Source organism: Lepidochelys olivacea, assembly GCF_965140295.1.
Source record: "Lepidochelys olivacea isolate rLepOli2 genome assembly, chromosome: 1".
Classification (NCBI taxonomy): Eukaryota; Metazoa; Chordata; order Testudines; family Cheloniidae; genus Lepidochelys; species Lepidochelys olivacea.
The window spans coordinates 4,212,586-4,336,306 of record NC_140411.1 but is presented as its reverse complement, the minus strand read 5'-3'; the positions used below and the strand labels follow the sequence as shown (position 1 = coordinate 4,336,306).

General features: G+C 45.2%; 3 protein-coding genes across 3 annotated transcripts; 2 read left to right on the top strand and 1 right to left on the bottom strand.

Annotated features, from left to right (window-relative positions):
* Positions 1 to 23,894: 23,894 nt before the first annotated feature.
* On the bottom strand, positions 23,895 to 85,245 carry LOC311514480 (olfactory receptor 52P1-like; the record flags this gene model as incomplete). Its single annotated transcript, XM_084617046.1, has 3 exons — positions 23,895 to 24,679; positions 32,332 to 32,335; positions 85,096 to 85,245. The coding sequence occupies 3 exons, from the start codon at positions 85,243 to 85,245 to the stop codon at positions 23,895 to 23,897; spliced, it is 939 nt and encodes a 312-aa protein (XP_084473172.1).
* LOC311513173 (olfactory receptor 52P1-like) lies at positions 43,165 to 69,662 on the top strand (the record flags this gene model as incomplete). The annotated part of the gene is made up of 4 exons (XM_084614829.1): positions 43,165 to 43,177; positions 43,625 to 43,681; positions 44,619 to 44,886; positions 68,912 to 69,662. The coding sequence occupies 4 exons, from the start codon at positions 43,165 to 43,167 to the stop codon at positions 69,660 to 69,662; spliced, it is 1,089 nt and encodes a 362-aa protein (XP_084470955.1).
* Positions 85,246 to 103,203: 17,958 nt separating the features above from the next.
* LOC311514479 (olfactory receptor 52P1-like) lies at positions 103,204 to 104,175 on the top strand (the record flags this gene model as incomplete). The annotated part of the gene is made up of 1 exon (XM_084617045.1): positions 103,204 to 104,175. One exon carries the CDS (start codon positions 103,204 to 103,206, stop codon positions 104,173 to 104,175), a length of 972 nt encoding a protein of 323 aa, XP_084473171.1.
* Between the last annotated feature and the right edge of the window lie 19,546 nt (positions 104,176 to 123,721).

Sequence of the window (123,721 nt, the reverse complement as noted above, 5' to 3'; positions counted from 1 at the left end):
TCTAAAATGCATGAACCAGCAACTTCAGCACCATTTGTATCAGGGAGGACGCGGGGTTCAGCTGCCCTTTCTGTGGCACTCAAACCCCCCTCCCCTCCTGCTGAGGTCAAGCTGAGTTTGCTACATGGCCATTTTACGGCCTGCTTACTTGGATGCTTTTAGCAATAAGCCATAGTGATTTCAGGCACTTTAATGGTTTGCTGACATCTCCCCCTATAGTTCTCCTCCTTAAAGGTCACCTTTTACACAAGGGGGCCTTTACATGATCGCTGTCACACCTTTTCTGGATGCACCTGAGTTGAGATCCAATGAAAGCTCAAGGCTCTCAGCTGAGACCGAGCAAATGATCTTCTTCTTGGTATCCCATACTTAGCACACCAGCAGAGCAACTAACAAACGGTCATTTTAGCCTACTCTCTCATTTGAGGGAGGGGAGACAAGTTCAATATGTTTCCTTCCCAGGGGTACAATTGCCGGTGGCAGTAACCACTGACTCATCTGTTGGGGGACTTGAAATCGCCAGATTGTGTGCCAGGTCCAGCATGTCATTAGGCTGGTAACAAAACCCACTACTATTTGGTACCCCAAGATTACTATGATGGGGTGTAGAGCCAAATTCAGGATGCCTGTGCCAGTGGGGGACCATCCCAATAAGACTTCCCACCAGTGGTGTGACCGGTCCTGACCAATTCTTGCAAATACCCATTTAATTTCATTGGCATTATGATGAAGGGTAACCATGAGTCTGTGCCCTTCTTGTTCTGCAGTATATGGCTGGTTCTGTAAATCAGGGAGTACAAGCAATGTTTGTAAAGCAGTTAAATCCATTCCAAGGGGCACAGGTATTACACGAGAACACAAAGTATAAGACATTTTTAACTGACTATATTTAAATTCAGGTACATGAAATTCCAAATCACATCCCCTGATTGCTATAATATGACAGAAACATTTATAACATAACTTCATTTGTTTGCCAGTACCTCTATGTTAGTAGCATCCAGCAGTCACACTTCTAATCCAATTCCACCCAAAGCAGTTCAATACGTTTATTGGGAGCCTTTTCTTTAGGCTACCCACCCCTCCCGGCTGCTCGGCAACTCCAATAACCTTCAGTCGTTCACATTGAGACAGTATTAGGGAAGGTGTTGCAATGGCTCTTCTTTCCTTACATCCAATGTAACACAACACCCAGGTGCATTCAGCTGGGCTTGCACGCTGGAAGTTGACTAAGAAGTACTAATTGGCAAGTCTTACTCTTTTAGTAACCAGTGTATTTACATTCCCTTTTTTTCCCTTGGTAATTTCACTTTGTGCTTTAAAAACTTTGTATGTCCATTCTTTTATTTCCACAAACAGATAAGCCTTGTGTCTCATGCATATTTTGCTTTTAAATGTGCCTTTACCACCTAAGGATGTTTTCCTGTTAACAGACTGGCATTTCTGTAAATACAGTTAAAATGCTTGTTAATCCTTTTCTTCCTGATGCAGTATTTCCTTTTTTTGTAACACAATACACAACAATGCTAGCAACAAGACAACCACCACAAAACAAAAGAAAACAGAAAATCTAATCTTCATCATGACAGTAGATCCATGGTATTCTGGGTTGCTCTTCAGCTGGTACCAGCTTTTCCTGATTTTCCGAAAGACAAAAAGAACATGTTTCTACCCCTTTTGGGATGGCAGGTTATTGCTTAAAATATCCCTTCCATTTACAAATATCCTTGCTGAGTGCAGGCAAATCAGAGGAATTACCTCCATGCTTTCCTTTGTTTTTCTCCTATAGGCAGGCCAGGTTTCAATGGCTCTTACCTTTTAAGGGTTTAGGGGAAATTATCCCACTGTTCAGTTATTAAATTCATGAGGTCATGTACCTCAGTTTTCCTTCTTATACAACAGACCAGGTTTGTAATGTTTTTCTGCTGTGCTAAGCTTTAAGTGTATTCACAGGTAATAGCTGAAAAGCATTGTTACCATATGACCTTAAAGGTTTTTCCAAAAATCAGACTCACTATACATTGTTATAGGGGTACTTATTGATATTACATTTATCCCAGTGTTTAATATTAACATCAAATCTGTCAAAACTTCAGATTTTAGCACTGCATACACACACACAATATTTTTTTCCTACGTAGGGTTAACCTTTCCCTCTCTTATTTTTAGGTTTGACTTCGTTTTCCACCTTCCTCTACAGGGTCATAATTTGAGCCTTTTGGTTTCAGGTAGTTTGCATTAACACAGATGCTGTCTGGCTTGCTTTTGGATCCAAAGCCATCAGCAGCTCAGAGACCCTCTCTTAAAAGGGACACAATCAACTTCCACCCGAGTTTTGATTTCTTTTCACTTCCTGCTTCCAAAACACACAGCGATCTGAAAAAGAAAACACAACCTACTGTTTCAGAGTAGCAGCCGTGTTAGTCTGTATTCGCAAAAAGAAAAGGAGGACTTGTGGCACCTTAGAGACTAACAAATTTATTTGAGCATAAGCACAACCTACTGTGGCTCCCTTTAGAGCCTGAATAGGATTTTAGTGAAGTAGTATGCTTTGTTTGCATTTCTTTTGCCCCTTCTCCAATATACACTGCACGTGTCCTGGGAAACATGCACCTTCCTTTCATAGTTTAACTTCTATAGCATTAGACTAGTCACGTCAATTTTTACATAAGGTGTAATTGTTTCTTTTGTGCTCACAGAATTTTCATGTACCTTTATCAAAGTGACAGTCTGATTACTCAGAGCCACCTTAAGGCTCAGTGTTTCTAATGTTGCTTCTCTTTTTTGTGCACCTCACCCCTGCTGTCTCTCCAAAGAGGCATGTCTTTTTTTAATGTATTATTCTTTTACTACAGCTCTTATCTGCTCTTTTGTTACCAGAAATAAAGGATCCTGAATTTCTCCCCATTCTCCTGGGTTTGACTGCCCTGCTGCAGCCATGACTTTGGTCTTTATGAAGCTATCAAACTTTATAAAGCATTGGGGTAGATTAAAGGCTAAATACCGCATCCAAACAACACTAGTTACATGTGCCTGGCAAAAAGTGTCTGTCAGTTTTGCAACTTTGAATGAAAGATTAATTTGCATTCTTCATGGTATTATTTAAAAAACAAACCAAAAAACAATTTATCTTAAACCTACAAATCAGAGTTTTACAAGCCAGGAGCACCGGCCTAGGTCCCAAAAACTCCACAGACTTACCCAATATATTGATATACACACACAGAGAGATACATACATACTCTTTTGCTTAACATCCCTTACATATATTACATTGGTATACATTTGGGGTCAGTTAAGTTCCAATAGAAACCCTGTATGTTCTTTTAGCGAATTTGAATAAATTGTTCAGTCAAATGATTCAAAGCAGACTGTCTTTTCCCCTGGCTTATTTACAAACATTCCTTCGGAAAAGGGCCCATTTCCCCTTCAGAACAGCTGCAAGAAACCAAGAATTATTTTTCTATAACACTGTCTCTGTCAGCATTTGTACAAGGTTCAACTGCTTAATTCCCTCCAGCCTCTGCAGAGTTAACTTCTCACTCTCTTTCCTTAAATCACTTGCTTATCTCCCCAAATGACACCTTCATCAAATCAGATGTTACCATTCCAAGTATTGTCCCAGGGATCTGAATTCCCCATGCCTGTACTTACTCCTTTCCTTACCCCTGCCAGTATGCCCCTCAGGGCTCCATACCTGTTTTTCAATCTCTTTATCCATTGCCTGCTAGCTTGTCTGGGTCTGATCCTGCTTTCCTCACTGAACCACCCCTTCCCATGGGCATAGGCTTTGTTCCACTAACCATTTAGCAAGGCGGGTGAGCTCCTCAACTAGCCCCCACCCCTCCTGGTCCCTTTTCTTTGTTCCCTTTCTCTCTTGTTGCTCTGTGGTGGTCATTCTGCCAGATAGGTAGCGACCCTTTCTGACAGAAGGCACAGGTACTTCACTGCTGTTTACTGTCTTAGACTCTGTCAGTTCAGTCCAAAAGCCCTTAGGCTGCCTGCATTCTCTCCACCAAATTTGTTACCCGCACAAAATTCTCTGTTACTCACACATTCAAGGGCACCCACCTTTTCCCAGTTCCTAGGGCACCAGGCAAAAAGCACCTAACTTTACCCCTCTGTGGGCTCCAGGCTCCATGGCCTCCAGGCCAATACCTATTCCCTGTGGACTCAGAGCAAAATCCCTTTCCCTGTGGACTCAGGGCTTTGTCCTTTGTGGGGTTATGGGGTCTTTTACCAGTGATAGAACCCTACTAGTAATATCCTACCTAACCTCTACTTCTTAAGAATCACCAAAAAGAGATGGCACACGCTACACGTGCAGTGCTCATCACTCCCAGTAAGACAGATGGACTTTTCCTGATGGCCAGTCAGAATCAGGTCCATCTAGGGGACTCCAGTTTCCGCACGGTGTCATTGGCAGAGTGTTAAGGTCTGGCAGCTCTGATCTTTGGGGCTGTATCCTGGAGTTGGTTCCCTGTCTCTGAATATAATTTCTCCACTCAAGCAGGCAATGAGCCTGAGTTCTGAGTCCCAGTAACGGAATTTATCTGTAAAATAACTTGCAAACTGCGACTCGGGAACTTGTAGGGAGCGACCCCACCCTGCCATTTTTTACCTCCGATTGCAATGGACAAACTACAAACTGTTTGTACCATCCGTCTCCTTCCTCTATACCAATCCTTGCTGGGGCTTCCAAATTCTGTTACCCGGGGTTCTTTCAACCGAAGCTCTTAGTAACTTTTACTCTGTGCGAGGTGGTGTCAGGAAATAAATCAGGGGAGACACGGCCGTCTGACCGATCAACGGCTGGCACAAACAGGACGACACAAGAGTGCTTTCACTTAAAGCTAAACTTGACTTAGTCTCAAGCACTTACACATGTTGGCAACAGGTTAGTAAAACACCCCCAACCCTTGATAATTACCAAAGCTGAGTGTGGCTCTCGAGTGAAACAGCGGCAGGCTTCTGGTGGCCAAATCTTCCATCTGCTGGTGGGGACTGCAAGATATATCCAGGGGGAGAGTCCAAAAAGAGTCCCCCACTACCTCAAACTTTCCTCCCTTCTTCATACATTAGTAATAGAATGACATGTCCCTTAAGGAAGACTTGTTAAGTAAGCAGTTTCAATGGTAAAGCAAGATGTTCCTTCTGATTATTGATTAACCAGGTGTGGGTTTTTCCAGATTTTACAGCCCTGAAGACCCAATAGATATTCCTGGGGCACATCCTGCTCTTCTAAAATGCATGTATCAGCAACTTCAACACCATTCGTATCAGGAAGGGTTTGGGGTCAAGCTGCCCTTTCCGTGGCACTCAAAACCCCCTCCCCTCCTGCCTTGGTCAGCTGAGTTTGCTACATGGCCACTTTAGGGCCTGCGGACTTGGCTGCTTTTAGCTATAAGCCATAGTGGTTTCAGGCACTTTATCGATTTCCTGACATCTCCCCGTAAAAAAATGGTAACTATAAATCGGGCGAATAAATTCCCTGATATTACTGATCCTAAAGTGTGACTGATGCTAAGTATGGCACCAGTTATTCCTATCAATCTTGTTCAGTGTCTGGCTACCAATATTAAATCCTGACACAGCAAAGCTACTGGTGTATCACAGAGCAATAAAACCAATGGATCAGAGAAGCCGTTCCTGTTTCCTGCCCAGTGAAATTTACCAAAGGTGACAACCAGCAAAATGGATGAATGACATGAATGAACAGTACTGTGCAGTAACTCATTACGTTTACAGATAAAGACATTTATATATACAGGCCACGTATGTAATGGCATTACTCCAAATTTCTGTTTTACTTCTCACACACATAGCACTGTGGAACACACTGTAATAATGCCAATCCCAGTATTTCAGAACACTCAATTTACTGCCAATAGTAACACAGTGGTAACCGTAATTGCCCTAATAGGAATTTGCCACAAGGGCCAAACCTCACCACCCAGACTGGAAAAGGATTGTTGTTTAGATATAAATTGCTCTCATATATACACATACTTTCTATGCACACATACCCATAGGTATCATACAAATATAAACACCATATCTATATTTCTCAGTGCCAGTTGTGTGTGCAGAGCTGGAACAGCACACAGCCAAACATCTAACCACAGTGACCAGGGTGAGGGTGCTCTTGGAATCAGGCCAGCCTGGGATGGGGAAGGAGGGAACAGACAGTGGGTCAGAATATGATGGGAGGTTGAACCAGCTGGGGAGCAAAGATCAGTGATTCTTTCTACTGGTGAAATGCCTGAAGTTACGTAAATAACATTCAATAAAAACAATTGGAAACCAAACTGAGTAAAGTTTGTGAAACCCAGGCTGCAGTTCTGTGGCTTGCAGGTGCAAAGAGGTCCTGAGGCGCACCCACAGGTACTCGGGGCCATGAAAGATCCCAGCGTTGCACTTGAATCAACAATCAAAATGAAAATAGTAATTTCAGCAGTGGTGCACACCTGTCTATGAACAACCTCTGCCTGCCCCACAACCCCCAGTACTCCCCACCTCTCCGTCTACATACCCCTGCCCCCTCACATACTCCAGCACTTGCCTGATTGTCCGTGCACCCTCTGCTTCCCCAACAACACCCAGCACTGCCTGACTGTCCATATACACCCCATGCCTAACTTTGCAAGGTCCAGAACTGCCCACCTGTCCTTGTAGATCCCCTGCCTTTCCCCACACCCCCCAGCACTGCCTATCTGTCTGTGTATACCCCCTGATTGCTCCACAACTCCCAGAGCTGCTGCTTCTCTGTGTTGACTATGCTATTTGCCCCCACAACCAACAACGCTGCCCGCCTGTCCATGCACCCCCTGCCTCCCCACAAGCCCCAGCACTGCCCGCTTTTCCATGTACCACCTGCATGCCCCAACAACCAACGGTGCCGCCCGCTTGTCTGTGCACCTTCCCCCTGCCTCCCCGCACAGCCCCGAGCATTGCTTGCCTCTCCATGTGGGGCCTCCACACTCACGACTTCCAGTCCTCCCACACAGTGACACCCCTCACCCAGGACCAAAACCAGGTGCCAGACCCGATAGCGACAGCTCACAGAAATATCTTCTCAGACAAGGTTAAACTCAGTGTCTGCCTGCACCAGTGAAACAGGGGTGATCAGAATGAACAGCCTCTCTGGGGGCGAAGGGAACCCCAGCAGCTGCTCAGCCTATGCAGGGTGTTGAGAGTAGAAATTGAGAGAGTGGGAAGGATTGACTCTGGAGGCAGGATCATTCACTCTGTTATCACTGCTTATTGCATCAGAGTTGCTATGGATAGTGCACTCCCCCTCCCGCCCACACACACACACTGTGCATTCCTGGACCTCCTCTGCTGAGATTTCCTCTACAGAACCAGAGATGCAGAGGCACAGAGAAAGCAGAGCCCTCTTGCTCCATGAAAAATTTACTATCCTCGTTGTTCTTAACCTTTAAACTTGTGAGTTTGAAATTTCAGCAATTTTCCCCTCAGTTTTCTCTAGGACAAACAAACTCACCCATTCTTAGAGGCCCTGGGAGAACTCCAGTTGAAGTCACTGGAGGCTCATGGCCGGTGTAAATCAGGGCATTTATTTAAGTCCCTACATGTGAATTTAGAGTGAATTCCTGCCCCTGTTGGGAGTTTTGCCATTGAAATCAGTGGAACCAGATTCACCTTTACTTTTGAATTTTCAGCTCTGAGATGTGAAAATCATGGCTTCAGGTCCTGCTCCAGAGACTGCTATTCTGTTAGGGTTAGGGACACATAAACTGGGGATTTCCTTCAAATATGTGGGCCCTGATTTTGCTCTTAGGGAGACCAGTGTCAAATGGGAGTGACCGACTGAAGGCAGAATGTGAGAGCAGAATCTGTCCAGTGTGTGACCCATTCTTGTTGTGAACCCTCTGGTAACACAGATACCCACTGCAGAGGCTTTGGCTGCACTTCCCAACAGGGCAGTGGAGTCGCTGAACTGGAAAACTTGAGCAAACCAGAGGAAAAAACAGACAGCCTCCCCAAAAGGCAGCTAATGAGAAAGAATGAAGGACACAGGAAGGTTTCCAAGGTTCAAGTCCAAGAATCATCTAGGCAGAAATTCACTAGCATGGCAACTTGAACTGTTTAGTATTGTCAGAAAGACCAAGGTATTTACCTGGTAAATTGTAACTACAAATGGACTAGAAATCATCTAGACAAATTCTTGTTTTCAAGATCAGTTCCTTGTCTCTGACTGAAGCCTGAGCACTAACTTTAATGCAGAAACACGCAACTCACCAAAATCCTGGTCAGCAGAGAGAGGAAATCTTCTTACAGTGACAGGAAGGCAGAGCCCTGAGAATCGGTGTAGGAATTTCACATCTCCCACTCAGCATGCTGGACAGCATCATTTATGATTCTCCTGTATGGTCCCTGTGGACTCTCTGGTTGGCCAGGACTCCTGGAGAATTCCCTGAGCTCTCTGAAGAGCGGAAAATAGACCCTGGAAAGATTCATCCTGAAAGCCTCCCCAGGGAGTGAAGAAATGATTTGCAGATACCAGGAGCTCAGATTATCAGAGCAAACTGAATCTTGCAGACCGTTCAGCCTAGCAATTGAAGATGGCTTTCTTTTCTGTGTGTAGCCTCTGAAATGGGGCTTCTCCACTCACTCTGTGATTCCTTAACCACTCGGAAGTCCAGAATCACCTGGAATTTATTGAGATTCCCAAATCAGTTGCCCAGGAGACATTTTTATTTTATTATTTTGTTTTACGTAGGCGTGCCCTGCTGGGGTGAGAACACTGTGATAAAGGAACCAAACAACTACTATGTCTGGATCTTTTCTTCTGGTTGCAGTCCCTCCCCTGTGCTTGCATCACAGAAGCCTGGGGGCCTAATTTGCACTCCAGAGGGTCTGAGTGTTATGGGATGCCAGCTATGGAGAGCCATCTGGGAGCCGTGCAAACTGCTGTGCCCTTCAAATCACCCAACTGGGCTGGCCCTTGTTCACACTGCTTTGCTGGTGATACAGCCTCACCAGGCCCTGTTATTACCCATCATGACAGCAGAGGGACCACACACCCAAACAGAACTTCCTGAGGGTTTACCCAAGCCACCCAAAGCAAACAGAAGACATCAGCTAATTTCCCAACTCTTGAGGCTCACAACCCCCACGGGAGTATAAACCCACATTTATATTGCCTTGTACTGCACAGGGATCTGTACAATGTGAGCTCATTAGCAGAGTTTGCCCTCCCCTTGGTGTGGGAATAATATGCAACAAGTCTGTGTTAATCAAGCTGAGATTTTCTCCAGTCACTCAAAGGCACACTGATTTAGATAAACGAAAAAATAAGTGTAACTACAAAAATATGGATTTTAAGAGATTAAAAGTGGTTGTAAAGAGGTCAAAACAGATTACCTAGCACATAAAAAAAACAGCAAACTCAGCCTAAAATACTTGATAGATTGGAGATGAGTTAGCACTTTTTCATCCACACAACAAAAACACTAACCCAGGAACCTATCCTTGCAACAAAGCCCATTGCCAACTGTGTCCACATATCTATTGAGGGGACACCATCACAGGGCCTAATCACATCAGCCACACTATCAGAGGCTCATTCACCTGCACATCTACCAATGTGATATATGCCATCATGTGCCAGCAATGCCCCTCTGCCATGTCCATTGGTCAAACTGGACAGTCTCTATGTAAAAGAATAAATGGACACAAATCAGATGTCAAGAATTATAACATTCAAAAACCAGTCGGAGAACACTTCAATCTCTCTGGTCACTCGATTACAGACCTAAAAGTGGCAATTCTTCAACAAAAATCTTCAAAAACAGACTCCAATGAGAGAATGCTGAATTGGAATTAATTTGCAAACTGGGTACAATTATCTTAGGCTTGAATAGAGACTGGGAGTGGATGTGTCATTACAAAAAGTAAAACTATTTCCGCTTGTTTATTCCCCCTCCTACTGTTCTTGTAAAGTGCTGGAAATGGCCCACCTTGATTATCACTACAAAAGTCTCTCTCCTCCCCCACTCTCCTGCTGTTAATAACTCACTTTTCTTGATCACTCTTGTTATTTTCTGTATGGTAACACCCACTGTTTCATGTTCTCTGTGTATATAAAATCTCCCCACTGTATTTTCCACTTTATGCATCCAATGAAGTGAGCTGTAGCTCACGAAAGCTTATGCTCTAATAAATTTGTTAGTCTCTAAGGTGCCACAAGTACTCCTTTTCTTTTCATCCTGGCGGGTGATACAATCAGTCCATTGGGTTTCTATATACAGGCTAGAAATGCTTTCAGCCTGGGACCAGCACTTTTCTCACTTCAGTCTTTTTTTCTCGGTAACAAGTATCAGAGGGGTAGCCATGTTGGTCTGTATCCATAAAAAGAATGAGGAATCTGGTGGCACCTTAATGACTAACAGATTTATTTTGGGCATAAGCTTTCAGGGGTAAAAAATCCACTTTTTCAGATGCAACTTGCCACAAAAGCTTATGGCCAAGCACATCTATAAGTCTTTAATAAGGTGCCACTGGACTCCTTGTTGTCTTTTGTGGGTGTTTCCAGGAGTTCTCTTCTGTGAGGAGTGACACCACTAGATGATCATAGAATATCAGGATTGGAAGGGACCTCAGGAGGTCATCTAGTCCAACCCCTGCTCAAAGCAGGACCAATCCCCATTTTTTGCCCCAGAACCCTAAATGCCCCCCTAATGGATTGAACTCACAACCCTGGGTTTAGCAGGCCAATGCTCAAACCACAGAGCTATCCCTCCCCCGAATGTCACACCCAACCTTATATAGCTTTAACATATGGGGGAAATTCTTTATTCCCACCCCAAAAATTCCACGTCTGGTTTGTGGAAAAATAGAGCAACCCATAATGGAGTTTCATGCCATGTGCTCTGGTCACATTACCTTGGATGTCCTGCTGAGTTAAAGCAGCCATTATCCAAAGGCTATCTGAAGCAACAATCAGAGGAGAAGCAAACACAAGGAATTTGCCTGGGGGGAGTTACCACAGAGTTTTTTGCCTTTCAGATTTCTGTGAGCAGTAAATACAACATATGAAGAGGCTTTTAGAAGGAAAACAATATGGATAGTGAGCGATCAGCTGTTTTGACCTGCACAGGATGTGCCATGTTTTTCTTTCTCCCAGAGGACAGGAGTGACTTTGTCTGTATGAAGCGCAAGCTGGTTAAAGGACTAGAGACCCAAGTATCAACCCTGCATTGCATTAGAGAAAATGAAGAGTTTCTCCATTTGGTTCTGCAGGCACAGCATGCTGAAGAATCAGAGAGGGCAGCGTAGAAGTGGAAAGAAAATTGGCAGCATGTGACCTCCAGTAGAAGAAAGAGGAGAACCCATGTACCCCCAATGCCCATAGAGGTCAGAAACCGTTTTCATGCTCTCTGCACAAGTACTATGGCAGAGAATGGTTCATATAGTAGAAAGAGAGTCTGAAACAAGACCTTGCACTAGAGGCCCAGAACTAGGCCTTCAACATGAGCAAGAGTTGTGGCTAGAAGCAAGCACTGCTCACAGGTGCAGCATAGCGCAGCCAGCCTCTCAGTCAGACTCTGTGTGTGGAAAAGTGCAGCCAGTGGCAGGAAAAGAGCTGAGGTTGCAAAATAAACACATCAAGGATAGAATCATAGACTCCTGTGCCTAGCATTAGGAGCCCTTGGGACATGAAGCACTGAGATATCCTGACACCAGAGAGATGGATAGGCTTAGGTGACATCACAGAGGGTGAGGAGCACAAGCATCAGGGGGGTAGTACAAGCCCTACTCCCACTATGGTGTAAATAACAGTGTACAATAAAACAACTTGGAGTGCCCCAAGGGTCGGTCCTTGGGCCAATTTTGTTCAATATCTTCATAAATGATCTGGAGGATGGTGTGGATTGCACCCTCAGCAAGTTTGCAGATGACACTAAACTGGGAGGAGTGGTAGATACGTTGGAGGGTAGGGATAGGATACAGAGGGACCTAGACAAATTAGAGGATTGGGCCAAAAGAAATCTGATGAGGTTCAACAAGGACAAGTGCAGAGTCCTGCACTTAGGATGGAAGAATCCCATGCACCGCTACAGACTAGGGACCAAATGGCTAGGCAGCAGTTCTGCAGAAAAGGACCTAGGGGTGACAGTGGACGAGAAGCTGGATATGAGTCAACAGTGTGCCCTTGTTGACAAGAAGACCAATGGCATTGTGGGCTGTATAAGTAGGGGCATTACCAGCAGATCGAGGGACGTGATCATTCTCCTCTATTCAAAATTGGTGAGGCCTCATCTGGAGTACTGTGTCCAGTTTTGGCCCCACACTAGAAGAACAATGTGGAAAAATTGGAAAAACTCCAGCGAAGGGCAACAAAAATGTTTAGGGGTCTGGAACACATGACTTATGAGGAGAGGCTGAGGGAACTGGGATTGTTTAGTCTACGGAAGAGAAGAATGGGGGGGGGGGATTTGATAGCTGCTTTCAACTACCCGAAAGGTGGATCCAAACAGGATGGATCTAGACTGTTCTCAGTGGTAGCAGATGACAGAACAAGGAGTAATGGTCTCAAGTTGCAGTGGGGGAAGTGTAGGTTGGATATTAGGAAAAACTTTTTCACTAGGAGGGTGGTGATACACTGGAATGTGTTACCTAGGGAGGTGGTGGAATCCCCTTCCTTAGAAGTTTTTAAGGTCAGGCTTGACAAAGCCCTGGCTGGGATGATTTAGTTGGCTATTGATCCTGCTTTGAGCAGGGGGTTGGACTAGATGACCTCCTGAGGTCCCTTCCAAACCTGATATTCTATGATTCTATGATTCTAACTTGTTCGGCCCAGGGGATGCTGGCAGGTCTACCCAGTGTTCCCGCCATTCCACTGTATTGGAGTGCTCATATTTGAAGGGTCCTCTAAGATATAGGATGATTCTCATTGTGCTTCACTACAATGAACTGGGACTCGGGAGAAACTGAGACATCACACACACAAGGGTATGCACATAGCCAAACAACATTGGTCAGTGCTATCAAAGAACAATGATGACAGTTTGGAGGAGCCATCTGTGGGAAGGGATCAGAAGGAGACCCCATCGACTGGAAGGCATGGGATGCATTGTTCCAGGGATGCGGGTTCCACGACCATCACTCCCAAGAAGAGTCGACACTTGGTGGTCATGGACCCAAAACTGGACACAATACTCTGGATGTGGCCTCACCAGTGCTGAATAGAGGGGAATAATCACTTCCCTCGATCTGCTGGCAATTCTCATTCTAATGCAGCCCAATATGCCATTAGCCTTCTTGACAACAAGGGCACACCGCACTGAGGACGGAAAAATCCCAGGCACTGCTACAGGCTGGGGACTGACTGTGTAAGCAGAAGTTCTGAAGAAAAGGACCTGGGGATTACTTTGGACAAGAAGCTGGATATAAGTCAGCAGTGTGCAACTCACCCCTGGGCTCAGAGTGTCAGCCGGCTGTTGTTACGTGCTGAAGGCTGGAATGTCGTTGCCTCGGTAACACGGTTCAGGCTTCTCAGTGCTTCTGGCCTTGGAGCTCCAGTGTTATCAGTATTCACAGGTAAGGCAACCTGCTAATTCAGCAGACCTCAATGTTATTCATAAAAAAACAACAACACCAGAACATTTCCATGACAAAGGCACCCAACCAGCTTTATTACTCTTTAAGCATAGTCCTGGCACCCTCGCTGTGAGCCAAATGCGGAAATGAGCTTATGAAATTCCTTTTTCCGGGTGGTAATTGTGGGGGGCTGATGTTACAGTTTACCAGACAGGTCTCATGTCTGACAAAGTGCAAACACAGGGTATGGGGGCCTATCTCTGTCTGGTGAGCTGCTGGCAGATGGTGCATGACAGGAAACCTCAAAGCAGAGAGCTTGCAGGTGTTCCACTTACAGAATATAACCAAGTGCTCATAAACAACCCCCCTAAGGAAGCAAAAGTTCATGGCAGAGGTAAACATAAACGGGGTGGAGAATTTAAGGTAATAGAGGATAATTATTGGGCCTGGACCAAGAGAAGAACTGCTCACCTGGGTAGGGGGAGGGCTAATGCTTACAATAAAGGGGAAATGCAAACAAACCTCAGGGTTCATTTCCAGGGATGTGTGCCGGGGGGTGAATGAGTGGTACAGCTATGCTTCTGCAGGATGTACTTGAGCTCCTGTTACAATAAACCAAGCCATAACTGAAGGCTCCAATCTCCTCATCTTCCTGTGTGGCCATTGGTCGTGTCTGAGGACAAGGGATGCCCCACAATTTGGCATCACAAACAGGATTCAGAGACAGAGAAGAGGCTGATCACTGCTGTTCACCATGGACCATTGTAAGTTCAATGAACCATTTAGATGTAGTCAGGAGCTGGTGGTGGGGATTTTGGAATCCCTGGGGTAAGTGTTCTTTTGGATAAAAGGACATGGGAGAATCAGGGCCCATTCCAGGTATGAGGGTCCACCCCAATGAGATTTTAGGGGACCCAAAGGGATGGGGGATGGCTGAGTGGCCTACCCTCTTTGGTAAATGGTTAGCAGAACGCGGTCCATGTCCATGGGGACAGGACACCTTCAAAAAGTCAACAGACATGAGAAAAGCCTTGGGACTGGCCTGTGGTTTGGCGCTGGGTGGATACGGTCCTGAGATCAAACACACCCTCCGTTAAAAAAGAAGGGGGTGGAAGTTCAGGCATTGGTTAAGAAAATAAAGGTCCTCTGGGAGGTGGCCCGAGAGGCAGTCGTGTGGATGAAAGATTCTCTTCTTCTCCTCCTTCTTCTCAGTCCACTGTTTTCTACCGTCCCCCCTTCACTCTTGTTTTCTGACATTTAATGAAGGGTGCTTTGGATACTTCTGTAAAATATTTTTGGACAAAGCAAGATAAATATCTGCTGGATTCCACTGACATTTTTTGGAGTAAAAGATCCATGGGTCACCATGGAGACAAATGTTTTACTGCCTTTTAAGCAATCCCAAGGTAAAACCTGCACAGGGGTAAGGCAGCTATTGCAAACCAGGTTTGTTGTACAAAAGGGGAAACTGCGGTGCACAACCCCATAAATTAACAAACAAAAAATGGTAAAGGCAATTCTTTTATTTCTTTTCCTGTGATCAGCAAGGAAATTTGTAAAATGAAGTATATCTTTAAGCAATAATTGATCCCCATCCGGGGGTGGCAGGCAGGGAAATGTTTCTTTATTTTTAGACACTCTACAGGCAAGCTTGTGCCAGCATAAAAGCAGCTCAGAACACCATGGATCTATTGTCACAACAAAAATTGTGTTCTTTGTTTTGTGTTGTTTGTCCTGTTATCACTGTTATTTTGGTGAGTATTGTAAATTGGGAGATTTGCCATTGTCATTGTAGAATGGCAATTTGACATTTATCATTGTGGAATGTTTTCTTGTTCACCTTTATGTCTCTAGCTAGTTTGATCTTGTTTTGTGCCTTGGCTTTTCTAATTTTGACCCTAGATATGTGTGTTCTTTATATTTATCCTTTGTAATATGACCTAGTTTCTACTTTTTGTAGGACTCTTTTGGATTTTTAGAAAATTAAAGATCTCCTGGTTAAATCAGAGTGGTGTCTTACCCTACTTCCTTTCCTTCTTCTGCAGTGAGATCGTTTCTTCTTGTGCCCTTAATAATGTCTCTTCGAGAAGCAGCCAACTGTGTTCAATTGTTTTTCCCCTTAAACTTGCTTCCTATGACAGGTTTCAGAGTAACAGCCGTGTTAGTCTGTATTCGCAAAAAGAAAAGGAGTACTTGTGGCACCTTAGAGACTAACCAATTTATTTGAGCATGAGCTTTCGTGAGCTACAGCTCACTTCATCGGATGCATCCGATGAAGTGACCTGTAGCTCACGAAAGCTCATGCTCAAATAAATTGGTTAGTCTCTAAGGTGCCACAAGTACTCCTTTTCTTTTTGCTTCCTATGGAATCTTACCAACCAGCTCCCTGAGTTTCCTAAAGTCTGCCTTCTTGAAATCCATTATCTTTATTTTGCTGTTTTCCATCCTACCATTTCTTTGAATCATGAACTCTGCCATTTCATAATCACTTTCACCCAAGCTGCATTCCACTTTTAAATTCTCAAACAGGTTTTCCCTATTTGTCAAGATCAAATCTAGATCAAAATCTTTGTTTTAAACCTGCTGCCTTAATAAGCATCAGGGGTAAAACAAACAAAAGGAACTGTTTCTTCACACAACACACAGTCAAACTCTGGAACTCCTTGCCAGAGGATGTTGTGAAGGCCAAGACTTTAACAAGGTTAAAAAAAGAACTAGATAATTTTTTCTTGGAGGATAGCTATTAGCCAGGATGGGCAGGGATGGTGTCCCTAGCTTCTGTTTGCCAGAAGCTGGGAATGAGTGACAGGGGATGGATCACTTGATGATTAACTGCTTTGTTCATTTCCTCTGGGACACTGGCCACTGTCAGAAGTGGGCGAGATGGACCTTTGGTGTGACTTAGTATGGCAATTCTTACGTTCTTATGTAGAACAGTCTCTCCCTAGTAGTTTTGTCCACCTTCTGAAATATAAAAATGTCTCCAACACATTCCAAAAACTTGTTGGATGATCTGGGCCCTGCTGTGTTATTTTCCCAACAGATGTCGCAGTAGATGAAGTTCCCCATAACTATGCAGTCCTGTGCTTTGAATGATTTTGTTAGTTGTTTAAAAAAATCTTCATCCACCTCTTCTTCCTGGTTAGGTGGTCTGCAGTAGACCTCTACCATGACATCAACCTTGATTTTACACCTTTTATCTTACCCAGAGAATTTCAGTAAGTCTGCCTCCTATCTCCATCTCAACCTCAGTCCAAGTGTGTACATTTTTTTACTATATAAGGCAACACCTCCTCTCTATTTTTACTCCCTGTCCTTCCAGAGCAAGCTGTACCCTGCAATACCAATATTCCAGTTATGCGTGTTACCCCACCAAGTCTCTCTGATGCCAACTGTCTCAGTGGTTCTCAAACTTTTGCACTGGTGTCCCATTTCACATGGCAAGCATCTAGGCAACCCCCACTTCTAAATTAGCACACTTTTTAATATATTTAACACCATTAAAATGCTGGAGGTGAAGCAGGATTTGTGGTGGAGGCTGACAGCTAACAGCGGGATTTCGGGTGGAGGCTGACCCCCATGTAAGAACCTCATGACCCTGTGAGGGGAGCCGACTCCCATTTTGAGAACCCCTGAACTATGTAATAGTTGTTTTTTATTTATTAGCATTTCAAGTTCTTCCTGCTTATTTCCCATACTTCTCGCATTAGTATACAAACATGTATACTACTGATTTAATTATCCTCCTAATTCTGTCATCTCTCCCTTTTCCCTGTTATAACAGCCCATGTCCCCTCAGATTCTGACGCTTCTGCCAGTTCTCTATTTTTTTGACTTACCATGTATCACCTCTCTGCTGGGGAGGGATGGGAGCAGGCTGCAGCTCCCTTGGTTAGTATGGTGCTGTCAAGGCTGATTCCCCACTCTGGCACTTCAAGTGCAGAAGGTGGGGGCCCGCAAGGACTCTAAAAATTAATACTTGCCACTCCAGGCTTGAATTACACTGTCAAAGTTACAGCTTTTCTCAGACCTTGGATTGGTAGCTGCTGCCACCACCCAAGTGCAGAGCCCCTTTTGAGAGCCCAGGAAGGGGCACTTGGGAATTCCTTCCTGTGGGGTAACCTCAAGCCCTTTCATAACCCCTCCAGGGAAGAGCTGAGAAAGGAAAAGAAAAAAGAAATCAGCTGTTAACACCAGCTAACTAACAAGCATGTGCCCAACTCTCTTAAGACACAGAAATCCAATCATGTTCTTAAAAAACATAAATTTTATTTAAAAAAGAAGAAAGAAAATACATCTGGAAACTCAGGTTGTTGCTAGATTTTAAAAGAGTAACTGCAGGAATTAAGCACCAAGAATAGCTTTCTCGTGGCCCAGCTTAAAGATTACTAAGCAAAACAAAAACTCCTGGATTTAGCACAGAGGAATCCACAAGCCATAAAGAAATAAAAAGAGATAAACATAACTGTGTCTTCGTAGACATTTCCTTATCTACTGACATAGCTGGGGTTTTAAATGAGTATTTTCTAGGTATGATACTGATAATTTTTCACACCTGGCCTCAAGCTTCTTACAGTATAGCTGCTGCCTGAAAATCAAATTAACATTAAAAACCCTAATAGTGGTACTTGCCTCCCGATTGAGGGTTGGCAGATGTTTGAAACCAAAAACGGTGAATGACAGTGTTAAAAATAACCCAGATGTAGCTCAAAACGTATGTAGTGCAAAAACAACAATAACAGTACTAGATTATTTATTTCTAATGCATTGAATCATGGTAGCCAATGTCCATATTTTGAGTTGAATTAGTTTGTTTCTGTTAGCCTCTAAAAAGGTAACATTTCATCTCTGCTGTCTTCGTCAGAAGTAGGCTATTTCTCCTGCTGGTTATACATCAGTAGTGACACGTGCAATGATTTATTTTATTGATGTAAACTCTTCACAACAGATTTTGTTTCATTGCATCTACGTCCTGACATGAAGAATGCTTTTTAAAGTTCCTCTTGCATCTTGTTGTGAACTTTTGTTTTTTTTCCAGTTCATCTGAGAAAACAATCTTTCTGCTTCCCCACTGCCAAAAGGTCGTGACAGCAAAGAAAGAGAAAACAAGCCAAGTTCACTAAAGTCTTTCTCCTCAGTGGCATCCGTGTATTCGAGATCTTCAACTCAGAGCTGCATAACTCGCTTATCCTGTTCCACAAACTCCATCATGAAATCTCAACACCTATTTTTGGTTTCTTTGACCACAGAAATGGCCAGTGTGTATTGTAAAAATTCCATCTGAAAAGCAACTCCAAAATCATCTGTGCAAGGTGGTGCGTTTTGATTTAGTTGGGTAAGATTTGGGAATGGTTTAGTTGGGGTTGGTCTTGCTTTCAGCAGAGGGTTGCAGTAGATGGCCTTCTGAGGTCTCTTCCAACCCTCAACTTCTATGATTCTATGCTTCTAAGTTATTTGACTCAAAGGCGATATTGTTGTTTAACACAGCAGTCCCGTTCTCAAAAACAATTTCAAAACTCTCAACAACAAACTCCAGTAGAATGTTCTCAATTCGTGCAGCAGATTCTTGTATTAGCACTTCCAAAATTAAACATTTGGTTTATCATCCAGGCTTCCTGAAGGATTGGATATAGGGAAATTAGGTACATTTTGTGCACGTATGATAAAGAAGTTCAGCCTTGTAGTTTCTTTCTTTGACTTTGTCTATCTGAAACCATAGCTTCTGTTTGTTCAAACTGATCCAGAGCCCTGTTCACATAGGGACTAATGCAAAGCCACATTGTGTCAGAAAGTTTCAGTATCTTTTATTGATCTGGAAGTCACAGAAAGGCTGCTTTGTAACCAGGCACTGCTAACAGGGAGTTTCAAGAGGGAGTTCTCCAGGTGAAGAAGGAGCAAATACGGACCCTTGGGGTAATTTCTTGATACTTTGTGTGTTTGTGTTTGGGGGTTACTTGCTTTGTGCTGAGCTTCTGTTTGTTTGTTTGTTTGTTTGTTTGTTTGTTTGTTTGTTTGTTTGTTTGTTTGTTTGTTTGTTTGTTTGTTTGTTTGTTTGAAGGACCATGTGCTCTGGGCGGCAGTTGGAAGATGTGAGCTTCTAAAAGAGGTCTGAGATCTAGAAGACTCTTTTCATTGGCTGTGCCTTAGTCAGGGGGGCAGGACTATCTAGAAGGCCAGGGTTTTATAAAGCAGTGAGCAAGCGACCAGCAACCTTTGCAACCAGGGACTGCTAATAGGGAGTTCCGAGAGGGAGTTTGGAAGGGGAGTGGAAAGGGGGTGAGGTACACTTGCCATTCTTTAAATCCTTTAAACTAAACTATAATAAAAACTTCTTGATTTAAACAAAAACCCTATCATTAACCTAGGTAGCTGTAGGAGAAAATGCAGGCAGAACACAGCAGCAGAGTGGGGGCTATCCTGTTTATTGCACTCAGTGTAGCATGTAGGATTACCTGCTCTGTGGGTGGGTGGCGTATGTGTGCATTCGGTGCAAGGAGCTCCTGGCTCTCAGAGACCATGTACGGGCTTTTGAGGCCAGGGTCGTGGAACTGGAGGAACTAAGGGAGGCAGAGAGGTATGTTGATGAGGCTTTCCGGGACACTGTAGATTTGTCCCACCTCCGGTCAGACAGCCCCTGAGCTGTTAAGAAGGATGAAAGGCCCAGAGAAGGAGAGCAGCCAACAGGAAGAGAGGGAAACCTTCCCATAGTTGGTATCCTCCTTCCAGATGATGTTGGGGTATAGTACTTGGGAGGAGCCGGTGGTCATGGTATATGTAGGTACCAATGATGTAGGAGAGACATCCTAGAGGCCAAATTTAGTCTGCTAGGAAAGAGACTGAAATCCAGGACCTCTACGTTTGCATTCTCAGAAATACTACCACTTCCACGCACAGGGACAGGCAGGCAGGCAGAGCTTCAGAGTCTCAATGCATTGATGAGACGATGGTGTAGAGAGGAGGGGTTTAGATTTATTAGGAACCGGGGGAACTTTTGGCATAGGGGAGCCTATACAGGAAGGATGGGCTCCACCTAAACAGAAGCGGAGCCAGACTGCTGGCACTTCACATTAAAACGGTTGCAGAGCAGTTTTAAACTAAGAGAGGGGGGTGGGGGAAAGCCGATTGCTGCAGAGGCGCATGTGGATTAGACAGAGACTTCTCTTAGAGGAGAGTCTATTGATAGAGATTCTCTAGCTTTTAGTCAGGAGGAGAAAATGGAAGAGGATAAAGTATGGGCCAGAACAGACAAGAAACATTCACATAACAAATCTGACACATCAGAAAAGGGCAGACAAATAAGCAGTGACAAGTTTTAAAGTGCTTGTACACAAATGCTAGAAGTCTAAATAATAAGATGGGTGAACAAAGTGCCTCGTGTTAAAGGAGGATATTGATATAATAGGCATCACAGAAACGTGATGGAGTGAGGACAATCAATGGGACACAATCATTCCGGGGTATGAAATATATTGGAAAGACAGAACAGGTCGTGAGGGGTTGGGGGGAGGGGGGAGAGTGGCACTATATGTGAAAGAAAATGTAGAATCAAACAAAGTAAAAATCTTCAATGAATCTACATATTCCAAAGAATCTCTCTGGATAGTAATTCCAGGCTCTATTAAGAATATAACAGTAGGGATCTATTATTGACCACCTGACCAGGACAGTGATAGTGATGATGAAATGCGAAGGGAGATTAGAGAGGCTATCAAAATAAAAAACTCAATAATGGGGGGGATTTCAATTATCCCCATATTGACTGGGTACATGTCACTGGGACCAGATGGCATCACCCAAGAGTTCTGAAAGAACTCAAATGTGAAATTGTGAACTATTAACTATGGTTTGTAACCTGTCCTTTAAATCAGCTACTGTACCCAATGACTGGAAGATAGCTAATGTAATGCCAATATTTAAGAAGGGCTCTGGAGGTGATCCTGGCAATTACAGACCGGTAAGTCTAATGTCAGCACCAGGCAAATTAGCTGAAACAAAAGTAAAGAATAAAATTGTCAGATACATACAAGAACATAAATTGTTGCACGAAAGTCAAGATGGTTTCTGTAAACGGAGATCATGTCTTACTAATCTATTAGAGTTATTTGAGGGAGTCAACAAACATGTGGACAAGGGGGATCCAGTGGACATAATGTAGTTAGATTTCCAGAAAGCCTTTGACAAGGTCCCTCAACAAAGGCTCTTACGTAAATTAAGTTGTCATGGGATAAGAGGGAAGATTGTTTCATGGATTGAGAACTGGTTAAAAGACAGGGAACAAAGGGTAGGAATAAATGGTCATTTTTCAGAATGGAGAGGGGTAACTAGTGGTGTTCCCAAGGGGGTCAGTCCTAGGACCAATCCTATTCAACTTATTCATAAATGATCTGGAGACATGGGTAAACAGTGAGGTGGGAAAGTTTGCATACGATACTGTCAAGGTTCCTTCCCCACTCTGAACTCTAGGGTACAGATGTGGGGACCTGCATGAAAACCTCCTAAGCTTACTTTTACCAGATTAGGTTAAAACTTCCCCAAGGTACAAACTATTTTACCCTTTGCCCTTGGATTTCCACTGCCACCACCAAACTTTATCTGGGTTCCTAAAAAAAAGGAGTTTGGAAACGTCTTTCCCCCCAAAATCCTCCCAACCCTTGCACCCCATTTCCTGGGGAAGGTTTGGTAAAAATCCTCACCAGTTTGCTTAGGTGACCACAGACCCAAACCCTTGTATCTGAGAACAATGAAAAAGCATTCAGTTTCTGAAAAGAAGGATTTTAATAGAAGAAGAAGTAAAAAAAAGAATCACCTATGTAAAATCAGGATGGTAAATACCTTACAGGGTAATTAGATTTGAAACATAGAGACTCCCTCTAGGCAAAACCTTAAGTTACAAAAAGACACACAGAGAGGAATATCCATTCTATTCAGCACAACTTAATCTCTCAGCCATTTAAAGAAATCATAATCTAATGCATATCTAGCTAGATTACTTAGTAAGTTCTAAGACTCCATTCCTGTTCCATCCTGGCAAAAGCATCCCACAGACAGACCCAGACCCTTTGTTTTTCTCCTCCTCCCAGGTTTTGAAAGTATCTTGTCTCTTCATTGGTCATTTTGGTCAGGTGCCAGCGAGGTTACCTTTAGCTTCTTAACCCTTTACAGGTGAGAGGATTTTTTCCTCTGGCCAGGAGGGATTTTAAAGGGGTTTACCCTTCCCTTTATATTTATGACAGACACTAAACTGCTCAAGATAGTTAAGACCAAAGCAGCTTGCGAAGAACTTCAAAAAGATCCCACAAAACTAACTGATTTGGCAACAACATGGCAAATGAAATTTAATGTGGATAAATGTAAAGTAATGCACATGGGGAAAAATAACCCCAACTATACATACAATATGATGGGGGCTAATTTCACTAAAACTATTCAGGACAAAGATTTTGGAGTCATTGTGGATAGTTCTCTGAAGATGTCCGTGCAGTGTGCAGTGGCAGTTAAAAAAGCAAATGGGATGTTAGGAATCATTAAAAAAGGAAAAGAGAAGAAGATAGATGCCCTTACATAAATTCATGGTATGCCCACATCTTGAATACTGCATACAGATGTGGTCCCTTTATCTCAAAAAAGATATACTGGCATTAGAAAAGGTTCAGTAAAGGGCAACTAAAATGATTAGGGGTTTGGAATGGGTCCCCTCTGAGGAGAGATTAAAGAGGCTAGGACTTTTCTGCTTGGAAAAGAGGAGACTAAGGGGGGATATGATAATATAAGAATCAGTGGCCACCAAATGAAATTAATGGGCAGCAGATTTAAAACAAATAAAAGGAAGTTCTTCTTCACTCAGTGCACAATCAACCTGTGGAACTCCTTGCCTGTGGAGGTTGTGAAGGCGAGTTAATGGCTATTATCCAGGATAGGTAAGGAATGGTGTCCCTAGCCTCTGTCAGAGGCTGGAGAAGGATGACAGGAGAGAGATCACTAGATAATTACCTGTTACCTCTGGGGCACCTGGCATTGGCCACTGACGGTAAACAGGATACTGGGCTGGATGGACCTTTGGTCAGACCTAAGAGTAGCAGGGTGTGTGGGGTGGGGGCTTATGGGTGATGCTGAAAGAAATCAGATAATGGTCAGAGAGAGGGAACTCAGAAATGGACAAAACAGTGCTTGGTCATGGATTTGTAAGATCTTAGGTATGAGGAAGTTCTCAGACTGTGAACTCCCACAATGTTGAGCTCAGCCAACGTGGAATCAAATTATCCTTGACTGATGAGGAGATATCCTTCCTCCTCTTGTCATGCAGGTTTAAAGTCAGTGGTACCCAGTGATCACTTTCTGCAGGTGTATTTGCCCACTTTGTCACGAAGCTCCTTGCTTTTGACCCCGTAAATGATAGGGTTGAGCATGGGGGGGGCGATGAAATATAGGTTAGCCAGGATAATGTGAACGTTGGGAGCAATGCCCTGACCAAACTGCTGTGTCAGAATGGAGAAGAGGGAGGGAGTATAAGATGTCAGCATCACACAAATGTGGGCTGTGCAGGTGTTGAGGGCTTTCAGGTGGGCTTTCTTGGAGGAGATTCTGAGGATGGTCCTGATGATCAGACCATAGGATAAGGCAATGAGTGTCAGGTCTAACCCAATGACTACAAATGCTGTCACTGAGCTGTACATCCTGTTGACTGTGATGTCCCCACACAACATTTTTGCCACAGTCATGTGCGTGCAGTACGTGTGGGGGACAATGTGGTTGGCACAGAATGGCAGCCTCCTCAAGAACAGGGGCTCAGGCAGAACGAAGAGAACAGCTCTTGTCAAACCCACAAGCCCTAGCTTAGCTATTCGTGCATTGGTGAGGATGGTGGTGTATCTCAGAGGATCACATATGGCAACGTAGCGATCAAAGGCCATTGTCACAAGAATGGCTGAGTGCATAACAGCAATCGCGTGAAGAAAGAACATCTGGGTGAGACAGCCATCCATAGTAATTACTTTCAAATTGAACCAAAATATAAGCAGTGCTTTAGGCACTACAGAGGTAGACATGCCAATGTCTGTGAGCGCCAGCATGCAGATCAGCAGGTACATCGGCTTGTGCAGGGTCTGCTCTTTGCCTACAACAAACAGAACCATGAAATTTCCCAACAGGGTGATAATGTAGAAGGTAAAGAAAGGGATGGACATCCAGGCGTTAGCAGCTTCCAGTCCAGGGATGCCTGCGAGAATGAATATTGAAGAGTCAGAAGGGGTGAGGTTGAAAGCTGCCATGAGGTGGCTGATACATTGATTGAGGTCATAAAAGGTTAAGATGCCTGTGAAGGGAGAAAAGCAGAATAAGGGGGGTTACATGCTTTATAACAAATACTACAGTAAATATTTTATAGTTATTAACAATCTAAACAGGGTGTGAGCATTGCGTTGCCAACGTTTACAGATGGCACCAGAATATTCAGATAATAGTTAAGTCCAGACTAGGTGTTAGATGGCGCTAACCAAGCCAGGTGAACGGGTTATATGATGGCAGATGAACTTCAATGTCAATAACTGCGATATGTATTCCCATTGGAGGGAAAAGCTTGAATGCCTCAATTTCCTAACAACTTTCTAATTTAACTGCATGTGCTCAGGACAGAGAACTGGGGGTCATGGTGTACAGCTCTTTGAAATCCTACTTACACTGAAAACCCAGACAGAAACCGAGAAATACATTCAGATCCATGAACAGTGGGATGGGGAATCCTGCAGAAAATACAATGCCGTCAGATCAGTCAATGAATGTTTCACCCTCCTCTGTACTCCTCTGTGTAGTACTGGGCATCCTTCTCGCATGGGATATTGCAGAACCAGTGGGGATTTAGGGAATGTCAAAGAGAATGATCAAGGACTTTGGTAAACTGTCACATGGATCAAGGAGAGAGGTTGAAAAGACTGGGTCTTACAAAGGAGATAAATAAGAGGGGACATGAGAAAAGTTTATAAATTACTGATAGTAAAGAGTGCATAACACAATATCAGAGGACATTCAATTAAACTGAAATGGAGCAAATTCAAAACATCTAAAAAGTAGAATTAGCCTGAGAAACTCATTTCCACACAAGGTTGCATTTTTGAGGAGACTATCCAGTTACAGTCATTTCAGATACATAAATATTTTGTAAAGCCTATATGGTCACGTGTTTCAGTGCACAAGCCAATCTCTAGCTGTTAGGAATTAGGTGACCCCCATCAGGATGGTCAGGTCATCCATGCATCCACCTGCTGCTGGGTTTCCTCACCTTCTTCTGCAGCATCTAGGGCTGTCGCTGTCAGAGGGTGGACACTGGATTAGACGGACCATAAGTCTGATCTACAATGCAATTCCTATGTTGGAAGAGCCAACTTTTCTCCGTGAAAACAGACATTATGCTGCTGAGCTTTGACTTTGTTCTCAACAGAATGGCATGACAGCCACAAGGGTCTTGGTAGTTAAGGCTACAGGCCTCAGGGTCATCCCGTCCACAGGATAGGTTGGGGCAGTCACCCCGGGCCCCACACTTTGGGTGGCCCTGCTCCTCCACCCTGCCCCCACTGGCCAGCAGTGCTACCAGCCTGGTCTGGCCAATGCCGACTTGTCTGCCCCACCCCCATTTTAAGGGATGGGTAGGGGCCAGGGCAGTGCAGGGCCAGGGTATGGCAGAAGCTCTACTGGCCTGCCCCTCCTCTGGCTGATCGGCTCCTGGCATCGCTTGGGGAGTAGAGGGGGTGGGGGCTTAGGGGCAGGGGTGGAAAGGGGGTGGAGCAAGGACTGGAAGAGGCAGGGGTTTCGAGAAGGGGTGGAGTTGGGTCGGGGCCTGGGGTGTTGTGGAGTGTGTGGGGGGGGTGTCCCTGGCAGATCATGTGAGATATGAGGGGAAAGGCTCTGATCTGCTGAAAGTCTTTGTTCTAGCTAAATATGGATATCATTAGTACAACTGAAGTTAGGAGATTAGGTTGTATGATTGTCACTAAAACATGCTGTAAGTTGGGAATCAGTAGCCCCAGAGACAACAGCAAGGAAACGTTTCCAAAGCCTGGGCAGATGTAGAACAACCATCAACAGCCATTGTCCTGCAAGGGAGTTACACTGCGATGACTCACCTGAATAAGGCCACACCAGGAGAATTTCTCAACCTTGGCTTACGCAATGCCCACCAGATATGCTGGACCTGTGTTCTCCAAGCACATGAACTAAGGGTATCAAAAAGAACACAGGGGCCCCATGCTTGGCCTTTTCTCTTCTCCCCCATCACTTAAAATCTATCTTTTATAGTGAATAAACTTGTTTTATTGTTTATATTTACCAGTGAGTTTTCCTGAAGTGTTTGGTAAATCTGTTCAAGTTTCTAAAGGCTGGTGTATATCCACTTTGCATTGATGATGTGGTGAACCCAGGGCCGGCCCACAACATTTTGGCACCTGAGGCAGGGAGCTCAAATTACGCCCCATGCCTCCTCATTTGGGCCAAAATGTTGAAACTCTGAGTCCTACTGGCACCTCCCCACATTCTGGCACCTGAGGCAGCCACCTCTGTTCGACTCAGTTTAAGGACAGCCCTGCATGAACAAATCAATAAACTTGCACTGCTCATCTTGAGTAGAGCAAGATGGTATATTCCTGAGGTACTGTGCTGGGGGAATTTGGCTGGTGCCGTTCCCTGTGTAATTTGTAAGTGGCTCTGGAAGCATTCATGCAATCCAGCAAGGTGTGGAGCTCCACATTTGGTTGTGCTGTGTGATAACAGCTCCTGGAGGGGTTTCCTGCTCTTCACTCGCAAGGCATTTTGAGATACGGCCCAGGCTGGAGACTTAAGGGGGCACAGCCATCCCACAGTCTCAGACTGCACCCCGGGGATCCCACCACAATAAGTTGTTAACTGAGAAGTGTAAGCAGTGACATGTGTCAGCAACACAGCTGCTTACCCTTCTCATGCCTGAATATTGGTAAAACTTGCAGATGACTGAAAAATTGGGTGATCGTAAATAATGAAGAGGACAGGTCACTGATTGGTTGGTCACTCTGGGCTGGTTGGTAACCTGTGTCAAAGCAAACAATATGTGTTAAGCATTGCCAGCTTTCACACTGTATATAAGCACCCCAACTTTCACAATAAGCCAAAAATCAAGCTAATCTCATTTCAAAACAAGTCCAGAAGAAGCCAATCCCTAAAAGAACGACAACACTCTGTGACTAAATCCCTGGCATGCAGTGTGGGACTGTTGTTGGCCACTGTGCACCTCTGAACCCTCTCCCCTCCTTGCCCCTGCTTGCCCCCTCCTTCCCTCACCTTGCCAACACTCAGGTAACAATCAAGAAAGAAATGGCAACATAGAATACAATGGTTTGGGGGGAAAAATCATAAAAAAAATTAGTTAGACGGTAACTATAAATTGGGTGAATAAATTCGAATAAATAGGAATTATGACGTGATTGGAATAACAGAGACTTGGTGGGATAACTCACATGACTGGAGTACTGTCATGGATGGTTTTAAACTGTTCAGGAAGGACAGGCAGGGCAGAAAAGGTGGGGGAGTAGCACTGTATGTAAGGGAGCAGTATGACTGCTCAGAGCTCCAGTATGAAACTGCAGAAAAACCTGAGTGTTTCTGGATTAAGTTTAGAAGTGTGTGCAACAAGAGTGATGTGGTGGTGAGAGTCTGCTATAGACCACCGGACCAGGGGGATGAGGTGGATGAGGCTTTCTTCCGGCAGCTCGCAGAAGCTACTAGATCGCATGCCCTGGTTCTCATGGATGACTTTAATTTTCCTGATATCTGCTGGGAGAGCAATACAGCGGTGCATAGAAAATCCAGGAAGTTTTTGGAAAGCGTAGGGGACAATTTCCTGGTGCAAGTGCTAGAGGAGCCAACTGGGGGGAGCTTTTCTTGACCTGCTGCTCACAAACTGGGAAGAATAATAGGGGAAGCAAAAGTGGATGGGAATCTGGGAGGCAGTGACCATGAATTGGTTGAGTTCAGGATCGTGACACAGGGAAGAAAGGTAAGCAGTACGATACGGACCCTGGACTTCAGGAAAGCAGACCTCGACTCCCTCAGGGAATGGATGGGTAGGATCCCCTGGGGGACTAACATGAAGGGGAAAGGAGTCCAGGAGAGCTGGCTGTATTTCAAGGAATCCCTGTTGAGGTTACAGGGACAAACCATCCCGATGTGTCGAAAGAATAGTAAATATGGCAGGCGACCAACTTGGCTTAACAGTGAAATCCTAGCAGATCTTAAACATAAAAAAGAAGCTTACAAGAAGTGGAAGGTTGGACATATGACCAGGGAAGAGTATAAAAATATTGCTCGGGCATGTAGGAATGAAATCAGGAGGGCCAAATCGCACCTGGAGCTGCAGCTAGCGAGAGATGTCAAGAGTAACAAGAAGGGTTTCTTCAGGTATGTTGGCAACAAGAAGAAAGCCAAGGAAAGTGTGGGCCCCTTAATGAATGAGGGAGGCAACCTAGTGACAGAGGATGTGGAAAAAGTTAATATGCTCAATGCTTTTTTTGCCTCTGTCTTCACGAACAAGGTCAGCTCCCAGACTGCTGCGCTGGGCATCACAACATGGGGAATAGATGGCCAGCCCTCTATGGAGAAAGAGGTGGTTAGGGACTATTTAGAAAAGCTGGATGTGCACAAGTCCATGGGCCCGGATGAGTTGCATCCGAGAGTGCTAAAGGAATTGGCGGCTGTGATTGCAGAGCCATTGGCCATTATCTTTGAAAACTCGTGGAGAACGGGGGAAGTCCCGGATGACTGGAAAAAGGCTAATGTAGTGCCAATCTTTAAAAAAGGGAAGAAGGAGGATCCTGGGAACTACAGGCCAGTCAGCTTCAACTCAGTCCCCGGAAAAATCATGGAGCAGGTCCTCAAAGAATCAATCCTGAAGCACTTACATGAGAGGAAAGTGATCAGGAACAGTCAGCATGGATTCACCAAGGGAAGGTTATGCTTGACTAATCTAATCGCCTTCTATGATGAGATTACTGGTTCTGTGGATGAAGGGAAAGCAGTGGATGTGCTATTCCTCGAATTTAGCAAAGCTTTTGACACGGTCTCCCACAGTATTCTTGTCAGCAAGTTAAAGGAGTATGGGCTGGATGAATGCACTAGAAGGTGGGTAGAAAGTTGGCTAGATTGTTGGGCTTAACGGGTAGTGATCAATGGCTCCGTGTCTAGTTGGCAGCCTGTGTCAAGTGGAGTGCCCCAGGGGTCAGTCCTGGGGCCGGTTTTGTTCAATATTTTCATAAATGATCTGGAGGATGGTGTGGATTGCACTCTCAGCAAATTTGTGGATGATACTAAACTGGGAGGAGTGGTAGATACGCTGGAGGGCAGGGATAGGATACAGAGGGACCTAGACAAATTGGAGGATTGGGCCAAAAGAAATCTGATGAGGTTCAACAAGGACAAGTGCAGGGTCCTGCACTTAGGACGGAAGAACCCAATGCACAGCTACAGACTAGGGACCGAATGGCTAGGCAGCAGTTCTGCGGAAAAGGACCTAGGGGTGACAGTGGACGAGAAGCTGGATATGAGTCAGCAGTGTGCCCTTGTTGCCAAGAAGGCCAATGGCATTTTGGGATGTATAAGTAGGGGCATAGTGAGCAGATCGAGGGATGTGATCGTCCCCCTATATTCGACATTGGTGAGGCCTCATCTGGAGTACTGTGTCCAGTTTTGGGCCCCACACTACAAGAAGGATGTGGAGAAATTGGAGAGAGTCCAGCAAAGGGCAACAAAAATGATTAGGGGTCTGGAACACATGACTTATGAGAAGAGGCTGAGGAACTGGGATTGTTTAGTCTGCAGAAGAGAAGAATGAGGGGGGATTTGATAACTGCTTTCAACTTCCTGAGAGGTGGTTCTAAACTATTCTCAGTGGTAGAAGAGGACAGGACAAGGAGTAATGGTCTCAAGTTGCAGTGGGGGAGGTTTAGGTTGGATATTGGAAAAAACTTTTTCACTAGGAGGGTGTGAAACACTGGAGTGCGTTACCTAGGGAGGTGGTAGAATCTTCTTCATTAGAAGTTTTTAAGGTCAGGCTTGACAAAGCCCTGGCTGGGATGATTTAATTGGGGATTGGTCCTGCTTTGAGCAGGGGGTTGGACTAGATGACTAGATTCCAACCCTGATATTCTATGATTTTATGATTCTATGATTTCCTGTTAGGATGAGTGTTATTGACCCCAAAGTGTGACTGATACTAAGTAAAAAGAAAAGGAGTACTTGTGGCACCTTAGAGACTAACCAATTTATTGGAGCATAAGCTTTCGTGAGCTACAGCTCACTTCATCGGATGCATACCGTGGAAACTGCAGCAGACTTTATATACACACAGAGAATATGAAACAATACCTCCTCCCACCCCACTGTCCTGCTGGTAATAGCTTATCTAAAGTGATCATCAGGTGGGCCATTACCAGCACAAATCTAGGTTTTCTCACCCTCCATCCCCCCACAAAAATTCACTCTCCTGCTGGTGATAGCCCATCCAAAGTGACAACTCTTTACACAATGTGCATGACAATCAAGTTGGGCTATTTCCTGCACATAGAGTGCTTCCGCCGACGTGCACGGGCTGAAATTGTGGAAAAGCAGCATCACTTGTCCCATAACCTCAGCCATGCGGAACGCAATGCCATCCACAGCCTCAGAAACAACTCTGACATCATAATCAAAAAGGCTGACAAAGGAGGTGCTGTCATCATCATGAGTAGGTCGGAATATGAACAAGAGGCTGCTCGGCAGCTCTCCAACATGAGTTTCTACAAGCCATTACCCTATGATCCCACTGAGAGTTACCAAAAGCAACTACAGCATTTGCTCAAGAAACTTCCTGAAAAAGCACAAGATCAAATCCACACAGACACACCCCTGGAACCACGACCTGGGATATTCTATCTACTACCCAAGATCCATAAACCTGGAAATCCTGGGCGCCCCATCGTCTCAGTCATTGGCACCCTGACAGCAGGATTGTCTGGCTATGTAGACTCCCTCCTCAGGCCCTATGCTACCAGCACTCCCAGCTACCTTCGAGACACCACTGACTTCCTGAGGAAACTTCAGTCCATTGGTGATCTTCCTGATAACACCATCCTGGCTACTATGGATGTAGAAGCCCTCTACACCAACATTCCACACAAAGATGGACTACAAGCCGTCAAGAACACTATCCCCGATAATGTCACGGCTAACCTGGTGGCTGAACTTTGTGACTTTGTCCTTACCCATAACTATTTCACATTTGGGGACAATGTATACCTTCAGATCAGCGGCACTGCTATGGGTACCCGCATGGCTCCACAGTATGCCAACATTTTTATGGCTGATTTAGAACAACGCTTCCTCAGCTCTCGTCCCCTAAAGCTCCTACTCTACTTGCGCTATATTGATGACATCTTCATCATCTGGACCCATGGAAAAGAAGCCCTTGAGGAATTCCACCATGATTTCAACAATTTCCATCCCACCACCAACCTCAGCCTGGTCCAGTCCACACAAGAGATCCACTTCCTGGACACTACAGTGCTAATAAACAATGGTCACATAAACACCACCCTATACCGGAAACCTACTGACCGCTATTCCTACCTGCATGCCTCCAGCTTTCACCCTGACCACACCACACGATCCATCGTCTACAGCCAAGCTCTGCGATACAACCGCATTTGCTCCAACCCCTCAGACAGAGACAAACACCTACAAGATCTCTGTCAAGCTTTCTTACAACTACAATACCCACCTGCAGAAGTAAAGAAACAGACTGATAGAGCCAGAAGAGTTCCCAGAAGTTACCTACTACAGGACAGGCCTAACAAAGAAAATAACAGAACGCCACTAGCCGTCACCTTCAGCCCCCAACTAAAACCCCTCCAACGCATTATTAAGGATCTACAACCTATCCTAAAGGATGACCCAGCACTCTCACAAATCTTGGGAGACAGGCCAGTCCTTGCCTACAGACAGCCCTGCAACCTGAAGCAAATACTCACCAACAACCACATACCACACAACAGAACCACTAACCCAGGAACTTATCCTTGCAACAAAGCCCGTTGCCAACTGTGTCCACATATCTATTCAGGGGACACCATCACAGGGCCTAATCACATCAGCCACACTATCAGAGGCTCGTTCACCTGCACATCCACCAATGTGATATATGCCATCATGTGCCAGCAATGCCCCTCTGCCATGTACATTGGTCAAACTGGACAGTCTCTACGTAAAAGAATAAATGGACACAAATCAGATGTCAAGAATTATAACATTCATAAACCAGTCGGAGAACACTTCAATCTCTCTGGTCACGCAATCACAGACATGAAGGTCGCTATCTTAAAACAAAAAAACTTCAAATCAAGACTCCAGCGAGAAACTGCTGAATTGGAATTCATTTGCAAATTGGATACTATTAATTTAGGCTTAAATAGAGACTGGGAGTGGCTAAGTCATTATGCAAGGTAGCCTTTATCCTCTTGTTTTTTCCTACCCCCCCCCCAGATGTTCTGGTTTAACTTGGATTTAAACTTGGAGAGTGGTCAGTTTGGATGAGCTATTACCAGCAGGAGAGTGAGTTTGTGTGTGTATGGGGGTGGGGCGGATGTGAGAAAACCTGGATTTGTGCAGGAAATAGCCCAATTTGATTGTCATGCACATTGTGTAAAGAGTTGTCACTTTGGATGGGCTATCACCAGCAGGAGAGTGAATTTGTTGGGGGCGAGGGGGGGTGGAGGGTGAGAAAACCTGGATTTGTGCTGGAAATGGCCCACCTGATGATCACTTTAGATAAGCTATTACCAGCAGGACAGTGGGGTGGGAGGAGGTATTGTTTCATATTCTCTGTGTGTATATAAAGTCTGCTGCAGTTTCCACGGTATGCATCTGATGAAGTGAGCTGTAGCTCACGAAAGCTCATGCTCAAATAAATTGGTTAGTCTCTAAGGTGCCACATGTACTCCTTTTCTTTTTGTGAATACAGACTAACACGGCTGTTACTCTGAAACCTGTTTCCTGCCCAGTGAAATTTACCAAAAGGTGACAATCTCTCACACGAATGAACAGTACTTTGGAGTAACTCATTACAGTAATAAATAAAGACATTTATATATACAGGCCGCATCTGTAATGGCATTACTCCAAATTTCTGTTTTACTTCTCACACACATAGCACTGTGGAACACACTGTAATAATGCCAATCCCAGTATTTCAGAACACTCAAGCTACTGCCAATAATAATATAGTGGTAACCGTAATTGCCCTAATAGGAATTTGCCACAAGGGCCAAATCTCACCACCCAGACTGGAAAAGGATCATTGTTTGCATATAAAGTGCTTTCATATATATACATGCTTTCTGTGCACACATACCCATAAGTAACATACAAATATATACACCATATCTATATTATCCATACATATTAATTATCTAAAATTGCCCCCAAAATTCAATCATAAACCTACATTTCTCAGTCATGATCCCAGGCCAAACATTCCCAGGTCTACTATAAGGGACTAAAAATAATTGGAAAATAAAATCTGTCTGTCGGTCGTATGAGGGACTGTGCAGATTATGGGACAGATGGGGCATAAATGTGCGGATGGGAAAGTAAGATGACCACATAACACTGTTTATCCCACTGGGTCATCCTCAGTCCATGCATTATGCTTTTCCAGGATGATGGGTGAACATCCTCTCCACAAAAAGACAAAAAGTGGGGGAATGTAATAGGAAAAGAGCCTGAGACATAAGACCTTATATCAGAGGCCTGGTATGAGGCTTGAGACCTGAGCTAAAGTAGACAAAGCTTTACTTATATAAAGCAAAGACAAACTGTGAGGAAGAGGTAGGACCTGCTCAGAGAATCTGACAAGAACAGGGGCTGATATTGCAGAAATACACCTTCCTAAGGAGTGCTGGGCACAGACAGTTCACACAAACACATCCCAATATCAAGTGGTACCAGAACATTCCAATATCAAGGATGGTAAAAAAACATTCACCAAGGATAACAGGAACACACTGACCCCTCTGAAAAGATCAGGTCAGAATGAAAAGATGTAAATCAGATGTTTTTATCGAACCAGCATGTACAATAAGATGGGTCATATCTAGCCCATCAGAGGACGGTAACTAATTATGTCAGAGGGACAGTACATAACCTGTTTGTGTTGGAATATAAAGATGTATCTCAGAAGGAGTGTCTTTGTCTAGTCTAGGGAAAAACAAAAAGTCTTGCTGTTCACTGAGCTGGTCGATTGTTATGGGCATACATGTGTTAGTCGTCTGCTAGAGTCTGCAGCATTCTAGTACTGAGCTTTATCGACAATAAACCTCTCTTGGTCATTGGGGAGTTCACTCCAGGTGAACTGTGCCAACTGTGTGTGCCGAGTTGGGACAGCACACAGAGAGAATACACACACACAGCCAGTCATCTAACCACAGTGACCAGGATGATGTTGGAATTGGGCCAGCCTGGGATAGGGAAGGAGGGAACAGACAGTGGGTCAGAATATGATGGGACGTTGAACCATCTGAGGAGCAAAGAAAAATGATTCTTTCCACTGGTGAAATGCCTGAAGTTGCGTAAATAACATTCAATAACAACAATTGGAAACCAAACTGAGCAAAGGTTGTGACACCCAGGCCGCAGTTCTGTGGCTTACAGGGGCAAAGAGACCCTGAGACCCGCCCACAGGTACTTGGCGCCAGGAAAGGTCCCTAGTGTTGGACTTGGACGAACAATCAAACTGAAAATATTAATGTCAGCATTGCTGCCCACCTGTCTGTGTACACTCTCTGCCTTCCCCACAACCCCAGTGCTCTCCACCTCTCCATCTACATACCCCTGCCTCCCCACATACTCCAGTGCTTGCCCGATTGTCTGTGTACCCACTGCTTGCCCCAACAACTCCCAGCACTGCCTGCCTGTCCATATACACCCTATGCCTACCTCTGCAAAGTCCAGAACTGCCCACCTGTCCATGTACACCCCCTGCCAAACCACACAGCCCCCTGCACTGCCTGCCTGTGTATACCCCCTTACTCCTCTACAACTCCAGAGCTGCTGCTTCTCTGTGAACACTGCTCTGTTTGTCCCCACAACCAAAAGTGCTGCCCGCCTGTCCATGCAACCCCTACCTCCCCACAAGCCCCAGCACTGCTCGCTTTTCCATGTACCACCTGCATACCCCAACAACATTCAGTACTGCCTGCTTGTGTGTGTACCTGCCTGCTGCCTGTCCCCACAGTCCCGAGCATTGTCCGCCTGTACATGTGTGTCCTCCACACCCACAACTTCCAGCCCTGCCACACAGTGACACCCCTCACCCAGGACCAAAACCAGGTGCCAGACCCGACAGCAACAGCTCACAGAAATACCTTCTCAGACAAGGTTAAACTCAGTGTCTGCCTGCACCGGTGAAACAGGGGAGATCGGAATGAACAGCCTCTCCGGAGGCGAAGGGAAACCCAGCAGCTGCTCAGCCTATGCAGGGTGTTGGGGGTAGAAATTCAGAGAGCTGGAAGGATTGACTCTGGAGGCAGGACCATTTACTCTAGTATCACTGTTTATTGCAACAGAGTTGCTATGGATAGTACACTCCCCCTCCCGCCCACACACACACTGTGCATTCCTGGACCTCCTCTGCTGAGATTTCCAACCCTGCCAGATTTCCTCCATGCCAGAAACATGCTTTTTGTTTTACTGCTTTTTGGTGCTTCTCATCCTCTCCAGAGCCAGAGATGCGGGGGCACAGAGAAAGTAGACCCCTTCCTGAAAAAAATTACTATCCTCATTGTTCTTAACCTTTAAACCTGTGAGTTTGAGATTTCAGCAATTCTCCTCTCATTTCTTCTTTAGGCCAAACAAGCTCACCCGTTCTTTGAGGCCACGGGACTACTCCAGTTGAAATTACTGGAGGCTCATGACCGGTGTAAATCAGGCCATTTATTTAAGTCCCTGCATGTGGATTTAGAGTGAATTCCTGCCCCTGTTGGGAGTTTTGCCATTGAAATCACTGGGACCAGATTCACACTTACAGTTTAACTTTTGGCTCTGAGAAGTGAAAATCACGGCTTCGGGTCCTGCTCCATAGAGTGCTATTCTGTTAGTGTTAGGGTTAGGGTCAGGGTGCTCAAAGAGTCTGATGGAAATCCCCAATTTATGTGGCGTTTGGAGACCGGGTATGAAAGATAGGATTTCAAACATGTGGGCTGTGATTTTCTCTCAGGGAGGCCAGTGTTAGTCTGGAGTGATTCAATGAAGGCAGAATGTGAGAGCAGAATCTGTCCAGTGTGTGACCCATTCTTGTTGTGAACCCTCTGGTAACACAGATACCCACTGCAGAGGTTTTGGCTGCTCTTCCCAACAGGGCAGTGGAGTCGCTGAACTGGAAAACTTGAGCGAACCAGAGGAAAAACCATACAGCCCACCAAAAGGCAGCTAATGAGAAAGAATGAAGGACACAGGAAGGGTTCCAAGGTTCAAGTCAAGAACCGTCTGAGTAGAAATTCACCACCATGGCAACCTGAAGGTTTAATATTGTCAGAAAGACCAAGGAATTTACCTGGTAAATTGGAACTACAAATGGACTAGAAATCATTTGAGACAAATTTTTGTTTTTAAGATCAGTTTCTTGTCTCTGACTGAGCCCTGAGCACTAACTTTAATGCAGAAACACACAACTCACCAAAATCCTGATCAGCAGAGAGAGGAAATCTTCTTTCAGTGACAGGAAGGCAGAGCCCTAAGAAATGGTGTAGAAATTTCACATCTCCCACTCAGCATGCAGGACAGCATCCTTTATGATTCTCCTATACAGTCCCTGAGGACTCTCTGGTTAGCCAGAACTCCTGGAGAATCCCCTGAGCTCTCTGAAGAATGGAAAATAGACCCTGGAAAAATTCATCCTGAGAGCCTCCTCAGGGAATGAAAAAATGATTTTCAGATACCAGGAGCTCAGATTATCAGGGCAAACTGAATCTCGCAAACTGTTCATCATAACAATTGGTGATGGCTTTCTTTTCTGTGTGTAGCCTCTGAAAAGTGACTGCCACACTGTGAGATCACATGATCCTGAATTGATGCAAGCTGAACCGCCTGAAAAAGGCTTTCTTTTCCCAGGATTCTGGTATCAAAGGTATTTGCCAGTGTCTCTTTTTGAGATCTAAAATTGAATATATATCCGGCAGCTCCCAGTGTTCCTCTACTCTTTGCAGCAAGGAAGTATTTCAATACTGTGTTGATCTTTCAGAAATCCATGCAGAAATGGGTTGTACTAACCTCTGTCAGAACTGGTACAATGGGGCTTCTCCGCTCGCTCTGTGATTCCTTCACCACTCCGAAGTTCCAAATGACCTGGAATTCACTGAGATTCCGAGATCTGTTGCCCAGGGGTCATTTTTATTTTATTCTTTTTTTTTTTTGGTAGGTGTGTTCTGCTGAGGTGAGAACACAGTGGTAAAGGAATCAAACAACTGTTATGTCTGGATCTTTTCTTTCGGCTATAGTCCCTCCTCCATGCCTGGATCAGATCACAGATGCCTGGGGGCCTTATTTTCACTTCCGAGGGTATGAGTGTTAGGGGATGTCACCTTTGGGGAGCAGTCTTGGAGCCATGCAAACTGCTGTGCCCCTCTAATCAGCTCATATAGCTTTAAGATATGGAGGGAATCCTTTGTTTCAAAAAACAGTTCCCCGTCTAGTTTGTGGAAAAATACAGGTACCCATAATGGACTTTGTCAGGGTTCCCTCCTCACTCTGAACTCTGGGGTACAGATGTTGGGACCAGCATGAAAGACCCCCTACGCTTATTTCTACTAGCTTAGGTTAAAAACCCAAGGCACAAATCCTTCCTTGTCCTTGGATGGTACTGCTGCCACCACCAAGTGACCTAGACAAAGATTCAGGAAAAGGACCACTTGGAGTTCCTATTTCCCCAAAATATCCCCCCAAGCCCCTTCAGCCCCTTTCCTGGGGAGGCTTGAGAATCATGTACCAACCAAATAGGTAAACAAGGTGAGCACAGATCAGATCTTTGGGTTTTTAGGACACTAAAAACCGATCAGATTCTTAAAAACAGAACTTTATTATAAAGAAAAAAGTAAAAGAAGCACCTCTGTAAAATGAGGATGGAAGGTAATTTTACAGGGTAATAAGATTTACAACACAGAGGATCCCCCTCTCAGCAAAATTTAAAGTTACCAAAAAAAACAAAAAAAACCAGGAATAAACCTCCCTCTTAGCATAGGAAAAATTCACAAACTAAAACAAAAGATAAGCTAACGCATTTCCTTGCTATTACTTACAATTTTTGTATACTTGGATGCTTACTTCAGGTACAGTTTTAGGAGATGTTTTTTCCTACCCTGGTCCCTCTCTGTCCAAGAGAGAACAGCAAAGGGAGCACAAAACGAAACCTCCCCCCACAGATTTGAAAGAATCTTCTTCCCTTATTGGTCCTTTTTCATCAAGTGGAGGAGTTTCCAGAGAATTTTTTTGTCTTTCAGGTTTCTGTGAGCAGTAAATACAACATTTGAAGATGCTTTTAGATGGAAGACAATATGGATTGTGAGTGATCAGCTGTTGTGACCTGCACAGGATGTGCCATGTTTGTCTTTCTCCCAGAGGATAGAAGTGACTTTGTCTATATGAAGTGCAAGCTGGTCTCCATATTGGAAGAGAAGGTTAAAAGACTAGAGACCCAAGTATCAACCCTGTATTGCAACAGACAAAATGAAGACGTTCTTCATTTGATTCTGCAGGCCCAGCATGCTGAAGAATCAGAGAGGTCAGCATAGAAGTGGAAAGAAAATTGGCAGCCTGTGACCTCCAGTAGAAGAAAGAGGAGAACTCATGTACCCCCAATGCCCATAGAGGTTAGAAACCATTTTCAGGCTTTCTGCACAGGTACTATGGCAGAGAATGGTTTGTACAGTAGAAAGAGAGTCTGAAACAAGACCTTGTACTAGAGGCCCAGAACTAGGCCTTCAACCTGAGCAAGAGCTGTGGCTAGAAGCAAACACTTCTCACAGGTGCAGCATAGCGCAGCCAGCCTCGCGGTCAGACTGTGTGTGTGGAAAAGTCCAGCCACTGGCAGGAAAAGAGCTGAGGCTGAAAAAATAAACACATCTAGGATAGAATCATGGACTCCTGTACCTAGCATTAGGAGCTCCTGGGACATGAAGCGCTGAGACATCCTGACACCAGAGCAATAACTAGAACCTTCCAACCTCCAAGGTATCATGACACGATGAACAGAGATGTTTTGGCTATACCACCCCAAACATGGAGATGGGTAAACTTAGGTTACATCACAGGGTTGTACATGACCTCGTCAGGAGGTGATGAGCATGAGCATCAGGGGGGCAGTAAAACCCCAACTCCAAGTATGGTATAAATAACAGTGTACAATAAAACAACTTGTTTGGCCCAGGGGATGCTGGCAGATCAACCAGTGTTCCAGCCATTCCATTGTATTGGAGTGGTCTTATTTGAAGGGTCCTCTAAGATATAGGATGCTTCTCATTGTGCTTCATGACAATAAACCGGTGCTTGGGAGCCTTCACTGCTCATCTAATCTGTGGTTGTGTCAATATCTTTGATCACAGAGTGTTGTCTCAGTTACCTGCAGAAACTGAGACATCATACACACAAGGGTATGCACACAGCCGAACAACATTGGTCAGTGTTATCAAAGAACACTGATGACAGTTTGGACGAGCCATCAGGGATCAGAAGGAGACCCCATCGACTGGAAGGCATGGGATGCATTGTTCCAGGGATGCGGGTTCCGCAACCATCACTCCCAAGAAGAGGCAACAGTTGGTGGTGGTCATAGATTCCCTCCTAAACCCCAAAATGGATGCAATACTGTGGATGTGGCCTCACCAATGCCCTGTAGAGGGGAATAATCACTTCACTCAATCTGCTGGCAATTCTCATACTAATGGAGCCCAATATGACATTAGCCTTCTTGGCAACTAGGGCACACCACAGTTAGGACGGAAAAATCCCAGGTACTGATACAGCTGGGGACTGACCGTCTAAGCGGCAGTTCTGAAGAAAAGAACCTGAGGATTACAGTAGACAAGAAGCTGCATATAGTTATTGTGTATATAATTGTATGTTACATATGGGTATATTATGCATAGAGAGTATGTGTATATATGATAGCAATTTACTGTTATTGGCATTATTACAGTGTGTTCCACAGTGCTATGTGTATGAGAAGTAAAACAGAAATTTGGAGTAATGACATGACAAATGAGGCCTTTATATATATATATAAATGTCTTTATTTATAAACATAATGAGTTACTGCACAGTACTGTTCATTCATGGTACAGGTTTCCCATACTGCTGGTTGTCACCCTTTGGTTAATACAGCTTCTCTTATCCATTGGTTGTATTGCTCTATGATGCACCTGTAGCTTTGCGGCATCAGGATTTAATATTGATAGCCAGACACTGAACAAGATTGTTTTGAATAACAGGTGCCTTACTTAGTATCAGTCACACTTCGGGGTCAGTAACACTGGGTCAGTAACAGGTAATTTATTCACCCGATTTATATTTACCGTCTAACTAATTTTTTTTTTTTTACCAATTTTATTTCTAAACCTTTATGTTCTTTGTTGCCATTTCTTTCTTGATTCTTACCTGGGTGTTGGCAAGGTGAGGGAAGGAGGGGGCAAGCAGGGGAAAGTGGGGGAAAGGTTTCAGAGGTGCACAGCTGCCCACCACAGTCCCACACTGCATGCCGTGGATCTAGTCACGGAGTGTTGTGGTTCTTTTAGGGATTGGCTTCTTCTGGCCTTGGTTTGAAACGGGATTAGCTTGATTTTTTCTTATTGTGAAATTTGGGGTGCTTATATACAGCGTGAAAGTTGGCAATGCCTAACACATATTGTTTGCTTTGACTCATGTTATCAACCAATCCAGAGTGACCAACCAATCAGTGACCTGTCGTCTTCACTATTTATGATCACCCAATTTTTCAGACATCTGCAAATTTTACCAACATTCAGGCATGAGAAGGGTAAGTAGCTGTGTTGCTGACACGTGTCGCTGCTTAAACTTCTCAGTTAACAACGAACTTATTGTGGTGGGATCCACAGGGTACAGCCTGAGACTGTGGGATGGCTGTGCCCCCTTAAGTCTCCAGCCTGGGCTGTCTCTCACAATGCTTTGCTATTGAATACCAGGAAACCCGTCCAGGAGCTGTTATCACACAGCACAACCAAATGTGAAGGTTCACACCTCGCTGGATTGCATGAATGCTTTCAGAGCCACTTACAAATTACACAGCCAGATTCCCCCAGCACAGTACCTCAGGAATATACCATCTTGCACTGCTCAAGATGAGCAGTGCAAGTTTATTGATCTGTTCATGCAGGGCTGGCCTTATCATGAGGCGAACTGAGGCGGCCACCTTAGGTGCCAGACTGTGTGGGGGTGCCACTAGGATGCAGAGTTTTAAAGTTTTGGCTCAAGCGAGGCAACATGGGGGCATCATTTGAGCACCCTGCCTCAGGTGCCAAAATGTCGTGGGCTGGCCCTGGGTTCACCACATCATCAATGCAAGGTGGATATACACCAGCCTTTGCAAACTTGAACAAATTTACCAAACACTTCAGGAAAACTCACTGGTAAAGATAAACAATAAAACAAGTTTATTGACTACAAACGATAGATTTTAAGTGATTATAAGCAATAGGAAAAACGTTACTTAGTTACCAAATATATATACATAAGCACGCAGTCTAAACTCTCAACGCCATGAGACTGGACAACATCTAGATTACAGGATTTATATTTCAGTTCATAGTATAGTGTTTTCACCCTTGAAACATCCCCCAGACTCCTCTGTTGGAGTCTTCAATCTTCTGAGAATCCTTGTTACTTGCAGCATAGTTGGGGAAGAAGAGAAAAGGCCAAGCATGGGGCCCCGTGTTTTTTTTTAAACCCTTAGTTCATATGAGGTTGAGAAATTCTCCTGGTGTGGCCTTATTCAGGTGAGCCATTGCAGTGTAACTCCCTTGCAGGACAATGGCTGTTGATAGTTGTTCAACACCCGCACAGGCTTTGGAAACGTTGCCTTGCTGTTGTCTCTGGGGAGCTGCTGATTCCCAACTTACAGCATGATTTAGTGACAATCATACAAACTGATCTCTTAACATCAGTTGCACTAATGATATCCATATTTAGCTAGAACAATGACTTTCAGCAGATCAGAGCCTTTCCCCTAATATCTGCTTTATATACAAGATCACAATTATATACACATGAGGAATATGGGGGTTACAGTGTGCTCCCCTGAGGTATAGAGTGTCACACTGATGTCTCAGACAAAGATGGGTTCCTGCACGAAAGTCTCTCACCAAAAAAAAAAAAAAGGATAGAACAGAAGTGCAGGCTTGTCGGGGCAGTTCCTGCAGGGTTGCGGAGCCTGGGAGAAGCCCCCACCCCACTCCACCCCTTCCCCCAAAACCCTGCCACTTCCCGTCCTTGCTCTGGCCCTGTTCCAGCCCTGCCAGTTAGCCCTCACCCGCTCTCCTCCCTCGAGCGATGCCCAGAGCTGGTGGGCCAAAGCAGGGCCGGGCCAGTAGCAGTGCTGTTATCCCCTGGCCCTGCACCGCCCTGGCCCCTAACTGTCCCCTAAAGCGTGGGTGGGGCAGACAAGCCGTGGTTGGCCAGGCCAGGCTGCTAGCACTGCTGCCCAGCGCAATGCCGCCATGACCCCGATGCATCCCCCTGAAGTGGGGGCAGGGTGGAGGAGCAGGGCCACCCAAAGTGTGGGGCTCGGGGTGACTGCTCCAACCTATCCTATGGATGGGATGGCTCTGAGGCCTGTAGCCTTAAATACCAAGACCCTTGTGGCCCTCATGCCCATTATGTTGAGCACAAAGTGAAAGCCTAGGAGCATAATGTCTGTTTCCATGAGGAAAAGTTGGCTCTTTTCCAACGTTGGAATTTTACTGTGGATCAGACTTATCGTCCATTTGGTCCAGTGTCCTCCCTCTCACAGTGACAGCCCTAGATGCTGCAGAAGAAGGTGTAGAAACCCAGCAGCAGGTGGATGCAGGTATGACCTGACCATCCTGAGGGGGTCACCTAATTCCTAACAGATAGAGATTGGTTTGTGCCCTGAAACACGTGACCATATCCATATAGGTTTTCCAAAATATTTATTTAGCTAAATGATTGTAACGGGATAGTCTCCTCGTAAATGCAACCTTGTGGGCAAATGAGTTTCTCAGTCTAATTCCAAATGTTAGGTGTTTTGAATTTTCCCCATTTCAGTTTAATTGAATGTCCTCTTGATATTGTGTTATGTACTCTCTACTATCAGTAATTTATAGACTTTTCTCATGTCCCCTCTTATTCATCTCCTTTGTAAGATAACAATCCCAGTCTTTTCAACCTCTGTCCATATGAGAGTTTCCCCAAGTCCTTGATCCTCACTGCCATTCCCTGAATCCCCACTGGTTCTGCAATATCCCATGTGAGAAGGGTGCCCAGTACTACACAGAGAAGTCCAGAGGAGGGTGAAACACTGACTGACTGTTCTCATGGCACTGTATTTTTTGTAGGATTCCCCATCCAACTCTTCCTGGATCCCAATGTTTTTCTCAGTTTCTCTCTTGGTTTTCAGTGTAAGTAGGATTTCACAGAGCTGTACACCATGACGCCCAGTTCTCTGTCCTGAGCTCATGCAGTTAAACTAGAACCTTGTTAGGAAATTGAGGCATTCAAGTTTTTCCTTCCAATGGGAATACACATCGCAGTTATTAACATCGAAGTTCATCTGCCATCATATTACCCAATGACTTGGCTTGTTTAGTGCCATCTGAGGCCTTCTCTGGACTTGGCTATGATCTAAATATTCTGGTGCCATCTGCAAATGTTGGCAACGCACTGATCACCCGCTGCTTAGATTGTTAATAACTATAAAATATTTACTGTAGTATTTGTTATAAAGCATGTAACCCCCCCCTTACTCAGCTTTTCTCCCTTCACAGGCACCTTGACCTTTTATGAGCCCAATCAATGTATCAACCACCTCACGGCAGCTTTCAACCTCACCCTTTCTGACTCTTCAATATTCATTCTCGCAGGCATCCCTGGACTGGAAGCTGCTAACGCCTGGATGTCCATCCCTTTCTTTACTTTCTACATTATCACCCTGTTGGGAAATTTCATGGTTCTGTTTGTTGTAGGCAAAGAGCAGACCCTGTACAAGCCGATGTACCTGCTGCTCTGCATGCTGGCGCTCACAGACATTGGCACGTAGTGCCTAAAGCACTGCTTATATTTTGGTTCAGTTTGAAAGGAATTACAATGGATGGTTGTCTCACCCAGATGTTCTTCCTTCACACGATTGCTGTTATGCACTCAGACATTCTTGTGACAATGGCCTTTGATTGCTAGATTGCCATATGTGATCTTCTGAGATACACCACCATCCTCACCAATGCACAAATAGCTAAGCTAGAGCTTGTGGGTTTGACAAGAGCTGTTCTCTTCATTCAACCCGAGCCCCTATTCTTGAGGCGGCTGCCATTCTATGCCAACCACATTATCCCCCACACGTACTGCACGCACTTGACTGTGGCAAAGATGTCATGTGGGGACATCACAGTCAACAGGACGTACAGCTCAGTGACAGCATTTGTAGTCATCTGGTTAGACCTGACACTCATTGCCTTATCCTATGGTCTGATCATCAGGATCATCCTCAGAATCTCCTCCAAGAAAGCCCACCTGAAAGCCCTCAAAACCTGCACAGCCCACATCTGTGCAATGCTGACATCTTATACTCCCTCCCTCTTCTCCATTCTGACACAGCAGTTTGGTCAGGACATTGCTCCCCACATTCACATCATCCTGGCCAACCTGTATTTCATCGTCCCTCCCATGCTCAACCCTAACATTTACGGGGTCAAAAGCAAGGATCTTCATGATAAAGTGGGCAAATACACCTGCAGAAAGTGATCACTGGGTACCACTGACTTTAAACCTGCATGACAAGAGGAGGAAGGATATCTCCTCATCAGTCAAAGATAATCTGATTCCACGTTGGCTGAGCTCAACATTGTGAGAGTTCACAGTCTGAGAACTTCCTCATACCTAAGGTCTTATAACTCCATGACCAAGCAGTGTTTTGGCCATTGCTGAGTTCCTACTCTCTGACCATCGCCTGATTTCTTTCAGCTTCACCCATCAGCCCCCACCCTACACACCCTGCTACTCTTGGGTCTGACCAAAGGTCCATCCAGCCCAGTATCCTATTTACCGACAGTGGCCAATGCCCGGTGCCCCAGAGGAAGGAAACCTGACAGGTAATGATCAAGTGATCTCTCTCCTGCCATCCATCGCCACACTCTGACAAACAGAGGCTAGGGACACCATTCCTTACCTATCCTGTATAATAGCCATTAATAGAGTTAACCTCCATGAATTTATCCGGTTCTCTTTTAAACCCTGTTATAGTCCTAGTCTTCACAACCTCCTTAGGCAAGGAGTTCCACAGGTTGATTGTGCGCTGAGTGAAGAAGAACATCCTTTTATTTGTTTTAAACCTGCTGCCCATTAATTTAACTTGGTGGCCCCTAATTCTTATGTAATGGGAACAAGTACATACATTTTCCTTATTCACTTTCTCCACACAACTCATGATTTTATAGACCTCTATCATATCCCCCTTAGTCTCCTCTTTTCCAAGCTGAAAAGTCCTAGCCTCTTTAATTTCTCCTCATATGGGACCCGTTCCAAACCCCTAATCATTTTAGTTGCCCTTTTCTGAACCTTCTCTAATGCCAGTATAACTTTTTTGAGATGAGAGGACCATATTTGTATGCAGTATTCAAGATGTGGGCGTACCATGGATTTATCTAAGGGCAATAAGATATTATCTGTCTTATTCTCTATCCCTTTTTTAATAATTCCTAACATCTAATTTGCTTTTTTGACTGCTGGTGCAGACTGTGTGCACATCTTCAGAGAACTATCCGCAATGACTCCAAGATCTTTCTCCTGATTAGTTGTAAATAAATTAGCCCCCATCATATTGTAAGTATAGTTGGGGTTATTTTTTTCCAATGTGCACTACTTTACATTTATCCACATTAAATTTCATTTGCCATTTTGTTGCCCAATCAGTTAGTTTTGTGAGATCTTTTTGAAGTTCTTCACAGTCTGCTTTGGTCTTAACTGTCTTGAGCAGTTTAGCATCATCTGCAAACTTTGCCACCTCACTGTTTACCCATGTCTCCAGATCATTTATGAATAAGCTGAATAGGATTAGTCCCCGGACTAACCCCTGGGGAACACAACTAGTTACCCCTCTCCATTCTGAAAATTTACCATTTATTCCTACCCTTTGTTCCCTGTCTTTTAACCAGTTCTCAATCCATGAAACAATCTTCCCTCTTATCCCATGACAACTTAATTTACATAAGAGCCTTCGGTGATGGACCTTGTCAAAGGCTTTCTGAAAATCTAAGTACACTATGTCAACTGGATCCCCCTTGTCCACACGTTTGTTGACCCCTTCACAGAACTCTAATAGATTAGTAAGATGTGATTTCCCTTTACAGAAACCATGTTTACTTTTGCCCAACAATTTATGTTCTTCTATGTGTCTGACAATTTTATTCTTTACTATTGTTTCAACTAATTTGCCCGGTGCTGACATTAGACTTACCGGTCTGTAATTGCCAAGATCACCTCTAGAGCCTTACTTAAATATTGGCGTTACATTAGCTGTCTTCCAGTCATTGGGTACAGTAGCTGATTTAAAGGACAGGTTACAAACCATAGTTAATAGTTCCACAATTTCATATTGGAGTTCTTTCGGAACTCTTGGGTGATGCCATCTGGTCCCGGTGACTTGTTACTGTTAAGTTTCTCAATTAATTCCAAAACCTCCTCTAGTGTCACTTCAATCTGTGACAATTCCTCAGATTTGTCAGCTACAAAAGACCGCTCAGGTTTGAGAATCTCCCTAACACCCTCAGCCATGAAGACAGAAGCAAAGAATTCATTTAATTTCTCCATGAAGACTTTATTGTCTTTAAGTGCTCCTTTTGTATCTTGATTGTCCAGGGGCCCCACTGGTTGTTTAGCAGGCTTCCTGCTTCTGATGTACTTAAAAAACATTTTGTGATTACCTTTTGAGTTTTTGGCTAGCTGTTCTTCAAACTCCATTTTCGCTTTTCTTATTACATTTTTACATTTCATTTGTCAGTTGTTTATGCTCCTTTCTATTTACCTCACTAGGATTTGACTTCCACTTTTTAAAAGATGCCTTTTTATCTCTCACTGCTTCTTTACGGTGGCTCTTTTTTAGTTCTTTTACGGTGTTTTTTTTTATTTTGGGGTATACATTTAAGTTGAGCCTCTATTATGGTGTCTTTGAAAAGTGTCCATGCAGCTTGCAGGGATTTTACTCTAGTCACTGTACCTTTTAATTTCTGTTTAACTAACCTCCTTATTTTTGCAGTTCCCCTTTCTGAACTTAAATGCCACATTGTTGGGCTGTTGAGGTGTTCTTCCCACCACGGGAATCATAAAAGTTATTATATTATGGTCATTCTTTCCAAGCGGTCCTGTTACAGTTACCTCTTGGACCATATCCTGTGCTCCAATCAGGACTTGATCGAGAGTTGCTTCTCCCCTTGTGGGTTCCTGTACCAGCAGCTCCAAGAAGCAGTCATTTAAAGTATCGAGACATTTTGTCTTTACATTTCTTCCTGAGGTGACATATTCCCAGTCAATATGGGGATAATTGAAATCCCCCACTATTGTAGAGTTTTGTATTTTGATAGCCTCTCTAGTCACCTTCAGCAGTTCATTGTCACTATTACTGTCCTGGTCAGGTGGTCGATAAGAATATAACAATAGGGATCTATTATTAGAGCTTGGAATTACTATCCATAGAGATTCTATCGAAAATGTGGATTCACTGAAGATTTTTATTTCATTTGATTCTACATTTTGTTTCACATACAGTGCCACTCCTTCTCCCCTTCCCCGCCCCCCCCCCCCCCCCCCAGGCATGACCTGTTCTGTCCTTCCAATATATTTTGTACCCCGGAATGATTATGTCCTGTTGATTGTCCTCACTCCACCAGGTTCCTGTGATGCCTATTATATCAATATTCTCCTTTAACACGAGGTACTCTAATTCATCCATCTTATTATTTAGACTTCTGGCATTTGTGTACAAGAACTTTAAAAACTTGTCACTGCTTATTTGTCTGTACTTTTCTGCTGTGTCAGATTATTTATGTGAATGTTTCTTGTCTCATCTGGCCCATACTTTATGCCCCTCCATCCTGCCCTTCCCTACTTCATTGGTACCTACATGTACCATGACCACCGGCTCCTTCCAAGCACTACACATAAGTCTATCTAGATGCCTCGAGAGATCCGCAACCTTCGCACCAGGCAAGCAAGTCACCATACGGTTCTCCCAGTTATCACAAACCCAGCTATCTAAGAGACTAACAAATTTATTTGAGAATAACTTTCGTGAGCTACAGCTCACTTCATTGGATTCATTCAGTGGAAAATACAGTGGGGAGATTTATATACACAGAGAACATGAAACAATTGGTGTTACCATACACACTGTAAAAAGAGTGATCATTTAAGGTGAGCTATTGCCAGCAGGAGAGAAAAAAAAAAACTTCTGTAGTGATAATCAAGATGGGCCATTTCCAGCAGTTGACAAGAACGTCTGAGGAACAGTGGAGGGGGGATAAACATGGGGAAATAGTTTTACTTTGTGTAATGACCTATCCACTCCCAGTCTCAATTCAAGCCTAAGTTAATTGTATCCAGTTTGCAAATTAATTCCAATTCAGCAGTCTCTGGTTGGAGTCTTGCAACAAAGCCCGTTGCCAACTGTGTCCACATATCTATTCAGGGAACACCATCACAACCACATCAGCCACACTATCAGAGGCTCGTTCACCTGCACATCTACCAGTGTGATATATGCCATCAGGTGCCAGCAATGCCCCTCTGCCATGTACATTGGACAAACTGGACAGTCTCTACGTAAAAGAATCAATGGACACAAATCAGACGTCAAGAATTACAACATTAAAAACCAGTTGGAGAAAGCTTCAATCTCTTTGGTTATTCGATTACATACCTAAAAGTTGCAATTCTTCAACAAAAAAACTTCAAAAACAGACTCCAACCAGAGACTGCTGAATTGGAATTAATTTGCAAATTGTTTCTCAGACATTTTTGTCAATTGCTGGAAATGGCCCAGCTAAATTTGTTAGTCTCTAAGGTGACACAAGTACTCCTTTTCTTTTTGTGGATACAGACTAACGCAGCTGCTACTCTAAAACCAGCTATAGAATCATAGAATCATAGAATATCAGGGTTGGAAGGGACCTCGGGAGGTCATCTAGTCCAATCCCCTGCTCAAAGCAGGACCAATCCCCAATTAAATCATCCCAGCCAATGCTTTGTCAAGCCTGACCTTAAAAACTTCTAACGAAGGAGATTCTACCAAATCCCTAGGTAATGCATTCCAGTGTTTCACCACCCTCCTAGTGAAAAAGTTTTTCCTAATATCCAACCTAAACCTCCCCCACTGCAGCTTCAGACCATTACTCCTTGTCCTGTCCTCTTCTACCACTGAGAATAGTCTAGAACCATCCTCTTTGGAACCACCTCTCAGGTAGTTGAAAGCAGCTATCAAATCCCCCCTCATTCTTCTCTTCTGCAGACTAAACAATCCCAGTTCCCTCAGCCTCTCCTCATAAGTCATGTGTTCCAGACCCCTAATCATTTTTGTTGCCCTTCGCTGGACTCTCTCCAATTTCTCCACATCCTTCTTGTAGTGTGGGGCCCAAAACTGGACACAGTACTCCAGATGAGGCCTCACCAATGTCGAACAGAGGAGGATGATCACGTCCCTCGATTTGCTCGCTATGCCCCTACTTATACATCCCAAAATGCCATTGGCCTTTTTGGCAACAAGGGCACACTGCTGACTCATATCCAGCTTCTCGTCCACTGTCACCCCTATGTCCTTTTCCGCAGAACTGCTGCCTAGCCATTCGGTCCCTTGTCTGTAGCTGTGCGTTGGGTTCTTCCGTCCTAAGTGCAGGACCCTGCACTTATCCTTATTGAACCTCATCAGATTTCTTTTGGCCCAATCCTCCAATTTGTCTAGGTCCCTCTGTATCCTATCCCTGCCCTCCAGCGTATCTACCACTCCTCCCAGTTTAGTATCATCCACAAATTTGCTGAGAGTGCAATCCACACCATCCTCCAGATCATTTATGAAGATATTGAACAAAACCGGCCCCAGGACCGACCCCTGGGGCACTCCAATTGACACCGGCTGCCAACTAGACATGGAGCCATTGATCACTACCCGTTAAGCCCAACAATCTAGCCAACTTCTACCCACCTTACAGTGCATTCATCCAGCCCATACTTCTTTAATTTGCTGACAAGAATACTGTGGGAGACCGTGTCAAAAGCTTTGCTAAAGTCAAGATACAATACATCCACTGCTTTCCCTTAATCCACAGAACCAGTAATCTCATCATAGAAGGCAATTAGATTAGTCAGGCATGACCTTCCCTTGGTGAATCCATGCTGACTGTTCCTGATCACTTTCCTCTCATGTAAGTGCTTCAGGATTGATTCTTTGAGGACCTGCTCCATGATTTTTCCGGTGACTGAGGTGAGGCTGACTGGCCTGTAGTTCCCAGGATCATCCTTCTTCCCCTTTTTAAAAATTGGCACTACATTAGCCTTTTTCCAGTCATCCGGGACTTCCCCCGTTCTCCACGAGTTTTCAAAGATAATGGCCAATGGCTCTGCAATCACAGCCGCCAACTCCTTGAGCACTCTCGGATGCAACTCGTCCGGCCCCATGGACTTGTGCACATCCAGCTTTTCTAAATAGTCCCTAACCACCTCTTTCTCCACAGTGGGCTGGCCATCTATTCCCCATGTTGTGATGCCCAGCACAGCAGTCTGGGAGCTGACCTTGTTCGTGAAGACAGAGGCAAAAAAGCATTGAGTACATTAGCTTTTTCCACATCCTCTGTTACTAGGTTGCCTCCCTCATTCATTAAGGGGCCCACACTTTCCTTGGCTTTCTTCTTTTTGCCAACATACCTGAAGAAACCCTTCTTGTTACTCTTGACATCTCTCGCTAGCTGCAGCTCCAGGTGCGATTTGGCCCTCCTGATTTCATTCCTACATGCCCGAGCAATATTTTTATACTCTTCCCTGGTCATATGTCCAACCTTCCACTTCTTGTAAGCTTCTTTTTTATGTTTAAGATCCGCTAGGATTTCACTGTTAAGCCAAGTTGGTCGCCTGCCATATTTACTATTCTTTCGACACATCAGGATGGTTTGTCCCTGTAACCTCAACAGGGATTCCTTGAAATACAGCCAGCTCTCCTGGACTCCTTTCCCCTTCATGTTAGTCCCCCAGAGGATCCTACCCATATGTTCCCTGAGGGAGTTGAAGTCTGCTTTCCTGAAGTCCAGGGTCCATATCCTACTGCTTACCTTTCTTCCCTGTGTCAGGATCCTGAACTCAACCAACTCATGGTCACTACCTCCCAGATTCCCCTCCACTTTTGCTTCCCCGACTAATTCTTTCCGGTTTGTGAGCAGCAGGTCAAGAAATGCTCCCCCCCCCCCGATGGCTCCTCTAGCACTTGCACCAGGAAATTGTCCCCTACGCTTTCCAAAAACTTCCTGGATTGTCTATGCACCGCTGTATTGCTCTCCCAGCAGATATCAGGAAAATTAAAGTCATCCATGAGAACCAGGGCGTGCGATCTAATAGCTTCTGTGAGCTGCCAGAAGAAAGCCTCATCCACCTCATCCCCCTGGTCTGGTGGTCTATAGCAGAGTCCCACCACTACATCAGTCTTGTTGCTCACACTTCTAAACTTAATCCAGAGACACTCAGGTTTTTCTGCAGTTTCATACTGGAGCTCTGAGCAGTCATACTGCTGACTTACATACAGTGCTACTCCCCCACCTTTTCTGCCCTGTCTGTCCTTCCTGAACAGTTTAGAACCATCCATGACAGTACTCCAGTCATGTGAGTTATCCCACCAAGTCTCTGTTATTCCAATCACATCATAATGCCTTGACATCACCAGGACCTCCAGTTCTCCCTGCTTGTTTCCAAGGCTTTGTGCATTCGTATATCAGCACTTGAGATAACCTTCTGATCGCCCCTCATTCTCAGTATAAGGCAGGAGCCCTCCCCTCACAGACATTCCTGCCTGTGCTTCCTCCCGGTATCCCGCTTGCCCACTTACCTGAGGGCTTTGGTCTCCTTCTCCCGTTGAACCTAGTTTAAAGCCCTCCTCACTAGGTTAGCCAGCCTGCTCGCAAAGATGCTCTTCCCTCTCTTCGTAAGGTGGAGCCTGTCTCTGCCCAGCACTCCTCCTTCATGGAAGGCCATCCCATGGTCAAAGAATCCAAAGCGTTCTCTCCGACACCACCTGCGTAGCCATTCGTTGACTTCCACGATTCGACGGTCCCTACCCAGGCCTTTTCATTCCACGGGGAGGATGGACGAGAACACTATCTATGTTTCTAATGATTGAATCTCCCATTGTTAACACCTGCCTTTTCCTCATGACTGGAGTTCCCTCCGCTGGAGAGGTAACCTCAATGTGAGAGGATACCCCAACATCATCTAGAAGGAGGGTCCCAACTATGGGAAGATTTCCCTCTGTTCTCGTTGACTGTTCTCCTTCTCTGGGCCTTTCATCCTCCTTAACAGCGCAGGGGCTGTCTGACCAGACGTGAGACAAATCTACAGTGTCCCGGAAAGCCTCATGAACATACCTCTCTGCCTCCCTTAGCTCCTCCAGTTCCTCCACCCTGGCCTCCAAAGACCATATGTGGTCTCTGAGGGCCAGGAGCTCCTTGCACCAAATGGACAGATATGCCACCCGGCCACAGTGCAGGTAATCATACATGCTACATTGAGCGCAACAGGGTAGCTCCCCTCTGCTTCTGGGCCTCTGCCTGCATTTTCTCCTACAGCTACCTAGGTTAATGATAGGGTTTTTGTTTCAATCAAGAAATTTTAAAAAATGGCATGTGTACCTCACCCGCTTTCCACTCCCCTTCCAAACTCCCTCTTAAAACTCCCTGTTAGCGATCCCTGGTCACAAAGCTCCCTGGTCACTTGCTCACTACTTTATAAAGCCCTGGCCTTCTTGATAGTCCCTTCCCCTGACTAAGGCTCAGACAATGAACAGAGATATCTAGATTTCAAACCTTGTTTAGAAGCTCACAGCTTCCAACTGCCGGCCACAGAACACAGTCCTTCAAACAAACAAACAAACAAACAAACAAACAAACAAACAAACAAACAAACAAACAAACAAACAGAAGCTCAGCACACAGCAAGTAACCCCCAAACACAAACACACACTACAGACAGCCACTTACCCCAAGGGTCCCATATGTGCACCTCCTTCCCCTGGAGAACTCCCTCTTGAAACTCCCTGTTAGTGTTCCCTGGTTGCAAAGCAGCCTTACCCTGACTTCCAGACCACTAAAAGATACTGAAACTTTCTGACACAAGGTGGCTTTCCATTAGTCCCTGTGTGAACAGGGTTCTGGATCAGTTTTGGCAAACAGAAGCCAAAGTCAAAAAAAGAAACTACAGGGCTGAACTTCTTTATCATACGTGCACAAAATGTACCTGATTTTTCTATATCCAATCTTTTAGGAAGCCTGGATGATAAACCAAATGTTTCATTTGGAAAGTGCTAATACAAGAATCTACTGCAGGAATTGAGAACATTCTACTGGAGTTTGTTGTTAAGAGTTTTGAAAATGTTTTTCACAATGGGACTGTTGTGTTAAACAGTGATATCGCCTTTGAGACAAATAACTTAGAATCATAGAATCATAGAAGATTAGGGTTGGAAGAGACCTCAGAATGCCATCTATGCAACCCCTGCTCAAAGCAAGACCAAGCCCAACTAAACCATTCCCAAATCTTACCCAACTAAATCAAAATGTAGCGTCTTGCACGGATGATTTTGGAGTTGTTTTTCAGATGGAATTTTTATAATACACACTTGGCCATTTCTGTGGTCAAAGACACCAAAAATAGGTGTTGAGATTTGATGTTGGAGTTTGTGAAACAGGACAACCAAGTTTAGCAGTTTTGGGTTGAAGATCTCGAACACACTGATGCCACTGAGGAGAAAGACTTTAGCGAACTTGGCTTGTTTTCTCTTTCTTTGCTGTCACGACCTTTTAGCAGTGGGGAAGCAGAAAGACTGTTTTCTCAGATGAACTGGATAAAAACAAAAGTTCACAACAAGATGCAAAAGGAACTTTAAAAAACATTCTTCATGTCAGGATGTAGATGCAAAGATACAAAATCTGTTGTGAAGAGTTTACATCAATGAAAGAAATGATTGCACGTGTCACTACTGATGTATAACCAGCAGGAGAAATATTCTACTTCTGACAAAGATGACAGAGATGAAATGTTGCCTTTTAGAGGCTAACAGAAACAAACTAATTCAACTCAAAATATGGACATTGGCGACCATGATTCAATGCCTTAGAAATAAATAAATAATCTCATACTGTTATTGTTGTTTTTGCAATACATACGTTTTGAGCTACATCTCGGTTATTTTTAACACTGTCATTCACCATTTTTGGTTTCAAACATCTGCCCACCCTCTGTCGGGAGACAAGTACCAGTACTAGGGTTTTGAATGATAATTTGATTTTCATCTCACTTTGTTGCTAATGTGAGTGAACTCCTGCTGGGGCTTGTGGGGATTTTTGGTTGTTTGTTTGTTTTTTGAAAATCAGATCTCTACTATCTATCAAAGAAAAAATTCATTTGCTACTTGATGTATAGACTACTGTGTTAATATAAAAACCCACCCCTTTGTTTCAGTAAATAGATTGGGCTTCTTTAGGGTTAGTTTTTAAGTGAGTTTGGGCCATTAATGCAGTAGAAATCTGGCAACCACAAGCCCAGAGATATGCCAGAGGCAGCAGAGGAGCACTGAGGCAGAGGTGGGGGGCTGAAGCAGACCAGAGGCAGGAGCTGGGGCAGCACAGGAGTAGCTTCCTGTGGGGAATCAGGGCTGAGCTACAGCACGCAGCTGCGGGGCCAGAGTCAGGACAGTGTGTGTCGGCCCTGGCACAAGTAACACAGCAGCCGAGGGTGATGAGTGGGTGGGGGAAGCAAGGTGGGGCCATCGGCAGAGGGCCCAGCACAGGGAGAGATTGCTAGACAGGAGTGCTTTGAAGGCTGGACTCAGAGAGGGGGCTGTGAACCCGATGCAGGGGGAGGGTGATGCTGTGGGGAAGGTGCCTGCCACCTAGACCTTTAGGGCCTGTGGCCACCCACAGAGCAAGAGTTTTACCCATGGTATCAGCACAGCGCATCCAGGGCTGGGAGAGAGGCCTGGGATGTGTGAGGAACAGACTATGAACTTTTCTTGCATCCCAGAGATGTGTGGTTTTGGTGTTTCCCTTGCCCATAGAGTGAGATGCTTGTTTCAATGAACATTTTCCATTTGTTCCTTATTTTTCTTACCATTGCTGTTTAATAAATGAATGTCATGAAGTGATCAGCAGGTCAGGGAAGTGCTGGTGCAGAGAGAGTGCCCCCAGAGTGTGGGCCCCCTAGCCCTTCATAGAATCATAGAATCATAGAATAACAGAGTTGGAAGGGACCTCTGGAGGCCATCTAGTCCAACCCCCTGCCCAGAGCAGGACCAACCCCAATTAAATCATCACAGCCAGGGCTTTGTCAAGCCTGTCCTTAAAAACTTCTAAGGAAGGGGATTCCACCACCTCCCTAGGTATCACATTCAAGTGCTTCACCACCGTCCTAGTGAAAAAGTTTTTCCTAATATCCAACCTAAACCTCCCCCACTGCAACTTGAGACCTTGTCCTGCAACTACTCCTTCTTCTGTCATCTGCTATCACTGAGAATAGTCTAGGTCCATCCTCTTTGGATCCACCTTTCAGGTAGTTAAAAGCAGCTATCAAATCCCCCCTCATTCTTCTCTTCCGTAGACTAAACAATCCCAGTTCCCTCAGCCTCTCCTCATAAGTCATGTGTTCCAGACCCCTAATCATTTTTGTTGCCCTTCGCTGGACTCTTTCCAATTTCTCCACTTCCTCCTTGTAGTGTGAGACCCAAAACTGGACACAGTACTCCAGATGAGGCCTCACCTATGTCGAATAGAGGGGAATGATCACGTCCCACGATCTGCTGGCAATGCCCCTACTTATACACCCCAAAATGCCATTGGCCTTCTTGGCAACAAGGCACACTGTTGACTCATATCCAGCTTTTCGTCCACTGTCACCCCTAGGTCCTTCTCTGCAGAACTGCTGCCTAGCCATTTGGTCCCTAGTCTGTAGCGGTGCATGGGATTCTTCCATCCTAAGTGCAAGACTCTGCACTTGTCCTTGTTGAACCTCATCAGATTTCTTTTGGCCCAATCCTCCAATTTGTCTAGGGCCCTCTATATTCTATCCCTATCCTCCAACGTATCTACCACTCCTCCCAGTTTAGTGTCATCTGCAAACTTGCTGAGGGTGCAATCCACACCATCCTCCAGATCATTTATGAAGATATTGAACAAAATTGGCCCAAGGACCGACCCTTGGGGCACTCCAAGTTGTTTTATTGTACACTGTTATTTACACCATAGTGGGAGTAGGGCTTGTACTACCCCCCTGATGCTTGTGCTCCTCACCCTCTGTGATGTCACCTAAGCCTATCCATCTCTCTGGTGTCAGGATATCTCAGTGCTTCATGTCCCAAGGGCTCCTAATGCTAGGCACAGGAGTCTATGATTCTATCCTAGATGTGTTTATTTTGCAACCTCAGCTCTTTTCCTGCCACTGGCTGCACTTTTCCACACACAGAGTCTGACTGAGAGGCTGGCTGCGCTATGCTGCACCTGTGAGCAGTGCTTGCTTCTAGCCACAACTCTTGCTCATGTTGAAGGCCTAGTTCTGGGCCTCTAGTGCATCCATCCAGCCCATACTTCTTTAACTTGCTGACAAGAATACTGTGGGAGACCGTGTCAAAAGCTTTGCTAAGGTCGAGGAATAACACATCCACTGCTTTCCCTTCATCCACAGAACCAGTTATCTCGGCATAGAAGGCCATTAAATTAGTCAGGCATGACTTTCACCTTGGTGAATCCATGCTGGCTATTCCTGATCACTTTCCTCTCATCTAAGTGCTTCAGAATTGATTCCTTGAGGACCTGCTCCATGATTTTTCTGGGGACTGAGGTAAGGCTGACCTGCCCGTAGTTCCCAGGATCATTCTTCTTCCCTTTTTTAAAGATGGGCACTACATTAGCCTTTTTCCAGTCTTCCGGGACTTCCCCCGATCGCCATGAGTTTTCAAAGATAATGGCCAATGGCTCTGAAATCACATCCGCCAATTCCTTTAGCACTCTCGGATGCAACACATCCGGCCCCATGGACTTGTGTACGTCCAGTTTTTCTAAATAGTCCCGAACCACTTCTTCCTTCACAGAGGGCTGGCCACCTCCTCCCCATGCTGTGCTGCCCAGTGCAGTCCTAAGAGATCATAGTGAGACTGGGGGTCAAACGCAATGTGTGTCATGGACAGTCCAGGTGAAGACCCAGGGTGACGTCCTAAAGGGGGCACTGTTTGATACCTCCCACCTGATCTGATCCGCCAACCAAGAGCCAGCTGGGCTTACAGAGGCAGGCAGGCAGGCAGGCAGGCAGACAATAGACATGCAGCACTGGAAAGAGTGAACCCATGCGCCAGCTTGAGCAGGCAGACACTCATCCAGGTAACTCCTCCAATGGAAGCAGGGGTGCACAGGGCTCCCCACTCTCCCAGGACAGAGGGCCCACTGCATTACAGTCATGCCTGGAGTGGGGCTGGGCTGGAAGAGGCTCCCAATCAGATCTCTCGGATGGGTGGCTGAGGTTGGTGGGGGGAAGGATGAGGGGTGCACGTTCCAGCAGGTCTATGTGTCCTAGCGAGCACTTGGAGCCTCCCGGCTATCTAGGTTGCAGTGGGGTTGGGCCTGCACTATTGTCCCCTAAGAGCCCCACACTTGCCCAGGAAAGGGCTTGCTCTTTCTCCCTGGCAGTGATGGTAGGTAGGGGAGCACACACCTGGCTCCACACAGGTTAGCACCTGTGATAAATGAACGGGGGGAGGGTAGCTCCCTTTTATGATCACCCAACCATTCAGTTAGCTACAGAATCCTCCTTAGCAGCTGTACCCTGATTGCCTTGCCTGTAAAGAGTTAAAAAGTCTCACCGCTATGAAGTGAGTGGGCACCTGGCCAAAAGAGCCAATGGGAAGGCCAGATCTTTTTTTAAAATTGTGAATCCCCCCCCCTCGCTTTGTCTGATTATTGTTCTCTTGCTAGAGAGAAAGAGGCAGCAGCTACACTGTAAGAGACTTGAGGCCAGGTATGAAAATTCGTCAGTATCATACCTAGAAAATACTCATTTAAAACCTCAGATATGTAAGTAGATACGGAAATGTCTAGGAAGATGCAATTAGGTTTATCACTTTTTATTTCTTTATGGCTTGTGGACTCCTCTGTGCTAACCCTAAGTGCTTTTGTTTTGCTTGGTAACCTTTAAGCTGGACCCCAGAAAAGCTATTCTTGGTGCTTAATTCCTGCAGTTATTCTTTTAAAATCTAGCAACAACCTGAGTTTCCAGATGTATTTTCTTTCTTCTTTTTTTAAATAAAATTTACCTTTTTTAAGAACATGATTGGATTTCTGTGTCTTAAGAGGGTTGTGCACATGCTTGTTAGTTAGCTGGTAGCAACAGCAATTTTCTTTTTTCTTTTCCTTTCTCAGCTCTTTCCTGGATGGGTCATGAAAGGGCTTGAGGGTACCCCACAGGAAGGAATTCCCAAGTGCCCCTTCCTGGGCTCTCAAAAGGGGCTCTGCACTTGGGTGGTGGCAGCAGCTACCAATCCAAGGTCTGAAAAAAGCTGTAAACTTGACAGTGTAATACAAGCCTGGAGTGGCAAATACTAATTTTTAGAGTCCTTGCGGGCCCCCACCTTCTGCACTTGAAGTGCCAGAGTGGGGAATCAGCCTTGACAGCACCATACAAACCGAGGGAGCTGCAGTCTGCTCCCATCCCTCCCCAGCAGAGGTGGTAAGTCAAAAAAATGGCAAACTGGCAGAAGGATCAGAATCTGTGGGGACCATGGGCTGTTATAACAGGGATAATGGAGAGGCAAGACAGAATTAGGGTGAGAATTCCAGTACAAAAGTTTGAGAACCACTGAGAGACTTGGCATCAGAGAGACTTGGTGGGATAATACACATGACTGGAATATTGGTATCACAGGGTACAGCTTGCTCAGGAAGGACAAGCAGGGAAAATAGGGAGGAGGTGTTGCCTTATATAGTAAGAAAAATGTACATACTTGGACTGAGGTTGAGATGGAGATAGGAGGCAGACTTGCTGAATGTCTCCGGGTAAGATAAAAGGTGTAAAGTCAAGGTTGATGTCATGGTACGGGTCTACTGCAGACCACCTAACCAGGAAGAAGAGGTGGATGAAGATTTTTTTAAACAACTAACAAAACCATCCAAAGCACAGACTGCGTAGTTATGGGGAACTTCATCTACTGCGACATCTGTTGGGAAAATAACATAGCAGGGCCCAGATCATCCAACAAGTTTCTTGGAATATGTTGGAGACATTTTTATATTTCAGAAGGTGGACAAAGCTACTAGGTTAGAGACTGTTCTACATAAGAACTTAAGTAAGAATGGCCATACTGAGTCCCACCAAAGGTCCATCTAGCTCACTATCCTGTCTTCTGACAGTGGCCAGTGCCCCAGAGGAAATGAACAGAACAAGTAATCTTCAAGTGATCCAAAATATTTTACAGAAGTATCCAAAGCACCCTTCGTTAAATGTCAGAAAACATGGGTGAAGTGGGGAGGGTAGAAAACAGTGGACTGAGAAGAAGGAGGAGAAGAAGAGAATCTTTCACCCATACGACTGCCTCTCGGGCCACCTCCCAGAGGACCTTTATTTTCTTAACCAATGCCTGAACTTCCACCCCCTTCTTTTTTAACGGAGGGTGTGTTTGATCTCAGGACCATATCCACCCAGCGCCAAACTACAGGCCAGTCCCAAGGCTCTTCCCATGTCTGTTTCCTTTTTGAAGGTGTCCTGTCCCCATGGATATGGACCGCGTTCTGCTAACCATTTACCAAAGAGGGTAGGCTACTCAGCCACCCCCATCCCTTTGGGTCCCCTAAAATCTCATTGGGGTGGACCCTCATACCTGGAATGGGCCCTGATTCTCCCATGTCCTTTTATCCAAAAGGACACTTACCCCAGGGATTCCAAAATCCCCACCACCAGCTCCTGACTACATCTAAATGGTTCATTGAACTTACAATGGTCCATGGTAAACAGCAGTGATCAGCCACTGATCTATCTCTGAATCCTGTTTTTGATGCCAAATGTAGGGGCATCCCTTGTCTTCAGACACGACCAATGGCCATATGGCTTGGTTTATTGTAACAGGAGATCAACTACACCCTGCAGAACCATAGCTGTATTACTCCTTCACTCCCTCCCCACCCCCACACACATCCCAGGGAGTGAACTCTGTGTTTTCTGTGCATTTCCCCTTTATTGTAAGCATTAGCCCTCCCCCTACCCAGGTGAGCAGTTCTTCTCTTGGTCTTGGGCCAGTAATTATCCTCTATTACCTTAAATTCTCCACCCCGTTTATGTTTACCTCTGCCATGAACTTTTGCTTCCTTAGGGGGGTTGTTTCTGAGCACTTGGTTATATTCTATAAGTGGAACACCTGCAAGCTCTCTGTTTTAGGGTTCCCTGTGCTGCACCTTCTGCCAGCAGCTCACCAGACAGAGATAGGCCCCCATACCCTGTGTTTGCACTTTGTCAGACATGAGACCTGTCTGGTAAACTGTAACATCAGCCCCCCACAATTACCACCCGGAAAAAGGAATTTCATAAGCTCATTTCCACATTTGGCTCACAGCGAGGGTGCCAGGACTATGCCTAAACAGTAATAAAGCTGGTTGGGTGCCTTTGTCATGGAAATGTTCTGGTGTTGTTGTTTTTTTATGAATAACATTGAGGTCTGCTGAATTAGCAGGTTGCCTTACCTGTGAATACTGATAACACTGGAGCTCCGAGGACAGAAGCACTGAGCAGCCTGAACCGTGTTACCGAGGCAACGACATTCCAGCCTTCAGCACGTAACAACAGCCGGCTGACACTCTGAGCCCAGGGGTGAGTTGCACACTCCTGACTTATATCCAGCTTCTTGTCCACTGTAATCCCCAGGTCCTTTTCTTCAGAACTGCCGCTTAGCTAATCAGTCCCCAGCCTGTAGCAGTGCCTGGGATTTTTCCATCCTCAGTGTGGTGTGCCCTTGTTGTCAAGAAGGCTAATGGCATATTGGGCTGCATTAGAATGAGAATTGACAGCAGAGTGAGGGAAGTGATTATTCCACTCTATAGGGCACTGGTGAGGCCACATCTGCAGTATTACACCCAGTTTTGGGGTTAGGAGGGAATTCATGATCACCACCAACTGTTGCCTCTTCTTGGGAGTGATGGTCATGCAACCCGCATCCCTGGAACAATGCATCCCATGCCTTCCAGTCGATGGGGTCTCCTTCTGATCCCTTCACACAGACGGCTCCTCCAAACTGTCACCAGTGTTTTTTGATAGCACTGACCAATGTTGTTTGGCTGTGTGCATACCCTTGTGTGTGTGATGTTTCAGTTTCTGCATGTAACTGAGACAACACTGTGATCAAAGATATTAACACAACCACAGATTAGATAAGCAATGAAAGCACCCGAGCCCCAGTTTATTATAGTGAAGCACAACGAGGAGCATCCTATATCTTAGAGGACCCTTCAAATATGAGCACTCCAATACAATGGAATGGCGGGAACACTGAGTGGACCTGTCAGCATCCCCTGGGCTGAACAAGCTGTTTTATTGTACTCTGTTATTTACACCACACTGGGAGCAGGGTTTGTACTGCCCCCCTGACGCTTGTGCTCCTCACCCTCTGACAAGGTCATGTACCACCCTGTGATGTCACCGAAGCCTACCCATCTTCATGTCTAGGGTGGTATAACCAAAATATCTCTGTTCATTGTGTCATGATACCTTGGAGGTCAGAAGGTTCTAGTTATCTCTCTGGTGTCACGATGTCTCAGTGCTTCATGTCCCAGGGGCTCCTAATGCTAGGCACAGGAGTCTATGATTCTATCCTAGTTGTGTTTATTTTTTCAATCTCAGCTCTTTTCCTGCCACTGGCTGGACTTTTCCACACACACAGTCTGACCGAGAGGTTGGCTGAGCTATGCTGCACCTGTGAGCAGTGCTTGCTTCTAGCCACAACTCTTGCTCAGGTTGAAGACTTAGCTCTGGGCCTCCAGTGCAAGGTCTTGTTTCAGACTCTCTTTCTACTGGACAAACCGTTCTTTAACATAGTACCCATACAGAAAGCCTGAAAAAAGTTTCTGACCTCTGTGGGCATTGGGGGTACATGAGTTCTCCTCTTTCTTCTTCTGGAGGTCACATGTTGGCAATTTTCTTCCCGCTTCTGTGCTGCCCTCTCTGATTCTTAAGCATGCTGTGCCTGCAGAACCAAATGAAGAAAGTCTTCATTTTCTCCGATGCAATGCAGGGTTGATACTTGGGTCTCTAGTACTTTAAACTTCTCTTCCGATATGGAGACCAGCTTGCACTTCATACAGACAAAGTCGCTTCTACCCTCTGGGAGAAAGACAAACATGACACATCCTTTGCAGGTCACAACAGCTGATCATTCACTATCCATATTGTCTTCCTTCTAAAATCCTCTTCATATGTTGTATTTACTGCTCACAGAAATCTGAAAGGCAAAAAAACTCTGTGGTAACTCCCCCCAGGCAAATTCCTTGTGTTTGCCTCTCCTCTGATTGTCGCTTCAGATAGCCTTTGGATAATGGCTGCTTTAACTCAGCACGGCATCCAAAGGCATGTGACCAGACCACATGACAAGGAACTCCATTATGGGTACCTGTATTTTTTAATAAACTAGACAGGGAACTGTTTTTTGTAACAAAGAATTTCCTCCATATCATAGAATCATAGAATATCAGGGTTGGAAGTGACCCCAGAAGGTCATCTAGTCCAACCCCCTGCTTAAAGCAGGACCAATTCCCAGTTAAATACATATACATATGTTTAATGTATATAAGGTTGAGTGTGACATCATCTAGTGGCCTCACTCCCCACACAAGACTACTCCTGGAAACATCAGAGAAAGACAATGAGGAGTCTGGTGGCACCTTAAAGACTAACAGATGCATTTGGGCATAAGCTTTTGTGGCAAGTTGTATCTGAAGAAGTGGAATTTTTTTATCCACTAAAGCTTATGCCCAAATAAATCTGTTAGTCTTTAAGGTGCCACCGGACTCCTCATTGTTTTTGTGGATACAGACTAACATAGCTACCCCTCTGATACTTGTCACCCGAGAAAAAAAGACTGAAATGGGGGAAGTGCTGGTCCGAGGCTTAAACCATTTCTAGCCTGCGTATGGAAACCCGGTGGACTGCTTGTACCATCAGCCAGGATGAAAAACTGCTAATTCATATCCAATCTATCAAGTATTTTAGGCTTAGTTTGCGGTGTTTTTTATTTGCTAGATATCTGTTTTGAACTCATTATAATCAGTTTTAGTCGATTAAAATCCATATTTTTGTAGTTACACTAATTTTTTCGTTTATAAATCAGTGTGCCCTTTAGTGTCTGGAGAAAATCTCAGCTTGATTAACACAGACTTGTTGCATATTCTTCCCCCATCAAGGGGAGGGCAAACTCTATTAATGAGCTCACATCGTACAGATCCCTGTGCACTGCAAGACAGTATAAATGTGTGTTTATATTCCAGTGGGGGTTGTGAGTCTCATGAGTTGGGAAATTGGCTGATGTCCATTGTCTGCACTTGGATGGCTTAGGTAAGACTCAGGAAGCTCAGTTTGGGTGTGTGGTCCCTCTGCTGTCATGTTGGGTAACAATAGGGCCTGGAGAGGCTGTATCACCAGCAAAGCAGCCCAGTTGGGTGATTCGAGGGGCACAATAGTTTGCACGGCTCCCAGATGGCCCCCCATACCTGACATCCCATAACACTCAGACTCTCTGGAGTGCAAATTAGGCCCCCAGGCTTCTGTGATGCAAGCACAGGGGAGGGACTGTAACCAGAAGAAAAGATCCAGACATAGCAGTTGTTTGGTTCCTTTACCAGTTTGTTCTCGCCCCAGCAGGGCACGCCTATGTAAAATAAAATAATAAAATAAAAATGTCCCCTGGGCAACAGATTTGGGAATCTCAGTGAATTCCTGGTGATTCTGGACTTCCAAGTGGTGAAGGAATCACAGAGTGAGTGGAGAAGCCCCATTTCAGAGGCTACACAAAGAAAAGAAAGCCATCTTCAATTGCTAGGCTGAACGGTCTGCAAGATTCAGTTTGCTCTGATAATCTGAGCTCCTGGTGTCTGTATATCATTTCTTCACTCCCTCGAGAGTCTTTCAGGATAATTTTTTCCAGGGTCTATTTTCCGCTCTTTAGAGAGCTCAGGGAATTCGCCGGGACTCTTGGCCTACCAGAGAGTCCTCAGGGACTGTACAGGAGAATCATAAAGGATGCTGTCCGGCATGCTGAGTGGGAGATGTGAAATTCCTACACTGATTCTCAGGGCTCTACCTTTCTGTAACTGGAAGGAGATTTCCTCTCTCTGTTGACCAGGATTTTGGTGAGTTGTTTGTTTCTGCATTAAAGTTAGTGCTCAGGGCTCAGTCAGAGACAAGGAACTGATCTTAAAAACAAGAATTTGTCTAAATGATTTCTAGTCCATTTGTAGTTTCAATTTACGAGGTAAATCCTTTGGTCTTTCTGACAATACAAAACAGTTCAAGCTGCCGTGCTGGTGAAGTTCTGCCCAGATGGTTCTTGACTTGAACCTTGGAACCCTTCCGGTATCCTTCTGTCTGTCTCATTAGCGCCCTGGTCACTGTGGTTAGATGTTTGGCTGTGTGCTGTCCCAGCTCTGCGCACACAACTGGCACTGAGGAATGTAGATTTATGATTGAGCTTTGGGGGCAATTTTAGAGAATTAATATGTCTGGATAATATAGATATGGTGTGTATATTTCTATGATACCTATGGGTATGTGTGCATAGAAAGTATGTGTATATATGAGAGCAATTTATATCTAAACAACAATCCTTTTCCAGTCTGGGTGGTGAGGTTTGGCCCTTGTGGCAAATTCCTATTAGGGCAATTACGGTTACCACTGTGTTACTATTGGCAGTAGCTTGAGTGTTCTGAAATACTTTATTATTATTTCATTATTTGGCATTATTACAGTGTGTTCCACAGTGCTATGTGTGTGAGAAGTAAAACAGAAATTTGGAGTAATGCCATTACAGATGCGGCCTGTATGTATAAATGTCCCTATTTATAAACGTAATGAGTTACTGCACAGTACTGTTCATTCATGTTAGAGGTTACCCATACTGCTGGTTGTCACCCTTTGGTAAATTTCACTGGGCAGGAAACAGGAACGGCTTCTCTGACCCGTTGGTTGTGTTGCTCTGTGGTACACCGGTAGCTTTGCGGCGTCAGGATTTAATATTGATAGCCAGACACTGAGCAAGATCATTTTGAATAACAGGTGCCTTACTTAGTATCAGTCACACTCTGGGATCAGTAATATTACATCCTATCAGCAAATTTATTCACCCGATTTATAGTTACCATGCTGTACAGGGAGATGTCAGCAAACCAGAAAAGTGTCTGAAACCACTATGGCTTATTGTGAAAAGCAGCCAAGTCCGCAGGCCGTAAAGTGGCCATGTGGCAAACTCAGCTGACCAAGGCAGGAGGGGAGGGGGTTTTGAGTGCCACGGAAAGGGCAGCTTGACCCCCCATTCCTTCCTGATAAGAATTGTGTTGAAGTTGCTGATACATGCATTTTAGAAGAGCTGGATGTGCCACAAGAATGTCAATTGGGCCTCAAGGCTGCAAACTCTGGAAAAACCCACCCCTGGTTAATCAATAATCAGAGGAAAGCCTCTTGCTTGACCATTGGAACTGCTTGCTTAACAAGTGTTCTTGCTCTGGGTGCACCCATACACACAGTGTGTGGGTTCAAGGGCTGCTACACAGAAATAACTCACAAGCTGAGAAGTATGCACATTATATTATGAGACTGGGGAACTCTGGGATATGTTAGGATGTAGATAAATACAGCTGCCATGTGCAGGAGCCACAGGCAGATGCCTGAAACAATGTGCCATTGTGAGACAGACGTAAAACCCAGTGTGCTCTGGGATATTTGCTAGCCAGCTCTGTTAGCCATTAATGACATGAGTTTTATGAGATTGTATGGGGTCAGATCATTATTTTTCTCATCTAAAATGTTCAGCCATGCAGTGCCTCACATAGATTCCAAGATCAGAAGGGACCATTGTGATCCCTTGTGAAAATTGTGAATTTTCCCCAAATTATTCCTAGAGCAGATTTCTTAGAGAAACATCCAACCTTGATTTAAAAATTCTCAGTGAGAGAGAATCCTCCAGGAACCTGGGTAGATAGTACCAATAGCTAATTACTCTCTCTGTCTCTTCAACGCTTAGCTGGGCAGTCGGTCATAGCAATCGTTCAGCATTTGGTCAGTTCTGGCACAACCGCAAAGGCTTGATGGGCTGACAGTCCAACATCAGAACAGACTTGATTACTCTCACTGTTAAATGTATGCTTTGGGTACAGTCAGAATTTGTTTAGCTTCAACTTAGAATCATAGAATAATACAAATATAGGACCAGGAGGGACCTTGAGAGGTCATCAAATGGAGTTCCCTGCACTCACAGCAGTACCAAGTACCATTGGATTCAGCCATTGGATCATTTTACTCCTCTGTATGCTAGGCTGAAAAACATATGATTAATATTTGTTCCTCATGTACGTACTTACAGACTGTTACCAAGTCACCCCTTAACCAACCTTGTTAAACTGTTACACTGAACAGATTGAGCTCTTTGAGTCTACAACTGTAAGGTCGGTTTTCTAATCTTTTAATAATACTTCTGATTCTTCTATGAACCTTCTTCAGTGTATCAACATCCATCTTTAATCGTGGACACCCGAACTGGACACAGGATTCCAGCAGCAGTCGCAATAGTACCAAAGACAGAGGTAAAATAGCGTCTATGTCTCTTTGAGATTGCCCTGGTTATCATCCCCGGGTAACATGGCCTGTTTTTTGCCACGAGGTAACACTGGGAGCTCAAGTTTAGCTTATTATCTCTTCACAACCCCAAATCTTTTTCAGAGTCATTGAGCATCCCATGATAGTCCACCATCATGTAAGCATCACCTACTTTCTTTGTTCCTAGATGTAGATATCTACATTGCTCTATTAGAAGACATATCATTTGCTTCATCTAGTTTAGCAACTAATACAGATTGCTCTGAATCAGTGACCTGTCATCTTCATTGTATTTTCTATATGATTCCCCATCCCACTCCTCCTGGATCCCAATTTTTTTTCCTTAGTTTCTCTTGGTGTTTGCACTGGGAGAAGGGTTTCTCAGCGATACATACCATGATCCATAGGTCACTGTCCTGAGTTCATAGAGTGAAATTAGAAACTTGTAAGGTGTTTGAGGATTTCAAGCTTTTCTCTCCAATAGGCATGCAAGTTGCAGTTATGAACATTGAAGTTAATCTGCTATCATGTTACTGATTCACCTGGCTTGTTTTTTTTCCCTGTGAGGACTTCTCTGGACTTGCCTATGACCTAAATAATTTGGTACCATTTGCAAATTTTGCCACCTCACTGCTCACCTCCCTTTCTATATTCTTAATCACTATAAGATATTTACCGTATTATTTTTTATAAAGTGTATAACCCCCCTCACTGTGCTTTTCTTCCTTCACAGGCATCTTGAGCATTTCTTAGACGATCAGCACATCAATCACCCCATGGCCGTTTTCAACCTCACCCCCGCTGACCCTTCAACATTCACTCTAAGCGGTATTCCTGGCCTAGAAACTGCCCACATTTGGATTTCCATCCCTTTCTCTACATTCTACACTATCAGCCTGCTGGGAAATTGCACGGTCCTGTTTGTTGTAGGCACAGAGCAGACCCTATACAAACCGATGTACCAGCTGCTCTGCATGCTGGCACTCACAGACATCAGCATGTCTACATCTGTTGTGCCGAAGGCACTGTGTATATTTTGGTTCAACTTGAAAGGCATTACTGTGGGTGGCTGCCTCACCCAGATGTTCTTTCTTCATGCAGCTTCTGTTATGCAGTCAGCCGTCCTCGTGACAATGGCCTTCGATCGCTACGTTGCCATATGTGACCCTCTGAGATATGCCACCATCCTCAACAATGCACGAATAGCTAAACTGGGGCTTCTGGGCTTGATAAGAGCTGTTCTCTTCATTCTGCCCATGCCCCTGCTCCTGAGCAGGCAGCCATTCTGTGCCAACCACATTATCCCCCACACGTACTGCGACCACATAGCTGTGGCAAAGATGTTTTGTGGGGACATCACAGTCAACAGGTTGTACGGCTTGGTGATAGCACTTGTAGTTGTCGTGTTAGATCTGATGCTCATTGCCCTGTCCTATGGTCTGATCATAAGGACCGTGTTCAGAATCTCCTCCAAGAAAGCCCACCAGAAAGCCCTCAACACCTGCACAGCTCACATCTGTGTCATGCTGATGTCTTATACTCCCTGCCTTTTCTCCTCTCTGACACATAGGTTTGGTCAGGGCATCGCTCCCCACATTCACATCATCCTGGCCAACCTCTATTTCCTCATCCCCCCCATGCTCAATCCAATCATTTATGGGGTCAAAACCAAAGAGCTTCGTGACAAAGTGGGCAAATACACCTTCAGAATGTGCTCGCCTGGGACCACTGACTTTAAACCTGCATGATAAGAGGAGGAAGGATATTTCCTCAGTAATCAAGGGTGCTCTGTCCCAGTTTGGCTCAGCTCAGCATTGTAGAAGTTCACAGTCTGAGAAGTTCCTCACACCTAACATCTTATCACTCCATCACCAAGCATGGCTCTCTCCAAACTTCCCTCTTTCTGACCATCACCTCATCTCTTTCAGTGTCACCTGTAAGACTCTATCCCCACACACCCTGTCACTCAGACATTTGATGAGTTTCAGACCACCAAAAGATACTGCAGCTTTCTGAAGCAAGGTGACTTTCCATTAGTCCCTCTGTGAACAGGGTTCTTGATCAGTTTGACAAACTAAAACTGCACTTTCTGATAGCCAAAACAAAGAAATCATCTACAATGCTGAACTTCTTTGTCATATGTACAGTGATCTGGTGAGCAAAATTTACCTGATGTTTCTCCTTCCAATACTTCAGGATGCCTGAGGATATTCCAAATGTTTGAAATGGAAAGTGTTAATACAGGAAAGCAGCTGTAGAAATTAGGAATGCTCTACTAGAGCTTATTGGTGAGAGTTGTTAAAGTGTGTGTTTTTGAGAACTGGACTGTGTTACCCTGGATTTGAGGGGTGTGTAACCCAGAGTGTGATCAAGATAATGGCAACCCTATGATGTGTATTCAGCCACTATTCATTAATAAAATAGGACACCACATAGTTAAGGGTAAATTGGAAAGCAGGCTTTTAGATGCAAGTTCAAAACCTAGCTGGAAGCTTCTGCTAATCAGAATGGGAGGAGTGGACAGACAAGTAAATAAGTGAGAACAGAAGAACATAAATGGATGAAAACCTTGAGTCTAGATGCCTCTGATATTAGAAGTTTATTTAAAATTAGGAAAAGTGATGATCCTGGAGGGGTCACTGACATATGTTTTTTTTTTTTTTAGAGGTTATAAAAGATTATCAAATACAGTGTACTTTGGAGCAGTCCTCTGAAGCCATCTTGAGAGTCCTTTTTCCTGACACCCTGTCTCCCCAGTGGGTGAGCAAATGGCCACTGTGAATCTGTTGTTAATTATTCAATACCGTACCAGATGTTAGGTAAATATCTGGGATCTTCTAAACCTATTGCTTATGTCTTTGTGTGCTTAAATCAAATACACTGCAGTGTTAGACAAAGGCATACTCACTTGCATTTAATCCTTGATCAGACAGAATTGCTGTGTTCCAGTTGATTTATTCCTGACACCGCCTGGAGTGAAATAGTAAAATTTAAAGTTAATCTCCTGCTGGGGGTTCTGAAAACCTCTGGTAACAAATTTTGGTGAGCCAGCCAGGAGGGGAATGGAAAGATTAATGCAAGTGGTTTGTTTGTTTGTTTGTTTGTTTGTTTGTTTGTTTGTTTGTTTGTTTGTTTGTTTCAATAGGTGAAGTGGGCAGTGGATCACGGTAGCAAACTGTAATTCTCCATGACATAGTGTGTGAGTTGATTCACTGTCAAATTTTGTTGTTTATTTATGGGCTTGGGCTGAAAAACCTTGTTGAATAAAACATATGTCAGAAGGACAGGGAACACCTGGAGAGAAAGAAAGATAGAATTAGATTTGGATAAAAACTTGGCAGATTTCATTCATGTGCATGATAATGAAACGTGGGAACTTCACCGATCCCCGAAGCATTCCTGCAGCTCTGTAAGCATACTGCAGCGATGGTGGCAGATAAGCAGATAAAAGTGTTCAAGACAGAAATAGAGAAAGCTGTGAAAGAGAAAGCAATGTGCAGACTGAGGGCAGCTCAGATAGTGGTGCTTCAGAAGCAGGTGTGTGACAGTCAAAGATGGAATAATACATTGAAACAGTAAGTGTCAGGATTGAAACAACAGAAAACTGAGGGTGAATGTGCTGTTAGAGCCTTACCAAAATAATTCCAGGATAAGACCCAGGAAGATCTCGGAGAATGTAAGAGTCAAAGTTGTGTGCTCAAACCCATGTGGGAAGAGCAGAGGGAAATAGTGGTTCCAATTTGTGGGCATCATAGCCTTAGAAAGTGGAGTGAGTCAGCATCATATCTCTACTCCTATCCTTCTCATTATGAGAATGGGGGGGGGGGGTGATTCCCATTAGCTTCCTTTTTTCTTTACTCTTCAGGGCAGTCCCTGTATGGTCCCTGTGATGTTGCACTTTATATGTTTATAGAAATATGCTTAAGAGTATAAATATGACATAACTGGAATATGCTTTATGCTAGATATGCCATGTAAGATATCTTTGCAAAGGTTATGATCTACTGAATATATTCATCCTATTTGTACGCATGTGTCATTTTTATATCTGAAGTTATTAGTGTTGGCTCTATGCTTGTATTTAAAGTGTTTGCTGTAGGAAACACATAAGGAAGGTTTGGCCAACATGTTGTGAAATGATTATTAAAGTAATTGGGAGTGCTTAACTAACAATGGACTTTGGGAGATGCCAATCCACTTCTGAGCTTTTCTGGGAACATTACAACTAACATGGAAACAATGGCATTGGCCTGCAAAAAGCTGAATCATTCATGGACATGTGACTTGCCCAGGTGGTTACAAACTCCATCTTGTTGCTGCAATTTTGCACAGAAGAACAAAGGGGTTTCCGCCCACAAGAGAGAGAACATAGAAGGCCCTGGAAGCCTCTACATTTTGTCTTCAGCTGGCTCAAGAGATGGCCTCTCTACCCCAAAGAGATGCCTGAAAGAAACTGAAACAAAGGACTGTAACTACGGGGGTGTGGGTGATTGCTGGACCCAGGCCATAACCTACAATGTTGGTCTGAAAAGGATTGGGCCCAGACTAGAAAGGAGTCTAGTCTGTGAAAGAAACTTATTGGAACATTTCTGAGGGTGAGATTTATCTGTATTCAGTTTCTTAATGTATTAGGCTTAGACTTTCGTGTTTTGTTTTATTTTGCTTGGTAACTTTGTTCTGTCTGTTATTACTTGGAACCACTTAAATTCTACTTTTTATAGTTAATAAAATCACTTTTGTTTATTAATTACTCCAGAGTAAGTTATTAATACCTGGGGGAGCAAACATCTGTGCATATCTCTCTATCAGTGTTATAGAGGGTGGACAATTTATGAGTATTATTTGGGGTTTAGGCTCCCAGAAAGACTGAGTACTGGGTGCTGGGAAGGTCCCTGTTAACTGAGAAGCCCCTGGGCTAAGTGAATCCTAGTTTCTGTGAACTGCAGGGGGGCATGGCCCAACCTCTTGGTCAGTGCTGGAGCCAACTGGTGTGTCTAGCTCAGCAAGGTATGATGGGATAACATGATTTTGGCAATTAATTGATCTTTAAATATTCATGGTAAATAGGCCCAATGGCCTGTGATGAAATGTTAGATGGGGTGGGATCTGAGTTACTACAGAGAATTCTTTCCTGGGTATCTGGCTAGTGAATCTTGCCCATATGCTCAGGGTTTAGCTGATCACCATATTTGGGGCCGGGAAGGAATTTTCCTCCAGGGCAGATTGGAAGAGACCCTGGAGGTTTTTCTCCTTCCTCTGTAGCATGGGACACGGGTCACTTGCTGGAGGATTCTCTGCTCCTTGAAGTCTTTAAACCACGATTTGAGGACTTTAATAGCTCAGACATAGGTGAAAGGTTTTTCTAAGTAGTGGGTGGATGAGATTCAGTGGCCTGCATTGTGTGGGAGGTCAGACTAGATGATCATAATGGTTCCTTCTGACCTTAATATCTATGAATCTATAAGACGGGAGCGCAGGGAAGCATTCTCTGGCGGGGGGGTTGTTCTTAGTGGTATCCCAGCACATTTAATGACAGTCTTGAGGGAGTATCTGTGACCCAACCCATCACCGCCCCTGGCTTGAAATTCTGGAAGAGTTGCAGAAACCCATAGCCCCCATGGTAGTTGATATTGGTCCCCCAGGGAATAACCCAGGAGGGGAAGAATGGGTAGAGGTCAGGCTCTTCCCCCCTGACCAGACTAGAGCCTCAGGAAAACTGACTGAGCCATTAACCCAGAGCACAGCCTTGTAATGGCTGATCTCACTCTGGCATATGTGGCAGCAACTCACACTCACCTCTTGGTGCCAGAATACGAGCTCAGGGTAGGGGTTTCTAGATACTTTGGCCCCGAGGGGCCTACTTCTAGATTCATAGTTGTTCTCTGTACTTTCCTCTGCTTAGGTTTTCCTTTCAGCCTAAGTCATGCTTTTCTCATTTCCCATCTTTGCTTCTTCTCCCCCTCTCCACTTTTTCTCTCTCTTTGCTTTTTCTCTTGCCCCCGCTCTCTCTCCCTTCTCTTTCTCCCGCCCACCCCCCTCCATTGAAAGTATTTATTGTCTTTGAGGATATAGTTGCCAGGCAATTATAGATTAGTACCTAGGAAGCACTTTTGAGAAAATCAATAAATTTCCAAATGAAGGATCTGGCCCAAAGATTGTAAAGTTTGTGTCTGCATGAAACAATCTTGTTTAAAGCTATGGCCTCTCCTAAATAAAATGTTAAAGGAGATCAAAAATGAAAAAGGGAAAGTGAATGAAGTCAGGCGCTTCAAGGGTCAAGTCAAAGCTCTTGATCCCTTGTAGGTGAAAATTTAGAGATATCCCCTAAGGCTTGTGCACCCTGGAATTTTTGTTCAGGCTGACTGAGTATGCAGGAAAACCCCCGAGTGCACCAATACCACAGCCATTTGCCTCCTGCAGGGAGGCCGGACATCCGCAAATATGGCACCTTTTTATGGCACACTGATGGGTGAAGGAGGTTCATGTTTTATGTGAAGTTTGAGGGAGGGGCTTTTGGACAGACTTTGTTGTTAGATACAAGTGCCACTTATTCTTTGATGAGTACTCAGAATAAGAACCTGTTAGACCCTCTGGCTGTAGTTAAGACTTTACAGGGCTTTAATGAGACAAAGAAAGGAAAATGCCTTCTGGCACATCCTAGGAGCCAGTGGAGATTTTAGCAAGCACCAGATAGGAGCCCTTAAGGTATCTGAATGTTGCCAATTGCAAAAACACTGGAACGCGTGGGTCAAGAATAAAACAGAATGTGGCAAAATGGAGGCAGAGACCCTAGTTACAGGCCCCGATACCCCACCCCAGAAGCGGAACAGGTATCCAAGGGAGACAGAAGCCGCCTGAAAGAAACAATCAATGGGCTTTTAAAGCCAAGAGATTTTAGTGAAACAGTTAAGCCCCAATAATGTTGTTCTCTGGCTGTTCCTTAACAGTGACATCAAGACCTGGAGGCTGGTAGTTAATTTGCCCCCTTGGATTGGGGGACACCACCAATGGCATCCACTGTGTGTGTGTTGGGGAGCAGTGCTTTTCCAGTTTTTGCTTTAGCCAATGCGTACTTTGCTATCATTTTACATTGGGACAGCGATTAAAAATTTGCTTTTACCTTTCAAAGGAAGCAGTTGTGTTTTGCCAGGATGCCCCTGTAATCAAGATGTGGGAGGAGATGCCTGAGAAAGAGACAGTGTGATTTTCTTATGTGTGTAATGTCAATGGACCTGGGTCATCAGCGAGTGGGATTGAACCTGGGGCCTTTGGGGCTAAAGCCATGATCCTCTACCGCATGAGCTAAAAGCCAGCTGCCCCCCAACTCAGGCTGTAGAGCAGCCAAACTTCACTCTCCCTCTCGTGGTCTCAGTGCCTCAGGGTCACATGTGGAGAACATCCTGATTTGTAATGAGACCAGAGAAGAGAATTTGGAAGTATTGGATAGACTGTTACAAAAGATTCAGGAAACCGGGTTTAAAGTAGCCCAAAGAAAGCCCCAGGTGGATTCAATTATTCTGTTTTAGTCTTTGCTCTGTTTCAACTCACATTTGAAAGGAATTGAAATGACGATGTGACATTTCATGACACAAGGGAAGCTGAGACACGTGCTACTAATCATTCAACCCCTCAGGTGCAAGGGATGGTTTTGGAGTCAAGTCAAAGAGCTTGCAGCAGAAACAAAAAACCTTGTCAGTGGAATCCAAGGAGAGCAGCCAGCGCGGCTTCAGAACTTCGCCATTTTCAAGCTTTCTGTATAAAAGTATCATAGAAAATGGTGATTCTGCTTCTCCAGAGGAAAATTCATGTCCTTTTACTTTTGGTGGCCCGTTGGTCACCCTGAATTTTGGGTGTTAGATTGGGCCATGAAGCAGAATCAGAAATGGCATTGCCAAGGCATGTAATGGGAATCATTTCATCTGTATGGCTAGTGGCATCAGCATTATTCTGGTCTAGATAAAGAATTTCTGTTTTATTTAGGTCTCTCTGGTTCTCTTGCAATGATTCTTGAATGTTTAATTATGGATCACCTATGCATTTCTCCTCTGATGTCTCTTCTATGACCATCTCAGGATTACTGCATGGGTTGCTCTTAACAGATTTCAAGCACTTTTTCATTGCATCTTCACCTTTCTTCACTTGCACTCATTACTTTGGTTTTTCATTTCCTGTTCTGCACACCTGACATCTCTGCTTTAGGTCCCGGTGACATTTTCTTTTCTTCCAAGATTCCTGAAATACCAAAAAACCCAGGTTTCAGAGAGCAGCCATGTTAGTCTGTACTCGCAAAAAGATGCATCTGATGAAGTGAGCTGTAGCTCATGAAAGCTTATGCTCAAATAAAGTTTTTAGTCTCTAAGGTGCCACAAGTACTCCTGTTTTTTTGTTTTTTTTTTGCAAAAAACCCAGACAACCACCCAATTATAGGACATTTGTCACAGGTTTGCATTCTAGCAGCTTTAAATCTTGAACTCTTTGAATCTCAGCTTCTACTGTCATAGAAAACATAGAATCATAGAATCATAGAATATCAGGGTTGGAAGGGACCCCAGAAGGTCATCTAGTCCAACCCCTTGCTCGAAGCAGGACCAATTCCCAGTTAAATCATCCCAGCCAGGGCTTTGTCAAGCCTGACCTTAAAAACCTCTAAGGAAGGAGATTCTACCACCTCCCTAGGTAACGCATTCCAGTGTTTCACCACCCTCTTAGTGAAAAAGGTTTTCCTAATATCCAATCTAAACCTCCCCCACTGCAACTTGAGACCATTACTCCTTGCTCTGTCATCTGCTACCATTGAGAACAGTCTAGAGCCATCCTCTTTGGAACCCCCTTTCAAGTAGTTGAAAGCAGCTATCAAATCCCCCCTCATTCTTCTCTTCTGCAGGCTAAACAATCCCAGCTCCCTCAGCCTCTCCTCATAAGTCATGTGTTCCAGTCCCCTAATCATTTTTGTTGCCCTTCGCTGGACTCTTTCCAATTTATCCACATCCTTCTTGAAGTGTGGGGCCCAAAACTGGACACAGTACTCCAGATGAGGCCTCACCAATGTCGAATAGAGGGGAAAGATCACGTCCCTCGATCTGCTCGCTATGCCCCTACTTATACATCCCAAAATGCCATTGGCCTTCTTGTCAACAAGGGCACACTGCTGACTCATATCCAGCTTCTCGTCCACTGTCACCCCTAGGTCCTTTTCCGCAGAACTGCTGCCTAGCCATTCGGTCCCTAGTCTGTAGCTGTGCATTGGGTTCTTCCGTCCTAAGTGCAGGACTCTGCACTTATCCTTATTGAACCTCATCAGATTTCTTTTGGCCCAATCCTCCAATTTGTCTAGGTCCTTCTGTATCCTATCCCTCCCCTCCAGTGTATCTACCACTCCTCCCAGTTTAGTATCATCCGCAAATTTGCTGAGAGTGCAATCCACACCATCCTCCAGATCATTTATGAAGATATTGAACAAAACCGGCCCCAGGACCGACCCTTGGGGCACTCCACTTGATACCGGCTGCCAACTAGACATGGAGCCATTGATCACTACCCGTTGAGCCCAACAATCTAGCCAGCTTTCTACCCACCTTATAGTGCATTCATCCAGCCCATACTTCCTTAACTTACTGACAAGAATACTGTGGGAGACCGTGTCAAAAGCTTTGCTAAAGTCAAGAAACAATACATCCACTGCTTTCCCTTCATCCACAGAACCAGTAATCTCATCATAGAAGGCGATTAGATTAGTCAGGCATGACCTTCCCTTGGTGAATCCATGCTGGCTGTTCCTGATCACTTTCCTCTCATGCAAGTGCTTCAGGATTGATTCTTTGAGGACCTGCTCCATGATTTTTCCAGGGACTGAGGTGAGGCTGACTGGCCTGTAGTTCCCAGTATCCTCCTTCTTCCCTTTTTTAAAGATTGGCACTACATTAGCCTTTTTCCAGTCATCCGGGACTTCCCCGGTTCGCCACGAGTTTTCAAAGATAATGGCCAATGGCTCTGCAATCACAGCCGCCAATTCCTTCAGCACTCTCGGATGCGACTCGTCCTGCCCCATGGACTTGTGCACGTCCAGCTTTTCTAAATAGTCCCTAACCACCTCTATCTCCACAGAGGGCTGGCCATCTCTTCCCCATTTTGTGATGCCCAGCGCAGCAGTCTGGGAGCTGACCTTGTTAGTGAAAACAGAGGCAAAAAAAGCATTGAGTACATTAGCTTTTTCCACATCCTCTGTCACTAGGTTGCCTCCCTCATTCAGTAAGGGGCCCACACATTCCTTGGCTTTCTTCTTGTTGCTAACATACCTGAAGAAACCCTTCTTGTTACTCTTGACATCTCTGGCTAGCTGCAGCTCCAGGTGCGATTTGGCCCTCCTAATATCATTCCTACATGCCCAAGCAATATTTTTATACTCTTCCCTGGTCATATGTCCAACCTTCCACTTCTTGTAAGCTTCTTTTTTATGTTTAAGATCTGCTAGGATTTCACCATTAAGCCAAGCTGGTCACCTGCCATATTTACTATTCTTTCGACTCATCGGGATGGTTTGTCCCTGTAAACTCAACAGGGATTCCTTGAAATACAGCCAGCTCTCCTGGACTCCTTTCCCCTTCAAGTTAGTCCCCCAGGGGATCCTGGCCATCCGTTCCCTGAGGGAGTCGAAGTCTGCTTTCCTGAAGTCCAGGGTCCGTATCCTGACCTCCCCCCATAATTTCCCATAATTGTGAAAAATTAAAAAAGATAAAATACAAAAAAGCTTACAAATAAAGCCTCGCTATTGCCAATCAGTTATAAAAAATAAAAGGAATTCTCCAAGCCTATCTATAAGCCACTAGAGCAGCAGGGTTGAAGTGTGGGAGGGTGGGAGAAGGGAGGGGAGTGTTATCTCCCACTAGAGTTGTCTCCCAGTTTAAGTGCCTGAAACCTGTAAATCACAATCCCACATTATTTGAGCATAAGCTTTCGTGAGCTACAGCTCACTTCATCGGATGCATCTTTTTGCGAATACAGACTAACATCCGTTGAAGTGAGCTGTAGCTCATGGAAGCTTATGCTCAAATAAATTGGTTAGTCTCTTAGGTGCAACAAGTCCTCCTTTTCTTTTTGCGAATACAGACTAAGAGGGCTGCTACTCTGAATCCCACATTATTCTCACACTAACAGCAGGAACCCCAGTGACTTCCAGAAAACAGAGCAGGTTTGCAGGATATGGGATTAAGTCAGAGATGGGAGTAAAGGAAGGAGTTTGTTTATTCTTGATGCAGTATAGAAATGTGTACAGCACTTTCCCCAATAGCATAGCCAAGGCCTTGCCCCAAGGAAGGTCAGTATTCTGTGAAGTACAGCTGGTGGGAACAGAAACAGTTACAAACAGAAAGCTGGAGGGTGGGGACAGGCAATCAGGGATTGAAAGAAATGGAGATGGGTTTCAAGGTGGTCACAGCAGGCAGGCACCATCTGCTTAATGGTTAATTTGGCATTAAAAGTCCAAAGCCACTGTGCTGGGAACATCCCTGGTACAGGGCTCAGCGCAGGGGTCAGCAGGCTCCTCCCCTACCCACTGTGGCCCCCATTCCTATTCAGAGAGGGGGAGGCACATGGGGAAGCTGATCTCACACCCATTTACCTCCTGTCCATCTGCCTGCCTGACATTGGGGAGGCAGCCCTAGGGCCAAGCGAGTGAAGCTTCTGAGCCAGGGGAGCAGAGAGGACCCAAATCTGCTGATAGTTGGTGTGTGCAAATTTAATGGTCCCCTCCCCCAATAACTCAAGTCACACACACCCCCTCCCCAGGCAGCCTTATCCTTACCCTCAGTTCCCCATGGGAAAGCAGCTGTTTCTCCTATACCTCTCCCTTCAGAGCTAAAGCAGCAGCCTCTCCCTACCTCTCCCAGCCATTTGGTCCCTGTGCTGTTTGTTTGGCTCTCCTGGTCCCCAGCTCCAGCATGTGCCATGCAGGGACCAAAGCACTTGGCAGGCAAACCCTGGGAGAAAACGGTGTGTCCCCACATGTCTCTCGTCTGCAGGGGGAGGCTGGGATAAGGCTGAATTGCCCCCGAGTTAGCGTGGTGCTCACCTGTGGGGAGCCAAGTGTGCACTCCCCTCCCTGGCAGGAGGGCCGGGGGAAAAAGCAAGCCCTTTCCTGGACAGGTCTGGGGCTCTTAGGAGACAGTAACACGGGCCCACCCCCACCCCAGCCCAGATACCAGGGAGGATCCGAACCCTCCGCTATGACACAGAGCTGCTGGCACATGCGCCCCTCCTCCTTCCCCTCCTCACCCCCCACTAACCTCAGCCATCCCTCCCAGAGCTCAGATTGGGAGCCTCTTCCAGCCCAGCCGCTCTCCAAGCACGGCTTCTAACGCAGGGGGCCTCTGTCCCGGGAGAGTGGGGATCCCTGCTTCCACTGGAGGACTTAGCTGGCTTAGTGCCTGCCTGGTCAAGCTGCAGCTTGGGTCTGTCCTCTCCCGCGCTGCGTGTCTCTCACCTGGCTGGCTGCCTCCCTCTGTGAGCCCAGCTGCCTGTCGGTCCACAGCACATGGGAGGTACCAAATCACGCCCCCTTCAGTACCTCACCCTGGTCCATCAACGACCAGCCCTAGGTTTGCCACCCAGTCTGATTGTGATCATTTAGGACATGGGCTAGGGCAGTGCTCTTCACTATTTTTGAAGTGGGGACCGCCTTGGCAAAAAACCTTCAATGTGGGAACCACATCAACTACTAAATAACACGTTGCTCACTACTCCTGAACGATGTAAGGGGACAGAGCCACTCGTGTAACCAAGACAAAGTCTATTGGTGCACATAAAAAAAATAATCTGGGGTGGGGCCAGGGATGAGGAGTTTAGGGTTCAGGCAGGCTGCTCCAGGGCTGGGGCCAGAGGACTCACCCCAGCCCTCTCACTGCTAGCAGCAGCTAGCTCTGGGGGAAGGGGCCCTCTCTCCCCTCCAGCATCAGGGAGGTCTGGGGCCATGGAAAGAGGCCCAGGGTAGCCCTGAAAGCCCCAACTCCCTCCCTTCCCCAGTTCCTGCCCACCCTCTACCTCTCTCCTATCCAGGTCCCTGCTGTGTGGCCCTTTGGAGCTACTGCACAGCTAATCACAGCCTGCTGTGCGGCCGCTCAGCTTAGAGGGACCTTAGGCAGGGAGCTGCACTTAGGGTCACTGGGAGCTGCCACGGGCTCACGGGCCTTGCAGTGAAGAGCACTGGGCTAGGGTGTCCCGACTGTGGGTGCTGTCTCCACACCAGCCCTTCCCCTGACCTGCTGATCAAACCACGTACAATGTATTAAACAGCAACTCTAAGAAAAATAAGGAACAAATGGGAAAGGTTCAAGGAAAGAAGGGACCCGCGCTATGGGCATGGGAAACACTGCAAACAGCCGTCTCAGGGATGTAAAGAAAGTTCACAGTCTGTTCACACTCTGAAAGTTCACATGTCTCAGGCCTCCTGGCTGTGCTGTGGTGATACCATGGGTCAGGCACCTGCTCTGCCAGTGGCCACATGCCCTCAGGTTCTAGCTGGCAGGAGCCTTCTCCCCAGCATCTGCCCTCCCATCAGATCCACATCTCCCTTTCTGAGTCCAGCCTTCAAGGCCCTGCTGGCTAGCAACATCTCCCTGCATTGGGCCCTCTGTCCATGGATCCACCTTGCTCTTCCTAGGTTAGGGATTGGCAAGCTATGGCCTGGGGTCCACATCCGACACTTCAGGTGTCTTAATCTGGCCCTCAAGTTCCCACCGGGGAATGGGGTTTGGAGCTAGCCCCACTCCAGCTGGGGTGCGGAGCTGGAGGCTTGACCTGCTCCACATGTGCAGTGGCTCAGCATTGCTCCTAGAAACTGCAGCATGCCCCGCCCGCTCTGGCTCCTACATGTAGGGGCAGCCAGGGAGTTCCACACACTAACCCCACCCTAAGCGCCAACGGCGCAGCACCCATTGGCTAGGAACTGTGGCCAATGGGTGCTGCATGGGTGGCACCTGGGGACCGGGCAGCATGCAGAGGTGCCTGGCTGTGCCTCCACCTAGGAGACGGAGAGGGACATGCCACTGCTTCCAGGAGCTGCTTGAGGTAAGCACCACCAGGAGCCTGCACCCCTGACCTCCTCCCGTGCCCCAAACCCCACCCCAACCCTGATCCCCCTCCCGCCCTCCGAAGCCCACCCCCAGCCGCAGCCCTCACTCCCTCCCACACCCCATGAGCATTCATGGCTCTCCATACAATTGCCATACCCAGGTGTGGCCCTTGGGCCAAAAAGTTTGCCCACTCCTGTCCTAGCTGCTCATAATGCTCTGCTGCCATATTACTAGTGGCAGATTTGGTGTCCACTGTCCTGGCTCCCGGTCCTGGTCTGCTCCAGCTACATCTCCCCAGCTCTGCCTCAGCAACGCTGCTCTGCCACAAGCCCCGCTCTCGCTCTTCTGGCTCCGTTCTGCTTCCCTGGCTCCAGCCCAGCTCTGGCTCCGCTGGGCTGCTTCTCTGACCCCTACCTGCATTGCCAGATTTCTACTGCATTAATAGCCCCAAAGCCACATACATACTAACCTAAAAGTAGCCCAATCTATTAAAAAAAGGTTTTTATTATTAATTATTATTTATTATTAACACATCGATCTATACATCAAGTAACAAATGAAAGGAAAAAATTCCAAACTGTCAGGGTGGTTTGGCACTGGAATACATTGCCTAGGGAGGTTGTGGAATCTCCATGATTAGAGATTTTTAATAGCAGGTTGGACAAACACTTGTCTAGTTGTTATAGATGGAGCTGGTCCTGCCATGAGTGCAGGGGACTGGACTTGATGACATCTCGAGGGCCCTTCCAGTTCCATGCGTCTATTAACTCAAAAGGAAACACATCTCATTCAATTACAAATGACATGGATGAGGCTAAACAAGCTATTGTCCAATGATTAGGTGCAGGGAGATCAGGCAGTAAATGTCCCCTGGGAAGAAGTTGGATTAAAGGGATGGATTACTGTACATGGTATTGCAAGAAGAATTATTTTAGGATATATGCAATGTAAGATTAACAAATTAAAAGAAAGAGAGCAATTGCCCATACAGGCAACAGATATTGATCCTGGTAAATATGTATCTAAAATGTCTATGCTGCAGATATATCAGAAGGTAGAACACCATTATGAAATCCTGCCTCCATCCTGAGAGGTGGAAATTAATGTGGAACATGGAATCATGGCACTGGAAGGGACCTCAAGAGGTCATCTTGTCCATTCCCCTGCACTCATGGCATGTCGGCACACATCCGCTATCCACCCCTTCATCTATGTGATGGGGGTTTTATGCAATAACCCTATCGAAGGGGGGATTTGTAGCCCATAAGGCCAGTTTGCTAGATTGCTAGATTGCAGAATATGTTTTCTTTATTGGTTTTATTAATTATATTATTTTCTTGCTTTTGTTTATGTTGAATTGCAGTATATATTATGCATAATAGTTATTCATTGTAGTTGGCTGTAATGCAAGGAACCTACAGGCATGTATCATGCATGATTAGCTAGAGAAAGTCAGAATGACAAGCCCAGTATCCTGTCCTCTGACAGTGGACAATGGCAGGTTCCCCAAAGGGAATTAACAGAACAGGGAATCATCAAGTGGTCCATGCCCTGGCATCCAATCCCAGCTTCTGGCAAACGGAGGCTGGGGACACCATCCCTGCCCATCCTGGCTAAAAGCTAGTGATGGACCTATCTTCCATGAATATGTGTCATATCTCCCATGATATATGTCATAATATGTTAGCCTATAGAGTAAGTGTACCCAAAGAATTATCTGGGTGAGGAAATAAGTTTTGGATATGGTAGATTGGGCCCTAATTAAGGCAGTGCCAGGACCCTATCAGAGGGTGAATAACTGTGCAGGAGAGCCACTCTTTCTATCTCCTATCAAACTATACTATCAAAGAGTATAGCTTAGCTACTTAACACTCGAACCTAATCCCAACCAACTTGGGAAGCTTGGACCATCATATTCATTCTGCATGCCAGAGATGAGGCTGGTGCTCTGTTTCTGACGACCAGGTATTCCGGGAAGGGTAGGAGTATACTAGTTTAAGTAGTCTTTTAGAATAGAGATGTTACCACCAGTGCTCATATAACTGTATTACTTCTTTGTGACTCTATGTTTTATATCATTTATTATTCTTTCATTCATTTTAATAAAGATCTTAATATTCTGGTATTGTCCTCAGTATAAGTGTCCTTGCCACATGCAACCTGAGGGTCTACTCATGTCATTGAATTCTCTGAGTTTTCTAATCCTGTTGCCTGAATTGGGAAAAGAACCAAATATCTTCTGATCAGATAATTGGGGAGCCATAATTAAAGTAGCCAATAAATTCAAGTCAACAATATACACTCTAACACAAAGAATGTTTGCTAAAAGTTCTTCTTGCATCTTGTTGTGCAGTTTTGTTTTTATCAAGTTCATTTGAGAAAACAGTCTTTCAACTGTAGCACTGCTAAAAGGTAGGGACAGCATGAAAGAAGAACTGAGCAAAATTCACTAAAGTTTTTATCCTCAGCAGCATCCATGTGTTTGAGAACTTCAACCCCAAACTGCTCTACTTGGTTGTCCTGAGTATGAGGCCAGTGAACCAGAAGCAAATCTCTGGTGGGCTTTCTTGGTTGAGATTCTGAGGATGGCCCTGATGATGAGACCGTAGGACAGGGCAATGAGCATCAGGTCTAACCCGATAACTGTAACTGCTATCACCAAGCCATACATCTTGTTGACTGTGATGTCCCCGGTGGATATCTTCACCACAGCTATGTGCTCGCAGTACGTGTGGGCGATAATGCGATTGGTACAGAATGGCTGCCTCTTCAGGAACAGGGGCAGGAGCAGAATGAAGAGAACAGCTCTTATCAAACCCACTAGCCCGAGCTTAGCTATTCGTGCATTGGTGAGGATGGTGGAGTATCTCAGAGGATTACATATGGCAATGTACTGATCGAAGGCCATTGTCACAAGGATAGATGAGTGCATAACAGAAACCACATGAAGGAAGAACAGCTGGGTGAGGCAACCATCCACAGTAATGCCTTTCAGATTGAATCAAAATAAATACAGTGCCTTCGGTATGACAGAGCTAGACATGCTGATGTCTGTGAGCGTCAGCATGCAGAGCAGCAGGTACATTGGCTTGTGCAGGGTCTGCTCTGTCCCTACAACAAACAGAGCCATGAAATTTCCCAACAGGCTAATAATGTAGAACATAGACAAAGGGATGGACATCAGGATATGAGCAGCTTCCAGGCCAGGGATGCCCATAAGGATGAATGTTGAAGGGTCAGAGTGGGTGAGGTTGAAAGATGCCATGAAGTGAGGTTGATGCATTGATTGGGCTTAGAAATGTTCAAGGTGTCTGCAAAGGGAGAGAAGCACAGCCATGGAGTAACACTGTTTATAACAAATAGCACAGTAAATATTTTATAGTTATTACCAATCTAGAAAGGGGGATGAGCAGTGAGGTGGCAACATTTAAAGATGGCACCAGATTATTTAGGTCATAGTCAAGGCCAGAGAAGTCCTCAGAGGGAGCTAACCAAGCCAGGTGAATGGGCAACATGATGGCAGGTGAATTTTGATGTTAATAACTGCAACGTGTACGCCAATTTGAGAGGAAAATGTAAACCCATCAAACACCTCACAAGATCCTAATTTAACTGTCTGAACTCAGGACAGGGACCTGGGCGTCATGGTACACAGCTCTGTGAAACCCTGCTCACAGTGAAAGCCTGCACAGAAACTAAGCAAAACATTGGGATCCAAGGAATCATGGAATCATAGGAAAGGAAGGGACCTCTCGAGGTCATCAAGTGCAGTCCTCTGTACTCACAGCAGGACCAATCACCATCTAGACCATCCCTGACAGGAGTTTGTCTACCCTGCTCTTAAAAATCTCCAGTGATAGAGATTCCACAACCTCCCTCGGCAATTTATTCCAGTGCCTAACCACCCTGACAGTTAGGAAGTTTTTCCTAATATCCAAACCAAACCTCCCTTGCTGCAATTTAAGCTCATTGCTTCTTGTCCTATCTTCAGAGATTAAGAAAAAACAGTTTTTCTTCCTTCTGCTTATAACAACCTTTTAGGTACTTGAAAACGGTTATCACGTCCCCTCTCAGTCTTCCCTTTTCCAGACTAAACAGACCCAATTCTTTCAATATTCTCGCATAGGTCATGTTTTCCAGACCCCTAATCATCCTTGTTGCTCTTCTATGGAATCTCTCAAATTTGTCCATCTCTTTCCTGAAATGTGGTGCCCACAACTGGACTCAATACTCCAGTTGAGGCCTAATCAGCATGGAGTAGAGTGGAAGAATTACTTCTCGTGTCTTGCTTACAACACTCCTACTAATATATCCCAGAAGGATGTTTGCTTTTTTGGCAACAGCGTTACACTGTTGACTCATATTTACCTTGTGGTCCACTATGACCCCCAGATCCCTTTCCTCGGTACTCCTTCATAGGCAGTCATTTCCCGTTCTGTATGTTTGCATCCGATTGTTCCTTCAGAAACAGAGCAATTTGCATGTGTTCTTATTGAATTTCATCCTATTTCTTTCAAACCATTTTTCTAATTTGTCCAGCTCATTTTGAATTTTCATGCTATCTTCCAAAGCACTTGCAACCTCTCGCAGCTTGGTATCATCTGCAAACTTTATAAGTGTACTCTCTATGCCATGATATAAATCATTGATGAAGATATTGAACAGAATTGGACCCAGAACTGATCCTGTGTAACCCCGGCCCTTATGCCCTTCCAGCCTGACTGTGACCCATGGTTAACTACGTTCTGGGAACAGTTATCCAGCAAGTTATGCACCCACTTTATAGTAGCTCCATCAAGGTTGTATTTTCCTAGTTTGTTTATGAGAAGGTCGTGGGAGACAGTGTCTAATGATTTACTGAAGTCGAGACAAACCATTTCTTCCATTTCCCCCCTATCTACAAGGCTCATTACCCTGTCGAAGAAGGCTATCAGGTTGGTTAGACATGATTTGTTCTTTACAAATCCATGCTGACTATTGCTTATCACCTTATTATCTTCTAGATGTTTGCAAATGGATTCCTTAATTATTTGCTACACGATCTTTCCAGGTACAAAAGTTAAGCTGACCGGTCTGTAATTTCCTGGGTTGTCCTTATTTCCCTTTTTATAAATGAGCACTAAATGTGCTCTTTTCTTGTCTTCTGTGTGGAATGGGGACTAATATTGTAAATACAATGCCATGAGATCAGTCAGTCAATGTTTCACCCTCCTCTGGACTCCCCTGTCTAGTCCTGGGCACCCTCCTCACAGAGGATATTGCAGAACTACAGGGGTTCAGTGTAGGGCAAAGAGAATGATCAAGAGCCTAGGGAAACTCTCAAACAGAGAGAGATTAATAAGACTAGGATTGTTGCCTTATAAAAGAATTGAATAAGAGGGGACATGAGAAAAGTCTATAAAATATTGACTCGTACAGAGTACATTGAGAATGTGTTCCCCCATCTTATAACACAAGATGAAGAAGACATTCAATTAAACTGAAATGTGGCCAATTCAAAACTGATAATAAATACTACTCTCTTCACTCAATGCCTAATTAGACTGAGGGACTCATTGTCACAAGAGGTAGTTGAGGCCATGAGCTAAGCAAGAATCAGGAAGGGTTTGGACATTTACATGGAGAGTGGGACTATCCAGTTACAATAATTACAGCCAAATCAATATTTTGGAAAGCCTATGCACCCATGTTTTTCAGGGCACAGGCCAATCTCTAGCTGTTAGGCATTCGGGTGACACTCTCCCGATGGTCAGGTCATCCCCCATCCACCCACTGCAGGCTTTCTTTCACCTTCTTCTGCAGCACCTGTAGCTGTCACTGTCAGAGAGAGGAAACTGGATTGGATGGACCATAGGTCTGATCTATGATGCAAGGCCCACTTTGAAAAGGAGCCAGCTTTTCCCCATGGAAAGAGACATTATCATGCTGGGCTATGACTTTTTGCTCAATAGAGTTGGCATGAAGGGCACAGGCATCTTGGTATTTATCGCTGCAGGCCTGCACCTCTGTTACTTCCCGTGTTTCTTTTGGTGAGCCACTTTCTTGCAGGTACCCAGCTTTGTCTGAGACATAAGTGTGATACTGAATATATCAGGAGTGCCCTGTAACCCCCATATTTCTCATTGATAGATAATCATGATATTGCGTATATAGCAGGCCATGTGAGATATCAGGGAAAGATTATGATTTGCTGAAAGTCATTGTTCTATCTAAATATGTAAGCATTAGTGCATATGAAGTTATGAGAGTGCATTTGATGGTTGTCACTTAATCATGCTGTGAGCTGGGAATCAGCAGCTCCACAGAGAGAACAGCAAGAAAAAGTAAACAAAGCCTGGGCAGGTGTCAAACAATCATCAACATCCATTGTCCAGCAAGTGAGCTACAATGCAATGACTGGGTTGCACAAGGTCATATCACAGGAATTACTCAACCTTCCCTGGCAACACAACAGTGCCCAGCAGACATGCCTGGACTTGTGTTCTCCAGGGACTAAGACGATAGAACAGAACACAGTGGCCCCACATTTGACCTTTTCTCCTTTCCCCATGTAGCCTATAGGGCTAACCTGCTTGCTTGCCTATAGAGATATATTTTACTATAGATTTCTTATTTCCTTATGGTTATGATTATTTGTTTTATTATAAAAAGTTATAACAGCTTTACAGTAAAGTAGTTTGGCTGTAACATAAAGGGCTTAAAGGCCACAGCCTGTACGTTGCACTAAGGCAAAGTTATCATATACATGTCTGGGACCATTCACCCAGATAGCAAAGTTGGCTCACCTATGTTCAGGACTTGTCACCTAGATAGATGGTGTTGAGCTAAAGCATAAGGTCCACATATGATGTGTTAAAGCAAGGTAGCATGGGGACCTTCCTAAGTTCATACCCTTTTAAACTTAACAGGTACACCACAACTTGGGAAAAAAACAAAATAACCAGGTCAGAACAGAATGAAATGACCGGTTAGGACAGAAATAACAAATGTGATACCTAATCACAAAGGGGCCATGGTAATGAATTGACACATATGATAATAAGTTGAGGTCAATGATATACTTACCTATAGGAAATAGACACTGCGGCATTAGTAAGGTGAGGGAATACAAATGACGAAAAAGGGAAAAATCCCCTATTGAATATGCATCAAACATAACATATCCACTTTCCATTGATGAAGTGCTGAACTAATTAATAAACTTGCCCTGCTCATCTTGAGCGGTGCAAGACGGTATATTCCTGAGATACAGGGCTGGCAGCTGGGGGGATTTGGCTGGTGCCTTTCTCTGTGTGATTCATGAGTGGCTTTGGGAGCATTCATGCAATCTAGCTGGGTGTGGGCTCCACATGTGCTTGTGCTGAGTGATAACAACGCCTGGAGGAGTTTCCTGTTTGTCACTAGCAAAGCATTGTGAGAGACAGCCCAGGCTGGAGAGTTAAGGGGACACTGCCGTCCCACCTTTCCAGACTGCACCCTTAGGATCCTGTCACAATTAGTTACAGTTGTTAACTAAGAAGTATAAGCAGAGACAATTGTCAGCAACTCAGCTGCCAACCCTTCTCATGCCTCAATATAGATATAAAGTTTGCAGATGACACAAAAATTGGGTGATGGTAAATAATGAGGAGGTCAGGTCGCTGATTCAGAGCAATCTGGATTCGTTGATAAACTGGTCGAAGAAAACTATGTGTCTTCTAATATAGCTGTGTAGATAGATCCATCTAGGTACAAAGAATGTCGGCAAAGCTGACATGATGGGAGACTATAGTGGGAATCACAATGACTCTGAATAAGATTTGGGGGTCTGAAGGAATAATTAGCTAAACATGAGTTCCCAGTGTGACCCTGCAGCCAAAAAAAACAATGTGATCTTGGGATGATAACCAGGGGAATCTCAGGGACAGGTGGAGAAGTTATTTTACCTCTTTATTTCGCTCTGGTGCGACTGCTGCTGGAAGCCTTTGTCCAGTTCTGGTGTCCAGGATTAAAGATGGATGTTGATACATTCAAGAGGGTTCAGAGAAGAGTCACAAGAATTATTAAAATATCAAAAAAACCTGCCTTATAGTGATAGACTTAAGGAGCTCAATCTATTTAGTTTAACAAAGGTGGCTAAGGGGTGACTTGACAATAGTCTCTAAGTACCTACATGGGGAACAACTAGTTAACTAGAGGCTTTTCAGTCTGGCATACACAGATGTAGCATGATACATTTCTGACTGGAAATAAGGCATAAATTTTTAAAACTGTGAGAGTAATTAAACATTGGAACAATTTACCAAGGGTCATGGCAGATTCTCCATCACTGAGAAGTTTTAAACTAAGGATGGATATTTCTCTAACAGATCTGCCCTAGAAATAATTTTAGGGAAATTCTCCAGCCTGTGCTCTACAGAAAGTCAGACTAGATGATCACAATGATCCCTTCTGGCCTTGGAATCTAAAAACATGTCCCCAGGAGTCAGCTGGATGCATTTTGCTTTCAGGGCTGTGCCTGAGCTTACTGAAGTCATTTTTCTGTTCATGGCCATGGTAAATGTAGCCCTATGGCGACAAAGTCTCATGTGAGGGTGGCAACTTGAAAACATTACATTACGTGTGTATTTCATGAAGCTGAGGAATCCGATGAGGCACTGCATGGATGAACATTTTAGGTGAGAAAAATAATGACTTGAGCCCATGAAATCTCCACACTGAGGAATGTACAACCTTTCCTGTGAATGGCTAGTAGCTAACAAACGATTGCAGAGAGTCCTGGGTTTATTGTCTGTGTCCCACTGTTTCAGGCAACTGCCACGGGCTCCTGCACATGGCAGCTGTATTGATCTCGGCCCTCACATGTGTCAGGGTTGCCTGCTTCCAATATATTATGTGGCTACTTCTCAGCTTGTGCGTTGTTCCTGTGTAGCTGTCCACCAAGCTGCACAGTGTGTAGGGGTGTAACAAGAGCAGCACCACGGGTGCCTTTGCATTCGTCTCTGTGTGAGATTACTGTACAGTGAGACACAGTCACCGATTACCCCCGGGCAAGGGAGCAGGTGTGCCAGGAGGCAGCTCACTTCCTGCAGAGGAAGAGCTGTGGGGTGCGTGGGGTGGTTCAGAGGTTGTGGGAGCCAGGGATGACTGGGGAGCATGGAGAAGACACTGGCGACTGTACTGGGAAGAGAGCCTACCATATATGGACAATGAAGTTGGCGATCAGCTAGAAACCATTGCCAGTTAAGTTAAACTTGGCTACTATGTAAAACCAACTGGGTTATTGTTGGGTTACTGTATTATTGTTGTACTGTATTATTGATGTACATCTTTTACAATGTGCACAACATTGCCAAACTACTTAACCAACACACTGGTAAAAATCAAGAAACGAATGTCAATAACGAACACAAAGGCTTGGAAAAAACAAATTGGTAAAAAAATTAAGTTCCACGGTAACTGCAAATTGGGTCAACAAATTCCCCGATAGTACCAGTCACACTTGGACTTGTGGCACATTGGAGACTAACAAATTTATTTGAGCATGAGCCTTCGTGAGCTACAGCTCACTTCATTGGATGCATTCAGTGGAAAATACAGTGAGGAAATTTATATACACAGAGAACATGAAACAATGGGTGTTACCATACACACTGTAAGCAGAGTGATCAGGTAAGGTGAGCTAATACCAGCAGGAGAGCGAGAGGGAAAAAACCTTTTGTAGTGATAATCAAGGTGGGCCATTTCCAGCAGTTGACAAGAACGTCTGACAGTGGCCCACCTTGATTATCACAACGAAAGGTTCCCCTCTCCCCGCTCACCTGCTGGTAATAGCTGGTAATAAAGAGCGTCTGATGTTCTTGTCAACTGCTGGAAATGGCCCACCTTGATTATCACTACAGAAGGTTTTTACCACCTGCTCTCCTACTGGTAATAGCTCACCTTACCTGATCACTCTCCTTACAGTGTGTATGGTAACACCCATTGTTTCATGTTCTCTGTGTATATAAATCTCCCCACTGTATTTTCCACGGCATGCCTCCGATGAAGTGAGCTGTAACTCACGAAAGCTCATGCTCAAATAAATTGTTTAGTCTCTAAGGTGCCACAAGTACTCCTGTTCTTTTTGTGGATACAGACTAACATGGCTGCTACTCTGAAACTACATCCGAAGTAAGGCACATGTTATTCAAAACAATCTTGTTCAGTGTCTGGCTACCAATATTAAATACTGACCCCTCTCCCGCCCTGAAATATTTTTGTATCCTGACTGTTCTGTAATTTTAAGCCTGGGAGTTTGAGATCGGAGCAACTCCCCTGTCAGTTCTTCTTTGTTCCAAATGAGCTTACACCATCTTAGAGGCCACAGGATGACTCCAGTTTCAGTCACCGGAGGCTCATGGTTGGTGAACGCAGGCCATTTATTTAAGTCCCTACATGTGGAGTTAGGGTGAAATGCTGGTGAAGTTAGGAGTTTTGCCACTGATCTCAGTGGGACCAAGATTTCACCTAACAGGGCAGTGAAGTTGCTGAACTGGAAAACTGGAGAGAACCAGAAAACCAGAGAGCTCAAAAAAAGTAAGCTACTGAGATAGATAGAAGAACACAAGAAGAGACAAGGAACTGACCTTAAAAGCAAATATTTGTCTTAATTATTTCCATTACCTTTGTAGGTAATTTTCAATTTTGCAATTTTGCAATTTTCCCAGGTAAATTCCTTGGCGTTTCTGAGAATACTAAAGTGTTCAAGTTGCCGTGCTGGTGAATTCCTGCCTAGCTGGTTTTTGATTTGTACCTGGAACCCTTCCTGAGCCCTCAGCACTAACTTTATTGCAGAAACAGGCAACTCACCGCAATCCCACTCAATGGAGAGACGAAATCTCCTTACCTCAATAGGAAGGCAGAGCCCTGAGAATCAGCGTATGAATCTCACATGTCTGACCCTCAGGGTGCTGGACAGTGACCTTTATGATCCCTCTGTCCAGTCCCTGCAGACTCTAGGTTGGCCAGGACTCCTAGACAATTCTCTTGTTTCCATGAGCCTTGGGAAGAGCAGAAAATAGATCCTGGAGAACTTCAGCCTGAAAGCCTCCCCTGGGAGTGAAGCTATTATTTGCCAATAACAGTGGCTGGGATTGTGAGAGCAAACAGAGTCTTGCAGACTTGATAGAGTTGTCCAGCAGTACTGAAACCAGAGAGAGAAAAGGAAGAGTAAAAGTTTAGATGTAAGAATTTATCTATCAGCATTTCCGTGCGGCTGACCATCATCATAGAACCTGACCATCCCCTCCTCCTTGCAGCTGACGTGCTCTGTGCTGAATCCCTGAAAACACAACATGCACATGGAAAGGCTCTCGCACATCCTTGTTTCAAACACGGAGTAATAGGCACTCCCATTTGATAGCCTCTCTCTGACCGAGGGCAGCACAGATTGCCCCTGATCAGTCATAAACCCTCATCGTGCAATATCATGTCATGGGGAGGAGCAGCTTCCTGAGCCCCCTTCAGTGATCAGCATGTGTCCTGAGGCTTGTGGGCTGCTAGAGTCTCTGACAGGCTATAATTAGAATGGGGAGGGTGGAGGGAGATGTTCAGACACATTCGGTGGGACTCAGGTTATTCAAGGAACAAAGGCAGTAGGCACCAATTATAATCTTGTCCTGCCCAACATCCTCTGGCAAAGAGTTCCACGGGATGGGTCCAAAGAGTCCATCAGTGGCTATTAGCCAGGATGGGCAGGGAGTCCAGTAGTGGCGGGTGCTGATCTCAGGTTTTAGGCATCACAAGCAGTGTTCCACCAGTCTTGGGCTATCACCGGGTTTCTGGCCCGTGGTAGATATTTCTGTTCATGAAAGCAACACCAGAGTGTCTTTTCATGACATCCATATAATCAAGGATGGTGGCCTTAACTCTGCTGTAATCAAGACTGGTATTAGACTCGCTTGGGCCTAGGTCTGAAGCTAAGAAGTGGTCCCATTGCCCGGGGCCGAACCCTGAGCACTGTTGTCCAGGGCTGAAGCCCCAAACACCTGACATTGCCAGTCACCATCTCCCCCAAACATTCCTCCAAACCCCCTAGGAGGGTGCTACCCATAGTTTGAAAACCTCTGCTTAGTGTGATTTATTTTGACATTTAGAAATTAAATTATGGTGATACTTGCATTACAATACCCACAGTGACTCAAAAGATATGATGTAATTTAACTTTGTGACACACCCCTCTGATGTGGGGCCCCAGGCAATTGCCCTATTTGCTACCCCCTAAAGCGGGTCCTGGGGCCAATCCTTTCCAGCCATCAGGTTGTGCCCCCAGTTGGTGGTCTGGGCTGGTCTAGTCAGGTGGAGAACTAACAAGACATCCCAATGCTGCCACCACCTGCTCCAGACATCCCAATGCTACCACCACCTGATCATTGTAAGGAATGCCAAAATTAGGTTGAATTTATTTAAGTCGACCTTTAGAGTCAGATTTTATAAAGTTGAAGGTGCGTGTCCACATTATGCATATTAGGTCAATGGAGTGCTTTTTCACTACCATGGCTAGCATTGAACATCCTTCTGGGATGTATTAGCAGGAGTGCTGTAAGCAAGACATGAAAAGTAATTCTTCCCTTCTACTCCGCGCTGATTAGGCCTCAACTGGAGTATTGTGTCCAGTTCTGGGTGCCACATTTCAGGAAAGATGTGGACCAATTGGAGAAAGTCCAGAGAAGAACAACAAAAATGATTAAAGATTTAGAAAACATGACCTCTGAGGGAAGGTTAAAAAAATTGGGCTTTTTTTAATCTAGAAAAGAGAAGACTGAGCTTTCAGTATGTAAAGATTGTTATAAGGAGAAGGAAGAAAAACTGTTTTTTTCTTAATCTCTGATGATAGGACAAGAAGCAATGGGCTTAAACTGCAACAAGGGAGGTTTAGGTTGGCCATTAGGAAAATCTTCCTAACTGTCCGGGTGGTGAAGCACTGGAATAAATTGCCCAGTGAGGTTGTGGAATCTCCATCATTGGAGATTTTTAAGAGCAGGTTAGACAAACACCTGTCAGGAATGGTCTAGATAATACTTAGTCCTGCCACGAGTGCAGGGAACTGGACTAGATGACCTCTCAAGTTTCCTTGCGGTTGTGTTATTCTGTGATTCTCTCATATTGCAGTGCAATTGTAAGAAAGCTGTCCTTGTCCCCTGTTACCCAGGCTTCTTTCAACCCAGAGCTCTTGGTAACTTTTACTCTGTGTGAGGTGGTGTCAGGAAATAAACCAGAGGAGACACGGCCGTCCGACCGATAGGTGGCCGGCACAAACAGGACGACACAAGAGCACTTTCACTTAAAGATACATTTTACTTGGTCTCAAGCACTGACACACGTCTGCAACAGGGTCGTAAAACACCCCCAACCCTTGATAATGACCAAAGCTGAGTGTGGCTCTCGAGTGGCACAGCAGCAGCAGCCTTTCTACCAGTGGGGACCACAAGATGCATCCAGAGGGAGAGTCCTATCCCAAAGAGTCCTCAAACTTTTCCACCTTATTTATACATTAGTAACAGAATGACATGTCCCTTAAGGAAAACTTGTTAAGCAAGCAGTTCCAATGCTCAAGCAAGAGGCTTCCTTCTGATTATTCATTAACCTGGTGTGGGTTTTTCCAGAGTTTACAGCCTTGAGACCCTGTTAGACACATTCCTGAGGGCACAATCTGCTCTTCTAAAATGCATGTATCAGCAACTTCCACCATGTCAAGGTGACGCACGACTGTCACCAGCATCTGCAAAATGCTCCACCTATGGCTTCCACCAGGGCTGCTTGCTTTGCATCCTATTCTTGAACCTGGAGGAACCTGCTTCGGCTGAGAAAATACTGCAGGATAAGGTGCCAGGGATTTGTAATGCCCACAACAACAGTGTACAGCTGAGCGAGGTCCATGCTTGCTGTGCTGTGGCATCTGCGCAGGTAAGCCAGGCATTGGAAAAAAGGCGTGAAAAAGCCTTGGTTTGTTTGTTATTGATTTCAGGGAGGGAGGGAGATAAGTACATTGTGGGAGGCTAATGCCATGTTTCTATAACCACTAGCACAAATGTTGTGATCACATGAGGCATTGCAAGCCCAACCCAAATTCCACTTGGCTCCACGCACGGTGGGATATTTCTCCACAGTGCAGCGCTCCGTGCGTCGATGCAAGCCCTGGCAGTGAAGATGCACTCAGCCTGCACAATGCACATAGTGGGGACATGGAAAATTTACTTACTAAATCAGAGGCTCTATGCTAATTTAAATAAAATTGGCTTACATGTGTAATGTAGACACACCCTTCATCGCCTATGGCATTCGCACGTCTCTGCTCTTTGGTTGATGTTTGGCTGCTATACCTGGCCCCATTCTCGGACTCCTCCTGCTGCTATACCTGGTGATGCTGGACCAGCTCTGCCAAGGGGGCTGGAACACAGGGGGCCAGGAGCTCAGGGTCCACTTTTAAGAATATGCTCTGTTTTTCGCTGGTGAGTCGCATATGGTAGCAGCCTTGGGGGATGAGGGTGTAGGAGAGGAGGGACTCAGCGAGTGGCAGAGAGGAGGGCCATGGAGGAAGGGGTGGAAGACAGGAAGAACTTAGTGCCCGCGTGCTCGGCTCATCATCCCCCCCCACCCCCCGGCTCGCCTAATCATCCCCCGTGTGCCCTGATGCACAGAATAGATGAACACTTAGAAGAGTTTCAGCTGCCAAATATATATCCACTTTAGACCTCACAAAGGGATACGGGCAAATGCCTTTGATGGCAGAATCCTGGGAGAAGAAAGCTTTTCACCTCCTTTGGCTCTCGTCAATTCAGGATCACGTCGTTTGGCCTACATGGAGTGGCATTGATTTTTCAGAGACTAATGGATGGGACATTACAATTGCATGGGCGGTATGCAGCGTGTACCCTGATACAATTTATTAAAAATAGGTCTTGGTCCCGTATCTTCTGGCAGCATTGCCACCCACAGTGCAGTTGGCAGTACATTACACTCAGGATCCCTTAACGATCTGAGCCCTGATTATCGGCCAATTTTTCTCCACTCCCGGGGGAGGCTCTCAAGCTGAAGTTCTCCAGAGTCTATTTTCTGCTTTTTCCACTCCTCACAGAGCCTAGGGAATTGTCCGGGAGTCCTGGCCAAATGGAGAGTCTGCAGGGACTGTTCAGTTCAGTCATAAAGGTCACTGATTGGCACGTTGAGTTTCAGGCATGTGAGATTCATACATTCATTTGCAACCCCTGTTGAACAGGATTTTGGTAAGTTGCTTGTTTCTGAATTAAAGTTATTGTTAAGGGCTCAGGGAAAGTTCCAGGTTCAAGTCAGGGACCATCTGGACAGGAATTCACCTACGCAGTTACTTGAAATGTTTATTCGTGTCCTGAAATCTCACTCAGAGGTTTAGAGGTTCAAATCAATCAGTGTAACATTTTTTTTAGGGCAGGAGAGGGGTCTGCTCTCTTTGTGCCCCTGCATCTCTGGTTCGGGAAGCCCAAAAGGCAGTAAATATAAAAGCATGTTTCTGCCTTAGAGGAAACCAGGTGGTGTGAGAAATCTAACCCTGGGGTGGTCCAGGAATGCACAGTGTGTGGAGAGGAGTGGGGATGTGCAGTATCCAGACTGGGAATGAACATCCTGCTTAATGCACAGAGCAAAGAAGCATCACAAGTTCTCCTAGGATGGGTGGGGGTCTCAGACTGCAACATAATGTAAACCACATTGTGCCAGATTGTATCTGACACCATCCTCCATCTCAACCACCCCTTCCCCATGAGCAGCCCCACTACAGCCTTGTGGTAACATCAGCAATTGCCAAGATGGAAAAGCAGCCACAGGAAGGGGTGTCTGGTTTTCTAAGGGGCTGCAATATCTTAAAGCTTTATGTCATTGTCATAAATATAAAGGGAAGGGTAACCACCTTTCTGTATACAGTGCTATAAAATCCCTCCTGGCCAGAGGCAAAATCCTTTCACCTGTAAAGGGTTAAGAAGCTAAGGAACCTCACTGGCACCTGACCCAAAATGACCAATGAAGAGACAAGATACTTTCAAATCTGAAGGGGAGGAAACAAAGGGTGTGTGTGTGTGTGTGTGTGTATGTGAGAGAGAGAGAGAGAGTTGCTTTTCCCGGGAACAGAAAAGGAAGGGAATCTTAGAACTTAGTATGTAATCTAGTTAGATATGCGTTAGATTTCTGTGTTGATTAAATGGCTGGTAAGTTGTGCTGAATGGAATGTATATTCCTGTTTTTATGTCTTTTTGTAACTTAAGGTTTTGCCTAGAGGGATTCTCTATGTTTTGAATCTGATTACCCTGTAAGGTATTTACCATCCTTATTTTACAGAAGTGATTCTTTTGCTTTTCTTTAATTAAAATTCTTTTCTTAAGAACCTGATTGCTTTTTCATTGTTCTTAAGATCCAAGGGTTTGGATCTGTGTTCACCTATACAAAGTGGTGAGGATTTTTATCAAGCCTTCCCCAGGAAAGGGGATGTGGGGTTTGGGGGGATATTTTGGGGTGCAGATGTTTCCACGTGGGCTCTTTCCCTGTTCTTTGTTTAAAACACTTGGTGGTGGCAGCATAAGGTCCAAGGACAAAAGGTAAAAGTTTGTACCTTGGGGAAGTTTTAACCTAAGATGGTAAGAATAAGCTTAGGGGGTCTTTCATGCAGGTCCCCACATCTCTACCCTAGAGTTCAGAATGGGGAAGAAAATTTGACAGTCATTCTGAGGAAGAGTTACTGAGACTGGTTATTTTTAATCTCCACGTCCGCTCTCCCTCCCACTGGATCTGTCCCTCTCTCCTTTCATGCACAGGCTGAGCTGCTGCTGGGGTTCCCTTCACCCCAGAAAGGCAGTTTAGGCTGATCTCCCCCTTTTCCCCATGCAGGCAGACGCTGAGTTTAACCCCGTCTGAGGAGATATTTCTGTGAGCTGCCTCTGTGGGGTCTTGCTCCTGTTTTTGGTTTTGGGTGAGGGGCAGCACTGTGTGCCAGGGCTGGAAGTTATGCGGAGTTGGAGACCTACATGGACGAGTAGCCAGGACTCAGAGGTATGGAGGAAGGAAGCGGGTTGTAAATGGGCAAGTGGGCAGTGCTGAGGGTAGGGCAGGCAAGCAGGGTGTGTACACAGAGAACAGGGAAGCTCTGAGGGTTGTGGGGACAGGCAGCGGGTACACAGGGACAGACACGTGGAGCTGAGTATGTTGGGGACAGGGAGCGGTATATACCTGCCAGGTGGGCAGTGCTGCTGAAATTAAAAGTTTCTTTGTAATAGTTGGTCTAAGGTCAGCGCTGGGAACTTTCCTGGCCCTGGGTGCATTTGTGCTGGTCTATGAGTCTCCTTGCCCTGGCAAGCCACAGAACTGCAACCTGGGTGTCACAACGTTTACTCAATTTTATTTCCAATAGTTGTTGTTGTTGTTGTGTAACTTCAGGCATTTCACCTGTAGAAAGAACAATTGACCTTTGTGTGAGCCTGCACCCCTATTTCTCATCGTGATATTATTATGATATGATTATAGCATATTTCTGATACATTTCATGTCAGATGTGTTATGTAAGATGTCATTGGAAAAGTTATGATCTTCTGAATATGATTATCCTGTTTGTATGCATGTATGATTTGTGTACCTGAAGTCATGAATATTGACTATGTATCAATACATAGGAGGGAGGGATAGCTCAGTGGTTTGAGCATTGGCCTGCTAAACCCAGAGTTGTGAGTTCAATCCTTCAGGGGCCCATTTAGGGATCTGGAGCAAAAATTGGGGATTGGTCCAGCTTTGAGAAGGGGGTTGGACTTGATGACCTCCTGAGGTCCCTTTCGACCCTGGTATTCTATTTTCTGTTTTTCAATTGTAGTTACACATCAGTAACGCCCACGAGGCAAGATGCCTTCAATCTAGGTAGCTGGTTGGGAAGGGCCTCTCCACTCAAGAGGACGGGAAAGATGTGAAAAAATAATCCTTACTGAGGGAAGTGCTGGACCCCGGCCAAAGGGATTTCTAACCTGTGTATGGAAACCTAGAAACCCAAGGTGTAATTCACAAACTTGTTTGATGTTTTAATCGAAACCCAGGATGCCGTTAAGTGAAGTGTGTGGGGCGCGGGGGAATATCAGCTTGGTTACCAAAAGCGCACATGGTGTCCCCACATTGAGGGAGGGGCAAACCAGGAAAGAAATTCATAATGGTTGGAATTTGGACCAGTTCAGTCCGGTACAGCTCTGGGGTCGTGGGCTAGGGAGCTGGGGGTTATTTTGGCTGTAATCATTCTATCGTTGGCTCACGCAGAGGCTGATCAGAGCCTGCCTGTACCTGCAGCCAGGTGTGTCCCTGCCTGTGGGAACGCTGGTGGAGGCAACACTGGGAGCGGGTCTTTAGCGGGTCACAACAGCCCATTGAGAGAGGAAGCTCAGGCTGAGGAGTCAGAGGACTCGGTGGAACCCCAGCTCCAGGTGCCACCTGGGACAAACCCGTCAGTTTGCTCCTCACCTTTTTCAATCTCCCATTATACTCTGTGCCCCCCTCTCCATACTCTCCTTCCCCATCCCAGGCTGCCCCGATTCCAACAGCTCCCTGGTCGCTAGTGTCTGCTCCATGCTCCCCAATAATCCCTAGATCTGACCATCTCAGAGCCACCCCACGCTCTCCACAGCTCTTCCTCTGCAGGGGGTGAGGTGCCTCCTGTCACACATGCTCCCTTGGCTGAGGGTAATCAGTGAATGTGTCTCGCCAGTGAGATATATCACACCCAAGGGGCAAATGCCAAGGCAGGAACCAGTACAGCCTGTGTCGGTTGCGGGTAATGCAGGTGTCTCAGTGTTGGTTCTGGATACAACTAAAGCCCATTAAGGGAATGGTCCTAGATTTGGGTCTTCTGGGAAGAATGACACTGTGACTGGGTTGCATCCAGTTAGTGTCATGACAAAATCCCAGAGACCAAACAATTCTGGTGCTTTTATTTTGCCTGTTGCTGGTGTGTTGCTGGGAAAGCGTATACCAGGTCGGCATGATCAGATTGCTAGGGCACAAAAAGAGCATGAAGGTGATTTGACTATGTTGCCCATTGACAATGTGGAAACTTGTAACAAGGAGGAAATGATTCCTAAGCCTATTGAGCCTGACAACTTGCATGTTGCTGGTGACTGTCAGGAAAATTTCATGTCTGTAATCGTGTGACAAGAGAGATTGAAGGGTTCTCTGACTGGTTTATGAATGTTATAAATCTTGACATCTGATTTGTGTCCATTTATCCTTTTACGTAGAGACTGTCCAGTTTGACCAATGTATATGGCAGAGGGGCATTGCTGGCACATGATGGCATATATCACATTGGTGGATGTGCAGGTGAACGAGCCTCTGATAGTGTGGCTGATGTTATTAGGCCCTGTGATGGTGTCCCCTGAATAGATATGTGGGCACAGTTGGCAACGGGCTTTGTTGCAAGGATAGGTTCCTGGGTTAGTGATTCTGTTGCATGGTGTGTGGTTGCTGGTGAGTATTTCCTTCAGGTTGGGAGGCTGTCTGTAATCAAGGACTGGCCTGTCTCCCATCATGATCCAGCAATGCCCCTCTGCCATGTACGTTGGTGAGAGACTGCTGAATTGGAATTCATTTTCAAATTGGATACAATTAACTTGGGCTTGAATAGAGACTGGGAGTGGCTAAGTCATTATGCAAGGTAACCTATTTCCCCTTGTTTTTTCCTATGTACCCCCCCCCCCCGACATTCTTGTTAAACCCTGGATTTGTGCTGCAAATGGTCCACCTGTATTATCATACACATTTTCAGGAGAGTGGTCACTTTAGATAAGCTATTACTAGCAGGAGAGTGGGGTGGGAGGAGGTATTTTTCATGCTTTGTGTGTATAAAAAGATCTTCTACACTTTCCACAGTATGCATCCGATGAAGTGAGCTGTAGCTCACAAAAGGTTAAGCTCAAATAAATTGGTTAGTCTCTCAGGTGCCACAAGTACTCCTTTTCTTTTATCTAAAGCGATCACTCTGAACAGTCTGTTTCTCAGATTGAGAGGGAAGACTGGGTAGCTAAGTCTGCAGAGCAGAAGAGCTGTGTCGTTAATCTCTCAAGAATGCAGGCCAGGATGGCAGGTACACTCTCACCTCTAGACATTTTGCCTATGACTTGTAGTCTCTCAGTGAATTTAACATCTGTTTCCATGTGGAAACAGAGGTTGGTAATGGAAGGACAACAGAATCTTGCATCTAATATGCTAGTAAAAATGGATGGTATCTCTTTAAGACAGAGTCCAGCCTTGGAATTGGTAAGAGTTAAGGATCTGAACACTGGTAAAGGGGCTTCTGTCTGGTTGGATGCAAATTACCTGGCTGACAGGGAGAAGAAAGACTGGCTAATAGCTGTTAGCACAGAGGGCACACCCAATCAGTCAGTGGATTCTGTTAAGCAAGAGAAATCAGGATTTGATCCTTCAGGACAAGGAGGAAAGAGAGAACTTAATTTTGCAAAGAGAGGACACAGGTTAACCCTAAAACCCCAAAATCCCAATGGTATTGGGCCAAAGGTGTGGCATGAAAAAATGATTGTAGATTGACACTTGCAATGGATTTGTTGTTATTGCCAGTGGTGATTTTTGGAAGTAATGTGTTGCTAATACCAAGAACTGTAAAACTCTACAATGTGCCTAATTGTTTGGAAAATCCCTTGAACATGTTAAGAGTCATGCATGAGAAAACACTTTATGTGAAAAGACGTTGTGATTGTGATATTACAAAGTTCATGTCTGTGAACAGTCTTGAAACTTTTCACAGGAGAGAAGGAACTCCAGACCTCATGTGCTGTCTAAGAAGGGAAACTGAGGCACACTACCATATACCTTTAATGGCTAAATGCCGAGATTCCTACACTATTGACAACATTAACTTGGCTTGATGTTAATTGGGTTCCAAACATTTGCCAGAGCTTGCATAGATAGAGTACCTATTTTGTTCAATTCTTGGCAAGAGCACATAAAACATACAGGAATCAAGCTGCAACGGCAGATCCAATCTATTTCTGGAGTTGACCGTGGCCAAAATAATATGCTGCCATCTGTAAATCTTGGCACCTCACTGATTAACCCCCTTTTTATAGTCTTAATAACTATAAAATAGTTACCATACTATTTGTTATAAACTGTGTAATCCCCCTCGCTGTGCTTCTCTCCCTTCACAGGCACATGGAGCATTTCTGAGCCTGATCGACGCACCGGCCACCTCATGGCAAATTTCAGCTTCTCCCCCTCTGACTCTTCAATATTCATCCTAACCGGCATCCCTGGCCTGGAAGATGACCACATCTGGATTTCCATCCCTTTCTTTGCGTTCTACATAGTGGGCCTGTTGGGAAATTTCACAGTTCTGTTTGTGGTAGGCAAAGAGCAGACCCTGCACAAGCCGATGTACCTGCTGCTCTGCATGCTGGCGCTCTCAGACATCACCACATCTACCTCCTTTGTGCCAAAGGCACTGTGTATTTTTTGGTTCAATTTGAAAAGCATTACTGTGAAGAGCTGCCTCACCCAGATGTTCTTCTTTCACGCATTTTCTACTATGCACTCAGCTGTCCTAGTGACAATGGCCTTTGATCGCTATGTTGCCATATGTAACCCTTTGAGATACGCCACCATCCTCACCAACGCACGAATAGCTAAGCTCGGGCTAGTGGGTTTGACAAGAGCTGTTCTCTTCATTCTGCCTATGCCCCTGCTCCTGAGCAGGCAGCCATTCTGTGCCAACCGCATTATCCCCCACACGTACTGTGACCACATAGCTGTGGCAAAGGTGTCATGTGGGGACATCACAGCCAGCAGAGTGTACGGCTTGCTGATGGCGTTTGTAATCATTGGGTTCGACCTGACGCTCATTGGCCTGTCCTACGGTCTGATCATCAGGACGCTCCTCAGAATCTCTTCCAAGGAAGCCAACCAGAAAGCCCTCAAGACCTGCACAGCCCATATCTGTGCGCTACTGATGGCTTATCCTCTTGGACTCCTCTCCAGTCTGTCACACAGGTTTGGTCAGGGCATCACTCCTCACATTCACATCATCTTGTCCAACCTCAATTACCTCATTCCCCCCATGCTCAACCCTATTATTTATGGGGTCAAAACCAAGGATCTTCGTGACAAAGTGGTCAAATACATCTGCAGAATGTACTCACCTCGCGGTACTGACTTTAAACCCGCATGACAAGAGAGGGTTTTGGAACTGCCCTATGTTACCCTGGATTTTGAGGGATGTTTACCTCAGAATGTTCTCAAGCTAGAGGAGGGACTCAGCATGTGGGAGGTGGGGGGCCACAGGGAAGGTGAGTGGATGAGAGGAGGGACTCAGTGAGTGGCAGACAGGGGGTTCACGGAGGAGGGGATGGAGGAGAGGAGGGAGTCAGGACTCAGCAAAGGCCATGGTAACCAGGTGTCGCAAGGACAGGAAGAATGGAGCGTAGGTGAAGTCATGGAAGAAAAGAGGGGAGGGGCATGAGGGGCAGAGACCAGGTGGGGCATGAGCCACCACAGCCCAGGTGTCCATTCTTTCAATTGTGGCAAGTTGGTCAGCAGGACAGTGGAGATTTAGCCTCCCTTGGTGTACTATACCCGCTGCCTATGTAAGGTGGCCCTTCTTGGCCACTTCCTACCACCTCCTTGCGAAAATCCCAAGGTCTCCTCCCTCTGTGGTAAGGTACCGTGAAGGGTGCCTGCTCACCCTAAGAGACACCTTGTGGTGGATCCATACAGCAGCAAGGTGTTCCTCTCTTTTTTTTTTTGAGCGACAACTGCCTCTTCCTATGGTGTGGTCCAGGTTCCTTGGGCCAGCTCAGTCTGAAGGCTCTGCCCTGCTGGGGTAGTCGAAATAGCAAATGAGAGGGATCAGTGAAGCCCAGTATTCCTATGAGAGAAGAAAGCTTCCTTCTCAGGCTGTCTCTTCTACAGGCCATCCCCACCCTCAGTAAGTGATCTTTGGGCTTTTGTTCATTGAATCGTAGAAGGTTAGGGTTGAAAGAGACCTCAGGAGGTCACGTAGTCCATCCCCTGGTCAAAGCAGAACGAACCCCTGTGACCTTCTTAATATAATCTGTGACCGTATAGATCGTTGGTGCAACCACTGATATTTATTAGAAGAAATACTCTACAAATGTTGTCTATGGAAAGGTTCTGATTTGCTTATTATGATTATACTATCTGAATAGGTGAATCGGTTTTTTTAGTTGAAGTTATGAATATTGGCTATGTACTTGCATATCAATGTGTTTTGATTCTGAAGTAGCCTTAGTAAAGCATTTGGTCAACTTCTGGAGAAAGGAATGTGCACATTCAGTGCCCAGCCAAGAAACACTTCACTGACAATGGACCTTGGAAGACTCCAGTCCACATAAGAAGTCTTCCTGAGAACGTTGAAAATGGCATGTGAGCATTGGCTGCCTCCTGTAAAGAACTGAATTGTGCACGGGCATGTGGCTTGCTCATGTGACTCCAAACTCCATTTTGCTGTAATTTTCCACAGTAAGAACAAAGAGGTGTCCTTACACCTGGAAACGACTAGAAAATGCAGCTGCCTCATCTCTATCTAATCTACAGTCCTGCTTCTTGCCTAAAACTGGCGCTCTGAGCAAAGGACTGAATGACACGTCCCGGCTGTTGATGTTCTCCAGAGATTTTATTAGAACCTGCAGTTTATTCCATCTCTGCTACAAGCCTGAACCAAGAACTTTGCTATCCCTGTATGTAATTGATTCCATTGAGCCAATTCTTGCTCTCATCTATATCTTTTTCATTTTATGAATAAACCTTTAAATTTTAGATGCTAAAGGATTGGCAACAGCGTGATTGGTGGGTAAGATCTGATTTGTGTATTGACCTGGGTCTGGGGCTTGGTCCCTTGGGATCAGGAGAACCCTTTTTCTTTTACTGGGGTATTGGTTTTCATAACCCTTCATCCCCATAACGAGTGGCACTGGTGGTGATACTGGGAAACTTGATTGTCCAAGGGAATTCCTTGTATGACTTATGGTTAGCCAGTGGGGTAAAACCAAAGTCTTCTCTGTTTGGCTGGTTTGGTTTGCCTTGTTGTGCAAAGGAAGCCCAGGCCTGGGCTGTAACTGCCCTGCTTTCAGCAATTTGTCCAGGATTAACACTCTCAGCTGGGTCCCACAAAGCCAGCATCGTTACAGTGGTGTAGTCGTGATAGGATCCACGTCAGTTAAGCCAGGTCAATCAAGCTTTGGGTCAGAACTGCACACTATCCAATTTTGAATTTTGGTCGTGAGAGTTTGGTTGGTTAAAGAGCAGTTGCAATGGCTTAGCAAAAAGCATATAAGTTCCTTGACAAAAAAAAACCCTGGAAGATTTGTGCCCAGAAAATGGGATAAGCTGTAAAAAGAAAGCTACAAATCAAGAACGGAGAGATCTGATAATGTTAAGTGCCTGTGCCTGTGAGTTCAATACAAGGTGACCCCATAAATTGTGCCAATGCTCCTTATGGGAGTGGTAAGGGAAAATTCATAGAGTGTGTAAAAGTCAATGGTAAAAGCTGTTTAGGGCAAATTATAGCTTCTAACGTCACTCTTGTTAAAGCAGATCTTGTAAAGAGCAAGAATACTTACCAAATCAGAGTGTGAATGTTGTAGTCCTCTATGAGCTTACTGTAAGCATGTCTTTAGCCAGAATCCACCTTGAATGGAATGGTACTAAGCTTGAAGTTATAACTGGTGTAAGGACCTTTCTGCCTAAGGATCTTTTGATTGGGGAAAATATTAAAGCTTTGTTCAGTCCAGGTAGCCAGTCACAGGAAAGGAATTATCTTGAACCTGTGTCTATTATGGACATTGATTTGCCTGGGGAGGGTTTCTTCAAATGTTTGTCTGAGGAAAAGAACAGTTTGTCTGAGAATGAAATTTCTAAATGTCTGTCTAATGTCTCGGAAGTAAACCTGGAAGTAGATCAAGCACAGAAAGAACTCGTTGGTCAGGAAAATGTTTCTCAGGAGCAGATTAAAGTGGATGGTCAGGCTAAAGGCCTAGCTGAGGAAGTAAAGTGTAGATTTTTGTTGGGTAATGGATTTTTGGCTAGTACAGCTTATAAAAGTGAACCTAGAAAGGGGAACTGTGATTTGCTGGAAGTAGCTCAGTGTAGTGAGGAGAGCAGCAGTTTATCTGTTAGGAGTGGCCATGTGCCTGGTAAGGAAAGTTTGGATGAGCCAAGGCAGCCTTGTGAGCTGATGCTTTGTCTAATCAGCAGTTTGGGAAGGCAAGGATAGTGGAAGATGAGTGTCCCTGGACCTTACCTGTTACTTGTGTGGAGAATTGTGACAGTGAAGGAAATGTGCCTGTGTCTATCAGGGGTATTGACTTGCCTATGGAGGGAGCTACCCCGGTCTTCAAGCAGTTGTCTGAGACACGGGAAATGAGATCCCAAGCTGTGTGTCTGGTAAAGGAGAATGTGTCTCCAGCTCTTCTTTGTGAAGCAGACGGAAGATGCCTTTCAGTCTGGGATGGTTGAGAATAGTGCAGTTGTTTCAGAGTTGGTTCTGAATTCAACTAAAGCCCAGGAAGGAAATGGTCCTAAGCCCTGGTCTACACTAGGACTTTAGGTCGAATTTAGCAGCGTTAAATCGATGTAAACCTGCACCCGTCCACACGATGAAGCCCTTTATTTCGACTTAAAGGGCTCTTAAAATCGATTTCCTTACTCCACCCCTGACAAGTGGATTAGCGCTTTAATCAGCCTTGCCAGGTCGAATTTGGGGTACTGTGGACACAATTCGACGGTATTGGCCTCCGGGAGCTATCCCAGAGTGCACCACTGTGACCGCTCTGGACAGCACTCTCGACTCAGATGCACTGGCCAGGTAGACAGGAAAAGAACCGCAAACTTTTGAATCTCATTTCCTGTTTGGCCAGCATGGCAAGCTGCAGGTGACCATGCAGAGCTCATCAGCAGAGGTGACCATGATGGAGTCCCAGAATCGCAAAAGAGCTCCAGCATGGACCGAACGGGAGGTACGGGATCTGATCGCTGTATGGGGAGAGGAATCCGTGCTATCAGAACTCCGTTCCAGTTTTCAAAATGCCAAAACCTTTGTCAAAATCTCCCAGGGCATGAAGGACAGAGGCCATAACAGGGACCCGAAACAGTGCCATGTGAAACTTAAGGAGCTGAGGCAAGCCTTCCAGAAATCCAGAAAGGTGAACGGCCGCTCCGGGTCAGAGCCCCAAACATGCCGCTTCTATGATGAGCTGCATGCCGTTTTAGGGGGTTAATCATAGAATCATAGAATCATAGGATATCAGGGTTGGAAGGGACCTCAGGAGGTCATCTAGTCCAACCCCCTGCTCAAAGCAGGACCAATCCCCAATTACATCATCCCAGCCAGGGCTCTGTCAAGCCTGACCTTAAAAACTTCTAAGGAAGGAGATTCTACCACCTCCCTAGGTAACGCATTCCATTGTTTCACCACCCTCCTAGTGAAAAAGCTTTTCCTAATATCCAACCTAAACCTCCCCCACTGCAACTTTAGACCATTACTCCTTGTCCTGTCCTCTTCTACCATCAAGAATAGGCTAGAACCATCCTCTCTGGAACCACCTCTCAGGTAGTTGAAAGCAGCTATCAAATCCCCCCTCATTCTTCTCTTCTGCAGACTAAACAATCCCAGTTCCCTCAGCCTCTCCTCATAAGTCATGTGTTCCAGACCCCTAATCATTTTTGTTGCCCTTCGCTGGACTCTCTCCAGCCACCACTACCCCAGCCGTTTTGTTTGACTCCTTCAGTGGAGGTGGAGGCGACATGGAAGCAGGTTTGGGGGAAGAAGAAGAAGATGAGGAGGAGGAGGTTGTAGATAGCTCACAGCAAGCAAGTGGAGAAACCGATTTTCCTGACATCCAGGAACTGTTTCTCACCCTGGACCTGGAGCCAGTACCCCCTGAACCCACCCAAGGCTGCCTCCTGGACCCGGCAGGTGGAGAAGGGACCTAGGGTGAGTGTACCTTTAAAAATACTATACATGGTTTAAAAGCAAATATGTGAAAGGATTAATTTGCCCTGGCATTCACGGCTCTCCTGGATGTACTCCCAAAACGTTTGAAAAAGGTTTCTGGGGAGGGCAGCCTTATTGCGTCCTTAATGGTAGGACACTTTACAACTCCAGGCCAGTAACACGTACTCGGGAATCATTGTACAACAAAGCATTGCAGCGTATGTTCGCGGGCGTTCAAACAACATCCGTTCTTTATCTCTCTGTGTTATCCTCAGGAGAGTGAAATATCATTCATGGTCACCTGGTTGAAATAGGGTGCTTTTCTTCAGGGGACACTCAGAGGAGCTCATTCCTTCTGGGCTCTTTGCCTGTGGCTGAACAGAAATGTTCCCCGCTGTTAGCCATGGGGAGGGGGGAGGGTTGAGGGGGTAGCCACGCGGTGGGGGGAGACAAAATGCGACCTTGTAACGAAAGCACATGTGCTATATATGTAATGTTAACAGCAGGTTTACCCTGAAAGAGTATAGCCACTGTTTTATAAAATGTGTCTTTTTAAATATCGCTGTCCCTTTTTTTTTCTCCACCAGCTGCATGTGTTTCAATGATCACAGGATCTTCTCTTTCCCAGAAGCTAGTGAAGATTAGAAAGAAAAAAAAATGCACTCGTGATGAAATGTTCTCTGGGCTCATGCTGTCCTCCCACACTGACAGAGCACAGACGAATGCGTGGAGGCAAATAATGTTAGAGTGCAGGAAAGCACAGAAAGACCGGGAGGAGAGGTGATGGAAGCACAAATATGGCGGCAGCGTGATGAGAGGAGGCAGGATTCAATGCTGAGGCTGCTGGAGGATCAAACCAGTATGCTCCAGTGTATGGCTGAGCTGCAGCAAAGGCAGCTGGAGCACAGACTGCCACTGCTGCCCCTCTGTAACCAACCGCCCTCCTCCCCGAGTTCCATAGCCTCCACACCCAGACACCCAAGAACACAGTGGAGGGCCTCTGGCCAACCAGCCACTCCGCCACAAAGGATTGCCCAAAAAACAGAAGGCTGGCATTCAATGAATTTTAAAGTTGTAAACTTTTAAAGTGCTGTGTGGCATTTTCCTTCCCTCCTCCACCACCCCTCCTGGGCTACCTTGGTAGTCATCCCTCTATTTGTGTAATGAATGAATAAAGAATGCATGAATGTGAAGCAACAATGACTTTATTGCCTCTGCAAGCGGTGATGGAAGGGAGGAGAGGAGGGTGGTTAGCTTACATGGAAGTAGAGTGAACAAAGAGGCGGGGGGTTTCATCAAGGAGAAACAAAGAGAACTTTCACACTGTAGCCTGGCCAGTCATGAAACTGGTTTTCAAAGCTTCTCTGATGTGTACCACGCACTCCTGTGCTCTTCTAAACGCCCTGGTGTCTGGCTGCGTGTAACCAGCAGCCAGGTGATTTGCCTCAACCTCCCACCCCACCATAAACGTATCCCCCTTACTCTCACAGATATTGTGGAGCGCACAGCCAACAGTAATAACAGTGGGAATATTGGTTTCGCTGAGGTCTAAGCGAGTCAGTAAACTGTGCCAGCGCGCCTTTAAACGTCCAAATGCACATTCTACCACCATTCTGCACTTGCTCAGCCTGTAGTTGAACAGCTCCTGACTACTGTCCAGACTGTATGGCTTCATGATCCATGGCATTAAGGGATAGGCTGGGTCCCCAAGGATAACTATAGGCATTTCAACATCCCCAACAGTTATTTTCTGGTCTGGGAATAAAGTCCCTTCCTGCAGATTTTGAAACACACCAGAGTTCCTGAAGATGCAAGTGTCATGTACCTTTCCCGGCCATCCCACATTGATGTTGGTGAAACGTCCCTTGTGATCCACCAGAGCTTGCAGCACTATCGAAAAGTACCCCTTGCGGTTTATGTAGTCGCCGGCTTGGTGCTCCGGTGCCAAGATAGGGATATGGGTTCCGTCTATGGCCCCACCACAGTTAGGCAATCCCACTGCAGCAAAGCCATCCACTATGACCTGCACATATCCCAGGGTCACTACCCTTGATATCAGCAGATCTTTGATTGCGTGGGCTACTTGCATCACAGCAGCCCCAACAGTAGATTTGCCCACTTCAAACTGATTCCCAACTGACCGATAGCTGTTTGGCGTTGCAAGCTTCCACAGGGCTATCGCCACTCGCTTCTCAACTGTGAGGGCTGCTCTCATCTTGGTATTCATGTGCTTCAGGGCAGGGGAAAGCAAGTCACAAAGTTCCATGAAAGTTCCCTTACGCATGCGAATGTTTCGCGGCCACTGGGAATCGTCCCAGACCTGCAACACTGTGCGGTCCCACCAGTCTGTGCTTGTTTCCTGAGCCCAGAATTGGTGTTCCATGGCATAAACCTGCCCCATTAGCACCATGATGCATGCCTTGGCAGGGCCCATGCGTTCAGAGAAATCTGTGTCCATATCCTGATCACTCACGTGACCGCGCTGACGTCGCCTCCGCGCCCGGTATCGCTCTGCCAAGTTCTGGTGCTGTATATACTGCTGGATAATGTGTGTGGTGTTTCATGTGCTCCTAATTGCCAAAGTGAGCTGAGCGGCCTCCATGCTTGCCTTGGTATGGCATCCGCACAGAAAAAAGGCGCGGAAGGATTGTCTGCCATTGCTTTGATGGAGGGAGGGGCGACTGACGACACGGCTTACAGGGTTGGCTTCAGGGAGCTAAAATCAACAAAGGGGGTGGCTTTACATCAAGGAGTATTTCAGGCAGGACTTCACGGAGGGTTCCAATAAGAAATAGTGCACCTAAATGATTGTTCTTATTGGAACAAGGAGGTTAGTCTGGCCTCTGATTGATACATGGCTAGATTTACCTCGCTGCACCTTCTCTGTGAGTGACTGCAGTGTGACCTAGAGGAATGAGTCCCCGAGACGGGGGAGGGGAGGGGAAGCAAATGAGTACAAAACAAATCTGGTCTTTTTCTTGTTTTGATCCACTCCATCTATCTTTTACATTTTGGCTGGCAGCAGATGGTGCAGAAGGACTGCATGCCATCCACATCTCAGGGCTGATCGGCAGAAGATAAACAATACAGACAAACAATAGCAAAGTAGAAACTATAATTATAAGACTATACAGAAGTGAGGGTTTCACATCCCAGCTATTGATAAGTGAGTTCTTGCCAGACAGGATGTTATCAAACAAAGTTTCCTTTTACATTTTCTAGGCACTTCCCTTTCTCTGGAGGTGATAGGAATACAATCCTGTCCTGATAGTGCCTGGCAGCCCAATAGCACCTTCTTTCAATGTGACTAGTTTGGAATGTGAGGATGTGACTTTTCCCTTCCTAGCTTATGGCTGCGTCTGCTGCTTAGCCAAAGGCCTGAGCCTAAGCACAGGGTCACAAACTGTCACAGTAAGAGAAGGAGCTTACACTGGCAGACAGTGATTTTGATTCTTTCTTTTATAACTAACTAGCCAAGTGATAAGAATACACCTAAATTCTTAAAGTACAGGCCTTTACAGACAGGCCTGAATATCTATATCCTAACAGCTATCCTCATCTCTTGCCTGCCCGTCAGAAGATGATGCAATAGGACTGCTAGCAATCCATATCGCCGGCCTGCTCACCATAAGATGGTTCAATAGGACTGACTATTGAAGAGTGATCAAGTCACTCCAAATTTAGTCCCTGCGCCCATTTCTGCCCAGGCGCTCCTGGCCGACGTGGCCAGGAACACCTCGGACATGACGATGACGGCTACCAGTCCTATTGCACCGTCTGCTGCCACAAGGCAATGGGTTGCTGCTACTGTGTAGCAATGCAGTACCGTGTCTGCCAGCACCCAGGAGACATACGGTGACAGTGAGCTGAGCGGGCTCCATGCTTGCCGTGGTATGGCATCTGCACAGGTAACTCAGGAAAAAAGATGCAAAACGATTGTCTGCCCTTGCTTTCACGGAGGGAGGGAGGGAACGGGGGCCTGACGATATGTACCCAGAACCACCCGCGACAATGTTTTAGCCCCATTAGGCATTGGGATCTCAACCCATGATTCCAATGGGCAGCGGAGACTGCGGGAACTGTGGGATAGCCACCCACAGTGCAACGCTCCAGAAGTCGACGCTAGCCTCGGTCCTGTGGAAGCACTCCGCCGAGTTAATTCACTTAATGTACTTAGAGCATTTTCTGTGGGGTTTCCAGATGCTTTGGCCCCCAGGGGCCTACTTCTAGATTCATGGTTGTTCTCTGTCCTTTTCTCTGCTTTAGTTTTCCTTACAGCTAAAGTTATGCTTTTCTCATTTCTCCTCTTTGCTTCTTCTCTCCCTCTCCACTTTTTCTCTCTCTTTGCTTTTTCTCTTGCCTCCACTCTCTCTCCCTTCTCTTTCTCCTGCCCCCCCTCCATTGAAAGTATTTATTGTCTTTGAGGATATAGTTGTCAGGCAATTATAGATTAGTACCTAGGAAGCACTTCTGAGAAAATCAGTAAATTTCCAAATGAAGGATCTGGCCCAAAGATTGAAAAGTTCGTGTCTGCATGAAACAATCTTGTTTAAAGCTATGGCCTCTCCTAAATAAAATGTTGAAGGAGCGCAAAAGTGAAAAAAGGAAAGTGAATGAAGTCAGGCACTTCAAGGGTCAAGTCAAAGCTCTTGATCCCTTGTAGGTGAAAATTTAGAGATATCCCCTAAGGCTTGTCCACCCTGGAATTTTTGTTCAGGCTGACTGAGCATGCAGGAAAACCCCCGAGTGCACCAATACCACAGCCATTTGCCTCCCTGTAGGGAGGCCGGACATCCGCAAATATGGCACCTTTTATGGCACACAGATGGATGAAGGAGGTTCATGTTTTATGTGAAGTTTGAAGGAGGGGCTTTTGGACAGAATTTGTTGTTAGATACAAGTGCCACTTATTCTTTGATGAGTACTCAGAATAAGAACCTGTTAGACCCTCTGGCTGTAGTTAAGACTTTACAGGGGTTTAATGAGACAAAGAATGTTGTTCCCTTCCACAGAAATATTTTGTATTAAGTGTGAAAGAGGGGAAATAAAGACCAATTTGGCTTAATGAATTCGGGAGGAGAAGGGATTTTGGGAACTAATGTCCTAAGAGAATTAAGAGTGTTAGTTGATTTTGCTAATCAGGTTCGAAGGAAAATGCCTTCTGGCACATCCTGGGAGCCAGTGGAGATTTTAGCAAGCACCAGATAGCAGCCCTTAAGGTATTCAAATGTTGCCAATTGCAGAAACACTGGAAGGCATGGGCCAAGAATAAAACAGAATGTGGCAAAATGGAGGCAGAGACCCTAATTACAGGCCCCGATACCCCACCCCAGAAGTGGTACAGATATCCAAGGGAGACAGAAGCTGCCTGAAAGAAACAATCGATGGGCTTTTAAAGCAAGAGATTTTACTGAAACAGTTAAGCCCCAATAATGTTGTTCTCTGGCTGTTCCTTAACAGTGACATCAAGACCTGCAGGCTGGTAGTTAATTTCCCCCCTTGGATTGGGGGACACCACCAATGGCATCCACTGTGTGTGTGTTGGGGAGCAGTGCTTTTCCAGTTTTTGATTTAGCCAATGCGTACTTTGCTATCCTTTTACATTGGGACAGCGATTAAAAATTTGCTTTTACCTTTCAAAGGAAGCAGTTGTGTTTTGCCAGGATGCTGCTGTAATCAAGATGTGGGAGGAGATGCCTGAGAAAGAGACAGTGTGATTTTCTTATGTGTGTAATGTCAATGGACCTGGGTCATCAGCGAGTGGGATTGAACCTGGGGCCTTTGGGGCTAAAGCCATGATCCAGCTGCCCCCCAACTCAGGCTGTAGAGCAGCCAAACTTCACTCTCCCTCTCGTGGTCTCAGTGCCTCAGGGTCACATGTGGAGAACATCCTGATAACACCTCATGGCAGCCCTAGTCTGCCATGAGGTGAGGTTGATGCATTGATTGGGCTTAGAAATGTTCAAGGTGTCTGCAAAGGGAGAGAAGCACAGCCATGGAGTAACACTGTTTATAACAAATAGTACAGTAAATATTTTATAGTTATTACCAATCTAGACAGGGGGATGAGCAGTGAGGTGGCAACATTTACAGATGGCACCAGATTATATAGGTCATAGTCAAGGCCAGAGAAGTCCTCAGAGGGAGCTAACCAAGCCAGGTGAATGGGCAACATGATGGCAGGTGAATTTTGAAAACGTAGGGGAAATGGCAGGGGGAAAACGTAAACCCCTCAAACACCTCACAAGATCCTAATTTAACTGTCTGAACTCAGGACAGGGACCTGGGCATCATGGTACACAGCTCTGTGAAACCCTGCTCACAGTACAAGCCTGCACAGAAACTAAGCAAAACATTGGGATCCAAGGAACCATGGAATCATAGGACAGGAAGGGACCTCTCGAGGTCATCAAGTGCAGGCCTCTGCACTCACGGCAGGACCAATCACCAACTAGACCATCCCTGACAGGAGTTTGTCTACCTTGCTCTTAAAAATCTCCAGTGATAGAGATTCCACAACCTCCCTAAACAATTTATTCCAGTGCCTAACCACCCTGACAGTTAGGAAGTTTTTCCTAATATCCAAACCAAATCTCCCTTGCTGCAATTTAAGCTCATTGCTTCTTGTCCTATCTTCAGAGGTTAAGAAAAAACAGTTTTTCTTCTTTCTCCTTATAACATCCATTTAGATACTTGAAAATGGTTATTGTGTCTCCTCTCAGTCTTCCCTTTTCCAGACTAAACAGACCCAATTCTTTCAATCTTCTCGCATAGGTCATGTTTTCCAGACCTCTAATCATCCTTGTTGCTCTTCTATGGAATCTCTCAAATTTGTCCATCTCTTTCCTGAAATGTGGTGCCCACAACTGGACTCAATACTCCAGTTGAGGCCTAATCAGCATGGAGTAGAGTGGAAGAATTACTTCTCTTGTCTTGCTTACAACACTCCTACTAATATATCCCAGAATGATGTTTGCTTTTTTGGCAACAGCATTACCCTATTGACTCATATTTAGCTTGTGGTCCACTATGACCCCCAGATCCCTTTCCTCGGTACTCCTTCATAGGCAGTCATTTCCCGTTCTGTATGTTTGCATCCGATTGTTCCTTCAGAAACGGAGCAATTTGCATGTGTCCTCATTGAATTTCATCCTATTTCTTTCAAACCATTTTTCTAATTTGTCCAGCTCATTTTGAATTTTCATGCTATCCTCCAAAGCACTTGCAACCTCTCCCAGCTTGGTATCATCTGCAAACTTTATAAGTGTACTCTCTATGCCATGATATAAATCATTGATGAAGATATTGAACAGAATTGGACCCAGAACTGATCCTGTGTAACCCCAGCCCTTATGCCCTTCCAGCCTGACTGTGACCCATTGATAACTACGTTCTGGGAACAGTTATCCGGCAAGTTATGCACCCACTTTATAATAGCTCCATCAAGGTTGTATGTTCCTAGTTTGTTTATGAGAAGGTCATGTGAGAAAGTGTCTAATGATTTACTGAAGTCAAGACAAACCATTTCTTCCATTTCCCCCCTATCTACAAGGCTCATTACCCTGTCGAAGAAGGCTATCAGGTTGGTTTGACATGGTTTGTTCTTTACAAATCCATGCTGACTATTGCTTATCACCTTATTATCTTCTAGATGTTTGCAAATGGATTCCTTAATTATTTGCGACACTATCTTTCCGGGTACAAAAGTTAAGCGGACCAGTCTGTAATTTCCTGGGTTGTCCTTATTTCCCTTTTTCTAAATGGGCACTAAATTTGCTCTTTTCTTGTTTTCTGTGTGGGGTGGGGACTCATATTGTAAATACAATGCCATGAGATCAGTCAGTCAATGTTTCACCCTCCTCTGGACTCCCCTGTCTAGTCCTGGGCATCTTCCTCACAGTTGGTATTGCCGAACTACAGGGGTTCAGTGTAGGGCAAAGAGAATGATCAAGAGCCTAGGGAAACTCTCAAACTGAGAGAGATTAATAAGACTGGGATTGTTGCCTTATAAAGGAGTTGAATAAGAGTGGACATGAGAAAAGTCTATAAAACACTGACTCGTACAGAGTGTTAAGGGGCTTATTCCTTCACCCACTTACTTCCCTGGTCCTTCTCGCATGAACAGAGAGCAACAATACCCGAAGTCCAAAGGTGCAAACAATTCAATGTATATTGGGGTGAACTTCCAGAAAGCATGATTCCAGTTTCCTTCCTTAATGTCCTCCTTCCCAGCTCTGACACCACAGAGCCTTACACCTGTGTCCCTGTTCCCATTCCTGCCCTTAGCCAAACAGGATTCCAACTTCCTTACTCCCATTCCCTGTTCCCATTTCCCCCTTTAGCAAAACATGATTCCAATTTCCCCACTCCCATTCCCTGTTCCCATTTCCCCTTTCAACAAAACAAGATTCTAATTTTCTTACCCCCATTCCCTGTTCCCATCTCCCCCATCCACACCCACCCCCTCCCACCCACACCCACTCACTTCCTCATTGACTACAGATTATATAGTAAAACTTGAGTTCTGCTTAGCTATACCTTAACAGCAAAATTAATTATACAGCAGACAGGAACAATCACAGAACCAGACAGTGATTATACAGACAAACAACAGCAAAGTGGGAACTATAATGACAAAACAATACAGAAATGAGGATTTCACATCCCAGCTATTGATAAGTGAATTCTTGCCAGACAGGATTCTATCAAACTAAGTTTCCTTTTACATTTTCTAGGCACTTCCCTTTCTCTGGAGGTGATAGGAATACAATCCTGTCCTGATAGTGCCTAACAGCCCAATAGCACCTTCTTTCAACGTGACTAGTTTGGAATGTGAGGAGGTGACCGGTTGTTTCCTAGCTTATGGCTGCCTCTGCTGCTTAGCAAAAGGCCTTAGCCTAAGAACAGGGCCTCAGACTGTGACAGTAAGAGAAGGCCCTTACACCGGCAGAAAGTGATTTTGATACTTTCTTCTTTGCCTCTATAACTAGCCAAGTGATAAGAATACACCTATATTCTTAGAGTATAGGCCTTTACAGACAGACCTGAATATCTATAACCTAACACAGAGTACATTGAGAATGTGTTCCCCCATCTTATAACACAAGATCAAGAAGATATTCAACTAAACTGAAATGTGGCCAATTCAAAACTGATAATAAATACTACTCTCTTCACTCAATGCCTAATTAGACTGAGGGACTCATTGTTACAAAAGGTAGTTGAGGCCATGAGCTAAGCAAGAATCAGGAAGGGTTTGGACATTTACATGGAGAGTGGGACTATCCAGTTACAATAGTTACAGCCAAATCAATATTTTGGAAAGCCTATACACCCATGTTTTTCAGGGCACAAGCCAATCTCTAGCTGTTAGGCATTCGGGTGACACTCTCCCGATGGACAGGTCATCCCCCCAGCCACCCACTGCAGGCTTTCTTTCACCTTCTTCTGCAGCACCCGTGGCTGTCACTGTCAGAGAGAGGAAACTGGATTGGATGGACCATAGGTCTGATCTATGATGCAAGGCCCACTTTGGAAAGGAGCCAGCTTTTCCCCATGGAAAGAGACATTATCATGCTGGGCTATGACTTTTTGCTCAATAGAGTTGGCATGAAGGGCACAGGCATCTTGGTATTTATCACTACAGGCCTGCACCTCTGTTACTTCCCGTGTTTCTTTGAGTGAGCCACTTTCTTGCAGGTACCCAGCTTTGTCTGAGACATAAGTGTGATACTGAATATATCAGGAGTGCCCTGTAAGCCCCATATTTCTCATTGATAGATAATCGTGATATTGCGTATATAGCAGGCCATGTGAGGTATCAGGGAAAGATTATGATTTACTGAAAGTCATTGTTCTATCTAAATATGTAAGCATTAGTGCATAAGAAGTTATGAGAGTGCATTTGATGGTTGTCACTTAATCATGCTGTGAGCTGGGAATCAGCAGCTCCACAGAGAGAACAGCAAGAAAAAAGCAAAGCCTAGGCAGGTGTCAAACAATCATCAACATCCACTGTCCAGCAATTGAGCTACAATGCAATGACTGGCTTGCACAAGGTCATATCACAGGAATTACTCAACCTTGCCTGGCAACACAACAGTGCCCAGCAGACATGCCTGGACTTGTGTTCTCCAGGGACTAAGGCTATAGAACAGAACACAACGGCCCCACATTTGACCTTTTCTCCTTTCCCCATGTAGCCTATAGGGCTAACCTGCTTGCTTGCCTATAGAGATATATTTTCCTATAGATTTCTTATTTCCTTATGGTTTTGATTATTTGTTTTATTATAAAAAGTTATAACAGCTTTATAGTAAAGTAGTTTGGCTGTAACATAAAGGACTTAAAGGCCACAGCCTGTATGTTGCACTAAAGCAAAGCTATCATATACATGTCTGGGACCATTCACCCAGATAGCAAAGTTGGCTCACCTATGTTCAGGACCTGTCACCTAGATAGATGGTGTTGAGCTAAAGCATAAGGTCCACATATGATGTGTTAAAGCAAGGTAGCATGGGGACCTTCCTAAGTTCATACCCTTTTAAACTTAACAGGTACACCACAACTTGGAAAAAAACAAAATAACCAGGTAAGACCAGAATGAAATGACCAGTTAGGACAGAAATAACAAATGTGATACCTAATCACAAAGGGGCCATGGTAATGAATTGACGCATGTGATAATAAGTTGAGGTCAATGATATACTGACCTATAGGAAATAGACACTGTGGCATTAGTAAGGTGAGGGAATACAAATGACGAAAAAGGGAAAAATCCCCTATTGAATATGCATCAAACATAACATATCCACTTTCCATTGATGAAGTGCTGAACCAATTAATAAACTTGCCCTGCTCATCTTGAGCAGTGCAAGACGGTATATTCCTGAGATACAGGGCTCGGAGCTGGGGGGATTTGGCTGGTGCCTTTCTCTATGTGATTCATGAGTGGCTTTGGGAGCATTCATGCAATCTAGCTGGGTGTGGGGCTCCACATGTGCTTGTGCTGAGTGATAACAACGCCTGGAGGAGTTTCCTGTTTATCACTAGCAAAGCATTGTGAGAGACGGCCCAGGCTGGAGAGTTAAGGGGACACTGCCGTCCCACCTTTCCAGACTGCACCCTTAGGATCCTGTCACAATTAGTTACAGTTGTTAACTAAGAAGTATAAGCAGTGACAATTGTCAGCAACTCAGCTGCCAACCCTTCTCATGCCTCAATATAGATAAAAAGTTTGCAGATGACACAAAAATTGGGTGATGGTGAATAATGAGGAGGACAGGTCGCTGATTCAGAGCAATCTGGATTGGTTGATAAAAGTGGTCGAAGAAAACTATGTGTCTTCTAATATAGCTGTGTAGATAGATCCATCTAGGTACAAAGAATGTCGGCAAAGCTGACATGATGGGAGACTATAGTGGGAAGCACAATGACGCTGAATAAGATTTGGGGGCCTGAAGGAATAATTAGCTAAACATGAGTTCCCAGTGTGACTCTGCAGCCAAAAAAAAACAATGTGATCTTGGGATGATAACCAGGGGAATCTCAAGGACAGGTGGAGAAGTTATTTTACCTCTTTATTTCGCTCTGGTGCGACTGCTGCTGGAAGCCTGTGTCCAGTTCTGGTGTCCAGGATTAAAGATGGATGTTGATACATTCAAGAGGGTTCAGAGAAGAGTCACAAGAATTATTAAAATCTCAAAAAACCTGCCTTATAGGGATAGACTTAAGGAGCTCAATCTATTTAGCTTAACGAAGGTGGCTAAGGGGTGACTTGACAATAGTCTCTAAGTACCTACATGGGGAACAACTAGTTAACTACAGGCTTTTCAGTCTGGCATACACGGATGTAGCATGATACAATTCTGAGTGGAAATAAGGCATACATTTTTAAAACGGTAAGAGTAATTAAACATTGGAACAATTTACCAAGGGTCATGGCAGATTCTCCATCACTGAGAAGTTTTAAACTAAGGATGGATATTTCTCTAAAAGATCTGCCCTAGGAATAATTTTAGGGAAATTCTCCAGCCTGTGCTCTACAGAAAGTCAGACTAGATGATCACAATGATCCCTTCTGGCCTTGGAATCTAAAAACATGTCCCCAGGAGTCAGCTGGAGGCCTTTTGCTTTCAGGGTTGTGCCTGAGCTTACTGAAGTCATTTTTCTGTTCATGGCCATGGTAAATGTAGCCCTATGGCAACAAAGTCTCATGTGGAGGTGGCAACTTGAAAACGTTACATTACGTGTGTATTTCATGAAGCTGAGGAATCCCATGAGGCACTGCATGGATGAACATTTTAGGTGAGAAAAATAATGACTTGAGCCCATGAAATCTCCACACTGAGGAATGTACAACCGTTCCTGTGAATGGCTAATAGCTAAGAAACGATTGCAGAGATTCCTGGGTTTATTGTCTGTGTCCCGCTGTTTCAGGCAACTGCCACGGGCTCCTGCACATGGCAGCTGTATTGATCTCGGCCCTCACATGTGTCAGGGTTGCCTGCTTCCATTATATAATGTGGCTACTTCTCAGCTTGTGCGTTGTTCCTGTGTAGCTGTCCGCCAAGCTGCACAGTGTGTAGGGGTGTAACAAGAGCAGCACCACGGGTGCCTTTGCATTCCTCTCTGTGTGAGATTACTGTACAGTGAGACACAGTCACCGATTACCCCCGGGCAAGGGAGCAGGTGTGCCAGGAGGCAGCTCACTTCCTGCAGAGGAGGAGCTGTGGGGTGCGTGGGGTGGTTCAGAGGTTGTGGGAGCCAGGGATGACTGGGGAGCATGGAGAAGACACTGGCAACTGCAGTGGGAAGAGAGCCTACCATATATGGACAATGAAGTTGGCGATCAGCTAGAAACCATTGCCAGTTAAGTTAAATTTGGCTACTATGTAAAAGCAACTGGGTTATTGCTGGGTTACTGTATTATTGTTGTACTGTATTATTGATGTACATCTTTTACAATGTGCACAACATTGCCAAACTATATAACCAACACACTGGTAAAAATCAAGAAACAAATGGCAACAACGAACACAAAGGCTTGGGAAAAACAAATTGGTAAAAAAATTAAGTTCCACAGTAACTGCAAATTGAGTCAACAAATTCCCCGATAGTACCAGTCACACTTGGACTTGTGGCACCTTGGAGACTAACAAATTTATTTGAGCATGAGCCTTCGTGAGCTACAGCTCACTTCATCGGATGCATTCAGTGGAAAATACAGTGGGGAGATTTATATACACAGAGAACATGAAACAATGGGTGTTACCATACACACTGTAAGGAGAGTGATCAGGTAAGGTGAACTAATACCAGCAGGAAGCGAGAGGGAAAAAACCTTTTGTAGTGATAATCAAGGTGGGCCATTTCCAGTAGTTGACAAGAACGTTTGACGGTGGCCCACCTTGATTATCAAAACAAAAGGTTCCCCTCTCCCCGCTCACCTGCTGGTAATAGCTGGTAACAAAGAACGTCTGACATTCTTGTCAACTGCTGGAAATGGCCCACCTTGATTATCACTACAAAAGGTTTTTTCCCCCCTGCTCTCCTACTGGTAATAGCTCACCTTACCTGATCACTCTCCTTACAGTGTGTATGGTAACACCCATTGTTTCCTGTTCTCTGTGTATATACATCTCCCCACTGTATTTTCCACGGCATGCCTCCGATGAAGTGAGCTGTAACTCATGAAAGCTTAGGCTCAAATAAATTGGTTAGTCTCTAAGGTGCCACAAGTACTCCTGTTCTTTTTGTGGATACAGACTAACATGGCTGCTACTCTGAAACTACATCCGAAGCAAGGCACATGTTATTCAAAACAATCTTGTTCAGTGTCTGGCTACCAATATTAAATACTGACCCCTCTCCCGCCCTGAAATATTTTTGTATCCTGACTGTTCTGTAATTTTAAGCCTGGGAGTTTGAGATCGGAGCAACTCCCCTGTCAGTTCTTCTTTGTTCCAATTGAGCTTACACCATCTTAGAGGCCACGGGATGACTCCAGTTTCAGTCACCGGAGGCTCATGGTTGGTGAACGCAGGCCATTTATTTAAGTCCCTACATGTGGAGTTAGGGTGAAATGCTGGTGAAGTTAGGAGTTTTGCCACTGATCTCAGTGGGACCAAGATTGCACCTAACAGGGCAGTGAAGTTGCTGAACTGGAAAACTGGAGAGAACCAGAAAACCAGAGAGCCCAAAAAAAGGAAGCTACTGAGATAGATAGAAGAACACAAGAAGAGACAAGGAACTGACCTTAAAAGCAAATATTTGTCTTAATTATTTCCATTACCTTTGTGGTTCCAATTTTCCCAGGTAAATCCCTTGGCGTTTCTGAGAATACTAAAGAGTTCAAGTTGCCGTGCTGGTGAATTCCTGCCTAGCTGGTTTTTGACTTGTACCTGGAACCCTTCCTGAGCCCTCAGCACTAACTTTATTGCAGAAACAGGCAACTCACCACAATCCCACTCAATGGAGAGACGAAATCTCCTTACCTCAATAGGAAGGCAGAGCCCTGACTATCAGCGTATGAATTTCACATGTCTGACCCTCAGGGTGCTGGACAGTGACCTTTATGATCCCTCTGTCCATTCCCTGCAGACTCTAGGTTGGCCAGGGCTCCTAGACAATTCTCTTGTCTCCATGAGCCTTGGGAAGAGCAGAAAATAGACCCTGGAGAACTTCAGCCTGAAAGCCTCCCCTGGGAGTGAAGATATTATTTGCCAATAACAGTGGCTGGGATTGTGAGAGCAAACAGAGTCTT